We start from the raw sequence: 144,179 nt of genomic DNA on the forward strand, positions 1-144,179 counted from the left end.
CCTGCCACTCTCCTGTGGGAGGGGGGCAGTGGCCTAGTCCTGATTGGGTAGGGGTCCCCATCTTCAAGATGGCGAGGGCCCTGAGATGAGCTTCACCTCGCCTTCCCCACCTGAGAGGTGGGATTGGCAGAGGCTGGCACACCCCCTGTCCTTATTTGGAGTTTCCGGCCAGTCTTCCCGCCAGAGTGGGGGTCAGAACCGGTGGGGGCCAGTTGCTGAGTACAGCAAGTGGCCTGGAGAAGCTCACAGAGGCGGCATGCCTTTGAAGCTTCCCCCTGCCCATCCTGGGGGTGGAGACCTAGAACCTCGCCCAGGATGTGCATTGTTGCAGGCCCAGGAGAGCGGGGGCTCTCCACCCAGGGGTCCAGCAATATGTCTGCTGTGTGGCAGCCTAGGCAGCCTCTCAGACAAGACGTGGATTGTAGATTAGGTTTCAGGGGGCATCTCTAAGATGCCCTCTGTAGTGCTTTGTACATGAAATCCCACACTGGCATCAGAAGTTTGATACCAAACTTCTCAGTCTTCAGTGTTGCCATTATGGTGCTGTGGAGTTCTTGTTTGACGAGCTCTCAGCACCATGTACTTTTAAATGGCACTACTGCACTTAGTGCCCAGGGGTGAACCTGGGTACTGTAGGGGCACAGGGCTCATGTTCCTGTGCCCACACCACTGGCATAGGGCACCCAGCTAGAGGGGTGGCTGATGTATGACCGGGCAGTGTAGGTTGTGGGCATGGAACACAGGGATGTGTGCCGTGTCGACTCTTTGTTTTGTCTTGTACTCAGACACTCAGCCTGCAAGGGCAGTGTGTGTGTGTAAAGGTACAGGGCCTCTAAGGGTGGCACAATAAGTGCTGCAGTCGTTAGAGGCCTTCCCTGGTCACGAGGCCCTGGGTACCTAGGGTACCATTTACCAGGGGCTGACATGTGGCCAGGGTTTGCCAATTTGGGTTTTAGTTTTTTAGGGAAGGAACATAGGCCCTGGGCACCTGATTGGCAGGAGTCCAGGGCACACTCAGTCAAAGTACATTCAGCAATTCAGCAAAAAGTGGGGCCATACCATGCAAGAAAGATGGCACTTTCTCACACCTATGAAAAACAATGTTTTTTCAAGAGTTGACTACTGGCTATAGCGGCATCATAACGTGAAATTGGGATTCTATTTTCATCCCACCTAAACGGCGATGCTTTTTGTATGTCAGGATCTTTCTCCAGGCCCTAACCACCCTGAAGAGAATAGAATCGTTTGATGACTTTGAATGTTGGTAACAAGTTTGCGATTGTCCTTAAATAAATTCTTACATAGAACACAACAAAGCTGCATGGCTGGAAATACTTGGTATTTTTCTATCTTTAAGTGCCTTAGTATCTCCTAGTTTCTATGGACAGTTTCTTCACAACAAATTAAGAACCCTAACCAACTCGTGCATCGTTTGTAGTGAGCAATTCCATGCAGTTGCGGAGGAAAGCCTGTTTTAAAGGCCATGGCGCGGGAATGGATCTGCTCTCACATTCCCAGTTTGCCAGCAAAGCATAATTAGAATGATTGGTTTAGAAGGAAAAGATGTGGTCTCGCTTTTGGGACCTTCTAAGTATTTAGTTATGCAGCACAATGTCCTTGGTGCAACAACATCAACCGTTGACACTTATAAGGTCCCAAAGGCGAGACCTATTGGCTATGCCAATGCTTGTTACACTTGTTAACGCTGTCTGGCCATTCCGATTATTGTCCAATGCTCATGACCTGTCCACGGTTAGTAGAAACTACCTTGAACTAGGGAATTTCAATTCTGCTCCACAGCTAAGCTCCTCTTACGGGTGTAAGTTTGCACCAGACAGCCCCATCTAAGTTTCACTCGTAAGTGCAAAATGCTCCCTTTGTAGTCTGTGGCCGCTTTTCATGGGACAGAAATATCTGCTCCCTGGTGCGGTGGGAACGCCTCCCTTTGACCCCATCCAGCCTGTCACCTCTGTCACAGTTTGAGGAACAGCCCCTGGGTGACTTTGCAAACTCACTCTTGCCTCAAACAAAGGAGTCAAAAAGTGTCAGGTGTCTGAAGCTGCCACGAGCCTCCCGTCCACGCGCAGCCACTAAATCATAATTACTGTGTGACTGAGAGCGGAGTTTCCCTCTGTGAAGTCCTGGACAGGTCAGACCCCACGCGGCTCGTGGCTACTGAGGATCGCCAGCCACCCCCAAGGCTGATTTGTGGCCGGGGGTCACTGGCCATGTGTCCGTACCAACGACCTTGACCTGCTAACAGGTGCCCTAAAGCTGTACTTACCAAGTCCTGTGCCCAAAGCACCAGAGGGCGCCTTGAAGCCCGTGCAGTGCCTGTGTCCCCTCCAAGTGTCCCTTCCAGGCAATGTTAAGCATAAACTAGGGAACAACATGGCTGCTTTAAGAAGCCACGCCCTCTTAGGTCATTAGCATTCCGACATCAAGCTGACAGGTGACATGGCATACACAACTTGTGCTCATGGTGTATTTTATTAGTGTTCTAAAGTGTAATAAATAGTGTTGTGGGTTCTATATCAGGGTCTGCGTCACATGGATCTTTTCACATCTAAAAGGATATCTGAGCTTCGAATCCACTCAAACTGAATGTTTTCTACAACAAACAGAAAGTTACGGTTACTGAATTATTCAAGATGTAGGCTTATAAGTTGACTGAGTTTTTATTTTAAAAAAGTTAATGATTTTTTGTGTTTCGAGTGACTGATGGGTTTGGCTCACAGCCATATCTGCATCTCATTGGCTGCTGATATCACCCCGTTTCCCAGTGTCACGCGCTCTCTCAGACACCGGGACCTGTTAATGGTGCACGAGGGCTTTGATAAAGAACCTGACCTTATATTTACCAGGTTACAGTATCTGTGGTCCCCGTGATGCCAAAGAGGTGCCTGGTGCTGGCAGCAGACTGACAACCAAGTGAAGCCCTCTTTGTGTAAATATCCAGGTCATAAGAAGTTTTAAGAAACAGAAAGTTGGTCATATGTCTCATTTCAATAGAGAGCTCTAAGCTCCATCTACCTGCCACCCTGGCAGGTGAGATGTCTGCCACCCTGGCAGGTGAGATGTCTGCCACCCTGGCAGTTGAGATGCCTGCCACCCTAGCAGGTTTGATGCCTGCCACCCTGGCAGGTGAGATGTCTGCCACCCTGGCAGTTGAGATGCCTGCCACCCTGGCAGGTGAGATGCCTGCCACCCTGGCAGGTGAGATGCCTGCCACCCTGGCAGGTGAGATGCCTGCCAATTCAATTCAAAAACTTTATTTCGACAATTAAGTCATAAAAAGTAGCAAACATCACCTATTTACATCAACATTAAAAACTGTGCCAATACTTATCATATAGCAAGTCATGAGTTACACTACTTATTCATTTACATTAAAAAAACATTAAAACCTATACCTACAATCAGTTAAGAACATTTCATATTTAAATTACAGTTTTCAATACTCAACGATATAGGCCCCATAAGACAGCAGGATTACCTAATTAGACAAATTCTATTTACCCGAAGGTAAATGAATGGGTTAGCAAATGAATATAAAGGAGAATGACTATAATTAGATATCTATCTATCGGAAGCTTCTAAGATTTGCCTGGACCGTATGATCCATGCCCACTTCATGAATTTAGCCATTGCAATTGCAATTATCGGGCTTGGGTCTGTACACAGGATTCTTAGTGCCACCTCGTGTTTTCTGGTGCCTAAGAGCCGGCAAACGGGTAATACCCATTTCTTGCGAGGGAGCACGTAAAGGGGGCAAAAGAACAAAAAATGACTCAAAGATTCAGTCAGATCGCTACAATTGGGGCATTTATCCACATTTCCCTTAGTCCATTTAGAAGTGAATGTACAGATGGGAAGGGTGCCAATCCTGAATTGAAAATAGAGTTTGCGATCGACTGGCATTTCTATCAGACCCCAAAATGGTTCCTGTCTAGGATAGGCCTTGAATTCTAGGAATCTAGCTGTCAATTGCGATGTGCTTCCCTTGGAAGCTGATTCCATACTGATCATTTCCCAATACATTTTCTTCAGAATTTCTTTTGAGGGAAAGACCGCTTTTTGGGGATCATGCCATAAATTGCTCAATCCTAATCTATAGAGCAATGATTTAGTAGACCTCAACCAATCAATTTTACATGAAGTGTCTCTCTCCATTATTTCTTTTAGACCCAAGGCATAGTGTTTGAGCTCCTCTGTTGACCAAACCCTACGCCAATACAACAAGGGTCGCAGGTTGGCTGTATCTTTTAGAGTTTTCAAGCCTAAGTCCCAAAAAAGAGGTAACAGAGGAGTGCTTTGGGGTACACCGACCACTTTTCGAATGAACTCACTCTCCATAGCGTTCAAGCGTTTTGTATTGTTACCATACCCCCATAGCTCTGAGCCATAGAGAGTTGAGCTGCGTATCTTCATCAAATAGATTTCCAGAAGTGGGCCTATAGGTTGTGTTTTCGAGGATTTGAATCTCTTTAGAAGAACGCCTGCCTGTTGCTGGAACTTCAGGATAGATAAATCCAGGTGGCTGTTCCAATACATATTCTTCTGCAGCGTAACTCCTAGATAAGTGAACGCGTCGACCTGTTCCAAGGGTGTGCCATTCAGGCAGATAGTGCCATTGAAGGGTTTGTAAGATCTACTCGGGTTTGGGCCGTTGAGAACCATAAACTTGGTCTTGGAAACATTTATTTCCAGACCACGCAACAAGCAAAACTCTTTAAAACGCCGGAGGGTAAGCTGCAGGCCTCTAGGGGTTTTAGAAATCAGCAAAGTGTCGTCCGCGAACATGAGGACTGGAATTCGGATGCCAGTCAAAGCCGGTGCATCCGAAGGGACCAGGGCGAGGAACTCAGCCACCCCGTTCACGAAGAGCGAGAACAGGGTTGGTGCCAAAACACAGCCCTGTCTGACTCCCCGCTCCACGGGGAAGCACTCCGTTACCTCCCCCTGCCTGCCCCATCGGACCCGGGCAAAATTGTCCTCATGCAAGCGAACGACCAATGCCAATAACTCCGGTGCCATCCCCAACCCCTCCAGTACCCTCCATAGCTTGCTGCGCGGGACCAGATCGAAGGCCGCACGCAGATCTACAAACACAGCATACAGAACCCCTCTTTCCAAGACCACCGTCCTCCAGTAGAGTACAATAAACCTAAAAATCTGATCAATGGTACTGGTTTTTGGGCGAAACCCAGCCTGTAATGGGCTTAAAACATTACTAGCCTCCATCCAGGTCTGGATCCTGCCCAAAACCAGACGTCCCAAGATTTTTGCATGGCATCGATCAGACTAATTGGTCTGTAATTGCAGGCCAATGATTTGTCCCCTTTCTTATATATCGGGACAATCTCTGCACCTTTCCAGGAGTATGGGATAACCATTCCCTGTGCTATGGCGTTAGCTAAGTGGGTGATATATAAGCACCATCTTTGTCTGTTGTGCAGGAATACATCAGCCGGAATACAGTCCATGCCCGGAGCACGCCCCTGTGTAACCAAATCGAGCGCAATGTCAACCTCCTTAGTACTGAACACGGGACCATTGTAAAACAACCTCACCTTGGGACAAATGCTAACGTCCTCAACACCTTTAGAGTATTGGGGCTTAAAGTATTTGACCCAGGAGTCCTGAGGAACATGGTTATGAGGGCTGTCAATTACTTCGCCCTTCTTCCATTTAAAAATGTTCCAGAACTTTTTTTGGTTTTTATCAGTGCATGCAGCTTTTAATTCTTGCCATTCAGACTCTTCCCATTCCTTTTTTGCCTTCCATTGGGCCTTTCTATAGTTACTACGAGCTATTTTGATCTTACTTGATTCTTTTGTTTTTAAAGCAAGTCCCAAATTTCTGCGGGCTTGTTTACAGGAGGCATTATACCAGTCTTCCTGTTTGCTTTTCATAACTTGTTTACCAAAGGAAGGCCTACAAAAGCAGGATTTGAGTTTAGTAAATAGGCTATCGTGAATATTCTCAAATTCAGCTAAAGGCTGGCTATTAGAACCCGCTGTCGATATTAGTGTCAATGCCTCTTCAACATAAGACTCGATACTATTTAGGAGATCAGGGTGCTTTACCACATTATTCCATTTAAGATGACGTTCGTCATTTGTTAAAATGACATCTGGACATGTCAGCTCAGTAGCTCGGTCCCTCCTATCTCCTGGGCCAAAATTAAAAGTGGCAACTAGTGGATTATGATCACTTTCAATTCTTGTTTTAACTTCCATATCCACAAGGGTATGCCACATCTTCAGATGGACCAAGATATAGTCTATATTGCTTGCCCTGATACCATTATCGAACGTCTTGATGCATGTCCTGTCTGAAACGGTTCTTCCATTGGCCGCCCTCAGTTGGTTGCCCAGGCAGAACCCTTTCAAATACAGGGCAGCCTCAGTCCATTTGCATGCTGTCTTTGTTTCAAGCTGTGGGACACCCCATCTTAGGTCCTCTTCCTCCGTTAAAAGCATTTCCTGAGGGCCTAATGGCTCGAAGGTCGTATTAAAATCTCCGGCAATTAGTGGGAGAGCGTCATTGGAACTAGATTCCACGAGAGTGCTCAATGCTGACACGACCTCAGAGTTTTTCCCACCTGGTAAGCCCCTAGCATATACATTATATAGGTCAATCTTAAAGTTTGGTTGCCAAGTTAACCTAATGCCCAAAATATCTTCGTTCCGAGTTGAAATAGGTTGAATTTTGCACTCCAAACTTTGTTTAATCCAGATGACCAAACCTCCCACCGATCGGCCCTTTGGCCTTCTCCCCGCTGGGACAAAAAAATTCAAATAGCCCAGCATATAGACAGGCTCGTACGACCATGTCTCCTGGAAAAGGCAAATATCGTGCTTAGAGATGTAATCCGCCCAGACAGGAGACAATAGCTTAGATCCCACACCCGCCACATTCCAAGATAAGAACATAACATGCCCTGCTAAATTAGTTCCCTCCTCGGTGCTCCCAAGGTTTGCTACTGGGGAAAGAGCTATAACCGGCAAAGGACATGGTAGATCCCTATTACTTGGAATTTCTTTTTGATGCACAGCTTGCTGATCTTGTACCCTCACCCCAGGAGCAATTGCTTGTGCATAGGGCGCATAGATCACACCATTGCCCACAGGTTTGAGCTGTTCTTGTTTCCTTAGACCCTCATCAATCTCTAGAAGTGCATAAGGCTCTTCTTGTTGATCCTCTGCCAATAGGTCGGAATGTGACGTTTCACAGTTGGAGTGTCCACTACCAACAAACAGTCAGTCACAATCCGCTAACCCAGATAGTACCTCAAATCTATTGATGGATCTAATATCCTCAAGAGTGCTACCCTTTGATAAATGACCTCCAAGTGTAATCCCGCCAGGGGGCAGAGACAGGGGAGCGTAAAAGTGAGACAGTGGCATTGTGCTTATTAAAGATGAACAATCATTCTGTGACCAAGAGCAAATATATTCCACACAGCGTCTGTCTCTAAAATTAATAACAACGCAATCCCCTTTAGTTGATTTGAATCTCTTGCCCACCCAATTAACTCTTCTGGCAAATAGAATTTCAGCACACATGTGAGGCGGCAATGGTCGCTTAACATTTAACCAAAAAGTACATTTGTTTTTTAGGTCCCAATAAGACTCCCTTACTCCTTTTTCCAACGGTGGGACCCCTGTTAGGATCACCACGTAAGGGGCTGCTGCGGGGGGAAGATGTAAGTCAATTAGGCCAGACGCTGTCTGCGCTAAAGGTTCGGCAGCTGGCGGCTGCTTGTGTTTGCTGGCCATATTTGTCTCTGTGCTAATGATGCCAGCTTGTGTAGGAGGAGACTTATCTTTTGTCCGGCTTGTATCAGTTAATGCTACTTGGGGTTCCTGATACGAAGAAAGGATATTTTCTGCTGCCCTAGGCGTTATTTTACTTGTGGTGATGTTGGTCTCAGTACAGGAGCCTGATATACTTGCACACACTTTTTGTAAACCATGGCCCTGTCTTCCTCCACGTGAATGGGCCGAGGCAAGTGATAGTTCCATACATACGAGCCTACTTTCAATAGCACCCAGTCTTTCATAGATCGGCTCACAAAGTTTTTTAACAGTGCTTTCCAATTTACTCCAAAATGATGATACATCCGTAAATTCCGTAAGTGGTGGGCCCCCAGATGATGTTTGATTAATCCTTGTCTCTGAGGTTTTTAAGCAGGGGGCTATATCCTTCCTTACATCAGTAACGGGGGCAAGGCCCGGCCGTGCATTCTTGCTAGCGGCTAGCTTCTGATTTGTCCTACAATTTTTTTCGAAGTAGGAGGTACTGATTGCTGAGCAAAAGCCAATTTTGAGTTTGTAGCTGAACGGGTCTTGATACTTGATACAGATTTCGTCATGGTGCCCACATTATCAGTATTTGTAATATCTACCACTTCATCTGGTGTGCCATTCAAAGAAGGGGAGCAAATCATTATTTCACCACTTAGCTCCTCTACCAAAGGGGGTGTAGGGCTCGAGGACTCCAATCTAGCGGGTTGACAACAAGGTGGGGATCTTATGTTGGCCATATTTCCTAGGGAGGACCTCTTGTCGCATAGGATATCTAGAGATAATCTTTTTTCGGTTAATTCGATATCTTTAGCGAGTGCTGACTGTACACGCACCAGAAAATTGTCTAGGGTTCCCATTAATGCTCCCCCTGTTGATTGATGATTGGTGCCGTCCCTTTTGGCCATATCTAAAAATATGTACTGGCAGTCACAGTCAACAAGATTCCGCCTTACGTGTAATCAACGAACTGCAGCCTATCCTCTAATCAACAGCGAATACCTTTAGTATGATGATGTTAGAGAAGGGCCCCGTGCCGTTCTCAGCCCTTCTCGGACGTGCTCAGACGGGCCCGCCCTTGGCCCGGGCTTTGCCCCGGACTACGCCCCGCACGCGTCCCGCTAGCGCGGTTGTGAGCTGGGTTCAAATAATAGGAGTAGGAGGAGCCGGGAAGAGTGTCCAGGTGCGCTGTGTTAACTTTGTGGCTACGCACCCTGGACCTCGCAGTCCCAGCAAGTAAAAACGGGCTCCAAGTAAAATAGAACGGTTAGCGCTGGTTAAAAGGTCCCGTTAACTTCCACGATGCACAGAAAATAAAGCAATTCAGGAACCAATGTCCGCGCCTGCGACCTTCCGGAGCCCCCTTATTGCAGTAAACTCAATGAGATAAAGTCCAGAAATCCTGAACAAAAGCTTGTGCTAGTGCGTTTACCCTTGCCTTTGCCTTTGCCTTTGCCTTTGTTTTTAACTTGCTTTTGTAGCTTTGCTTCGGCGGCTAGGATGCTCTGCTGTTGTGGGGAGAGTCGTGGATATTCGCCATGGATACTCGCTGGGGAGGTTCATGCGGCTCCTGTCACTGTTGCCGCTACCATTCCCTCTCAATTTTCTCCGTAGGGTCTAAGTTGCAGTGGTGACGGGGCGGCAAGATCCACAAGCACGAGCACCACAGGCGCCACCACCACCGCCACCACCACTACCACAACTGTGGGTGCTGCAAGAGGTTGATAGTCCTGATAACCTATAGCCCAGTGGCCACCTGTCCTTGCCTATCCTCGCCACCTACCACCCCCCCGGCGGCTGGCAGTCGGGAAGACAGGCAGGGGCCGCTAAGTTTGTCCGGGCATGGGCACAGGTACAGGGATGCAGTCACAAGAGACTCCGGGATCCAGAATCCAGAGAACTAAATCCAGAAGCCAGGGAGGTTCCTGACGGTAATGCGACTGCTCCCTCTGCACGAGCACCGCTTAATCCGCTGAAACGCTTTTCTAGCGGGCGGCTCGGCGCTTCCACTCCACTGCTTGCTGCCTTACCTTGCGGAGCCTTGCGGTGCTGCTGCTCACTGCCTGCCCGCCTCATAAAAGCCTCACACGAGCCGCTTCTGCCGATTTGGCCGTTTCATCTCACCCCACCTAGCCGGCGGTCAGGGAGGCGGTCAGGGAGGTGGGGAGGCAGGCAGCAGGTAGCAGTTAGCAGCGGACGTCAACCAGCACTCCAACGGACTCACCAACGGACCTCGGACCTCGGGGCCTGCCACCCTGGCAGGTGAGATGTCTGCCACCCTGGCACGCCTGGATGGAAGAGAAGAAACCCAAGCCATAGAGGGCTTCAAACACGTGTGAAGGTTTCTAAGAGGGGCGCCCCTCTATACTGGAAGCCGATGTGAGGTCTGCAAGTGTCCGCGATAGGGACATGGCCTGGCAGGTTACGGAACAGACGAGCTGCGGCATTCTGAGCCACTTGCAGTCACTGAATAACCTAGTCAAAGGGGCCTGGGTTCAGGGGGCATTGGAGAAGTAAAGCCACTTGCCCCCGTGCATGTAGAGTGGGAGGACAGTCCCTCTTTGGAAGAAATGGGATCATTTTCCTTAGAGCCTTCGACAGGATGCTGTGATTTACCTGCGTCCGAAGTGAGAGTTTATCACCAGGCACAAACCGAGATCTTTCCTTGCTCGTGCCAGAGTAGCCATGGGCGTCCACAGAACATTTTCCAGGGGGGGCTAACCTGGCAAATTAAGAGGCGTAGCTAATGTTAATCAATAAGGGCAGGGCTAAAATGGCAGACAATCAGGATCGGGTAATGCTCAGGCCAAGCTGAGAGAAAAAAGTGGGGAATTCTGCATTTGAAACTGGAAAACAATTAGAGCACACATGAACCCTAAAATTACCCCACTGGCCCCTTAAAACTCATACATTCCCTGATCCCTAAAATTAGCCCCCTGGCACCCCAAAACCCATAACCCATACCCACCCTGACCCCTAAAATTGTCCCCCTGGCACCCCAAAACCCATACCCACCCTGAATCCTAAAATTACCCCTGCCCCTCCAAAACTCATACCTGTCCTGAACCCTAAAATTACCCCCCTGGCCCCTTAAAACCCATATCCGCCCTGAACCCTAAAATTACCCCCCTGGTACCCCAAAACCCATACCCACCCTGAACCCTAAAATTACCCCCTGGCACCCCAAAACCCATACCCACACTGAACCCTAAAATTAACCCTGGCACCCCAAAACCCATACCCACCTGGAACCCTAAAATTACCCCCTGGTACCCCAATCCCTAACCCACCCTGACCCGTAAAATTACTCCCTGGCACCCTAAAACCCACACCCAACCTGAACCCTAAAGTTACCCCCTGGCACCCCAAAAGCTGAACACTACAAGCTTACACTACATTTGCATATTCGGAGGGGACTGTCCTCCTTGACATTTCCATGCATGTAAGTCTAGAACACCGTTCACTTAGAGAAACCTAGATATGCGGCCAGTAGGTGATGCTGATGCTGTAGAATGCATTAAAGTTACTGGAACTTACTTAAAAACTGCCGCCTGCTCTTCTGATACTATTCGGTGGAGTCGGGCTGATCAGCAGCACTGTCGTCCTGGCATCCTGCCCCTCCCGAAGGTCTCAGTGTGTAGATAGATGTGGGTCAAATGTCTCCTGGTTTCTCCTTGCCTGGGCCTCCTCTACTTCTTCGTCGGTGCCCTTGGGTGCAAAAAGAGACAGATCCATGGCCCTGTTCACCATTCATCTGGTGAGCAGCGCCGTGGAGGTGTGTTCCATACAAGTGCACAGACAGCAGAGGGAAGGGATGGCAGTGCAGGTGACGCTTTTCCTTTGTAAAGTAATTCCTGCTGGCCTCATAGCCCAGAGTTTGCTGTCTGTGCACTTGTATGGAATACACATCTATACAAGTGCACAGACAGCAAACCCTGGGCTATGATGCCGGCAGAAATTCCTGTACAAATGAAAAGCGTCACCTGCACTGGCCATCCCTTTCCCCCTGCTGTGCACACCTTCCCACTCCCACCCCATGCTCACATTCACAACACATCAAGGGGCTTATTTACAAGCCCCTTGCGCCACTTTTACGTAACTTTTAACATGGGAAAAGTGACGCAAAAGTGGCGCAAGGGGCATGTAAATAAGCCCCCTAGTGCTTAGGTGAAATCCCTGCCTTCAGGCAAGAATATCACCTCGGGGCAGGGAGGGTCGCTGAAACCGTTCAGAGGCGGGCTGGCTCGGGCTGGTTCTAGGCCTCTCAGAAGGGGTCATAAAAATCACATTCTCGGATGCTTCACATTCAACCATATTCTGTAACAACAAGGGAGCCCAAGAGAAGTCGACCAGGGACCTTGGGAGACAATTGTTTTCAACAACAGTGGTCCCCAGGAAGTGAAATGGAAACCAAAGGAATGAATATAGACTCAATCGTAGCTATATTTAGTGGACTTGTCCAGTCGGACAGAGGTCTGATATTTACTTGTAGGTTTAGGATATAATCATACAAAACAATACATAAAATGGGACACAATCCTGTGTCCTACTTAGCCAGTAGAGTACATAAACAAGGGAGAAAACGAACAACAGGGGGCTCAGGGAAAGCTTTTCCGGTTTGTTACACAAGGAGTATATACAGTGTTACAAGAACAAATCACTACAAAACCCCTTTACAGCGGAATGAACGAAAGGTTTTTTGCGTATAAGGTGTATTAGGGTGTCGACGGCGTTTCGATCCGTTTAAAGGATGAGCGGATCATCATCAGGACTTTGATAACATGCCTGTTAAATAGAGCCTCATTAGCCGCAATTCCAGAATGAGGGAACTTAGGCGGGGAGACGAGGGCTGCTATAATGGCGGCTCCAGATATGATGAATTCCAGCACGGATACGGGGGGAGTCGCCTTTGCGTACTCTAACGGCTCAGTCGCCAGTATGTTGCAGGGAAGTTGCTTAATAGCAGGATTCTTCCGGGTGTGATATCAAAGAAACACAACCTCCGGGAAATCGTTAACACTCTAAGGGAATGAAATATTAAGTAAAACATCAAACACAAACATGAACTAAATCGCTGATATGGATTGCCTTTTTACATTCATTATTTAGAAATCGATCAGTGTTTATGTCAGAATAAAGGGCATGACGTTAGAGCCCGATAAGGACCCGTTGCAACGTCCTCTGCGACCCGGGGGACCCGGCCCATTAAAAAGCCCTGGCTGAGGGGTCACTTCACTGTGAGATGGAGATCAGCAACAAAAGGGCCCCCCACATGCAGAAGATTTCTTGAGAAATCCCTGTTCTGGAATGGGGGCCGAGCAGGACGTTTGTGGCGGGGGAGGAGGCTCATGGTTCCTGCGCGGCTTGTAGCGTGTCTTTTCCCTGCTAGTGGTGGTGCGTGCTTCAGTCATGCTTCTGGACTTCAGTCCTGTCCAGATCTGCGCATCCGAGCGTTTCACACTGTAAGTACCATGGATGCGTTGGTGAATGCTTTGCAGACACGTTCAGGTGAACTCTGTACTTTTGGTGACGTCATATGTGAACCCAGCACCCTGAAGTGAGCTCACCAGTTAATGTAGGGTGACCAACTGTCATGGTTGCAAATTCAGGTCGGTAAGTGTAAAAATTCAGGACAAAGGGACAAAATCCAAGACGAAAATTCAGGACAGAAGGTCAAAATTCAGGAAAAATCTTCGGAACAAAATGTACATTTCACAGACACATCAGAGGAAGTTGCGCGGTAGTATAAAAGTAATTAAATAGACAACCACTTAAGTACAAGTCAAAATAAGTTTATATTAGGTTGAGACAATCGTGCACTTCACGGTTTTTCGGTATACATATAGCTTTGAGCAACTGTGCAGGTCTTTTTGAGGTATTTCATATGACAATAATCTATTTATAAGGTTACTGCACTGGGTTGTCCAGTCTGATATTTTGTTTACAACTCATGGTCCTGAGCAGGCATGTTTGGTGAGGGAAGTTGTCAGGGAGATCTGCTCTCATATCTGAGTGCCACTGTGAGATGTAACGCGACACGCATAGGTGAACTAAAGGGAGGATTGCTGTGATGAACCTACTATAGGGAACGCATTATGGGTGCTTCAGCAAAAGGAACTTAAAATATGGAATCTGCCTTTTCTTATGGGGGCTTCGCAGAGTGTTGCTGACGGAAGTCACAAAGGTGCTTTTCCCTTCAGCTTTCTTAAAGAAGGCACTGTCAATACACTATTACATAGTTTATTTTTGACACCTTGCCTATTGTTACAAACACAATATACATCTCAAGCGCAGCTCATGGCACTATGAGGCTCTCCCTAAAACCTTACACCTAAAACAAAACATGCAAACATTTACAATTACTAGTGTAACATTCAAGTAGCAGTTGGGTGTCACTCAAAATGTCATATGCATGATGTATGGATCCCACACATAAGCACACAGCAAATACAGAATAGTAATACATAGGTAAGGGAGTAGCCAGAACATTGAAATACCTCCCACTTTGAAGTAAAGCTCTTATGGCACCAAGAAAGCAAAGTAAGTCATCACAACCCTCCCCAGAAGAGCTCTCTTGTCCAAGGAGCTAGCCATTCATCCTTCCATCAAACCCCTGACATCCACCATTTCAAATGTACTTTCTGTTATCTATTAATTTTTTCATCCACCATTCATCTGTCCTTCCATCTGTGTTCCCATCCATATCCAAACCTTTTCAACCATTTGCAAACCTATCCAACGTCTATTCTTCCATCCATCATTTCACTCATCCATCCACTCATCCATCCCTCCATCCACCCTTTCACTCAATCCATCCATCATTCATCCACCCTTTCACCAAATCCATCCTTTCACTCATCCATCCAACCATTTACCCTTTCCCCAAGCCATCCTTGCACTCATCCATCCACTCTTCCACCCATCCATACACTCCTCCATCCAACCACTTACCCTTTCACCCATCCAGCCACCCTGTCACTTATCCATCCATCAACCATCCACCCTTTCACCCAATCCATCCTTTCACTCATCCATCATCCATCCACCCTTTCACCCAATCCATCCTCTCTCATCCACCCACTCTTCCACTCATGAATTCCATTCAATCATATCTATCCAACCATTTACCTTTTCACCCAAGCCACCCTTTCACTCATCCATCCACTCTTCCACCCATCCATCATTTCTCTCATCCATCCACCCATTCACTCACCCACCATCCACCCTTTTACTCACCAATCCATCCTTTTACTGATCCATCTTTCATAATTGGTGGTGTGAAGGGTGGGAACCCCCAGGACAGCGCACACATGCGCACACTACTGTTCTTTCACGTCCCCCACTGCTCACCTTTACTGGCACGATCGAATCTTTTCTTCTGCTGCCTGCAGTCAGTCTGGTACTTTTCTAAATGGCCCTTGTATTATTATTGGAGCGGTTTGTGTTTATTTTTGTATACAGACAGACATGCACAAACATTTCTCTATCCCTCGCTCTTTCATTACAGACAATAAAAACAACAGATTGATTTACATTTCTTTAACAGTTTCATGGCGAGATAAAGCGCCCTCCGTTCCTTTCACACTATAAAATGAAATGGCGCCGGTCACAATTTATGGAACATAAGCAGGTGCATTGCTTAGAAGATACACGTCTTCTTATGAGAGAAGGGCGAGATTATGCTTTCACCTGCACGGATCCCCTACTTGCATTTTTTCCAGGACCGAAACCCCGCAGGGTACCCCCACTGCCTTCACTGTGCGCCCCAACTGCAAGAGGAGACTTTTTAACCCTGCAGTGTCTTCTGCTTCTCTACCATTTGTGTCATATTTAAGCTTCAACTTTGAACTTTACCTTCCGCTGGGCTCCTCGGTGATTTTAAGCTGAGGCGCTTTAGAGGTTCCAGGGTGGCAAGTATGGTTTAGCAGCTCAAACTGGCCAGTGTCATTCTGTATGTGATAATCAGCCACAGACTGAATGATAATAGGCGGGAGCGGCTGTGAGGAGGCTGCAAGGCGCCCCATCAGAGAGTTGAGGCCTCTGGCAGGGAACAGCTCTGCTCCCTGCAGGGTCCAGAATTACAGGCAAAAGGCGTCTGTAAAAACATGGGCAGCCGCAGGGGCGGCAAGGAGGGTCGTTCCAGGGGCGGGGGGGGGGGACAAGGACGGAGGCTCGGGGGTGGGGGGGGGCAAGCGCCCCTCCTTGCACCCCCCCTGCGGATGCCCATGAGAGTAGGATAATGTTCTCAGATATCTGGCCACTGTCCTGAGGCCCAGAGAGAGGGTGCATGTCCTGAGGACCAGAGGGGGGTACATGTCCTGAGGCCCAGAGGGAGGGTGCATGTCCTGAGGACCAGAGGGGGGTACATGTCCTGAGGCCCAGAGGGAGGGTGCATGTCCTGAGGACCAGAGGGGGGTACATGTCCTGAGGCCCAGAGGGAGGGTGCATGTCCTGAGGCCCAGACAGACGGTGCGTGTCCTGAGGCCCAGAGAGAGGGTGCATGTCCTGAGGACCAGAGGGGGGTACATGTCCTGAGGCCCAGAGGGAGGGTGCATGTCCTGAGGCCCAGACAGACGGTGCGTGTCCTGAGGCCCAGAGGGAGGGTGCATGTCCTGAGGCCCAGAGGGAGGGTGCGCGTCCTGAGGCCCAGAGGGAGGGTGCGCGTCCTGAGGACCAGAGGAGGGTGCATATCCTGAGGACCAGAGGGAGAGTGCACGTCTTGAGGCCCAGAGGGGGTGCATGTCCTGAGGACCAGAGGGGGGATGCATGTCCTGAGGGACAGAGGGAGGGTGCGCGTCATGAGGCCCAGAGGGAGGGTGCATGTCATGAGGCCCAGAGGGAGGGTGCATGTCCTGAGGCCCAGAGGGAGGGTGCGCATCATGAGGACCAGATGGAAGGTGCACGTCATGAGGACCAGAGGGAGAGTGCATGTCCTGAGGACCAGAGGGGGGTGCACGTCCTGAGGACCAGAGGGGGATGCATGTCCTGAGGACCAGAGGGGGTGCATGTCCTGAGGACCAGAGGGGGGGTGCATGTCCTGAGGCCCAGAGGGAGGGTGCGTGTCATGAGGCCCAGAGGGAGGGTGCATGTCCTGAGGCCCAGAGGGAGGGTGCGCATCATGAGGACCAGATGGAAGGTGCACGTCATGAGGACCAGAGGGAGAGTGCACGTCCTGAGGACCAGAGGGGGGTGCACGTCCTGAGGACCAGAGGGGGTGCATGTCCTGAGGACCAGAGGGGGGGTGCATGTCCTGAGGCCCAGAGGGAGGGTGCGTGTCATGAGGCCCAGAGGGAGGGTGCATGTCCTGAGGCCCAGAGGGAGGGTGCACGTCATGAGGACCAGAGGGAGGGTGCATGTCCTGAGGACCAGAGGGAGAATGAACGTCCGGAGGACCAGAGGGCGGTGCATGTCCTGAGGACCAGAGGGGGGTGCATGTCCTGAGGCCCAGAGGGGGGATGCATGTCCTGAGGGACAGAGGGAGGGTGCGCGTCCTGAAGCCCAGAGGGAGGGTGCGTGTCATGAGGCCCAGAGGGAGGGTGCATGTCCTGAGGCCCAGAGGGAGGGTGCGCGTCATGAGGACCAGAGGGAGAGTGCACGTCCTGAGGACCAGATGGGGGTGCATGTCCTGAGGACCAGAGGGGGGTGCATGTCCTGAGGACCAGAGGGGGGTGCATGTCCTGAGGACCAGAGGGGGGTGCATGTCCTGAGGACCAGAGGGGGGTGCATGTCCTGAGGACCAGAGGGGGGGTGCATGTCCTGAGGCCCAGAGGGAGGGTGCATGTCCTGAGGCCCAGAGGGAGGGTGCGTGTCATGAGGCCCAGAGGGAGGGTGCATGTCCTGAGGCCCAGAGGGAGGGTGCACGTCGTGAGGACCAGAGGGAGGGTGCATGTCCTGAGGACCAGAGGGAGAGTGAACGTCCTGAGGACCAGAGGGGGGTGCAGGTCCTGAGGACCAGAGGGGGGGTGCATGTCCTGAGGCTCAGAGGGAGGGTGCGCGTCGTGAGGCCCAGAGGGAGGGTGCATGTCCTGATGCCCAGAGGGAGGGTGCATGTCCTGAGGACCAGAGGGGGGTGCATGTCCTGAGGACCAGAGGGAGAGTGCATGTCCTGAGGACCAGAGGGGGGTGCATGTCCTGAGGACCAGAGGGAGAGTGCACGTCCTGAGGACCAGAGGGGGGTGCATGTCCTGAGGACCAGAGGGGGGATGCATGTCCTGAGGCCCAGAGGGAGGGTGCGCGTCATGAGGACCAGATGGAAGGTGCACGTCATGAGGACCAGAGGGAGAGTGCACGTCCTGAGGACCAGAGGGGGGTGCACGTCCTGAGGACCAGAGGGGGGTGCATGTCTTGAGGACCAGAGGGGGGGTGCATGTCCTGAGGCCCAGAGGGAGGGTGCGTGTCATGAGGCCCAGAGGGAGGGTGCCTGTCCTGCGGCCCAGAGGGAGGGTGCGCGTCGTGAGGACCAGAGGGAGGGTGCATGTCCTGAGGACCAGAGGGAGAGTGAACGTCCGGAGGACCAGAGGGGGGTGCATGTCCTGAGGACCAGAGGGGGGGTGCATGTCCTGAGGCCCAGAGGGAGGGTGCGCGTCGTGAGGACCAGAGGGAGGGTGCATGTCCTGAGGACCAGAGGGAGAGTGCACACGTCCTGAGGACCAGAGGGGGGTGCATGTCCTGAGGACCAGAGGGAGAGTGCACGTCCTGAGGACCAGAGGGGGGGTGCATGTCCTGAGGACCAGAGGGGGGGGTGCATGTCCTGAGGCCCAGAGGGAGGTGCATGTCCTGAGGACCAAAGGGGGGGTGCACGTCCGGAGCACCAGATAGAAGTTGCATGTCATGAGGACCAGAGGGAGGGTGCACGTCGTGAGGGCCAGAGGGAGGGTGCGTGTCGTGAGGGCCAGAGGGGGGCTCATCAGGTGGGCAGGGCAGCTTAGGTCAATCACAGCTGCCTGCCCTTGGATCGCCCGTAAGTTGACCCTCCAGGTTGGCATATTTCTTGTATGAAATAAACCTGCAGCAAAATATTCTCCAACAAACGATTCTTGTGTGTTTATTTATTAGGTGCCTGCTGTGGGTTTCAGGTTGGGTGAGTTGTCGATATTGGTAATAGGAAAACCTACCCACAAAGGAACATATCAGGGACACTACTAGAGGAAAGAGGAGCTCTGCAGACATGAGAGAAACTACACAAGACATGGACCTTTTTCTAGAAATGCAGGGCTCTAAATTAAAGAGTGCGATGTCTGACAGCGCCCAGTGCAATGGCCAGTGCCCCTCACAGCGCTTCGGCCTCTGACATGGCTCTCTGCAGCTTCTGTCCTCCCAGCAGCTCCTTGGTACCTACTCACCTGTTCTGGTGCCACGCCGATGACTCTCAGCTTTGAATCCATCCATTGTAGATCAGCCTCCCCTGACAGTGGCGTAGCCCGTGTGTCCTGGGCCCTAGTGCAACGAAGAAAATGGACTCTTGGCCACTGTTTGAACTGTGAAATACAGCAATAATCAGGGTACTCTGGGCCTCAAAAGCATCTTGGCCCTGGTGGCACTGCACCTGGTGCACCTATGGAAGCTGTGCACCTGTCTTGACACCTGCAGCTGTCTAAACGCACGTCCTTCATGGATGACATTAAATATGTCAAAACAGACATCATATGAATGTGATGTTTTGGTCTAAGGAAAGTACCCTTCGGTCTGGTCTTCTGCAGGGTGGTCCACCATCCTAGGATTGTTCACTCAGGGATTTGGGGGCCACCACCGGCACCTAATTTGTTCATTTCTCCGCAAATAAAAATGTTGACACTGGCTTTATCGTGCTTGGAAATTTGAAGCAGATTCTCCCCAATCTTCCCACAAAGATGAAATGTTTTGTAGTCCAGGCAGTGATATCTTCCTAACCGAATTATGGAAATGCCACATCCTTGAAATACCTCATTGCAGCCCACAGGCACTGCGAAGTGCTGCTGCTCGCCTTCTCGCGAATCTGTCAGGTCCGCCTCCAACCCCTTCCTTGGCTGTTGATTTCTGAAAATATGAGCTCCAAATTCTTCTGCAACATTTACAAGGTTGTGGACGAGACTGGGCATCTACATCCCAGCTCCCCCCTCCCACCTCATACTTCTTCCCATGTTCTGAGGACCTCATTTCTTGCCCTATTAACAGTTCTATAATTACCTCATTGGATCAGGAGGCCGGTCTGTCTCCCATCGAGGAGCCACTCTGTGGAGCCACCTTCGATCTGACCTACAGCTTCTGTTCAACTATCTGGTAATCCTTTATCTTTAAAACCACTCAATGGCTAGAAATTCAAGGGGGTCTCTTGGTTAGCGCCTCTACACCTTCTGTCCAAGTCTAAGGTTAGCGCCTCAGTGGGTTCGTTCGCTTGGTTAGCGCCTGTACACCTTCTATATCACTCTAAGGCTAGCATCTCAAAGGGGGTCTCTTGACTAGCGCTAGTACACCTTCTGTACCACTCAATGGCTAGAATCTCAGTGGAGTCTCTTGGTTAGCACAAGTACACCTTCTGTACCACTCTAAGGCTAGTGTCTCAGTGGGTTCGCTTGGTTAGCGCCTGTACACCTTCTATATTACTCTAAGGCTAGCATCTCAAAGGGGGTCTCTTGACTAGCGCTAGTGCACCTTATGTACCACTCAATGGCTAGAATCTCAGTGGAGTCTCTTGGTTAGCGCAAGTAGACCTTCTGTACCACTCTAAGGCTAGCGTCTCAGGGGGTTCGCTTGGTTAGCGCCTCTACACCTTCTGTACAAGTCTAAGGTTAGCGTCTCAGGGGCTTCGCTTGGTTAGCGCCTGTACACCTTCTATATCACTCTAAGTCTAGCATCTCAAAGGGGGTCTCTTGACTAGCGCTAGTACACCTTCTGTACCACTCTAAGGTTAGCGTCTCAGGGGGTTCGCTTGGTTAGCGCCTGTACACCTTCTATATTACTCTAAGGCTAGCATCTCAAAGGGGGTCTCTTGACTAGCGCTAGTACACCTTCTGTACCACTCAATGGCTAGAATCTCAGTGGAGTCTCTTGGTTAGCGCAAGTACACCTTCTGTACCACTCTAAGGCTAGCGTCTCAGGGGGTTCGCTTGGTTAGTGCCTGTACACCTTCTATTTCACTCTAAGGCTAGCATCTCAAAGGGGGTCTCTTGACTAGCGCAAGTACACCTTATGTACCATTCAATGGCTAGAATCTCAGTGGTGTCTCTTGGTTAGCGCAAGTACACCTTCTGTACCACTCTAAGGCTAGTGTCTCAGGGGGTTCGCTTGGTTAGCGCCTGTACACCTTCTATATTACTCTAAGGCTAGCATCTCAAAGGGGGTCTCTTGACTAGCGCTAGTGCACCTTATGTACCACTCAATGGCTAGAATCTCAGTGGAGTCTCTTGGTTAGCGCAAGTAGACCTTCTGTACCACTCTAAGGCTAGCGTCTCAGGGGGTTCGCTTGGTTAGCGCCTCTACACCTTCTGTACCAGTCTAAGGTTAGCGTCTCAGGGGGTTCGCTTGGTTAGCGCCTGTACACCTTCTATATCACTCTAAGTCTAGCATCTCAAAGGGGGTCTCTTGACTAGCGCTAGTACACCTTCTGTACCACTCAATGGCTAGAATCTCAGTGGAGTCTCTTGGTTAGCGCAAGTACACCTTCTGTACCACTCTAAGGCTAGCGTCTCAGGGGGTTCGCTTGGTTAGTGCCTGTACACCTTCTATTTCACTCTAAGGCTAGCATCTCAAAGAGGGTCTCTTGACTAGCGCAAGTACACCTTATGTACCATTCAATGGCTAGAATCTCAGTGGTGTCTCTTGGTTAGCGCAAGTACACCTTCTGTACCACTCTAAGGCTAGTGTCTCAGGGTGTTCGCTTGGTTAGCGCCTGTACACCTTCTATATTACTATAAGGCTAGCATCTCAAAGGGGGTCTCTTGACTAGCGCTAGTGCACCTTATGTACCACTCAATGGCTAGAATCTCAGTGGAGTCTCTTGGTTAGCGCAAGTAGACCTTCTGTACCACTCTAAGGCTAGCGTCTCAGGGGGTTCGCTTGGTTAGCGCCTCTACACCTTCTGTACCAGTCTAAGGTTAGCGTCTCAGGGGGTTCGCTTGGTTAGCGCCTGTACACCTTCTATATCACTCTAAGTCTAGCATCTCAAAGGGGGTCTCTTGACTAGCGCTAGTACACCTTCTGTACCACTCAATGGCTAGAATCTCAGTGGAGTCTCTTGGTTAGCGCAAGTACACCTTCTGTACCACTCTAAGGCTAGCGTCTCAGGGGGTTCGCTTGGTTAGCGCCTCTACACCTTCTGTACCAGTCTAAGGTTAGCGTCTCAGGGGCTTCGCTTGGTTAGCGCCTGTACACCTTCTACATCACTCTAAATCTAGCATCTCAAAGGGGGTCTCTTGACTAGCGCTAGTACACCTTCTGTACCACTCTAAGGTTAGCGTCTCAGGGGGTTCGCTTGGTTAGCGCCTGTACACCGTCTATATTACTCTAAGGCTAGCATCTCAAAGGGGGTCTCTTGACTAGCGCTAGTACACCTTCTGTACCACTCAATGGCTAGAATCTCAGTGGAGTCTCTTGGTTAGCGCAAGTACACCTTCTGTACCACTCTAAGGCTAGCGTCTCAGGGGGTTCGCTTGGTTAGTGCCTGTACACCTTCTATTTCACTCTAAGTCTAGCATCTCAAAGGGGGTCTCTTGACTAGCGCTAGTACACCTTCTGTATCACTCTAAGGTTAGCGTCTCAGGGGGTTCGCTTGGTTAGCGCCTGTACACCTCCTATATTACTCTAAGGCTAGTATCTCAAAGGGGGTCTCTTGACTAGCGCTAGTACACCTTCTGTACCACTCAATGGCTAGAATCTCAGTGGAGTCTCTTGGTTAGCGCAAGTACACCTTCTGTACCACTCTAAGGCTAGCGTCTCAGGGGGTTCGCTTGGTTAGTGCCTGTACACCTTCTATTTCACTCTAAGGCTAGCATCTCAAAGGGGGTCTCTTGACTAGCGCAAGTACACCTTATGTACCATTCAATGGCTAGAATCTCAGTGGAGTCTCTTGGTTAGCGCAAGTACACCTTCTGTACCACTCTAAGGCTAGTGTCTCAGGGGGTTCGCTTGGTTAGCGCCTGTACACCTTCTATATTACTCTAAGGCTAGCATCTCAAAGGGGGTCTCTTGACTAGCGCTAGTGCACCTTATGTACCACTCAATGGCTAGAATCTCAGTGGAATCTCTTGGTTAGCGCAAGTACACCTTCTGTACCACTCTAAGGCTAGTGTCTCAGTGGGTTCGCTTGGTTAGCGCCTGTACACCTTCTATATCACTCTAAGTCTAGCATCTCAAAGGGGGTCTCTTGACTAGCGCTAGTACACCTTCTGTACCACTCAATGGCTAGAATCTCAGTGGAGTCTCTTGGTTAGCGCAAGTACACCTTCTGTACCACTCTAAGGCTAGTGTCTCAGTGGGTTCGCTTGGTTAGCGCTTGTACACCTTCTATATTACTCTAAGGCTAGCATCTCAAAGGGGGTCTCTTGACTAGCGCTAGTGCACCTTATGTACCACTCAATGGCTAGAATCTCAGTGGAGTCTCTTGGTTAGCGCAAGTAGACCTTCTGTACCACTCTAAGGCTAGCGTCTCAGGGGGTTCGCTTGGTTAGCGCCTCTACACCTTCTGTACCAGTCTAAGGTTAGCGTCTCAGGGGCTTCGCTTGGTTAGCGCCTGTACACCTTCTATATCACTCTAAGTCTAGCATCTCAAAGGGGGTCTCTTGACTAGCGCTAGTACACCTTCTGTACCACTCTAAGGCTAGTGTCTCAGGGGGTTCGCTTGGTTAGCGCCTGTACACCTTCTATATTACTCTAAGGCTAGCATCTCAAAGGGGGTCTCTTGACTAGCGCTAGTGCACCTTATGTACCACTCAATGGCTAGAATCTCAGTGGAGTCTCTTGGTTAGCGCAAGTAGACCTTCTGTACCACTCTAAGGCTAGCGTCTCAGGGGGTTCGCTTGGTTAGCGCCTCTACACCTTCTGTACCAGTCTAAGGTTAGCGTCTCAGGGGGTTCGCTTGGTTAGCGCCTGTACACCTTCTATATCACTCTAAGTCTAGCATCTCAAAGGGGGTCTCTTGACTAGCGCTAGTACACCTTCTGTACCACTCAATGGCTAGAATCTCAGTGGAGTCTCTTGGTTAGCGCAAGTACACCTTCTGTACCACTCTAAGGCTAGTGTCTCAGTGGGTTCGCTTGGTTAGCGCCTGTACACCTTCTATATTACTCTAAGGCTAGCATCTCAAAGGGGGTCTCTTGACTAGCGCTAGTGCACCTTATGTACCACTCAATGGCTAGAATCTCAGTGGAGTCTCTTGGTTAGCGCAAGTAGACCTTCTGTACCACTCTAAGGCTAGCGTCTCAGGGGGTTCGCTTGGTTAGCGCCTGTACACCTTCTGTACCAGTCTAAGGTTAGCGTCTCAGGGGCTTCGCTTGGTTAGCGCCTGTACACCTTCTATATCACTCTAAGTCTAGCATCTCAAAGGGGGTCTCTTGACTAGCGCTAGTACACCTTCTGTACCACTCTAAGGTTAGCGTCTCAGGGGGTTCGCTTGGTTAGCGCCTGTACACCTTCTATATTACTCTAAGGCTAGCATCTCAAAGGGGGTCTCTTGACTAGCGCTAGTACACCTTCTGTACCACTCAATGGCTAGAATCTCAGTGGAGTCTCTTGGTTAGCGCAAGTACACCTTCTGTACCACTCTAAGGCTAGCGTCTCAGGGGGTTCGCTTGGTTAGTGCCTGTACACCTTCTATTTCACTCTAAGGCTAGCATCTCAAAGGGGGTCTCTTGACTAGCGCAAGTACACCTTATGTACCATTCAATGGCGAGAATCTCAGTGGTGTCTCTTGGTTAGCGCAAGTACACCTTCTGTACCACTCTAAGGCTAGTGTCTCAGGGGGTTCGCTTGGTTAGCGCCTGTACACCTTCTATATTACTCTAAGGCTAGCATCTCAAAGGGGGTCTCTTGACTAGCGCTAGTGCACCTTATGTACCACTCAATGGCTAGAATCTCAGTGGAGTCTCTTGGTTAGCGCAAGTAGACCTTCTGTACCACTCTAAGGCTAGCGTCTCAGGGGGTTCGCTTGGTTAGCGCCTCTACACCTTCTGTACCAGTCTAAGGTTAGCGTCTCAGGGGGTTCGCTTGGTTAGCGCCTGTACACCTTCTATATCACTCTAAGTCTAGCATCTCAAAGGGGGTCTCTTGACTAGCGCTAGTACACCTTCTGTATCACTCTAAGGTTAGCGTCTCAGGGGGTTCGCTTGGTTAGCGCCTGTACACCTTCTATATTACTCTAAGGCTAGCATCTCAAAGGGGGTCTCTGGACTAGCGCTAGTACACCTTCTGTACCACTCAATGGCTAGAATCTCAGTGGAGTCTCTTGGTTAGCTCAAGTACACCTTCTGTACCACTCTAAGGCTAGCGTCTCAGGGGGTTCGCTTGGTTAGTGCCTGTACACCTTCTATTTCACTCTAAGGCTAGCATCTCAAAGGGGGTCTCTTGACTAGCGCAAGTACACCTTATGTACCATTCAATGGCTAGAATCTCAGTGGAGTCTCTTGGTTAGCGCAAGTACACCTTCTGTACCACTCTAAGGCTAGTGTCTCAGGGGGTTCGCTTGGTTAGCGCCTGTACACCTTCTATATTACTCTAAGGCTAGCATCTCAAAGGGGGTCTCTTGACTAGCGCTAGTGCACCTTATGTACCACTCAATGGCTAGAATCTCAGTGGAGTCTCTTGGTTAGCGCAAGTAGACCTTCTGTACCACTCTAAGGCTAGCGTCTCAGGGGGTTCGCTTGGTTAGCGCCTCTACACCTTCTGTACCAGTCTAAGGTTAGCGTCTCAGGGGGTTCGCTTGGTTAGCGCCTGTACACCTTCTATATCACTCTAAGTCTAGCATCTCAAAGGGGGTCTCTTGACTAGCGCTAGTACACCTTCTGTACCACTCAATGGCTAGAATCTCAGTGGAGTCTCTTGGTTAGCGCAAGTACACCTTCTGTACCACTCTAAGGCTAGCGTCTCAGGGGGTTCGCTTGGTTAGTGCCTGTACACCTTCTATTTCACTCTAAGGCTAGCATCTCAAAGGGGGTCTCTTGACTAGCGCTAGTGCACCTTATGTACCATTCAATGGCTAGAATCTCAGTGGAGTCTCTTGGTTAGCGCAAGTACACCTTCTGTACCACTCTAAGGCTAGTGTCTCAGGGGGTTCGCTTGGTTAGCGCCTGTACATCTTCTATATCACTCTAAGGCTAGCATCTCAAAGGGGGTCTCTTGACTAGCGCTAGTGCACCTTATGTACCACTCAATGGCTAGAATCTCAGTGGTGTCTCTTGGTTAGCGCAAGTACACCTTCTGTACCACTCTAAGGCTAGCGTTTCAGGGGGTTTGCTTGGTTAGTGGTGGTACACCTTCTGTACCGCTCTATGTCTAACATATCAAGGGGTCTCTTGCTTAGCACCAAGACACCTTCGAGCAGTTTCACGCTAAAGAAATGGTAGATTAATTAATTGATTCATTCATTCACCTTGTCAAATCTCTCCCTGAACCTCTCTTGGCTCATGTTGGGAGCACGTGAGCCTGAACTCAAGTAAGAGAAGCCCAGTTCTAACGTCCCAGTGACTGTATCTGCCCTGGTGGCTCACGCTAGCCGCTGATCGACTCAAGGCACTGCAGTCTGGCCACAGTATTGAGCACCAGGGCTTTAAGTGGGATGAAAAAAGTGTGCATCTCTAAAAGGGGCGTGGCCTAAGACTGTTAACTAGGAATCGTTTCCAAGGGGCGTGGCCCATATAATTAAAGGTCCGGCTTAAAAAGTGGAAGTAAAATTCTGTGGTACCCGCAGTAGCACCCGACAAGTATTTTGGTGCCTCTCTGTGAGCTTTCATCAAAGACATATCACACAGTAACGGACAAGCACCTTAAACAAGCCAAACCTATTGGCTTTGCCAATGCCTGTTACCAATATCAGATAAAAGTGTAACAACAATGATTTTGTTATGAATAATTGGAATTAAAAGATGTTTGTAAATATGAGTGAATGAAACATTAGCAGGTCAGTGGAAGGGGTGATAGTCTGGAGTGTCTAAAGCACTTCTTTTCTCCCAGTCTCATCCTTTTCTACTGCCGTCTCTCTCTAAGGCACCCATGACCCTTTTCTTCCCACACCTTTCGGAAAGCCCTCACTTGCGCATCTGATACCTCATCTCTTTCCTCTTCTACACCTTCTTTTCTCTCTCACCTCCATGCACTACCAGGCACCTCCTTCACTGCGCCCTACACACAAAATGTGCTCACTCACCTGTCACCACTCTATTTTCTTTTAGTTTTGCACAGTCATAATTTCTACAGTTGTGAAATTCTTTTACACACTTTTGCATGGAATCATAATTGCAATTGGTACAAACCACTGTTTCCCTATGTGATATGCAGAGAGGCCAAGGATTGGATGAGCATGTAGTCTGAACACCTTTATGACTCACTGACAGGCACTCTGATAAACTTGTGCTGCCTTCAGCCTTAACTGTAGTGCCTAACATACATGCCTCAACTCCTACACAGACGCCTCAACTTCTACACAGATACTAACTCCCAAGCACCTACACTTCCACATAGACACCTGAGCTCCCACGCAGACACTACGGCACAGACACCTGAACTTCACTCCAACTGTGGGGTCTGAGCTCTGGTGGCCTGAGACATGCGGCACTTTAGCTGTCACTCGTATCCCATTAAAAACCCCACCCGCAACCTGTAGTTGCCCCCCTACAGAAGACTCAGTTTACATTAAGCACTATACATCTATATAAATATATAACTCCCATAGAGGCACCAAACTCCCACACACATGCCTTAACTCCCAGACACTTCAACTACTATACGTGCACTTTAATTCCAACACGTGCACTTTAACTCATGTACAAACACCACAGCTCCCCAAAAGACACTGACTCCCAGACACCTAAACTCACAGCTCCCCTAAAATCCCACATATATGCCTCAACTCCTACACTGACGCCTCAACTCCTACACAGATACTAACTCCCAAACACCTACACTTCCACATAGACACCTGATCTCCCACACAGACATCTTAACAACTCTTGTACAGACGCTGCCGCTGCCGCTCAGACACCTTATCTCCCACACAGACATCTTAACAACTCTTGTACAGACACTGCCGCTGCCGCTCAGACACCTGATCTCCCACACAGACATCTTAACAATTCTTGTACAGACACTGCCGCTGCCGCTCAGACACCTGATCTCCCACACAGACATCTTAACAACTCCTGTACAGCCGCTGCCGCTCAGACACCTTATCTCCCACACAGACACCTGAGCTCTCACACAGACACTGCAACACAGACACCTGAACTCCAACTCCAACTGTGTGGTCTGAGCTCTGGCAGCCCGAGACATGCGGCCCTCTCCCCACCCCACTGGCCGCCGCTGCAAATCTTGGAGGGGTTTTTGATTCCCCCTCATCTCCGGCCCTCAGGGGGGAGCTCCTCCTTCTTCATTATTCGGATCCTGGGGGAGGCTTTTCCCTTCTTACCTGGGGAACGAAGCGCTTCAGTCGTCACTCCCCTCACTACATCCCGCCTTGACTACTGCAGCGCTTTGTATTTAAATGCCACCCAGTGCTCGCTTAACAAACTTCAGGCCATCCTAACGTGGCTGCACGGGTGGCCCGGGACGTTCCCAAACATCTTCGGGTTAGGGAGGGATTGCGGTCACTGCACTGGCTACCAGTGAGGAAGCGGGTGACCTTCAAAGCGCTATGCCTGGTATATAAGGCCCTTCACCAGCAGGCCCATGGTACCTGAGAACCGCTCGCAACTGCCATTCTCCAGACAGTCAGCTTAGATCTGCAGCACTGAGGGAGATGGTCATTCCCAGGTTTCGGAAGGTGAGAGGGGGCAGCCGCGCGCTTCCGGTGGCCGCGGGCAGGTTATGGAACATGCTACCTATACATATTGCAAGTCTGAATTCTTACTCTGTGTTTCGCATGTATTTTAAAACCTGATTATTCTCTCAACCTTAATGATGCCCTTGTTGTCTCACCCTGGTTGTTTCTGACTGGTGCTAGCGCCTAGATGCCTTTCTGGCTTAATGCGCTCTATTAATTTAAATGCAATACAAATACAACACAGACCCCTGAACTCCCACATAGACACCTCAGCTCCCACGCAGACACCTCAGCTCCCAGACAAACACCTCATCTCCCACACAGACACCTGAACTCCCACACAGATATCTCAGCTCCCACACAGACACCTCAGCTCCCACGCAGACACCTCAGCACCCAGACAAACACCTCATCTCCCACACAGACACCTGAACTCCCACACAGATATCTCAGCTCCCACACAGACACCTCAGCTCCCACACAGACACCTGAACTCCCACACAGACATCTCAGCTCCCAGACAGACACCTCAGCTCCCACTCAGACACCTGAACTCCCACACAGACACCTCCGCTCCCAGACAAACACCTCATCTCCCACAAAGACACCTCAGCTCCCACACAGACACCTCAGCTCCCACACAGACATCTCAGCTCCCACACAGACACCTCATCTCTCACACAGACACCTGAACTCCCACACAGACACCTCAGCTCCCAGACAAACACCTCATCTCCCACACAGACACCTGAACTCCCACACAGACATCTCAGCTCCTACCAGACACCTCAGCTCCCACACAGACACCTGAACTCCCACACAGACACCTCAGCTCCCACACAGACACCTGAACTCCCACACAGACATCTCAGCTCCCACACAGGCACCTCAGCTCCCACACAGACATCTGAACTCCCACACAGACACCTCAGCTTCCACACAGGCACCTCAGCTCCCACACAGACACCTGAACTCCCACACAGACACCTCAGCTCCCACACAGACACCTCAGCTCCCACACAGACACCTCAGCTCCCACACAGACACCTGAACTCCCATACAGACACCTCAGCTCCCACACAGACACCTGACCTCCCACACAGACTTCTTAAGTCCTGTACAAACACTGTAACTCCCACACAGACACCAGAACTCCCAAACGAGCACCTTAAATTACACACACTTCAAGTTCTACACATACACTTCAACTCTCAACCATGCATCCCAACTCCCAAAGATCTCAACTCCTGTACAACCACCCCAGCTCACCAAACGTCACTGACTCCCCAACACCTTAATTCCCAGACACTTGAGCTCCCACACAGACACCTCAGCTCCCACACAGACACCTGAACTCCCACACAGACACCTCAGCTCCCACACAGACACCTCAGCACCCAGACAAACACCGCATCTCCCACACAGACACCTGAGCTACCACACAGACATCTCAGCTCCCACACAGAAACCTCAGCTCCCACACAGATACCTGAACTCCCACACAGACACCTCAGCTCCCACACAGACACCTGAACTCCCACACAGACTTCTTGAGTCCTGTACAAACACTGTAACTCCCACACAGACACCAGAACTCCCAAACGAGCACCTTAAATTACACACACTTCAAGTTCTACACATACACTTCAACTCTCACACATGCATCCCAACTCCCAAAGATCTCAACTCCTGTACAACCACCCCAGCTCACCAAACGTCACTGACTCCCTAACACCTTAATTCCCAGACACTTGAGCTCCCACACAGACACTAACTCTCAAACACCTGAACTCCTATACAGACACTTGCACTCCCACACAGACACTAACTCCCAAACACCTGAACTCCTATACAGACACTTGCACTCCCACACAGACACTAACTCCCAAACACCTGAACTCCTATACAGACACTTGCACTCCCACACAGATACTAACTCCCAAACACCTGAACTCCTATACAGACACTTGCACTCCCACACAGACACTAACTCCCTAACACCTGAACTCCTATACAGACACTTGCACTCCCACACAGACACTAACTCCCAAACACCTGAACTCCTATACAGACACTTGCACTCCCACACAGACATTTTAACTCCTGTACAAACACTCTAACTTCCAATCACACACCTGAACTGCCAGAGGGACACCTTAACTCCCAACAGATCCGCAGCTCCCACACATTTCAACTACAACATTTATTATTTTACTCCCACACAATCCCTCAACTCGTGTACAAATGCCCAGCTCTCGAAAAGACACCATCTGCTAAACACCTATCATTGAATAATTTGAGCCGGTGTTTTCCCATGCTCGGCACCGGGATTTAATTGAAAACACCGGCGCTTGTGACAGTCTGCCACAAGGCGGCGCTGTCTGCCTAATTTAGAGATGACCACAACAACAGTTAATTATTGATCCAATATACATTCAAAATCCTATTATCTGCGCCCTAGTCATTCTTACAGCTTTGGGGGCCTAGAATACTCCGACTTGTCACACTTGGTGGAGTGTGATGGTTGGTAGTTGTGTTACCATCATTGGCAGCATGGCAGGGGCAATGTGTGGTGCAGGCAGTTAGGGTCGTGGCTGTGAGTCAAGGATTTAACACTATCAGCTTCACTTGGTGCCCACCCAACAGAGGCTGGTGCTCTGTGAGCCAAGAAGTGCATTTCGCTGCAACATTTTCACACACATTTGTAAAAACTGTTCTAGGTTCTGAAAGGCACCACGCAAACAGCTGACAGCACAACACAAATTAAAAGATGTAGCATTGCAGTGAGGATGTGTTCTCGGGGATAGTTGTAAACGATGCCACCTGCAGACACTCATTCTAAGGTTGTCCGTAACTGCCACTCCTCCTGCCCCCCGAGCTTGGTGCCCGGTGCGGCTGCACTGGTCTCACCGCATGAAGTCAGTGCTAAATGTCAGAGGTTCACCCTACTTCAGTAACAAAAACAATCCTTGTGCGCACACTTCCACTCCCATACACCTCGACTGAGTTACCCACACACCTCTGTCACTAACAAACAACCACAACTCTTGTACAAACACCTCACCTCCCAAACACAACTCCAAGACACCTCCGCTTCCAGACACCTCAGCTCCCACAAAGACACCTCACCTTTCTTACACATCAGCACCCATACAGATACCTCCACTCCCAGACACCTCAGCTCCCGCACAGGCGCTTCACCTCCCAGACACCTCAGCTCCAAGACACCTCCACTCCCAGACACCTCAGCTCCCACACAGGCGTTTCACCTCCCAGACACCTCAGCTCCCACAAAGACACCTCAGCTCCTGCACAGGCGCTTCACCTCCCAGACACCTCAGCTCCAAGACACCTCCACTCCCAGACACCTCAGCTCCCACACAGGCGCTTCACCTCCCAGACACCTCAGCTCCCACAAAGATACCTCACCTTTCTTACACATCAGCACCCATACAGACACCTCCACTCCCAGGCACCTCAGCACCCACACAGACCCCTCACCTCCCTCACACCTCACCTCCCAGACACCTCAGCACCCACACAGGCCCCTCAGCTCCCTTACACCTCACCTCCCAGACACCTCAGCTCCCACATAACCAACTCACCTCTCTTACATATCAGCACCCATGCAGACACCTCACCTCCCAGACACCTCAGCTCCCACACAGCCACCTTACCTCTATTACATATCAGCACCCATGCAGACACTTCACCTCCCAGACACCTCAGCTCCCACACAGCCACCTCACCTCTTACATATCAGCACCCATGCAGACACCTCACCTCCCAGACACCTCACCTCCCAGACACCTCAACACCCACACAGGCCCCTCACCTCCCTTACACCTCACCTCCCAGACACCTCACCTCCCAGACACCTCAGATCCCACACAGCCAACTCACCTCTCTTACATATCAGCACCCATGCAGACACATCACCTCCCAGACACCTCAGCTCCAAGACACCTCCACTCCCAGACAGCTCAGCTCCGAAACTGGCGCTTCACCTCCTAGACACCTCAGCTTCCACAAAGACACCTCACCTCCCAGACAGCTCAGCTCCCACACAGCCACCTCACCTCTCTTATATATCAGCACCCATGCAGACACCTCACCTCCCAGACACCTCAGCTCCCACACAGCCACCTCACCTCTCTTACATATCAGCACCCATTCAGACACCTCACATCCCAGACACCTTAACACCCACACAGACACCTCATCAACCACACAGACACATCTCCTTCCAGACACTTCATCTCCCACACCAACACCTTGCCTCCCAAACACCTCAGATCCCAGACACTTCAGCACCCACTCAGATACCCCACCTCTCAGACACCTCACATCTGACACAGACACCTCACCTGCCACGCATGCATCTGACCTCCCAGACACCTCAGCTCCCACACACACATTTCACCTCCCAGACACCTCAGCTCTCTCAAACAGACCTCATCTCCCTTACACCTCACCTCCCAGAAACTTCAGCACCCACTGAGCCACCACCCCTCCCTTACACCTCACTTCCCAGAAACCTCAGGACTCACACAGACACCTCGGCTCCCACACAGACACCTCACCTCCCAGACACCTTCAGCTCCCACACAGACACCTCGCCTCCTAGACACCTCAGCACCCACACAGACACCTCAGCTCTCCCGCAGACACCTAACCTCCCAGACACCTCACCTCCCAAACATACAACTGACCTCCCAGGCTCCTCAGACACCTACACAGACACCTCAGCTCCCACACAGACACCTCAGCTCCCACACAGACACCTCACCTCCCAGGCACCTCAGCACCCCCCCCCCCACACACATCAGATCCCACACAGACACCTCAACTCCCAGATTCCTCAGATCTGTCACAGACACCTCAGCTCCCACACAGGCACCCCACCTCCCAGACACCTCAGCTCTTAAAAAGACACCTCGCCTCCCTTACATCTCACCTCCCTGAAACCTCAGCGCCCACACAAACACTACACCTCCCATATTCCTCACCCTACACAGACACCTCACCTCCCAGACACCTCAGCACCCACACAGGCCCCTCACATCCCTTACACCTCACCTCCCAGGCACCTCAGCACCCACACATACACCTCACCCTCCAGAAACCTCAGCACCCAGACAGACACCTCAGCACCCACACAGACACCTTAGCTCCCACACAGACACCTAATCTCTCAGACACCCACACAGACACCTCAGCTCCCAGACACCGATACAGACACCTTAGCTCCCACACAGATACCTCACCTCCTAGACACCTCAGCACCTGCACACACACCTCGGCTGCCAGACAGATACCTAAGCTCCCAGACACATTAGCACCCAGACAGACACCTCAGCTCCCTCAAAGACATCTCACCTTCCAGAGACATCAGCTCTGACAAAGACACCTCTCCAACCCAGCAGCACCCCCCTACACACACACCTCACCTCCCACACAGACGCCTCACCTCCCAGACACCTCACCTCCCAGAAACATTAGCAGCCACACGAACATCTAGGCTCCACACAGACACCTCACCTCCCAGAAACCTCAGGACCCATACAGACACCTCAGCTCCCACACAGAGACCTCTCCTTTCAGACACCTCAGCTCCCATGCAGATACCTCGCTTTCCCAGACACCTCAGCTCCCAGACACCTCAGCTCCCACACAGACACCTCAGCTCCCAGACACCTAGCCACCCACAGAGACACCTCAGCTCCCAGGTGCCTCACTTCCCACACAGACACCTCACCTCCCACACATACAACTCAATTTCCAGACACCTAGGCACCCACACAGGCACCTCGCCTCCCAGACACCTCAGCATCCCCACAGACACCTCACCTCCCACACATACAACTCACCTCACAGACACCTAGGCACCCGAAAAGATACCTCAGCTCCCACACAGACACCTCAGCTCCCAGACACCTCGCCTCCGACACAGACACCTCACCTCCCACACATACAACTCACCTCTTAGACACCTAGGCACTCAAAAAGATACCTCAGCTCCCACACAGACACTTCAGCTCCCAGACTCCGCACCTCCCACACATACAACTCACCTCACAGACACCTAGGCACCCACACAGACACCTCAGCTCTAACACATACAACTCACCTCACAGACACCTAGGCACCCACAGTCACCTCAGCTCCTACACAGACAACTCACCTCACAGTCACCTAGACACCCGCACAGACACCTCGGCACCCACACAAGCACCTCACCTCCTAGTGACCTCGGCACCCACCTAGACACCTCATGTAGTAGATACCCCCTCCTCCCATGCAAGCACCCCAACTCGCATGCCGATATCCCTATTATCAAACTGACAAGCTGACCTACAGGCCACGCCCCAGAAAGATCTGTGAGGTCCTAACAGACACCTCCGCTCCCAGACAGACACCTCCGCTCCCAGACTGACACCGCCGCTCCCAAACAGACACCGCCGCTAGACACCGCAGCTCCCAGACAGACCCCTCCAGTTTCTCAGACACTCCTTCCCTCCCCCACACGCACACTGCTTGTTTCTAGTTGGGGATAGGGGGCCCAGCCTGTGCCCCCGACAGGTCACCACAGCTGTTCCTTAAACCACCCCCCTCCCCTTCCCCCCGCCTCCACCATGTTGGCGCTTTATTAAAAGGATTTTTAAATTACACGGTTGATGCCCAGACACCTGCGATATGTGTGCCTGCGTTTTGGGGCTCTGCTCCACGCTCTGCCCTCGTGCAGAGATGAGCCACTCAGCTGTGGGGCCGCTGTGCTTGTCTCACTGGACATCAGCCACGAGAGGACATTGTTTATTTACACCAGACTCAGTAATGGTCTGAAGTCAGGGGCTGAAGTAATGTCTGTGTCTGGCGGGCGCGGCTGCGGGGGGAGAGCAGGGTTACCCTGGGGCAGACATCTTGCAGAGTGCATGTGGGGCTGTCAGAGGGCCCTGCACAGCGCAGTCTGTAGGACTCTAATCGCTTATACATGTGACAGCCTGGGAGCTGAGAGCTTTATTATTAAGAGTGTCAGGCCAGGCTCAACTGTTGAGGTGAGGGTAGGCCTGCTGCACCTTGACGCCAATCACAGTCAGGCCAGGATCAAACTGTTGAGGTGAGGGTGGGTCAGGCTGCACCTTGACGTCATTCACAGTCAGGCCAGGATCAAACTGTTGAGGTGAGGGTGGGTCAGGCTGCATCTTGACGTCAATCACAGTCAGGCCAGGATCAAACTGTTGAATTGAGGGTAGGCCGGGCTGCACCTTGACATCATTCACAGTCAGGCCAGGATCAAACTGTTGAGGTGAGGGTAGGCCTACTGCACCTTGACATCATTCACAGTCAGGCCAGGATCAAACTGTTGAGGTGAGGGTAGGCCTGCTGCACCTTGACAATCACAGTCAGGCCAGGATCAAACAGTTGAGGTGAGGGTAGGCCGGGCTGCACCTTGACGTCATTCACAGTCAGGCCAGGATCAAACTGTTGAGGTGAGGGTGGGTCAGGCTGCACCTGGACGTCATTCACAGTCAGGCCAGGATCAAACTGTTGAGGTGAGGGTAGGCCGGGCTGCACCTTGACGTCATTCACATTCAGGCCAGGATCAATCTGTTGAGGTGAGGGTAGGCCGGGCTGCACCTTGACGTCATTCACATTCAGGCCAGGATCAAACTGTTGAGGTGAGGATGGGTCAGGCTGCACCTTGACGTCATTCACAGTCAGGCCAGGATCAAACTGTTGAGGTGAGGGTAGGCCGGGCTGCACCTTGACGTCAGTTCACAGTCAGGTCAGGATCAAACTGTTGAGGTGAGGGTAGGCCGGGCTGCACCTTGACGTCATTCACTGTCAGGCCAGGATCAAACTGTTGAGGTGAGGGTAGGCCGGCTGCACCTTGACGGCAATCACATTCAGGCCAGGATCAAACTGTTGAGGTGAGGGTAGGCCGGGCTGCACCTTGACGTCATTCACATTCAGGCCAGGATCAAACTGTTGAGGTGAGGATGGGTCAGACTGCACCTTGACGTCAATCACTGTCAGGCCAGGATCAAACTGTTGAGGTGAGGGTAGGCCGGGCTGCACCTTGACATCAATCACTGTCAGGCCAGGATCAAACTGTTGAGGTGTGGGTGGGTCAGGCTGCACCTTGACATCATTCACAGTCAGGCCAGGATCAAATTGTTGAGGTGAGTGTAGGCCTGCTGCACCTTGACGTCATTCACAGTCAGGCCAGGATCAAACTGTTGAGGTGACGGTGGGTCAGGCTGCACCTTGACGTCATTCACAGTCAGGCCAGGATCAAACTGTTGAGGTGAGGGTAGGCCGGGCTGCACCTTGACGTCATTCACAGTCAGGCCAGGATCAAACTGTTGAGGTGAGGGTGGGTCAGGCTGCACCTGGACGTCATTCACAGTCAGGCCAAGATCAAACTGTTGAGGTGAGGGTGGGTCAGGTTGCACCTGGACGTCATTCACAGTCAGGCAAGGATCAAACTGTTGAGGTGAGGGTGGGTCAGTCTGCACCTGGACGTCATTCACAGTCAGGCCAGGATCAAACTGTTGAGGTGAGGGTAGACCAGGCTGCACCTTGATGTCAATCACTGTCAGGCCAGGATCAAACTGTTGAGGTGAGGGTAGGCCTGCTGCACCTTGACGTCATTCACAGTCAGGCCAGGATCAAACTGTTGAGGTGAGGGTAGGCCTGCTGCTCCTTGACGTCATTCACAGTCAGGCCAGGATCAAACTGTTGAGGTGAGGGTAGGCCTGCTGCACCTTGACGTCATTCACAGTCAGGCCAGGATCAAACTGTTGAGGTGAGGGTAGGCCGGGCTGCACCTTGACGTCATTCACATTCAGGCCAGGATCAATCTGTTGAGGTGAGGGTAGGCCGGGCTGCACCTTGACGTCATTCACAGTCAGGCCAGGATCAAACTGTTGAGGTGAGGGTAGTCAGGGCTGCACCTTGACGTCAATCACTGTCAGGCCAGGATCAAACTGTTGAGGTGAGGGTAGGCCTGCTGCACCTTGACGTCATTCACAGTCAGGCCAGGATCAAACTGTTAAGATGAGGGTAGGCCTGCTGCACCTTGACGTCATTCACAGTCAGGCCAGGATCAAACTGTTGAGGTGAGGGTAGGCCTGCTGCACCTTGACGTCATTCACAGTCAGGCCAGGATCAAACTGTTGAGGTGAGGGTAGGCCTGCTGCACCTTGACGTCATTCACAGTCAGGCCAGGATCAAACTGTTGAGGTGAGGGTCAGCCGGGCTGCACCTTGACGTCAATCAGAGCCAGGCCGGGATCAAACTGTTGAGGTGAGGGTTGGCCTGCTGCACCTTGACATCAATCAGAGATAGGCCAGGATCAAACTGTTGTGGTGAGGGTCGGCTGGGCTGCACCTTAACGTCTCTGAAAAGACGAAAGAGAACCGTGTGCTGTGATGTGGGGTGAAGGCAAAGTCGTGCGGGTGTCACATGTGCTGCAGAAGACCCTCTCTGATTGCACAGGGATAAAACGTCTCTACACTTGTCGGTTGGTCTGTTCAGTGCTACGGGGCATCAAAGCGCTTTGAAGGCACACTGGGGGAATTTGGAGAGAAAGAGCAGCTTTAATACGAGACATGCAACATTACTGCGTATTTTTTATGTGGCAGTTGTACAGCGCAAACCAGAACCGCGGTTTAGCGCAGTGCTGTTATACGTGGGAAACTTTCACGTGATCCATAAAAAATGCATCTGTGGTGTTCTTATGGTTTTTCTTTGATTTATTTCCTGCCCCACTCCACCTTCGTTCTGCCCTCTACAGAGTCACAAGGCGCCAAGAAGGGGTCAGGATGGAAGGTGACATGATGGAACAACACAGGGTCCTTAAACTTCCCCATAGAATTGTATGGAGCACGCGGCCGTGTTCCCACACTGCACCCGTCCTCCGTGGGGTCCCTACTTACTCACCTTGGGTGGTTCCTTGGGGTCCCAGCAATTCTACATACTCTAGACACTGTCTTGACTCGAGTCGTGCTTCTTATACCACTATTTTAGTATATGGTCTGGTCTCCCCCTGGAGTTCACTGTGTATTAGTGCTATTTACTATTGTTTCTGTGCCACCGTATTGTGTGCATTGTGAATATCCTCTTGTAGAGGGTACTGTGTCGTACTAGAGAGTGTTATAAGAATAAAAACATATTTTTATAACTACTGTGTGCTTCTCCTTTCATTCAACCAACACTATAAGGTTGCATTCTTGTAAAACTAGCGGCTTAACATTCCTTCAAGACTTAGCCTGAAGGCTGCTCTCCACAGCTACCCCTTGGAAAGCTTTCTAAGGTTATCTTTGACCTCTTAAATCACCATAAGGGTTGTTTGGACTGGTGCAAGGTGTCCACTTTAATTAGTGGCCAGCACATACCAAGCCAACTTCTCACAGTATCGCACAGGACACAGAAGATAGCCAACAAAGTGCAATGGAAGATAAACCCACAGGATACAGTACAAGGTAACCCACAGGAAAGAATTCATGACAAATCACAGGATACACTACACAATAACAAAGATGGTGCTATAGAAGGTAATCCACAGAATACAGTACAAAGTGACCCACAGGAAACAACAGAAGTTAATATATAGGATGTAGTAAAAGAAAACAAAAAGTGATGACCCCACGCTTAAAGATGGAGACACTTTAGATGTTATTTTTTTTCCAATCTTCCCTCTGTAGAGGTGGGGACACTGGTACCCTTAATCTGGTCAGACCATGTCTGAGTGCCCTTTTACTGAAAGTTCTCCCCAGCGGAGAGACCTAAGAATAAACAGGCCGTTACGTATCATTCCTGGCACTCCTTTTCTGATTCAGCCATGCTTACGTCATGCCCACAAGTCACGGTGAACCCTTTAGGTGACACTGATGTAGCGGGTAAATCTTTTGATTCAGACCTAAAGGCGGGTTTTGATAAAATAGCTCCCTTGAAAATGACTGGCAGGAAAATAAACTCTGCCTCAGGTCCATGTTTCTTCGGTGAAAGCAGAAAAGCCTAAACTAAAAAAGTTAGAGAGGAAATGGCAACTTAACTTTGCCACTGAAGACAAGCTTGTTTCTAAAGCCACCCTAAAAGAGTTTAGGAAAAATATCAAGAGAGCGAAAGCTTGTATGTTCTCTAAGCAAATTGCGATAGGAGAAAATGCCCCATCACTGTTTTTAAAATTGTAAACTCTTTCCTGAATGTGGATGCTTGTAAGCAATCCACCCCATCATCTAAGCAGTTTGTCAAACTTTTTTCATGAAAAGGTTGACAATATTTCTTCTAAGTTTAAAAATACTAAGAATTGTGACTCCTCTAAGTCACTGCAAGTACCAGATTCTCACTGCAACGACCTCCTGTTAGTTATCTTTGAGAAGATATCCCTAACTGACTCAGACATGATCCTTCTAAAAGTCAGATCTGGCTCACCGGCGGCCCTTGTCCTCCTCACATCTTGACATTAGCTGTGGACTCCCGAAACTTGCAGATTAACTCTCTATTTAATCTATCCCTGGAACCTGGCTCTGTTCCTACAGGTTGGAAAAGGGCACTGGTGTTTGTCCTTAAAAAGCTAGAGGTAATGGATTTGATTAAAACTACGCTTGATCGAGGTAAAAAATCTATAGTAACAATACTTGACTTGTCTGCCGCTTTCAGTATGGCGGCTCGTGGCATTTTATTGCAGTGACTGGGAAAGGCTGGCATGGTTGACACTCTCTGAAATTGGATAAATGCTTTTCTTTGATAGGAAACCAGCGTTTTACTTACCTCCTTATGCGTCTTGTTCTGGAAAGTGAATGGTGGCGTTCCGCAAGGATCGGCCGGCAGCCCAACTCTACTTAACATTTAGATGCCCCCTCACCTCTATTGTACAATCTTGGTGCTTCAACGTCGTGTCCTATGCAGATGACACTCAATTGATGTATGCTTTCAACCATCTGAATGACTCCATCACAGCTCACCTCCAGGGTTGCCTTCTGGCGGTGGCTCAGTGGACGCATAAGAGCTGCCTCTACCTCAGCTCTCAGACGTCATCCTGGGATACTGGTCTCTGGCACCACTTCTCCTATTGACAGGACCAGAATACGGCCTCCTGAACTGGGCGAGCCTCCGTCTCCCACATCAGTTGCGCAAAATCTTGGGGTAGAAATGGACACGCTCCTTTCTTTCAAACCCCAGGTTAAATCAACTGCCGGTGTGTGTTTTTCTTCACTGAAATCTTTGAGGAAGACCTTAAAGTTCCTGCCAGAGGATGGTGGGAAAGACCCCGTTCATGCTCTAATTGCATCAAGACTGGACTACGCCAATGTCCTTCTCCTCGGAGCACCACAGGAGTTGATCAATAGATCGCATCGGGTTCAGAATGAGGCAGCTCGACTTGTACTGAACATTTCTAAGCCAAAATCTATTTGGCAAAGTCTGAAAGCGCTACATTGGCTACCACTCAGGCAAAGAATGCAGTTCAAAACCCTCACGATCACCGATAGGGCTTTACATCATATGGGCCCCGTCTATACAGAGGATAAGATTAAAAAGTATCGCCCCTCTGAGGCCCTCACTCTACAAGCAAAAACCCTCTGTGCATTCCTAGTAGTATGCATCTTTTCTGCCTCCCAGGCTGTGGAATCACTTCCATACATCCTCAGTGTATTTCCTCAGAGTCCGCTTTTAAGGCTCGTCTGAAGACACACCTCACCACTTCCCGCTCCTTTAGAGACCCTGCCGCTCTAGTAGAGAACTCAGGTTTTGTTTCCCTTCATCAACTTTGCACCGGGGTGCTCCGGTTGTAGCAACTGTTACGCTCTACAAGCCTGTCTTATTCATTCATTCATTCATTCATTCATTCATTCATTCAATGGAAGGTAGCAAGTAGGATGTAGTACAAGGCAACCCGCAGGATACAATGCAAGGTAGCAAAATGGGTGCAGTACAAAGTAACAAAGTAACCGAAGGATACACTACACGGTTCCCAATCATGTACAACAGAAGATAACACAGAGGATACAGTATAAGGGATCCCATAGGGTATGCCACACGGTACTCCACAGGATACCTTACACTATAAACAACAAGGTGCAAAAGAAGTTGTGCGACAGGTTACAGTACAGACTAACTCACAGGATAAAATACAAGGTAAACCACAGCTTAGACTACAAGGAAATAACTGAGAGTACAAGGTAACTCACAATAACTGAGAGTACAAGGTAACTCACAATAACTGAGAGTCCAAGGTAACTCGCAGAATGCAACTCCAGGTATCCCGCACTGTGGAGCCTGTACCTGGCACATGTGAACATTAGCCCTAAACAGGGGCACAGACGAAGATACAAACCACAGTCCTGCAATAACGCACACTGGGGCTCATTTACTATATCTTGATGCACAGCACCGCAGGCCTTCCTGCTGCGCTGCCGTGCGTCAAAAGAAACGGGCAGGAATGCGTTGTATCTAAAAGATATGGCACATTCCAGTCCTTCTCCCCTGCGCTGGTGCACAAACAGCATCCCTGCACCAACGCCGACACCCCTGCGCCATGGTGCAAGGATGCCCTGCATTGCAGGGATGATTGTTGTGCAGGAAGTGACACCCTCCTGCACAAAAACAATCAATGGCATTTTGCTCCTTCCATGTGTGCTGCACGCATAGAAAGCGCCAACAGTGAGGAGAAATACAATTATTTGTCCTCGTTACGCCACTGCTATGCCTCCCCTGGGGAGGTGTAGGATTCTGACACATTCCCAGGTTGACCACACTTTGTAAATCTGGGAATGTGTCAGGGTCCATGGAAAACCCTCAGCAACACCCATGGAACGCCCTTTTCATGCAGAGTAATGCGTGAAAGGGGCCATATTTACAAGGCCATGAAAAGTCATGCAGGGTGGCTTTCCCTTGCCTTGTGCACACTGCGCCGCTGGTGTGTCAAAAAAAGTGAGGCACCGGCGGCATGATGGGCCTGTAAATAGGCACCTTTGGGGTATATTTACAAGGAAATAATGCAGCGCGGCGCTGCGGCAAATTTTGCAGCGCCGTGCCGTTTAAAAAAACGCAGGGATGAGCCGTATTTACAAGAATACGGGGCACCCCTGTGTTTTCCCTTGCGCTAGCGCTAAAAATAGCTGCCTAGCGCCAACACAAACTCTCTTGTGCCATAGTGCAAGGGTGTCTGTGTTGCAGGGATGATTGCTTGTGTGCATGAAGGGACACCTTCCTGCACATAAACAATCTTTAAAGGCGATCTGATTTTTCTATGTATGCATCGAAACAGCAAAAACGAGGAGGAATAAAAGCATTCCTTCTTGTTGCGCCAATCTAGCGCCTGCTTTTGCATTGTGTTAGTTTTTGGCGCTGCCTCTGATTAACAGATCCCCGTAAATCTTAGCAGCGTCGGTTGTTGTAGTGGAACGCCCACAGCCACACCCATTGCACGCCCCTTTCACACAGATATATTCGTGCGCATGTACCATATTTGCAAAGCGGTGTTAAGACACAAACATTGGCTTAACGCCACTCTGTAAACATGGAGCAGGGCATTGTGCCAGTCGTTCTGGTGGCGCAATCTGCTTGTAAATATGCCCCTTTGATTGTAAAGGTGTGGGGAGGTGTGAAGCCTGTGACTGCTACACAAATGATTGTGTACAGGAGCCGCAGATATGTCCACGCCACAGTTCAGCACCTCCCACAGGGCGGGGCTGGTGGATTTGTACCTGGAGAGCTTAAAATAGAATAAGAACCGAATGTTTCACCTTTTCAGTGAAAAGCGGAAGTGTTCCTGGGCGCGCTGGCACGCAGGGTGTGTTTGCACGTTGTGTCTTTGTGTCTGGCCCTTGGGGGGGCAGGTCGGGGCATGCCATCTGGCTGCGGGTCTCCACTCCTCACACGATCCTTACGCCTGGGGAGAAGTCAGGCGAGGCCAAAGAAGGAAGGGGTGGAGTGTAAGAGAGAGATGCTGTGCCAGTCACAGACCTGAGGGGACAGCGCCGACAAGCAGAGTACATATGATGTATGCCCGAAATAATGCCCCCCCCTCCCTCCGCCATCCCCAGCTGACACGTGTGACGCAAGTAAACACCAAACGACCCTCAAACAGCAGCCTGGTGATTGGGCACTCAAGGGAGGAGCGCCAACTGCAAACCACCCACTCAGGGCCTGCGAGTCCCATGGCTGCAGTGGGATTCAGATCTAGCTGGTGGAAGACAGGTGCCCTCCACCCAAAGCACTCCTCTCGCCGTGACGTCAGACAGCCAGGCCCTTCACGCAGAAACACACTTTAGATCTGGCATGCGGCGAGAAGCTCGCCCTTAGGCTCGCCTTGAACTCTTTCATGGTGGTGTTTGTGTTGGGACAGAGTTCCAGAATCTTGAAGCACTGACCCCTCAAGGTCTTGTACATGGACATTTAAAGTGCCAATGATTGACTTCTAAGAGCTTCGTTTCATTCCGAGAAGTGATTGCTCTTATGTTGATGCTTCCACATGAGTAATAATCGATGCTGCGTTAGGGGCATTTATTGCTGATGTTGCTTTCTCAGTGCCAGAGGACGCTTGCTTCGACAGGTGTTCGTTCGTTGTTCTCGCGGAGCATCCATCATCTTTACTGGTGAATCACCTTATGATATTGCCGTCAGGGCTCCTCTTGAAATGGACATTTTTGAAACAAGAAACACTCATCCTTCCAGACAAAGGTGCAAACCCTCCTAGCTGCTTTGCTTTTTCCATGGCTCTCTGCCTCGTATTCAAGAAGAGCGCCGTCGCTTTCAGCACCACATTATTTTCAATGCAGACTCTTCACATATTCTGGTTGCCATTATGTAAACATTGTCTGAGTTACACAGGTACGAGCACATTAATTGTCTTTTTGTGTGCACCTTTACACGATGGGCCTTATATCGAGCTCTGCGGTCCATCGGACCGCCGAACCAGTGGTGGCGGTCCGCGAACTGCCAGACTGGTGTTGCGCCTGCCGTATCAGGAGTTTCATGGCTGGACCGCCACTAGACCGCTGCGTCCGCCGGGGATCCTGGATTCCGCTGTAGTGGCGCAGCTTTCGGTCACAGTAATACGCTGGCGGCGCTGCTGCAGCACCGCCACGCGTATTACAAGTTGCCTTAATGCCAGCCTTTCCATGCCGGTGAGCCCGCCATGAAAAGGATGACGGTGAGTGTAGGAAAGTAGAATCTGCTTTCATGGTCACCCCCACTTTTTGCTGGTGTCATTAATGTTTTACTGACTAGCCTGACTGGGATCCTGCTAATCAGGACCCCAGTCTCTGTACTTCTCCCCTAAATTGGACTTGGTGAGTACTTAGGTACACCCAAGATTGGCTGCTGGTGTACCCTTGTATGTCCCTAGTATATGGTACAGTGATACCCAGGGCATAGGTACACCAGGAGCCCCCATGGGCTGAAAAATGTATTTTGCCACACATGGAAGACCACTCAAATTGTGATTACAGGCCTGCCATTGCAGCCTTTGTAAACTGGTGTGAGCACCACTTACGACAGATATGTTTTCTTATATCTGAGGTCACTGTACTTAAAACACATGTCCCCTCTAAGGCAGGCCTTTCAATCCTTAAGGCAGGGTGTTCCGTTCTAAGTGTGAGGGTGCCTCTGCATGAGCAGGACACCCCTGCAGCCTACAGAGTCCATTCTCCCAGGTTGTAAGTCCATCAGCCATTAAGATATATGGAGTGGCTATGCGTCATTATGGTGTTGGATGTATGATTCCTGTTAGAATCCGGGGTCTCTGGTTAGCGCAGGTATGCACTTGCGACAAGCAGGGACCCTTTCCTCTAAGTCAGGGCGAAGGATTACTCTGCAAAAATAACCCCTGCTCACCCTCTAGGTAACGTGGCGTGAGCAGTCAGGCTAGATTCCAGAGGGCATTAGGTTAAGCATTCAAGATGTCCCACACAACAACCACCAACCCACCACACAGAGACACAAGACTGTATTTTTGTAAAAATAAACTCTTTATATAAAAAGGTTTCTTCAAGCAGGCTTTAGAAATACAGTTCTTCAATTCAAAGTAGGTTCCAGTTACTTGTACTGATTTTTCAGCAGTCCACAGTTCTAAAAATGGCAAGTCTTGCTTCAAAATACACTTATTTGAGGTCTGTGCGCTTCGTAGGGCCGTCGGTACGCTTCGTACGAGTTTTTAGACGCGTCGTGCCGTTTCTCACGCTCCTCGCGTGAGCACACGTACGTGGACTTGAGCCGTACGGACCGTACCCTCGTAGGTACGCGTCGTACAAGTCCGGTATGCCTCTTGCAAAACCTCAGGCTTCCCGCGTGAGCAACGTCTATATATTTTCAATGGTACGGACCGTACCAAAGCTCCCGCCTCACGCGTAAATAGCGTAGCGCGACGCCAGCGCTGGTATGGACCGTACAAAGGCAAGTACGGTTTGTACGAGGGCGCTTTCAGTGTACAGTACCTGGGATCTTTGTAGGGGGTTCGTGGCGGCCTCAGCAGTCCCGCAAAGGGCGTCCCTCGTCGCGTTGCAGTCCCGGTTCTTCAGTGGACGTCGATGCTTCGGGCGGGCGCTCGGGGATGATTCTCAGCACATCACGGAGGTCAGGAGGAGGAGGGGCAGCTCGGGGGTGATTCTCAGCGCATCGCACTGTCAGCAGATGCCAGGATCGGCGAACAGTGCACCTTGGGTCCTTACAGTGGCCGCGGCGGCTCAGGGTCGCAGAGGCTCGGCGCTTGGACGCAGGTCGTCTCCCTTCACGTTGCGAGCTACGGCTCGAGGGGGCAGTTGTTTGCTTTGGTCAGACCAGGCGGGCTGGTCTTCGCGGTGCTCACAGCAGCCCGGGCAGCCAGAAGTCGCGGTGCTCAGCGAGATGGGGCATACAGGTTCTCTGGGGTCAGCGTTGCAGGGTCACCCACAGCAGCTTCCTCTTCTTCCAGGGAAAGGTAGCGCCCAATGTTCCTGGGTCGCAGTTCAGGGGGCAAGTTCACACGCAAGCCCTTGGAGATTGTTTGTAAAGCACAAGTTGAATAAAAGTCTTTTCTTCAGTCTTTTCCTCTCCTTCCAGCAGCAAGGCACCCACCACAGGCCAGTCTCTCAGGCTTAGAGACAGTACTCCTCCATGCAGCTTTCCCAGGTCCTTCTCTTCAGGCAGAGTTTCTTCTTGGCGCAAACAGGATCTGATTTCTTAGGAGCAGGGCGCCTTCTTTTATACAGCAATTATTTTGGTCTTTGTCGCCAGGGGGCCTGGGCCTGGCTCAGTCCGGTTTTGGAGCACTTTGTTGTGGTGACTCTACTCTTTCCTTTCAGCAGCAGGGCAGAGACATCAGCCGCACCACAGGGGGCGGAGCCGGCATTGTGGTGGCAGAGCACAGGTCTATTCAGAGTCAAGGTGTACTCCTCCCACCCATCCTGGTGTAATCTCTCTACCCACCACCTGGCAGCCAGCCTGTCTCCTGGAATTCCCCAGCCCTGCTCCTTTACTGTTACTAGGCAGAACACACACACACAGCGCAGAGGCGGACTGAAATGGCCAGGTCAGTAAATACTAACTTTCTAAAAGTAGTATTTACAAACACAGGATATTAAAATAAACTTTACTAAAAGAAGTATTTTATTATTCTGAGTTCAGGCATACTAAACTTGACTTTCTACCATGCTCTCTGAGTCCACTGGGATTACAGCGTGTAGTAATTCCAGCAGTCCATTCTGGCCTATGGAGAGCAGGTAGCCTTCAATAGTGAAAAACGAAAATGGCTGTAATTCACTATTAAGACATGCCACACACATCAGGGCATGTCCTACCTTATGCTTACAATGCACCCTGCCCTTGGGCCTACCAGAGGGGTGACTAATATGTAGTTAAGGGAAGGTTTAGGGACTGGCAAGTGGGTGCACTTGCGCAGTCAGCGCGACAGTACCAGACTGCACGCAGGTTCTGCAGTGGCAGACCCTAGACACATTTTACTAGGCCGCTTTTGTGGGTGGCACAGCCAGTGCTGCAAGCCCACCAGCAGCATTTGCATTTACAAGCCCTGGCACTCCTGGTGCACTTTACTAGGGGCTGATAGTAAACCAAATAAGCCAAACATGGAATCCAATGAACATCAACATTTTACCATAGGGAGAGCATATGCACCTTAGCACTGATCAGCAGTGGTAAGGTGCCCAGAGTCATAAAACAGCCAACAACAGGTCAGAAATAATACAGGAGGAAGGCAAAAAGTTTAGGGATGACCCTGCAAAAAGGGCCAAGTCCAACACAACCCCCTTCCAGCCAAAACGCAGGGTAGACCAATCACCACCGTGATGGCCTTCCCTGCTTGGGGCGATAGAACAAGGACCTGGCCCGCAACTGCAGTGGCAGACTCCAGTTCTATGCCAATCTGAACCTATTGGACTCCCTCTGTCCATACTCTCAGGGCCCACCAAGCCAATCCATGGGGAACCCTTCTCCTCACCTGTGGACCCCACCTGTGCAGCACCTAACCTTAACTGGCCCACAGGTGTGTCCCAACAGACAGACAGCAAAATGCTACAGTGGCCACTGACAGTAGTCAGGGATGAGACCCAGGCCGTATGCCTCTCAGGGCTCTCAAACCTCTGTGGCGCCAGGGAGCGGGGGGCAGTAGCCCCAGGTGCTTGGCACCCTTTGTCCATTCTCCCTCCTGTCAGGTCAGGTATGACATCCTGGCACTGACCCACCAGCCCCAGGCCTGTACCCGGCGGCTGGACCAAAGACTGGGGTGGCCTCTCCCACACCCGGTCCTCCTCCTTGGGGCTCTGTACCCTCCCACCTGGAGTGGTACCCCCTTCCAGAATTGCCAGGGCACCTGGGGCAGGTGTCCTGCGCAATTCGCCCACCAGTTCAGGGGTTCTATCCTGCAACTGGGCGTCCAGGTCATGGGGGACACCCTGAACCTGGCCCTCCAACCTAGGGTCTAAACCCTTCAGTTGAGCCGGGGTCATAGGCAAGGACTCCCTCCCTCTGCACCCCCTTCCAGAGTACTTCCCACTCCCAACTGACGTGGTACCCCTAGAAGCAACATGGGTCAGGACACTGATTACAGTGGTCCCACCCTCCAGGTCAGACAACACCTGAACCTGGCTTCCCAACCCTGGGACCAACCCATGCGGTTGAACGCTCGCCTGGCGCACCAGGACTTCCCGGGGAGCACGCATGCCCCCCCTGAGGGTGACACATAACTCATGTGTCGTGTGACAGTCTGCCTGGCACAGATCTTCTGACCCCTGTCCCTCTGACAGTGCATGAAGATCCCACAGGACAGAAGTGGTGTCACCATGGTCATTCACTGGTGACGCAGCCCTTCTGGCCGGCCCCTGACCCACTGGTTTTTCCACTGGGGACTCTTTCCCCCTCTCACACCTCAATCTGGACATCTGCACCCTCCCAACTGGAGCGGTACTGCCAGACACCAGAACTGAGGGAGGCCTGCTTACAGACACTCCCCGTTCACCAGACACTAGGGGATCCCGCACAACGGGGAGCCCCTCAGGACAGACTAGGCTCCCCACCTGGTGTTCCCTTAAAGAACCATCCAGGCTCTGAGACTGAGGTTGGGCACTACTGGGACATAACCCATTCTCACTCCTTCCCCTTAAAGACAGGACGTGAGGCCCTACACCCCTCTCACTACTACCGGACCTAGCTGGGCTACTCTGAGCCACTTCCACCACACTGGGTTTGAAGATTCCTGAACCATTCCTCTCGGGATCACTCCCCAATGCCTTTCCAGACCCTCTGGACTCCACCAAAAGGTCTGCCTCCAATGTGTGCTCTCTGCGGTCAGAGAACTCACCCTCACACAGGTGTTGGCATAGCTCTGGAAAACAGGGACTTACAATGTGCTCTCCCACAATTGGATCACACAGACCCCTAGCAGGGTTAACCAAACTATCCTTCACCTTACCATCCAGTGCCTCACACACGTACTCCACACCACTCTCCTGAGACTGGCAAGACAGTATCTGACTGTCTCTGTCACACAACCCACACTCTTCTGGGCGGTCTTCACACTCACCCACCAGGACTTCAATTTTGGGGGAACCCCTCTCCCTGCACCTCTCATCTAGAGTCAGTAGAGTGTCCCTCCCACCACTAGGACCATGAACCCCTGCGCCAGTTACCCTATTCCCTTCAGGGAGATTGCGCACTACTGGAGCTACCTCATGCCCTTGAACCTCCTGGCGTATGTTAACCCCCTCCTTCAAGTCAGGCGCCACATCTCTGGGTGTGCGTACTACTCTCTCAGCACTAGAAAATTCAATATGGCTGCCACCATCTGAGCTGTATTTCTCCTCCCACTCAGAAAAGCTCAATCTCTGAGCTACGCACTTTTCTTGCTGCTAGGCTGAGACACTCATGGCCTCAAGCCTCTCGAGCTCCATATCAAGTTTCCTCATTATCAAGTCGTGCTCCATCTGAATCTTTCTTTCTTCAAGAGCCATTTTCTTTTCTTCCAGAGCCAGCTTTTTGCTTTCTAGCTCCAATTGGCTTTCTAATTCCAGCTTTGCCAATGTTATCTCATGATCCCTGGTGGCCTGTCTGTCTGCCAGCTCCTCTGGCGACAGGCCTCTGCCAAAACTGCGAACACTTTCCGCTGGTTTCAATGGTGTAACTTCCTTAGTTGCACCCCTTGATTCAATCCAGGCTTTGAGCGCCTTGTAGAGATCTGATTGGTTTTTGCATCCTGCATGTGGAACCTTGAGCTTCCTGCAGAAGTACTTGAGTTCAGTTCTCTTGTAGCTGTCCAGTTTTGACGCCTCCCATTCCTTTCCTAGGATTTCATAGGTTTCAGAGATTGATTTCTCAATGCTGTTTGGGCCAGGCATGACTCCAAACACAAGGGATCTTCTTTCTTGGCAAGCGAAGATAACATTTTAAATTTCTGTGGCTCAAGCTACTGGACTGTCCTCACTGTGCAATGGCTAGTAATCACTGCGCAGACACCAAGAATGCAAATCCGTAAATCCTCACCGCTGCCACCAATGCTAGAATCCGGGGTCTCTGGTTAGTGCAGGTATGCACTTGCGACAAGCAGGGACCCTTTCCTCTAAGTCAGGGCGAAGGATTACTCTGCAAAAATAACCCCTGCTCACCCTCTTAGGTAACGTGGCGCGAGCAGTCAGGCTAGATTCCAGAGGGCATCAGGTTAAGCATTCAAGATGTCCCACACAACAACCACCAACCCACCACACAGAGACACAAGACTGTATTTTTGTAAAAATAAACTCTTTATATAAAAAGGTTTCTTCAAGCAGGCTTTAGAAATACAGTTCTTCTCTTCAAAGTAGGTTCCAGTTACTTGTACTGATTTTTCAGTAGTCCACGGTTCTAAAAATGGCAAGTCTTGCTTCAAAATACACTTATTTGAGGTCTGTGCGCTTCGTAGGGCCGTCGGTACGCTTCGTATGAGTTTTTAGACGCGTCGTGCCGTTTCTCACGCTCCTCGCGTGAGCACGCGTACGTGGACTTGAGCCGTACGGACCATACCCTCGTAGGTACGCGTCGTACAAGTCCGGTACGCCTCTTGCAAAACCTCACGCTTCCCGCGTGAGCAACGTCTATATATTTTCAACGGTACGGACCGTACCAAAGCTCCCGCCTCACGTGTAAATAGCGTAGCGCGACGCCAGCGCTGGTACGGAGCGTACAAAGGCAAGTACGGTTCGTACGAGGGCGCTTTCAGTGCACAGTACCTGGGATCTTTGTAGGGGGTTCGTGGCGGCCTCAGCAGTCCCGCAAAGGGCGTCCCTTGTCACGTTGCAGTCCCGGCTCTTCAGTGGACGGCGATGCTTCCGGCGGGCGCTCGGGGATGATTCTCAGCACACCACGGAGGTCAGGAGGAGGAGGGGCAGCTCGGGGGTGATTCTAAGCGCGTCGCGCTGTCAGCAGACGCCAGGATCGGCGAACAGTGCACCTTGGGTCCTTACAGTGGCCTCGGCGGCTCAGGGTCGCAGAGGCTCGGCGCTTGGACGCAGGTCGTCTCCCTTCACGTTGCGAGCTACGGCTCGAGGGGGCAGTTGTTTGCTTTGGTCAGACCAGGCGGGCTGGTCTTCGCGGTGCTCACAGCAGCCCGGGCAGCCAGAAGTCGCGGTGCTCAGCGAGATGGAGCACACAGGTTCTCTGGGGTCAGCGTTGCAGGGTCACCCACAGCAGCTTCCTCTTCTTCCAGGGAAAGGTAGCGCCCAATGTTCCTGAGTCGCAGTTAAGGGGGCAAGTTCACACGCAAGCCCTTGGAGATTGTTTGTAAAGCACAAGTTGAATAAAAGTCTTTTCTTCAGTCTTTTCCTCTCCTTCCAGCAGCAAGGCACCCACCACAGGCCAGTCTCTCAGGCTTAGAGACAGTACTCCTCCATGCAGCTTTCCCAGGTCCTTCTCTTCAGGCAGAGTTTCTTCTTGGCGAAAACAGGATCTGATTTCTTAGGAGCAGGGCTCCTTCTTTTATACAACAATACTTTTGGTCTTTGTCGCCAGGGGGCCTGGGCCTGGCTCAATCCGGTTTTGGAGCACTTTGTTGTGGTGACTCTGCTCTTTCCTTTCAGCAGCAGGGCAGAGACATCAGCCGCTCCACAGGGGGCGGAGCCGGCATTGTGGTGGCAGAGCACAGGTCTATTCAGAGTCAAGGTGTACTCCTCCCACCCATCCTGGGGTAATCTCTCTACCCACCACCTGGCAGCCAGCCTGTCTCCTGGAATTCCCCAGCCCTGCTCCCCACTGAAACTAGGCAGCACACACACACACAGCAGAGGCGGACTGAAATGGCCAGGTCAGTAAATACTAACTTTCTAAAAGTAGTATTTACAAACACAGGATATTAAAATAAACTTTACTAAAAGAAGTATTTTATTATTCTGAGTTCAGGCATACTAAACTTGACTTTCTACCATGCTCTCTGAGTCCACTGGGATTACAGCATGTAGTAATTCCAGCAGTCCATTCTGGCCTATGGAGAGCAGGTAGCCTTCAATAGTGAAAAACGAAAATGGCTGTAATTCACTATTAAGACATGCCACACACATCAGGGCATGTCCTACCTTATGCTTACAATGCACCCTGCCCTTGGGCCTACCAGAGGGGTGACTAATATGTAGTTAAGGGAAGGTTTAGGGACTGGCAAGTGGGTGCACTTGCGCAGTCAGCGCGACAGTACCAGACTGCACGCAGGTTCTGCAGTGGCAGACCCTAGACACATTTTACTAGGCCGCTTTTGTGGGTGGCACAACCAGTGCTGCAAGCCCACCAGCAGCATTTGCATTTACAAGCCCTGGCACTCCTGGTGCACTTTACTAGGGGCTGATAGTAAACCAAATAAGCCAAACATGGAATCCAATGAACATCAACATTTTACCATAGGGAGAGCATATGCACCTTAGCACTGATCAGCAGTGGTAAGGTGCCCAGAGTCATAAAACAGCCAACAACAGGTCAGAAATAATACAGGAGGAAGGCAAAAAGTTGAGGGATGACCCTGCAAAAAGGGCCAAGTCCAACAATTCCATTGTGGGGCTCCTCCGGGAGGCCCTCTGTGCTCCCGGTACCAGTCTTTCAGACCCAGACAGAAAGCTATGGCTGTTGCTGACCAGAGACACGATTGTGCCCTCCTGCTGTTGAGCCGAGCTCCAGCAGCGGAAGGCAGGACAATAGGTTTCCTGTCACAGGGAAGTGTGACCACATCGCCGACAGGACTTAGTGTATTGGGACAGGGTGGGGCGCTTGCCAGCACCACTAGACTGCTTTGAAGGGCACATTTGGTGCCCTCCTTGCATACGCCAGTTCAAACCAGTTCAGGAAGCTGTTGGCTCACACTCCGGCGTGAAACTGGACAAAGGACATGGGAGTATCCTCCTAACTGAGCAGCGCCTCCTGTGGGAGGGACCTCTGAATCATCCCTTTTCTTCGGGTACTTAAGGGCTTACCAGTGGGTTGTTCCTTAGATTCATTGTGGGACAAGATTCAGATCTGAAACCACTTCATCTACAACTATGTGTTCGTCAGACTTCGCTTTGGGAACCAAGACTGCAACTGGGAAGACTCCTGCTGCTCCTGGTCTCGTCCTGCTAGTCTTCTGCGTCATCTGTGCCTGCGCTCTATACAGATTCTTCATAAGGCCTGTGGACATCCAAGAAAGGAATGAAGGAGTCACTCCCTTGCATCTGCAGGCACCACAATGAAGCTGACCGGTCTGCTGTTCCCGAGCTCCCAAGGACTCCGAAAGTTTCAACAACACAGGTGGTGGTTCTGCAACTCCCTTGAGGTCTGCACTGTCTTCATAGCAAGTTTGAAGTCAGTATCCCTCATCAGAGCCACTGGAGCAGTACCCCTGTGCACCACACTGACTTGCCGTTACCAAGGCTTGTTGACTCTCTCCTCCAGAGATCTTCAGGCTCCCAGAAGCTTCAGCCTGCAGCATCTCTTGCAACCAAGATCTTTGTCCTCACTGCATCCTCTGCACCGTGGGCCTTCCTCATTGGTGAGCTGCTCGAGGTCCTCTTGCTACTTCTAGGCTTCCGGCCTGTGGGTCGTTTTGAAGGCCTTCTTTGGCTCCAGTGGGCTCCCCTACTTGCTTGGGGCCTGCTCTGACTCTCATGCTCACTGTGAGTCACTTGGACCTTGCTTGTCCCAACACTGCACTTTTTTCGTCAACTACATTTGTTGCTGTTGCCAAGGCTAGTTGGTGCACCTGGCAGACACCGACCCCCTGGCTCTTGACATCCAACATGTGACAGCTCGTGAACGGCTCCTGGTCTTCCTCAGCATCAACTTGTATGCACAGCTGCAGCGCCAAGTTCAGCGTCAACTCTCCTGCATCTTCTGACATCGGTGTGCGAATATGCCTCCTTATCCTGCAGTCTTTTTGTCCACAGGGAATCACAACGCGGTTGTTACAACGACCACGTTGTGATTCCGCACACCATTACTCCGCAAGTCGGAACAACGACTTGCGGAGGGGGGGCGCTGGATGTTGGAATAGTATAATTTACTATTCCAACTCCAGTCTGTGCTGACAGCAGGGAAGTTGTTGGATTTTAAATCCAACACCTTCCCCCCCACCCTCCGCAAGTCATTGTTCCGACTTGCGGAGTAATGGTATGCGGAATCGACCGCGTTGTGATTCCCTGCGTACAAAAATGTTCGTTATAAACATTGTTTACCTCGGTGGGCATTCGTCTTCCGTGCCTCCTGGTCACTCCTGAGTGGCATCGACTCTGTACCCTCTGCTTGCAGGTATCTCTCATCCACCGGACTCTTTCACCTTCTTCGCCAGCTGCCTCTTCACTGAAGCCCTCCATTCTGGTCCATAGTGGTTTCCGACGCCACTTCGCACCTATTTACCCGGCTTTCCTGGTGTAGGTATCCTGGTTCCCAGGGTATCAACAGGTGGGGTGACTCCCCAACCTTCCATCTTCCACTGGGTTTCTTCAGGGCACTCTGAGAAAGGTACTTCTTCTAAAACACTGCAACCGCGACTTACCCATTGACTTCTATTGAGCATGTGGTCGTGTTCCCACTCTGCACACGGCCTCCGTGGGGTTCCTGGGTACTTACCTTTGGTGGTTCTTTGGGTCCCCAGCTCTTCTGCGTCTTCTGGGTCCAGTCTCCACTTAGTTTGTGGTTCACATTCCACTTTGTTAGTGTATGGTTTGGTCTCCCCCTGTAGACCACTGTGTATTTGTGCTACTTATGTGTTCAATTGTTGAAGCATTGTGTGTATTGTGATTATATCTCTGGGTAGGAGATATTGCAATGTGTTAGAAAGTGATTATAATAAATACATATTTTTATAACTACACTGTGGTTCTTTTTCATTTAACCTACACTATATGATTAGTACTGGTAAAACAAGCTGCTTTACACTCCTTCTGGGCTAAGCCTGAAGGCTGCTCTCCACAGCTGCCACTTAGAGAGCTTTCTAAGGTTGTCTAAGACCACTAAAATCACTATAAGGGTTGTCTGGAGTAGTGCAGGGTGCTACACTTACATAAGTGAGCACTATATACTAAGTCAGACTCCTACAGTGAGGCAACAAAGTGGGCCCTAACAGGGTGCCCTGCCGCTCAAGGTCCTGGAGATTCATGGAGGGGGCAAATGTAGCGCCCTCCTTCATATGTGCAGCCCAGTTCCTGCATGGTGTGACATGCACCACACGGTGCATGCTGCACCATGCAGGAACGTGCTGCAACGGTGTTATGGCGGTGCCTGTGTAAGGCTCTCCTATGAGCCTTTAAACAGGCACCACTGTGGGATTGACTTAAGGACTGATTACGAGAACGGCGGTCTTGGGACCACCATACCGTTGTTGGCGGTCCGACTGCCCAATTACGAGGAGTGAGGTCAGACCGCCACAAGACTGCCACCACCACCAGGATATTAAATACCACGTGGTGGGGAAAGTGGCAGTCTATGGAGGCAGTGCCATGGTGATCACAACCTGCCTTTCTGCTGAGCTTTTCATGGTGGGGAGTGCACCATAAAAAGGTCATCGGAAATGTAGGGAAGAGGCCCCTAAACAGGGCCCCAGGGCGTTTTAGCCCATTAGGAATTGTGGCTGGGGGCACATGTTGTGCCACCCTATGTCAGCACTGTTGTGAACTCGCTCTGTGCTATGCACGACATGGTGCATGAGAGCAGTGTGCCCGACATGCAAGTGGCGCTGCACTGTGGTGGCATGAGCTTCAGGCTCTCTTTATGTGCCGAAGCATGCCCAGCCATGCCGCCGCAGCCGACACACTGCAAGCCCAGCAGCAGTGTCCTAATACGGTGGTCAGGATGCTGCTGGCAGGGCCTTAGTAATTGACTGAATGTTGATTAACTTGGTAATATAATTCATGAATAAAATATGAATAAATCATAACACTTGTAAGAAGGAAAGGCTTTACTTGTATGTTTTTCAACCTCAGGAAAGCAGTGGCTATTGGAAAGCATGTGCCATCTGGGGCTGTTGTTTAAAATAAACATGCATGGTTCAAATATGAGCAGAAGAATGATGTATTAATTGGTCAAAGAAAAGAAATGCAATAAAAAGTTGGAGGTACTGGAAGCACTCTGGAATAAAGTGCAGTACATTTGTGGTACTGGCAGCACTCTGGAATAAAGTGCAGTACCCATGTGGTACTGGCAGCACTCTGGAAAAAAGTGCAGTACCCGTATGTTATGGCAGCACTTTGGAAAAAAGTGCAGTACCCATGTGGTACTGGCAGCACTCTGGAAAAAAGTGCACTCTGGAAAAAAGTGCAGCACCCATGTGGTACTGGCAGCACTCTGCAATAAAGTGCAGTACCCGCTAGGTACTGGCAGCACTCTGGAATAATGAGCTCTCTGCTGGTATAGGCAGTACCATGGCATACTGCACAGCACCATGGGCTTATGGACAGCATTCTGAAGAATGGCAGCTCCCATACATTACAGTCAGCACTTTGGAATAACATACAGCACCTTGGAGTTACTGGCAGCACTCTGGAATAATGTACAGCATCTTGGAGTTACTGGCAGCACTCTGCAATAACGTACAGCACCTTGAAATTACTGTCAGCACTCTGGAATAACGTACAGTACCTTGGAGTTTCTTGCAGCACTCTGGAATAATGTACAGTGCCTTGGAGTTTACTGACAGCACTCTGGAATATTGTACAATGGCTTGGAGCTTCTGGCAGCGCTCTGGAATAATGTCCAGCACCTTGGAGTTACTGGCAGTGCTCTGGAATAATGTCCAGTGCCTTGGAGATACTGGCTGCACTCTGGAATTTTTATGTACAGTGCCTTGGAGTTACTGGCAGCACTCTGAAATAATGTACAGTGTCTTGGAGTTACTGGCAGCTCCCTGGAATATTGTACAGCACCTTGGAGTTACTAGCAGCTCTCTGGAATAATGTACAGTGCCTTGGAGTTACTGGCAGCACTCTGGAATAATGTACATCCCCTTGGAGGTACTGGCAGCCCTCTGTAATAATTTGTAAACACTTGGTGGTACTGGCAGTGCTCTGAAAAATAAAGCACACCCTGAAGTTACTGGCAACACTCTGGAATAATGTGTAGCAACCTGGTGGTACTGACTGCACTCTAAATAATGTACAGCTCATTGGAGTTACTAGCAGCTCCCTGGAATAATGTACAACAACGTGGTGGTACTGGCAACACTCTGGAATATTGTGCAACAAAGTGCTGGTACTGGCAGCACTCTGGAATAATGTACAACAACCTGGTGGTACTAGCAGCGCTCTGAATAATGTGCAACAACCTGGTGGTACTGGCAGCACTCTGAATAATGTGCAACGACCTGGTGGTACTGGCAGCACTCTGGAATAATGTGCAACAAGTGGTGGTACTGGCAGCACTCTGGAATAATGTACAACAACCTGGTGGTACTAGCAGCGCTCTGAATAATGTGCAACAACCTGGTGGTACTGGCAGCACTCTGAATAATGTGCAACGACCTGGTGGTACTGGCAGCACTCTGGAATAATGTGCAACAACCTGGTGGTACTAGCAGCACTCTGTAATAATCTGTAAACACCTGGTGGTACCGACAGCACTCTGGAATGATGTGTAAACACCTGGTGGTACTGGCAGCACTCTGGAATAATGTGAAACAACCTGGTGGTACTGCAGCACTCTGGATAATGTGCAACAACCTGGTGGTACTGGCAGCACTCTGGAATAATGAACAGCGCCCTAATATTACTGGTGGCACTCTGGAATAATGTACAACAGCCTGGTGGCACTGGCAGTGCTCTTGAATAATGAGTAATGCCCTGATGTTAATGCCACCACTCTGGAATAATGTGCAACAACCTGGTGGTACTAGCAGCACTATGGAATAATGTGCAACAACCTGGTGGTACTAGCAGCACTCTGGAATAATGAACAGCACCCTGGTGGTACTGGCATTACTTAGGAATGAGTCATACCCTGATGCTACTGGCAGCACTCTGGAATAATGTGCAACAACCTAGTTGTACTGACAGCACTCTGGAATAATGAAGAGCACCCTGCCATTACTGGCAGCAATCTGGAATATTGTGCAACAACCTGGTGGTCTTGGCAGCACTCTGGTATAATGAAGAACACCCTGATGTTACTGGCAGCACTCTGGAATAATGTGCAACAATCTGGTGGTACTAGCCGCACACTGGAATAATGTGCAACAACCTGGTGGCACTAGCAACACTCTGGAATAATTTGCAACAACGGGATGGTACTGGCAACACTCTGGAATAAAGAAAAGTGCCCTGATGTTACTGGCAGCACTCTGGAATAATGTGCAGCAACCTGGTGGTACTAGCAGCACTCTAGAATAATGTGCAACAACCTGGTGGTACTGGCAGCACTCTGAATATTGTGCAACAACCTGGTGGTACTGGCAGCACTCTGAACAATGTGCAACAACCCGATGGTATTGGCAGCACTCTGGAATAATGTGCAACAACCTGTTTGTACTGGCAGCACTTTGAATAATGTGCAACAACCTGGTGGTATTGGCAGCACTCTGGATAATGTGCAACAACCTTGTGGTAATGGCAGCACTGTGAACAATGTGTAAACACCTGGTGGTACTGGCAGCAGTCTGAATACTGTGTAAACACCTGGTGGTACAGCCAGCACTCTGAATAATGTGTAAACAACTGGTGGTGCTAGCAGCACTCTGGAATAATGTGCAATAACCTGGTGGTACTAGCAGCCCTCTGGAATAATGTGTAAACACCTGGTGGTACTGAGCGCACTCTGGAATAATGTGCAACAACCTGGTGGTACTGGCAGCACTCTGTATAATGTGTAACAAACTGGTGGTACTGGCATCACTCTGGAATAGTGAACAGTGCCCTAATATTACTGGTGGCACTCTGGAATAATGTACAACAGCCTGGTGGCACTGGCAGTGCTCTTGAATAATGAGTAATACCCTGATGTTACTGCCAGCACTCTGGAATAATGTGCAACAACCTGGTGGTACTAGCAGCACTCTGGAATAATGTGCAACATCCTGGTGGTACTGGCAGCACTCTGGAATAATGAAGAGTGCCCTGATGTTACTGGCAGCACTCTGGAATAAAGTGCAACAACCTGGTGGTACTAGCAGCACACTGGAATAATGTGCAACATCCTGGTGGTACTAGCAGCCCTCTGGAATAATTTGCAACAACCTGATGGTACTGGCAGCACTCTGGAATAATGAAGAGTGCCCTGATGTTACTGGCAGCACTCTGGAATAATGTGCAACAACCTGGTGGTACTAGCAGAACTCTAGAATAATTTGCAACAACCTGGTGGTACTGGCAGCACTCTGAATAATGTGCAACAACCTGGTGGTACTGGCAGCACTCTGAACAATGTGCAACAATCTGATGGTATTGGCAGCACTCTGGAATAATGTGCAACAACCTGGTGGTACTAGCCTCACTGTGGAATGTTGTGTAAACATCTGGTGGTACTAGCAGCACTCTGGAATACTGTGTAAACGCCTGATGGTACTAGCAGCACTCTGGAATCATGTGTAAACACCTGGTGATACTGGCAGCACTCTGGAATAATGTGTAAACACCTGGTGGTACTGGCAGCACTCTGGAATATTGTGTAAACACCCGGTGGTACTAGCAGCATTCTGGAATAATGTGTAAACACCTGGTGTACTAGCAGAACTCTGGAATAATGCGCAACAGCCTGTGGTACTGGAGCACTCTGGAATAATGTGCAACAACCTTTGGTACTGGCAGCACTCTGGAATAATGAAGAGTGCCTTGATATTACTGGCAGCACTCTGGAATAATGAAGAGTGCCTTGATATTACTGGCAGCACTCTGGAATAATGTGCAACACCCTGTGGTCCTGGCAGCACTCTGAAATAATGTGCAACACCCTGTGGTCCTGGCAGCACTCTGGACTATTGTGCAACACTCTTAGTGGTACTGGCGGCACTCTGGAATAATGAACAGCGCCCTGATGTTACTGGACCAATAAACAGTGATGGGATAACCCAGTATCTCAAAGAACCTGGGGGATTATAACAGTATATACTAATGGGCAACAACCTGATGGTATTGGCAGCACTCTGGAATAAAGTGCAACACGCTGGTGGTACTAACAGGACTCTGGAATAATGTGCAACAACCTGGTGGTACTGACAGCACTCTGAAAAATGTGCAAAAACCTGTTTGTACTGGCAGTAGGCCTGGGCGAAGCACTACGCTACGCTCGCGTAGTTTGCGAAGTTCGCGCTACTTCGCACTACGTGAACTGCACGTAGCACAGTGCGAACACGCGTAGCGTAGTGTTGCGTAGTGCTGCGGTCATTTTTTGCTTGCTCGCGGTCCTCAACGTCAAGTTGGCGACCGCGAGCAAGCAAAATGACATCCTGGCGAGACTTTTTCCTTTGTTCGCGATCGCGAGCATGGAAAATAAACCTCCCGGCGAGATTCACAACGCGAGAAGGTCAGGTTTCTCATTGCGAGGGGTCGCGTATGCTCGCGACCGCTCGCGATGAGAAACTACCAGTTCGCGTTGAGAAAGCTGCAGCTCGAGGCAAAATCTACTCGAGCAGCAGAAAACTACAGCTCGCACTGTGCAAGATGCCATTTTCAATGATTGCACAGTGCCGGTTGCTTGTCCGCACTGTGCAATCATTGAAAACAACATCTTGCACAGTGCGAACATGTTACTTCGCAGTTCGCGAAGTGCTACGCGTAGCTCGCGTAGTGCGAACTTCACTTTGCGTAGCTTCGCGAAGTGCTACTTCGCGAACTACGCCCACCCTTAACTGGCAGCACTCTGAATAATGTGCAACAGCCTTGTGGTACTGGCAGCACAGTGAATAAGGTGTAAACACCTGGTGGTATTGGCAGCACTCAGGATAATGTGCAACAACCTTGTGGTAATGGCAGCACTGTGAATAATGTGTAAACGCCTGGTGGTACTGGCAGCAGTCTGAATAATGTGTATACACCTCGTGATACTGGCAGCACTCTGAATAATATGCAACAACCTGGTGATACTAGCAGCACTCTGGAAAAATGTACAACAACCTGATGGTATTGGCAGCACTCTGGAATAATGTGCAACAACCTGGTGGTACTAGCAGCACTGTGGAATGTTGTGTAAACATCTGGTGGTACCAGCAGCACTCTGGAATACTGTGTAAACACCTGGTGGTACTAGCATCACTCTGGAATCATGTGTAAACACCTGGTGGTACTGGCAGCACTCTGGAATAATGTGCAACAATCTGGTGGTACTAGCAGCACACTGGAATAATATGCAACAACCTGGTGGTACTAGCAGCACTCTGGAATAATTTGCAACAACCTGATGGTACTGGCAGCACTCTGGAATAATGAAGAGTGCCCTGATGTTACTGGCAGCACTCTGGAATAATGTGCAACAACGTGGTGGTACTAGCAGCACTCTAGAATAATGTGCAATAACCTGGTGGTACTGGCAGCACTTTGAATAATGTGCAACAACCTGTTTGTACTAGCTGCTGCACTCTGAATAATGTGCAACAACCTGGTGGTACTGGCAGCACTTTGAATAATGTGCAACAACCTGGTGGTATTAACAGCACTCTGGATAATGTGCAACAACCTTGTGGTACTAGCAGCACTCTGGAATAATGTGTAAACACCTGGTGGTACTGGCAGCACTCTGAATAATGTGCAACAACCTGGTGATACTACCAGCAGTCTGGAAAAATGTGCAACAACCTGGTGGTACTGGCAGCACTCTGGAATAATATGCAACAACCTGGTGGTACTAGCCGCACTGTGGAATGTTGTATAAACATCTGGTGGTACTAGCAGCACTCTTGAATACTGTGTAAACACCTGGTGATACTGGCAGCACTCTGGAATAATGTGTAAACACCTGGTGGTACTGGCAGCACTCTGGAATAATGTGCAACACCTGGTGTTACTGGCAGCACTCTGGAATATTGTGTAAACACCCGGCGTACTAGCAGCACTCTGGAATAATGCTCAACAGCCTGTGGTACTGGAGCACTCTGGAATAATGTGCAACAACCCTTGGTACTGGCAGCACTCTGGAATAATGTTCAACAACCTGGTCGTACTGGCAGCACTCTGGAATAATGAAGAGCACCCTGCCATTACTGGCAGCAATCTGGAATATTGTGCAACAACCTGGTGGTATTGGCAGCACTCTGGAATAATGAAGAGCGCCCTGGTGTTACTGGCAGCACTCTGGAATAATGTGCAACAATCTGGTGGTACTAGCAGCACAGTGGAATAATGTGCAACATCCTGGTGGTACTAGCAGCACTCTGGAATAATTTGCAACAACCTGATGGTACTGGCAGCACTCTGGAATAATGAAGAGTGCCCTGATGTTACTGGCAGCACTCTGGAATAATGTGCAACAACCTGGTGGTACTAGCAGCAGTCTAGAATAATTTGCAACAACCTGGTGGTACTGGCAGCACTCTGAATAATGTGCAACAACCTGGTGGTACTGGCAGCACTCTGAACAATGTGCAACAACCTGATGGTATTGGCAGCACTCTGGAATAATGTGCAACAACCTGGTGGTACTGACAGCACTCTGAAAAATGTGCAACAACCTGTTTGTACTGGCAGCACTCTGAATAATGTGCAACAGCCTGGTGGTACTGGCAGCACTGTGAATAATGTGCAACAACCTTGTGGTACTGGCAGCACAGTGAATAAGGTGTAAACACCTGGTGGTATTGGCAGCACTCAGGATAATGTGCAACAACCTTGTGGTAATGGCAGCACTGTGAATAATGTGTAAACGCCTGGTGGTACTGGCAGCAGTCTGAATAATGTGTATACACCTCGTGATACTGGCAGCACTCTGAATAATATGCAACAACCTGGTGATACTAGCAGCACTCTGGAAAAATGTACAACAACCTGATGGTATTGGCAGCACTCTGGAATAATGTGCAACAACCTGGTGGTACTAGCAGCACTGTGGAATGTTATGTAAACATCTGGTGGTACCAGCAGCACTCTGGAATACTGTGTAAACACCTGGTGGTACTAGCATCACTCTGGAATCATGTGTAAACACCTGGTGGTACTGGCAGCACTCTGGAATAATGTGCAACAATCTGGTGGTACTAGCAGCACACTGGAATAATGTGCAACAACCTGGTGGTACTAGCAGCACTCTGGAATAATTTGCAACAACCTGATGGTACTGGCAGCACTCTGGAATAATGAAGAGTGCCCTGATGTTACTGGCAGCACTCTGGAATAATGTGCAACAACGTGGTGGTACTAGCAGCACTCTAGAATAATGTGCAATAACCTGGTGGTACTGGCAGCACTTTGAATAATGTGCAACAACCTGGTGGTACTGGCAGCACTCTGAAAAATGTGCAACAACCTGGTGGTACTGACAGCACTCTGAATAATGTGCAACAACCTGTTTGTACTAGCTGCACTCTGAATAATGTGCAACAACCTGGTGGTACTGGCAGCACTTTGAATAATGTGCAACAACCTGGTGGTATTGACAGCACTCTGAATAATGTGCAACAACCTGGTGGTACTAGCAGCACTCTGGAATAATCTGTAAACACCTGGTGGTACTGGCAGCACTCTGAATAATGTGCAACAACCTGGTGATACTACCAGCAGTCTGGAAAAATGTGCAACAACCTGGTGGTACTGGCAGCACTCTGGAATAATATGCAACAACCTGGTGGTACTACCCGCACTGTGGAATGTTGTATAAACATCTGGTGGTACTAGCAGCACTCTTGAATACTGTGTAAACACCTGGTGATACTGGCAGCACTCTGGAATAATGTGTAAACACCTGGTGGTACTGGCAGCACTCTGGAATAATGTGCAAACACCTGGTGTTACTGGCAGCACTCTGGAATATTGTGTAAACACCCGGTGTACTAGCAGCACTCTGGAATAATGCTCAACAGCCTGTGGTACTGGAGCACTCTGGAATAATGTGCAACAACCTTTGGTACTGGCAGCACTCTGGAATAATGTTCAACAACCTGGTCGTACTGGCAGCACTCTGGAATAATGAAGAGCACCCTGCCATTACTGGCAGCAATCTGGAATATTGTGCAACAACCTGGTGGTATTGGCAGCACTCTGGAATAATGAAGAGCGCCCTGGTGTTACTGACAGCACTCTGGAATAATGTGCAACAATCTGGTGGTACTAGCAGCACAGTGGAATAATGTGCAACATCCTGGTGGTACTAGCAGCACTCTGGAATAATTTGCAACAACCTGATGGTACTGGCAGCACTCTGGAATAATGAAGAGTGCCCTGATGTTACTGGCAGCACTCTGGAATAATGTGCAACAACCTGGTGGTACTAGCAGCAGTCTAGAATAATTTGCAACAACCTGGTGGTACTGGCAGCACTCTGAATAATGTCCAACAACCTGGTGGTACTGGCAGCACTCTGAACAATGTGCAACAACCTGATGGTATTGGCAGCACTCTGGAATAATGTGCAACAACCTGGTGGTACTAGCCTCACTGTGGAATGTTGTGTAAACATCTGGTGGTACTAGCAGCACTCTGGAATACTGTGTAAACACCTGGTGGTACTAGCAGCACTCTGGAATCATGTGTAAACACCTGGTGATACTGGCAGCACTCTGGAATAATGTGTAAACACCTGGTGGTACTGGAAGCACTCTGGAATAATGTGCTAACACCTGGTGGTACTGGCAGCACTCTGGAATATTGTGTAAACACCCGGTGGTACTAGCAGCATTCTGGAATAATGTGTAAACACCTGGTGTACTAGCAGAACTCTGGAATAATGCGCAACAGCCTGTGGTACTGGAGCACTCTGGAATAATGTGCAACAACCTTTGGTACTGGCAGCACTCTCCAATAATGAAGAGTGCCTTGATATTACTGGCAGCACTCTGGAATATTGTGCAACACCCTGTGGTCCTGGCAGCACTCTGGAATAATGTGCAACACCCTGTCTTCCTGGCAGCACTCTGGACTATTGTGCAACACTCTTAGTGGTACTGGCGGCACTCTGGAATAATGAACAGCGCCCTGATGTTACTGGACCATTAAACAGTGATGGGATAACCCAGTATCTCAAAGAACCTGGGGGATTATAACAGTATATACTAATGGGCAACAACCTGATGGTATTGGCAGCACTCTGGAATAATGTGCAACAACCTGGTGGTACTGACAGCACTCTGGAATAATGTGCAACAACCTGGTGGTACTGACAGCACTCTGAAAAATGTGCAACAACCTGTTTGTACTGGCAGCACTCTAAATAATGTGCAACAGCCTGGTGGCACTGGCAGCACTGTGAATAATGTGCAACAACCTTGTGGTACTGGCAGCACAGTGAATAATGTGTAAACACCTGGTGGTATTGGCAGCACTCAGGATAATGTGCAACAACCTTGTGGTAATGGCAGCACTGTGAATAATGTGTAAACACCTGGTGGTACTGGCAGCAGTCTGAATAATGTGTATACACCTGGTGATACTGGCAGCACTCTGAATAATATACAACAACCTGGTGATACTAGCAGCACTCTGGAAAAATGTACAACAACCTGATGGTATTGGCAGCACTCTGGAATAATGTGCAACAACCTGGTGGTACTAGCAGCACTGTGGAATGTTGTGTAAACATCTGGTGGTACCAGCAGCACTCTGGAATACTGTGTAAACACCTGGTGGTACTAGCATCACTCTGGAATCATGTGTAAACTCCTGGTGGTACTGGCAGCACTCTGGAATAATGTGCAACAATCTGGTGGTACTAGCAGCACACTGGAATAATGTGCAACAACCTGGTGGTACTAGCAGCACTCTGGAATAATTTGCAACAACCTGATGGTACTGGCAGCACTCTGGAATAATGAAGAGTGCCCTGATGTTACTGGCAGCACTCTGGAATAATGTGCAACAACCTGGTGGTACTAGCAGAACTCTAGAATAATTTGCAACAACCTGGTGGTACTGGCAGCACTCTGAATAATGTGCAACAACCTGGTGGTACTGGCAGCACTATGAACAATGTGCAACAATCTGATGGTATTGGCAGCACTCTGGAATAATGTGCAACAACCTGGTGGTACTAGCCGCACTGTGGAATGTTGTGTAAACATCTGGTGGTACTAGCAGCACTCTGGAATACTGTGTAAACACCTGGTGGTACTAGCAGCACTCTGGAATCATGTGTAAACACCTGGTGATACTGGCAGCACTCTGGAATAATGTGTAAACACCTGGTGGTACTGGCAGCACTCTGGAATAATGTGCAAACACCTGGTGGTACTGGCAGCACTCTGGAATATTGTGTAAACACCCGGTGGTACTAGCAGCATTCTGGAATAATGTGTAAACACCTGGTGTACTAGCAGAACTCTGGAATAATGCGCAACAGCCTGTGGTACTGGAGCACTCTGGAATAATGTGCAACAACCTTTGGTACTGGCAGCACTCGGGAATAATGAAGAGCGCCTTGATATTACTGGCAGCACTCTGGAATAGTGTGCAACACCCTGTGGTCCTGGCAGCAGTCTGGAATAATGTGCAACACCCTGTGGTCCTGGCAGCACTCTGGACTATTGTGCAACACTCTTAGTGGTACTGGCGGCACTCTGGAATAATGAACAGCGCCCTGATGTTACTGGACCATTAAACAGTGATGGGATAACCCAGTATCTCAAAGAACCTGGGGGATTATAACAGTATATACTAATGGGCAACAACCTGATGGTATTGGCAGCACTCTGGAATAATGTGCAACAACCTGGTGGTACTGACAGCACTCTGGAATAATGTGCAACAACCTGGTGGTACTGACAGCACTCTGAAAAATGTGCAACAACCTGTTTGTACTAGCAGCACTGTGAATAATGTGCAACAACCTTGTGGTACTGGCAGCACAGTGAATAATGTGTAAACACCTGGTGGCATTGGCAGCACTCAGGATAATGTGCAACAACCTTGTGGTAATGGCAGCACTGTGAATAATGTGTAAACACCTGGTGGTACTGGCAGCAGTCTGAATAATGTGTATACACCTGGCGATACTTGCAGCACTCTGAATAATATGCAACAACCTGGTGATACTAGCAGCTGTCTGGAAAAATGTACAACAACCTGATGGTATTGACAGCACTCTGGAGTAATGTGCAACAACCTGGTGGTACTAGCAGCACTGTGGAATGTTGTGTAAACATCTGGTGGTACCAGCAGCACTCTGGAATACTGTGTAAACACCTGGTGGTACTAGCATCACTCTGGAATCATGTGTAAACACCTGGTGGTACTGACAGCACTCTGGAATAATGTGCAACAATCTGGTGGTACTAGCAGCACACTGGAATAATGTACAACAACCTGGTGGTACTAGCAGCACTCTGGAATAATTTGCAACAACCTGATGGTACTGGCAGCACTCTGAAATAATGAAGAGTGCCCTGATGTTACTGGCAGCACTCTGGAATAATGTGCAACAACGTGGTGGTACTAGCAGCACTCTAGAATAATGTGCAATAACCTGGTGGTACTGACAGCACTTTGAATAATGTGCAACAACCTGGTGGTACTGGCAGCACTCTGAAAAATGTGCAACAACCTGGTGGTACTGGCAGCACTCTGGAATAATGTGCAACAACCTGGTGGTACTGACAGCACTCTGAATAATGTGCAACAACCTGTTTGTACTGGCTGCACTCTGAATAATGTGCAACGACCTGGTGGTACTGGCAGCACTTTGAATAATGTGCAACAACCTGGTGGTATTGACAGCACTCTGGATAATGTGCAACAACCTTGTGGTACTAGCAGCACTCTGGAATAATGTGTAAACACCTGGTGGTACTGGCAGCACTCTGGAATAATATGTAAATACCTGGTGGTACTGAGCGCACTCTGAATAATGTGCAACAACCTGGTGATACTACCAGCAGTCTGGAAAAATGTGCAACAACCTGGTGGTACTGGCAGCACTCTGAAAAATGTGCAACAACCTGGTGGTACTGGCAGCACTCTGGAATAATGTGCAACAACCTGGTGGTATTAGCCGCACTGTGGAATGTTGTATAAACATCTGGTGGTACTAGCAGCACTCTTAAATACTGTGTGAACACCTGGTGATACTGGCAGCACTCTGGAATAATGTGTAAACACCTGGTGGTACTGGCAGCACTCTGGAATAATGTGCAAACACCTGGTGTTACTGGCAGCACTCTGGAATATTGTGTAAACACCCGGTGTACTAGCAGCACTCTGGAATAATGCTCAACAGCCTGTGGTACTGGAGCACTCTGGAATAATGTGCAACAACCTTTGGTACTGGCAGCACTCTGGAATAATGAAGAGTGCCCTTTGATATTACTGGCAGCACTCTGGAATAATGTGCAACACCCTGTGGTCCTGGCAGCACTCTGGAATAATGTGCAACACCCTGTGGTCCTGGCAGCACTCTGGACTATTGTGCAACACTCTTAGTGGTACTGGCAGCACTCTGGAATAATGAATAGCGCCCTGATGTTACTGGACCATTAAACAATGATGGGATAACCCAGTATCTCAAAGAACCTGGGGGATTATAACAGTATATACTAATGGGCAACAACCTGATGGTATTGGCAGCACTCTGGAATAATGTGCAACAAACTGGTGGTACTGACAGCACTCTGGAATAATGTGCAACAACCTGGTGGTACTGACAGCACTCTGAATAATGTGCAACAACCTGTTTGTGCTGGCTGCACTCTGAATAATGTGCGACAACCTGGTGGTACTGGCAGCACTTTGAATAATGTGCAACAACCAGGTGGTATTGGCAGCACTCTGGATAATGTGCAACAACCTTGTGGTAATGGCAGCACTGTGAATAATGTGTTTAACACCTGGTGGTACTGGTAGCAGTCTGAATACTGTGTACACACCTGGCGGTACAGGCAGCACTCTGAATAATGTGTAAAGACCTGGTGGTACTAGCAGCACTCTGGAATAATGTGTAAACACCTGGTGGTACTGGCAGCACTCTGAATAATGTGCAACAACCTGGTGATCCTACCAGCAGTCTGGAAAAATGTGCAACAACCTGGTGGTACTGGCAGCACTCTGGAATAATGTGCAACAACCTGATGGTACTAGCCGCACTGTGGTATGTTGTGTAAACATCTGGTGGTACTAGCAGCACACTGGATTACTGTGTAAACACCTGGTGATACTGGCAGCACTCTGGAATAATGTGTAAACACCTGGTGGTACTGGCAGCACTCTGGAATAATGTGCAAACATCTGGTGTTACTGGCAGCACTCTGGAACATTGTGTAAACACCCGGTGGTACTAGCAGCATTCTGGAATAATGTGTAAACACCTGGTGTACTAGCAGCACTCTGGAATAATGCTCAACAGCCTGTGGTACTGGAGCACTCTGGAATAATATGCAACAACCTTTGGTACTGGCAGCACTCTGTAATAATGAAGAGTGCCTTGATATTACTGGCAGCACTCTGGAATAATGTGCAACACCCTGTGGTCCTGGCAGCACTCTGGAATAATGTGCAACACCCTGTGGTCCTGGCAGCACTCTGGAATAGAGTGCAACACCCTGTGGTCCTGGCTGCACTCTGGACTATTGTGCAACACTCTTAGTGGTACTGGCGGCACTCTGGAATAATGAACAGCGCCCTGATGTTACTGGACCATTAAACAGTAATGGGATAACCCAGTATCTCAAAGAACCTGGGCGATTATAACACTCTATACTAATGATTGGTTCTGTCGAGAAAGGTAGAATTGCTTCAGAGCGTTCTGCATTTATCCTGACATCTAGGAAAACCAATCAATGGTATACAATCAACATTGAATACCCCACAAACAGAAAGATGAGACTGATGTTATAAACTCAAAATGTTTCCGATATATTGAAAATCATATATCGTATAAAACAACACATATACAAATATGCAGAATCACAGGACTGTTCTACAACATATATTATTACATACATAAATATAGACCATATATAAAGTGTATTACATAGAACACAATCTGAACGGTAAAACATTCAACTCAAAGAGTGCTATTGCAAAACATCTCCCAGGGTCTTCTTCAGGACTGTGGATGTATTTCAGAGCAGCCTGTATCCAAGGTCTTAAGGTTGGTACATGGGAGGAGGGATCTCATAAATCTCGGTGGCAGGTCTCAGAGCTAGGTATGAATAAGAAGCAATTCACCCCAGTTATCCAGCAGCCACATCTACCCAGGACACATAAATGTGTATGTACTAGGAAATAGATGGCCGCAAAGAAATAAAACATGCGAAACGTGTAGGCACAGCACAGTTCTTTGCCCCTTCCAAACCCTCCTAGAGAGCAACCCTGCACCATACGCGGTGCGTCCATTGGGGCGTTGGGGCGTTGCCCCCCCCCGCCCCCACACCCGCCCGCGCCCGCAGCTCCCTCCTCGGTGTCTCTGAACTTAGTTTACTTAAGTTCAGAGACGCCGAGGGTGGGGAGAACTGACAATGCATGTCAGTCAGCATGACGTCGGACCGTGGGCGGTCCGGGTTCATGTTGACTGACATGCATTGTCAGACAAGCCAGGGAAAGGCAGCACAAGTGTGCATGAGTGGGCATGGAGAGTAATTTTTAGCCCGTGCCCAGTCATGCGTACTTGTGTTTTTACTGCCTTGCGCATGCCCATTAGGAGCCCCTCGGTCTCCTAATGGGCAGGCGGCGGGCGTAGCGTAAGCTGTGCCCTCAGCCAATCCTGGCACTGCAGCAGCGCCAGGATTGGCTGAGGGGTTGCCACTCCAGTGCAGACGTGGTGTTCCGGTTTGAAGGGGGCAGAGGCGCCAACGCGGACCAGGAGCAGAGGTGGTCAGGTAAGTTTTTGTTTTTATTTTAATTCAGTTCTCCCGCTGCTGGTGGTAGGGTTGGGGTGGTGTTTAGGGTTAGGTGGTAGAGTTGGGGTGGTGTTTAGGGTTGAAATTTGCTAGGGTTCCCGGAATCTAGGGCTCAGGGCCCGATTCAGGTTCATGCATAATGGTGTTGGGAAGGTTTTAGGGTGGTTTTGCAAAATTCCATCCAGATTTGGCTGATTTTGGGGTGTTTTTGTGGGTTTGCGGGGGGCTTGTGTTTGGGTGAGAAGTCGTACCCCTTCCAGTGGATGGATTTGTGTAATTCTTGCTGAGATTCTTGGGAATGGCTGGAACTAGTGTCCCAGTGAGTTTGGAGATGATCGAAGTAGTGAAGTGCGAAAAAAGAGCATTTTTTGTGAAGGCCCGGATTGCAATGTTATCCAATGGGCGGTGTTGGGGTGCGTGGAGAAGTGTTTTTTAGGGGGTTCCAGTGGATCGACAGGAACGGGGCTGCTGTGAGTGGCAGGGAGGTGGAATTGATGGGTGTGCAGGAAGTTTGGGAGGAATCGATCGATGGGAAGGGTGTTTTTTGGCAAAGTCGAGGAAGGGAAAGAGCTGCTATAGGAGCCCATGTTAAACGTGAGTTTTGCATGTTTCCTCCAGCACTTTTACGCCCCGCCATTTTCAAATGTCACCAGCCGCCCCTGCCCTGCACCCCTTGCCACTTGTGTTTAATCTTCAGCAAGTCTTTCTTGTTCATCTTAATCACCTCTAATCCCCTCATCTGAATCCAAAACATTTCCGCTCAGGTGAATTAATGCGGTTGGCACCTGACACTTGTGAATAATACACAAGAACCGGTCGTGTCTGGAGCTGACAAGAGGTTGTGAAAGAAACCAGACACTCTGGAAGTCTGACACATGCTTAATGCAAAAATAGCTAGCAAGCATCAGAAATATTCGAAGCTTGGTTTATGGTCAACAGGCTGCTGTTTCGCCGTCACCGTTCGAGCACATATTACTAAAGTCCATACATGTTTACGCTACTTTTAGACATGTTCTTCAATGCAGGAAGCGGCAAACAGAGCACATGATCAATGTACAACTAGAGATGCCCATTAGCGAGCAGCTGCCTTGCTCTTCTTGGGGTAAAAATCTGAGAAAGTATTGAGAATTAGACATGCCAGCCTCAAAACGAGGCTCTGCTGACATCACCAGCCATGCTAAAAGGGCATTGTGCAACACTTTCGAATGCAAGATGGCTGGACATTCAAAACGTGTCAGTGTGCAATAATGCAAAGGTTTTACTAATGTTTTAAGCAGGTATAAAAACAAATGTACATGATATGTATATTATATACTTGTGAGCAAGGGTACTTGTTACCCGAAACGCGTCACGTTCGAGGTCTTCAACAATAAATGATCATCGAGCCTCATATCGCTGGGTTCGTGTCTCTGTTCGCCAGCTGCTTGGAAGTGCAGAGAGTCAGGATCATTATATATATATATTAGATTCGCTGGCTCTATAAACAAATCTACTTGTGCCTGAATTTTGGGATTCGTGTCATCTCTATCCACTGACCTGGATGCATTGAGACGGCTTGCAGTTATCTATCTATCTATATATATATATATATATATATATATCAGTGAAAAAACCATAGGTTTCACACACGTTATAGTTAGGAATTAGCATATAAAAAACCTTAGAAATTCAGTGAAAAAACCATAGGTTTCACACATGTTATAGTTAGCTGGACATTTTACTCGTAAAAAACCAATGAAATTCCCCCGTTATAGTTAGTTCAGCTAACTATAACTCGCGCGCCCGCAATGAACTGCTGATGACGTCACATATTACATCACTCATGACATGGTCAGTGACATCACGCATGACATCACTGATGACATCTCAAATGACATCACTGATGACCTCACTGATGACATCATCCAGTGAATGTGTGTTTTTCTGAAAATTAAATATGTTTTATATATGTATATCTCAAGGTTGATGGAAGAATAAATGGGTATATTACTGTCTAAATGGATGATTTCTTTTTGAAAAATTGATTATGTAACTGACTGATTAAGTGTATCATAGTGAATACATGGCTTAGTGAGTAATGTTTAAATATATAAATATCTGTATCATTTTTTCACTTTGTGTATAAGTGGCTGCATGGGTTGGTGAGTAGCTACATGGGTGTCTATATAGGTTATTAGTTGGTTTTTTGAGTATCAGTCTGAGTGTCTGCATGGTTCGGTGGGGGGTATGACGTACTGCATAGGTGCATGAATGAGTGACTCACTGTTTGTATGTGTTGAACAGAGCATGTGTGCAGGACTGCATGGGTGGATGAGTGTATGTATGGGTGTGTTAGTGAGTGAATGACTGTCTCAATAGTGTCTTTATGAGTAACTACATATGTTTAAAACTAGTATATGTGACTATTGGTTTATATATGTGAGTATATGTGAGAGTGAGAGATTGAAAGAGTTCCTCTATGAATAAGTATGTATTTCCATAAGTGATTGTTTAAAAGACTAAGTATGTGTAAGTTTCCGTAGAAGTAAGTGTGGTGGTGTGTGTATAACTGTATATGCAAGTAAATGTATGTTTGATTCTTTATTAGCATGAGTGACTATGTGTGTGAGTAGCTCTATGGATGAGTGGCATTGTGTTACAGGATGTATAGGTGTATGAGTACATATGAAAAGTGAGTATATGTATGAGTGACTGTATTGGACTGTTGGTGAATGAGTGGATGTGTATGTGGATCTTAGAATTACTGAAGAGGTTGTTGTAACTGTTATTGGTATGTCCATTGTTTTGTAAATTTTAGTCTCTATTTTTGAATGTGTGTATCAAAGGTTTTATTAGGGGAAGAGGAGGTCTGCCACTCTATCACAAGGATGATGTCATCAGTGAGGTCATCAGTGATGTCATTTGAGATGTCATCAGTGATGTCATGAGTGATGTCACTGACCATGTCATGAGTGATGTAATATGTGACGTCATCAGCAGTTCATTGCGGGCGCGCGAGTTATAGTTAGCTGAACTAACTATAACGGGGGAATTTCATTGGTTTTTTACGAGTAAAATGTCCAGCTAACTATAACATGTGTGAAACCTATGGTTTTTTCACTGAATTTCTAAGGTTTTTTATATGCTAATTCCTAACTATAACGTGTGTGAAACCTATGGTTTTTTCACTGAATTTCTAAGGTTTTTTAAATGCTAATTCCTAACTTTAACGTGTGTGAAACCCATGGTTTTTTCAGTGAATTTGCAAGGTTTTTTAAATGCTAATTCCTAACTATAACGTGTGTGAAACCCATGGTTTTTTCAGTGAATTTGCAAGCTTTTTTAAATGCTAATTTTTTTTTTTCTTCTATTTTTCTAACATATTTTTATTTTAATTTTCTTACCTTTTATAAAGACTATGATTACATTTTTAAAATTCTTAAATATGTTTTTTTTAATATATTTTTTAAAATAAACATGTAAAATTTATTTGCAGTACTTTTTTTCTATTTTTTTTTTTATTTTTTTAGTACGCGTACCGTAAGCTCACGGTAAGCGTACGGTTTACGCAACGTCCGTAATTTTCCTACGCTGCTTGCGTATAGTTACGCAATTTGCGTAGCCGCGCGTACTCCGCGTGGGACGCGTACGCGTGTACGCTACACGCGCACGTTACGCGGAAGTGCCGGGAGTCACTTATGCGCATGCGCGCAAGCGCGTGTCTTTTTTACGCGCATGCGCACTTTTGCCGTAAGCGTACCGTAAGCGTACCGTAAGCGTACGGTAGGTCATGTGATCATGAAACACAACTTTTGATTGGTTGAAACTACTTTCAGTTCTAGAACTCTCCTACACCACACCCATTCCCCTCATTTCTGCTTGTGATCCCTTGGGAGAAGGAGCTGGTTTGTCTTTGGGACACGATGGCAGAACAGCAGAGCTCTTCTGAGAGTGAGGCTAGCACTAGCAGCACTGTCTTGAGGCAGAGATCGAGGAAACAAAAGCCCTCTTATGTATGGGATTATTTTACTTTTCCTGAAGGCCAGCAAAAGGTAAATGCACCCTTAGTGACTTGTAAGCTGTGTAAGCGTGTACTTTCTAGAGGTAATCCTGACAGGAAGTATTCCTTTGGGAATCACACCATGAAGAGACACCTCCAGGATGTACACAGAAGGACACATGGTCATCTTTTTGGAGGTAACTCTTCAGAAAGACAAGCCAGTACATCCACAGCAGCTCAGCCTGAACCATCATCTGCAGGGCTGACTCCTTCTTCTGCAGGTCAGGTGAGCCCTTCATCTGTGGGGGGAGAATCTCCTTTTGCTGGCCCTCTGGAAATCAACCCTCGATTTCGGAAGGTTGATATTCGATGCACATTTTGTCAAGATCTAATTTGCTATAGGGAGACCAGTGTTTCCCTAGTGAACAACAAAATAGATCAACACATTTGTCGCTTTGAATAATTTTCCCATGCTTCCTTTCCTCTGTCCCTGCATGAACACAACGGTTCTTTTAAGAGCCAACCTTATCTTTCATCTTTTTTTTACATATGTTTTTAAAAACTTTTTTTTATTTTTTTTTTACCGTACGCGTACGGTGCGCGTACTTTTTTTTTTTTTTTTTTTAAAAACACTAAAAATCAATAAACACATTACAAGGTCCTTGAGAGACTACAATTATTATTATTGACTTACCATACTCACTGAAAAAATATTTATTCATTTGTTTTTTTTAAAAATATTTTTAAAAATGTTTGTAGTTTTCGAAAATTTTCTATATCTATCTGGAAAAAAAGAAAAAAGTATTAATATTTTTAAAACATTTTATAATACAGTACACATATTTACATGGGTGTGTGCTAAGAGTCTGCTTCTTCCCCCAAAAATTCGCTCCCCCTTTCCATCTAATGCAACTGTGAAATCACCAGAGCAATACGCAATAAATCTCTGCCTATAATTCCTCTCTGCACACAGAGTCATGTTTTCACATTAGTCCCAAAACGAAATTTCTTTGCCAATTTGAAAGCACACTTACTGCTCTTTTTTTTTTCGGGGCAAGTGAAAATCACTTTTACAGACTGACACATTATGAAACCACTTTTTTTGATTTATTTAAATGCACATGTCCAAACTGTTTTTTCAGACCACCACCATGTGTATTCTCGGTGACTGCCTACACTCCAGCAAGGGCAACCAGCCTTAGTGATGCTGAATGTATTTGCATTACAGACTGAAACCTGAAAACCCCACTCGCTTGTAAATACTGTGCATGACTATACATGGCAAGCACATGGGTGTGTGCTAAGACTCTGCTTCTTCCCCCAAAAATTCGCTCCCCCTTTCCATCTAATGCAACTGTGAAATCACCAGAGCAAGACGCAATAAATCTCTGCCTATAATTCCTCTCTGCACACAGAGTCATGTTTTCACATTAGTCCCAAAACGAAATTTCTTTGCCAATTTGAAAGCACACTTACTGCTCTTTTTTTTTTCGGGGCAAGTGAAAATCACTTTTACAGACTGACACATTATGAAACCACCATGTGTAACTACAACAAAAACAATTTCCATTTCTATTATTCATTTCTTAAGTTACCACATACATCCCCTCTCAAACTGTAAACTCACCTTTAAAATTAGTTAGTTGTGAAAGAAATGTGACACTCAAACAGCAGATTATCAGAGCCAGGATCTCTGTTGTGTTCACCTCTCTCCTCTCAGCAGAACCAGATAATGGCAAACTTTCCCTCTATTTTTCCACACATATACTTGTAAGTTTCAAATCTCAGTGCTTCCCCCTTTTTTTCAAATGTAATCACACATTTCTATTGGTTGAAAACCAACCCTTTTCCAAAAGTACCCTTCCCCCAACTTGACTTCTGCCTAGTACCCTTCCCCCAACTTGACTTCTGCCTGCTACCATAGCAACAGCTCATGGAACACTGCTGTGTTGAGTTAGGTCAGAAGTTCGCCAAACAATGTTTCAATTCCACAGAGCAAGAGTGCTTGACTTTTCAAACCTAACAGCAAATCCATAGTACTGTTCTTTGGTTACACATTTTTTTTTACCAATACAAAACATGCTTCTATTAATTTACACATACAGCCTAGTTTTTATTCTAGAATGGTATGAAACAGCCAATCAGTTCTTTTTGTTTTGTAAAAAATATGTATGCCTCCATTTCCAAACTGTCTTTCTTTTCATATTGCCATTCTACTGAAAGACACCTCCTGAGTGCATCCAGTTCTCCTTTGAAGATGTTCACAGTGTGGATTGTAGGGCACAGCTATGTCTTCTGGAGTGAAAAGTTTGCAGAGAAAACAGGTATGGTGAGAGACCTTGCTTTGCCAAATGTAGACATTAAATGGATTGGTCAGAGAGGGTTAAAGTGGCACCAATTGATGCCATTGGTGAAATCCTTCATTCAAATCCAACACCCTGACCTCATAATAGTGCACTGTGGTGGCAATGACCTAGGCACTTTGACTGGGGTAGGTCTGGAAATGCTTATGAAGGACACCTTTGCACAACTGTTTACACTTTTCCCTAAAACTGCCTTTGTGTTTTCCAACATATGCCAAAGGCAAAAATGGAACTGGTCCAATCATTTCTGTCCACAGATTGACAAAGCAAGAAAGCACGTCAACAAATCTGTTTCTGCTTTCCTCCGTGACTATGGTATGGGTGCCATTTACCACAACAACTTGCGTTATGACATGCAAGACATTTATAGAGGAGATGGTGTGCACTTCAATGATGAAGGGAACAGAGTCTTCCTCTTGAACCTTAGACTCTGCATCGGTACTTACTTGTAGGTACCACTTAAAAAATGACTTCATAAACACAACAGCTCTTTTTAGAGCTCCCTAATATCTAAACTCTTAAATCTGCTTTTCATTTATTTTTTTTTATTTTTTTTTTACCGTACGCTTACCGTAAGCTTACCGTACGCGTACCCCGTGATTTTTTTTAAAATCAATAAATGTTTTTTTTGTACTTTTCTGTCCTTCTTTGACCCCCTTACAAATGTTAGGGGGTCTGTAACTCTCCTCATTGCCCCCTTTCCTTGTTTTCACTCTTTTTTTTCAGAGTGAAATACACAAAATGGCGGCCGCCGCTTCCTGGTTTCGACCGATTCGAATGTTTACTAAGATCTAAGAGCCAATCAGAATCGCGCTCGCGCACGCCACCGTACGATTACCGTAAGCGTACGGTAAGCGTACCGTAAGCGGGCTCAGATATATATATTGATTTAAAGGCTATTTTCTCAGAATCTACTGAACAGATTTACACCAAACCTACAAAAGGCACTTCCTTGACCTAGGGACTACCTCTCTGCCAAATTTCAAGTAATTCTGTTCAGCCGTTCGGGCTGTAGCTCGTTCTAAAGGTCCTATGGAAAAATGCATGGGAAAAACGCGTTTTGGGACCCCCCTTTTATCTCAGCCCCCGCTTGACGGATCCCCCCGAGACTTTCAGGGTAGGAGCGGAGCGTAGCGCCCCACCTATTTTGAGAAATTCGCGAGGATTCGACGACCGGCGCCAAAGTTATTCAAAATAGAATGTTGAGGTTTTCCTATGGAAACGTGGTCCTAACTATAACTACCTACTGGCGACCGCCAGTAGGTAATATATATATATATATATATATATATATATATATATATATATATATATATATATACATATATATATATATATATATTGCTTTCTTTCAGCGAGCCAATTTAATAACATTGATGTGTATATTTGTAATGTTTATGTTTTACGATGGGAGTCAACATTTAGGTGATTACCGTTTCCTTTAAGACTCGCAGATGCAGTAGTGACTCTTTCTATGTTCATGAATAACCTCTTTAGGTAAACTAGCCAAGAGTGTATTTAAACGTGATAATTACGTCTTACCTATATTCAGTGACCAAGGCGGCAAGTCCGTCGAAACGCGTTTGGCTTTTGGTGTGTGAATAAAGCATTTTCTTGATGAAATCTCCCACGGAGTCAGCGCCTTTTCAGTACTGCTTGAATTGGATCGTTGAGTTTATAGAGACCGGCTGGAATCTCCTACGCTGACCCTCCTTGTTCAGGAGCTCTTCGTCACCGGCGTTCCAAGTGGTGTGTCTTTGTAGTCAAGGAAGTCGAAGAGCCCCCGACGAGCCTACGATACGGGAATTGAGCGGAACCGGATTACTTTCACGATTTCAGGCAAGCCGAGCTCGGGGGTCGCCGGAGGGCAATCCAGGATCTCAGGTAAGCCTGTCTGTGTGTTTGGTGTTTCCGTGACGCGATCCCAAAACCGGTGGCTTGTGGGAAAGGTAGTTCGCAAACGATTTGCGAGCAGTGGGCGTCAAGAATAGCACATTGAATTCACGACCATGGCAGAGGAGTGGGTAAAGAAGCGCGAAGAAGAAGCCCTGAACATTTTCAGTGACGCAGACACAGGCGGGGCAACAGCTACCAGCAACATCGGGACGAGAGAGACACAAACAGTCAGTGAAGTCAAGAAACTAGCATATGAGTTAGAGAAATTACGAAAGTTGGAAGTGTCGAAGTGGTGGGAATGCAAATCCCTGCAGAGGTACTTAGATGTCGGTCGCGTTCCTCGGGGCTTGAGAATCCTAATCGCCCCAACATATGAAAATCCAGACCCAGCCATGTTACAAATGTGGGCGGAAAACAGCGCACAGTCTTCAAAGAACATGCTACAAATTTTAATCAAGTTTGCAGCAAGCGACCGGACCAAGATTATGGAAAAAATCAATCTAATTTTGAAACAATTACAAGAGTTGACTAACCAGGATGAAGTCTCCAAACACCTAACGGACATAGAAAATAAAGTTTCAAAGCACGAACAGATTATAAAACAAAGGAAAGCGATGAAGTTTCAAAGAGATAGAAACGATTATCTCCAAGGACGTATTTACACGTTTTCAAAAAAATTTGATAACATTAGGAGGCAGCAATTATCGTCATCTGTGGGGCAAATCCCGAGAGTCAGCGATCCGAGCGAGTCAGAACTTAGCTCAGAACTGGAATCAGACTTAGAAGGGGCAACACCACAAGAACCGAGCTGTAGCGCACCTACACCTATCCAGGAGTTTGGTTTTTTACGTTTAGAAAGGATAATGAGCCTGAGACCCAGAACGTCAAAGCCAGACCAAAAATCAACAGCTCAACAAAAAGAAGGAGCAGGAAAAACAGGAGGTGGGGCAAATGTGCAACAAAAGGCGGGCAGACCGTCACACAGAAAGAACAAGCGCAATTAAACCCTGATGATGAAGAAGACAACACAGTAATCAACTTATCTCAGATGGAGCTAACAAATAAAGAGAAAAATATTTTATCATTGGGACTTTCCTTCTGTACAGTCACCAACTTTGACTATACACAGACTAGAATAGACTTTTTCCAATACACTCGGAAACTTAAACTATGCAAATACTTCTACAACGTCAACAAAAAGTCAACTACCATGCCATCAATAGATAACACAAACGCCACTGCAAGCAACCTACGAGTAGCAGATATGTCTCTTCTACAGAACTTACAAGAATTGGATCAGGAAGTAAGCCAGATATCTCCTGCGGACGCAGCGATTAGCTCAGACATCAATATATTCCAACGGTCACAAAGCCCTTTCAGACCTAAATCCATCTTTTCACCAGTGATGCCAAGGGATGGCATTGATATATTTTCGGACAATGTCATCAAAGACCTCAAAGAATTGGCTCTTACTAGCAATAAGAACTTCATCACGAACCACAACAATAGATCCTTTGAGTACAACAAACTAACTAGAAAAATCAAATCAAGGAACGACATAATGGTCAGATGGTCTGATAAGGGGGGCAACATTGTCCTATGGCCTACGGAGATGTACCATAAGGAAGCAATGACACAACTGCAAGATGCTAACTGCTACAGCCGTATCAGCTCCACACACTCCACAGGGGTGAAAGAACGTTTTCACAGAGCCCTGTATGAATGGAAGGGAACTGGATTATTATCCAAAGAAGAGATGGATTTCCTCAAAAATGATTATCCTGTAACACCACAATTGTATCTTATCCCCAAGATTCATAAAAATCCTGTGTGTCCCCCTGGAAGACCTATCATTTCAGCTATTGGGGGTCTCTTCGAAAACACCAGTAGATACATTGATTTCTTTCTTCAACCCTTCGTTCGGAGTTTACCCTCGTATATTGGAGATACTGGGGACTTTTTGAGAAAAATACACAATCACCAATGGAATGACAATTATGTTTTTTTGACACTTGATGTACAGAGTCTGTATACAAGCATTAAGCACGATGATGGTCTCAATGCTATGAAATTTTTTCTAAACAAAAGGCCATTGGAGCTTTACCAACACACAGCCATGCTATTAGACATGGCGAAATGGTGCTTACACAACAACTTTTTTTTGTATGACAGGCTACACTATCAGCAAATTCAAGGTACGGCCATGGGTACTTGCTTCGCCCCCAGCTATGCTAATTTGCATATGGGCTGGTGGGAGGAGCAGGTACTCATGGCTGATTACCCACTACAACTTCAAGAGAACATAAAACTGTACACGAGATATATAGATGACATCTTTATATTGTGGGAAGGCACAGAAGAAACTGCCAAAAAATGTTCTCAAGATCTCAACAACAATGAGCTGAATTTAAAATTTACTTGTACTGCTAGCAAAGAGACAATCCACTTTCTAGATTTAGAACTGTATATCCATGATGGCAATATAGAGTCAAGATCCTATAGAAAGAGTACTTCAGGGAACTCCATCTTACACGCCAGCAGTTTCCATCCCAGTAAACTTATTGAAAGCATCCCCTACGGGGAATGTCTGAGGATGAAACGAAACTGCAGCTCTCTAATCAGTTTCAATCAAGCCAAAAATGAACTCTTTGATAGACTAAACAACAGAGGGTACAAACCAGAGATCTTACACAAGGCAGAAAACAAATGCGCCACAGTAGAAAGAGCAAAGCTACTCAAAGGAGACACAACTATTTCCACGTCACCACGCGACCCTCCAACTAGTACACCACCAAGACTTATCACTGGCTACAACATCTATCACAACAACATACGCAAAATACTTATGAAACATTGGCCAGCGGTGCGTAGTGATCCAACAATAGGAGAGATATGCAAAAAACCTCCACAAATCACATTTAGACGAGCGAAATCCATGCGTCAGGAGCTAGTTTGCAATTCACCCAGACTAGATACCAAAACAGAATGGCTCAAAGCACGAAATGGATTTTACAAATGTGCCAAATGTAAGGCATGCAAGTATGGGATTAATACCCGCAGCCTTAGTTTACCATTTAAACATACTCCTTTTGAAATCCGCAGCAACTTCACCTGCAAGACAGATTTTGCAGTTTATGTTCTCAAGTGTACCTGCAACAAACTGTATGTGGGTAGCACTATCCACCAGGTACACGTACGAATCTTGCAGCACCTTCGTGCAATCAACAGTGACGATCCATCTTACCCTGTGGCACGTCACATAAACACCGTACATAGGGGTAGAAGTGAAGATCTCTCATATTTTGTGATAGATAGTGTCCCCAAAAACATCCGGGGAGGGAACAGATTATTATCTCTGCGTAAACTCGAATCTAGATACATCTTGTTACTAGATAGCAAGATTCCGAATGGACTAAATGCTGATGAGGCCCTCAGTGTGCATCTGCAATAAAGACAGTACACACAGCACTGTAGTATCATTATATATTTCAAAGACTTCTTTTTTGAGTTTTGCCCACTCCTCTAAAACACAGGTTTTGACATTTAGTTTAGCCAAGATTAACTTTAGCTTGTTTTTCCTTTAGATGTTCTGAATCCTAACATTGGAGTCACATGCAGCCACTACCCACTAGGGTTTAATTGCTTTCTTTCAGCGAGCCAATTTAATAACATTGATGTGTATATTTGTAATGTTTATGTTTTACGATGGGAGTCAACATTTAGGTGATTACCGTTTCCTTTAAGACTCGCAGATGCAGTAGTGACTCTTTCTATGTTCATGAATAACCTCTTTAGGAAAACTAGCCAAGAGTGTATTTAAACGTGATAATTACGTCTTACCTATGTTCAGTGACCAAGGCGGCAAGTCCGTCGAAACGCGTTTGGCTTTTGGTGTGTGAATAAAGCATTTTCTTGATGAAATCTCCCACGGAGTCAGCGCCTTTTCAGTACTGCTTGAATTGGATCGTTGAATATATATATATATATATATATATATATATATATATATATATATATACACACACACACACATATATATATCATGTACATTTATATATATATATATATATATATCTCCAACAACTCCTCCTTTTATCCTAAAAAAGAGGTGCACCGACACTGGTTGTTTTGCAGGTAAAGCGCTATATCATTGAAAGTCATACATTTTTCCCTTGCGCACTCTGCAATAGAATACGGTCCATGTTTGAAAAGGGAAACCACGTGGGTGATTCAAAAGTCAGAGAGACTGTCCCGTGATCACGGCTCTATTGAGCAGAAACGTTGGGAAGAGTGAGCCCCCTGCCTCTGTATTGTTCCATTAATAAAATAACCTTACCTACAAAACAACCAGAGTCGGTGCACCTCTTTTTTTAGGATAAAAGGAGGAGTTGTTGGATTGTTTCCTGGAAGCCTCGCACCAGAATGCACTGGCCGCCCTGAGAAGGTGGTGGGCTCCTTGCGTGGCATTGGAGTAAGGCGATATATATTTTGGAGCCTGACCTGCTTGCCCCCTGGGAAAGAATTCTCGGAGTGCAGAGTAAGGGAGCAGAAGGAATTATTGCCATGGCTGCGGGTTGTTTGCTTTTAAAGAAGTAAGTGGAAATCAAACAAGCATTGAAAATGCAATAGGTCGCGCCTATGATTAAGTTAAAGCCATTTGCTTTGCTGATGGTATTGTATAGCAAAGCAAATGGCTTTAACTTAATGAAAGGCGAGACCTATTGCATTTTTAATGCTTGTTTCTTTTATCAGTAACTGCTTTGAACAGTAAACCTAAAGGAAAGCACTTTAAAATGTTTTCTGAAGCTGTCTTAATGATCCATGACTGAGAGGGCTACTGGAATTATGCAGTTGTGCGGCTGTGGTGATTTTCGCATAATTATAGATTTGCCACATTTGTCACACAATCCATCATCTGCCCCATAATCCACAGATTTGAACAAAAAAAAAACATTTTTGTTTCTAGTTCAAATGGTTCAAAAGTTCTTAAAAATCCTCTGACACATGTTGTCTTGATGTGGAAGCCCCTTTGCAAAGGTTGACTGGTCACTTTTCTGTTTCTTATTGCTATATTTGGGTATTAAATGGGTCCTAATGAGATGCACCCAAAGCTGAGACAGTGTTAGCAAGTTTTAAAATTACAAAGTAATGAAGTAATTCTGTACAAAATGTGCTGCACTACGCCACATAATTTGCCTTTTTTTGCTGCATAATTTATTCAAACCTGTCATATAATTTGGGCCTCCTCGGTCTCATAATTCCAGTGGCTCTGCAGAGAGTTGCACTAAATGAAGGCAGAAAAACAACGTAAAAATAAGGAGATTTCACATAAACAATCCTCATTAAGTATCATGCTCCGGCCTTTGCAGAATCATAAAACATGAACAGATGGTTATTTTGTATTGTTTTTTTTTTTTACAGTTCTATGTAATGTCAACTCGATCCCAGGGCATTGGAGCTCTATTCATGAGCACCAGTTGCATTACACAAGCTCAGATTCATTTTTATTTTAGGGCCTGGATGATGAAATGATTTGTCCAGAATCACAGTATGTTGAGCCTTTGCCAGGACTAGAATCTGATTCCCCGTCTCCTTGGCAGCTCTGACCTTCGTGCCACTTTATATGTGGCCTGTGCACACACCCTTTCCATTAAGGCCTAAAAGTGGGAGGCGGGCACAGGGGAACTGTGACAATGGCCCAACAGCCATAACAACGCCCGGCCCCTACAAGGCCCCTTCACTTACTCACCCCCCAGCAGAAAAACCAGATAATCTCCTGTACAAGTCACAACCGGGCTGACACAACAAAAGTATCCTCTAAATCCTAGAGGTAGAGCCGTCCAGTCGTGCGGCTATTATATACTTTTAACTGCCCTTGTGAGCATGGACAAAATGCCACTGGGATGGTGAAGTAGGGTCTTTGATAAAGGACTTTAAATTCAAGATCCCTCACAAACCTGGAAGGAGTGACACCCTTGCAGGGTAGCTTGCCACCTCTGCTGCGCCAAACACTGCATGCTCCATGGAAGGCGTCTCCATCAGTCTCACTACTAGCAAAACCTAAAGACAAGACGTGCCTCTGAATGACATCACTGTCACTCACATTCAGAGCCTCACTAGTCACAAGCCTACAGGCGACACCATGCCAATGCCATGCTTGGTGCCAAGAACACTGACACACCTGAACAAAAAACCTGAGTGCAAATGGCACCGTTTTAAGTGTGTTGATTTCACACACAATGGTCACACGCATGTGAAAACTCCCAAGAACATGATGGAGCACAAGTGTTTTGCTCAACTTGACACGCGGGTGATGTTATTTCTTTCAAAGCTTCTGTGAAACTGGAAACTCTGAGCACCTCTGCCAATAAACGGATGGGCGGAACCAGTCCTTCTTGTCCTTGGACTCTTAGCATCGGGATAACACTTACTGATACTGTAAAGGGTACCTGAATGCGGGGAGGCCAGACACAACGGGGCAGTGACCCAGTAACAGTTGCAAAGACAGGCACCCCGTTACAGGCTCATGGGGCAATTTTACCTCTCAATTCGAATGAACTAATTCATGACACTTAATCAGGTATCCAACCAGTGCATTGGGAATCGAAATGCACTATAATTCTTGTGACTATTAACATAATTTTGCAGTACACATTGAATCGTGAGTGTAGATAGGGATTATTCTAGTCCTGACGAAGAACCCTGGGGAGCTTCAAAACATACAGAAACAAAGGACAGTTGGGTTTGTAGCACTGATGCAGCACCAATATGGAAAGTACTACCAACAATATTTTAACACAATAATAAAAAATGTGTGCAGATTCTGAAAGCACCCTCTGTCCAAAGGTGCTACCTATAAAAGAAAATAAACAATTTTTTACTAAATCAGAATTGCACCACTCTTCCATACACGATTCTTAAATGTCCATAAATTCTCATTAGATCCAATAGGTGTAAGAGAAGCAACTCAATCCAATTGATGACTTTTATTATTCAAATAATCCTTCAGCCAACGCGTTTCGTCCTACTCTGCTAGGACTTCTTCAGGGCAACTATATGATCTTTGCGACGATTCTCAAAATTGAAGAAAATCATATGCAGCGTGATCAATCGTCTTCCAATAACATTGTGCTTCTTTACTGTTTCACTAAAGTACTATATCCAAGGTAATCGCCAACGTCCAAGAAAATGTAACAGGGTGGTTTTATTCCAGTCCCAAAGAGATAAATAGCTCATCCAGTATGATAGCCAGACAACCGGTGGAACAGGATCAAAACAATATTGCTGCAGTCCTTTTTTCTACATATTAATGCAGTCCTTTATTCAGCATGTTACTGAGTTTTCAACATCCCATAGTGTCCTTGATCCCCATTGTCGTCCTTTATGCAGGACACTATGGGATGTTGAAAACTCAGTAACATGCTGAATAAAGGACTGCATTAATATGTAGAAAAAAGGACTGCAGTAATATTGTTTTGATCCTGTTCCACCGGTTGTCTGGCTATCATACTGGATGAGCTATTTATCTCTTTGGGACTGGAATAAAACCACCCTGTTACATTTTCTTGGACGTTGGCGATTACCTTGGATATAGTACTTTAGTGGAACAGTAAAGAAGCACAATGTTATTGGAAGACGATTGATCACGCTGCATATGATTTTCTTCAATTTTGAGAATCGTCGCAAAGATCATATAGTTGCCCTGAAGAAGTCCTAGCAGAGTAGGACGAAACGCGTTGGCTGAAGGATTATTTGAATAATAAAAGTCATCAATTGGATTGAGTTGCTTCTCTTACACCTATTGGATCTAATGAGAATTTATGGACTTTTAAGAATCGTGTATGGAAGAGTGGTGCAATTCTGATTTAGTAAAAAAAAGGAGCTTCGAAACATGTTGACACACCTAGGAGGCACAGCTCATTGAGGTATATCTACCTCCCCCCCTTATTTTTACTAATACCAGCTCACAGGTATATTAAAGATTTTTTCAAAACCGACGAGCCAGGTATTTTTTAACCTCACCTACCCATCCACTCCTGACCCTTGCACTCACTCCCTTACAAAACACATAATCGTTTTTCACAAACCAAAAGGTGCTCCCACGTAGTCGTAGGTTGTAGCACGCCCCGTCCCATAGAGGGGCAGGAAGACCCCTATGATGAAGCATGACACCAAGGGCTCTTTTGGTGTGGTGTGTGAGGGGTATTTTAACAACACTTTGTGTTCCTTTTCTACCATCGTAGAAAACACACATTACCGGGAGGACATTTAAGATATTCTTTCTAAAACCTGTTCTGAGGGTGGATCTTTATGGTTTATAAGTTACTGAAGGAGGACGTATCCACCTCCACTACTGTTGTTAAGTAGAACCTCTCTACTCCCCTTTTGTTTTTTTCGCTTTAAGAGAGACAACACTTAAGTTCATTCATCAAGAAAAATAAAATAATCAAATACATTCATAAAACGCACTCTTACTTCAGCTTTACAAAATATATCATCGTAACTTAAAAGCATTTCCACCTAATATGTCATCAACAAAGACTACATCAACTAAGTTTCCAGCACAGACTGTGATTGTTCCACTTCGCAATCGCAAGCTCGGATTTATAAGAGATATGAATAAAAATAAAAAATAGGCAAAAAAGTGCAGCTTTTTATGGTGTACTAACTCCATAAAGACTGTAGCAGAGAGAATTTATATGATAAACCCGTTTTACCCCCACGGGATGAGAGTTCGATGTATCTTACCTGCAGTAGCCCAAAACAATTCCAGGAGATCACCTGAAGGCCACGGAGACTAAACAAGAATTATAATTCAGAACTGTCGTTAAACCAGTTTATCTAATCATCAAAGTCAAACTAATGGAATATGCCTCTTTATGCAATAGTGAATGGGGGCATATGAGGGACACAAAAGGTTCTTTGGTGTGGGTTGATTTATTTTGCAGTTTTAGGATTAAAAGTAATATCCGCCATCTCAGGGCACTGCACAGGCGAGGAATATGACTGAACGCTTCACACCTTCTCGATTGTCTTTGCACCTCCTGTACTTCACATCACTCAGGAGACTCCATGGACAACTCCATATGACGGTCAGCATGCACAGGGGAAGACAATGAAACCTTGCTTCAACTCTCATATAGATTTCCTATCTCGCTGGTTTGTCAATAGATCGATGGATGGATCACAGTCGTGTGAGATCGCCAGTGCGATATACTCTATCACTGATTTCAAATCATCACATTATATTTCTGTAGCGATCGCTGATGAAGATTCCTTGAGCATGGCACTGGAATTTAAAAAGACAGACAATGGATCACTAAATCTTTTGATCACTTCGATCTCCAACAATGATCTTTAGACATGTCTCAGCCAAGGTTTGTTTTAATTCAAATCTACACAACACGGATCCTTCAGAGAAACATGACCAACAAGGAGATTTCTTTAGACCAACACTTAATCCAGTACAGGGAGGGCCTCCTGCTAACACTTCCTTTAGTGGGCTGGATGCCGCGTTCCCAAAGTACTACCATGTACTTGCTGAAGACAGAAATCTCAAATATACTTTTCAACCATTTTCTCTGGTAGACACCTAAATGACACTCCCACGTGTTGTCCCAGATGTTTGCACCATTTGTAGCCTTTACAAGCTCGAGCAGGAGAGTTACGGCACTGGTCCGCTTTCCAATGGCTGGTCTGAGCAGGACAGACCAACCAGCCCAGGAAGCCCCACTCTTGAGGCCTCAAACTGCCTCGTTGACTCTCTTGAAGCAGTTGCAAGTTGCAGCTGCTAGGGCTCTTGTGGTTTGTTTACTTACTGAACCTAGTCAGCAACATCTTCACTTGGTGATGATGGTTCATAGACGGATTGGCTCCTACTGAGCACACTGTCTGGGCACTAGGGTCCTGTGGCATTCCCAACACTTTTACTCAGTGCCCAAAACGGATCCTGGGCTAGAAGAGTAGCCAGGTTTGCTAAGTGGCAATTCACCGAGGACTTTCTGACCTAGTCTCATACTGACACTATCACACCTATGGAGGCACCAGGGCAGCCTGATACCCGGTGCCACAGCAGTACCTATAAGGTCTGAGTAGAGTGCTGGACCCTTCTGTCTGGCCACCTTTGCTCTAACTCTTAGGGCCGGACAAGCCTTTTATTCCACCTGACATTTTCCCAATTGGGCTGGAGCCATTAGAGGCCGGTTCTGAAAGCCCAGGGCAGCTGCTAGCGTCTCTGTCACTTTCCCCAGCCGCCAGAGGCTAACTGCAGCTGACATGAGGAGGCTACAAGAGAGAAAAAGAGAGGGGGAGGTAGGGAGAAAGAGATCGGAGAGGAGAGGAGAGAAGGAGAACGAGAGAATAGTATGACCAGTGACGGCCCGTGTAGGGCGTTTTACCGGGGCGGTGACGTGGCGCAGAGGAGGGGCAGGGTGGGGGGTCGCAAAATGCGGCAAACGGCCGATTGCAGGTAAGTTATGAAAAAAATTAATAAAACGAATGTCGTTGCGCGCGCTGCATCGCATTTGGCGATGCAGCGCACGCAACGAAATTCGTTTTATTAATTTTTTTCGTAACTTACCTGAACTCGGCCGTATGCCGCATTTTGCAACCCCCCACCCTGCCCCTCCTCTGCGCCGCGTCACCGCCCCGGTAAAACGCCCTACACGGGCCGTCACTGAGTATGACGGAAAGAGAGACGTTGACCTAGAAGACAAAGGGTGTGGGCTGGTTTGAGCATTTTAGCCAGGGCTGGTTTTGGCCCTGCAGTGACTGTCCCTGGCTCACGTTAGCGTTGCTGCCTATGATCATCCCCTAGTGCCATGGTGCAACATGAGCAAGCTAGCAATGTGGCAGCTCACTGCACTCATCCTAAGGCCAGCAGACCATGCCAACTCAGAATGGCTCGCTTGTGCAGGCGCGGTCAATCTGTGCGTTACTAACTACTGGAGAAGCTTGACAGCATGTTTCTTTTTTAAACAAAGCAAGCACTGCTCATAACCGGTGTGTTAATTAGCTGCTGTTACGATGCAGACAATGAAGGAGTCTTGTCTGATACGGGGTTTAAGCAGGGCTCTTAGAACCTAGGAAGAGGAGGAAGATCTCAGGGTATCCTGGCAGGAAATCACCCTTATGTACTGGCGACTGGTACCAGAAGAAACAAAACTCAGGACAAACTTACAAAAAACACAGTAACATCCACAGCAGTGATCAACTACCATAACCACATGGAAATCTTCGTTGGCGACTTATAAAAGTAATTTGGGAGGTGAGTAGGATTTGCTAAGTAGCTGGTACTGTTGTGAGCTACAGTATGGTAACGCACATGGCTTATTTGTTAATGGTGTGAACTGACTACTGATAAATACAAAAAAATCATAGGGTCTACACATATACCAATAGTGTACATAAATCAATGATTCTCCTTATAAAAAGAATGTATAAAGATAAACATAAAAGTTTATGAGATCATCCAAGGGCAGATCCCTTTTTAGGACGTAATCCCTCACTCACCAAAGGGGACATGCTTCATCATAGGGATTCTCCTCCCAAAGGAAACACCTAGTTCCTTTGAGGGCTACAACCCCCTCACTGTGAGGGAGGAGCTCAGGGATGTTTTATTGGAGTGTAAAGGGTATCCTAAACCCACCTATGATGAGCCAAAAGTATGAGTGAGGTCGCAGCGCAAAATAATGGATGATGTGAAATAGAAGTGAAGAAGTGAGTGAAATCTAAAACTGGCTAGTGGGCATAGAACAACAATTTTAATGTGGATATGCCTACTGTCAGGATTAAAATGCAATGCACCAGCGGTATGGATATGAACCGCTATGGTGTGATGATTCTTGGTCAACATGTTTCAGCCTATAAGATCCATAATCGGATCAGGCTTTCGTCAGGACCTTTAACAATAGATGCTGCTGCTGAGATACAGTGAATGAAAAAATTATTTAAATTCAAACAAAAAAGGATATGAGACCAAGATAAAAACTTTGGTCTGTCAATGACCGGGTGTCGTGATACCTGCAGACAAAGAAACATAATAATTGTCAAATAGTGAAAAAAAGCATTATGATTCAAAAGAGTCATAATTGGATGATCCACATTAAATAAAACACCTTACCCGCTATTGCTGGGTACAAAACCTCACTTCTACCTGGCAACCGCTCAGGAAGGGAGCACCGCTCTACAAAAAACAAAAATTGTAGAGTGTGAGTGTCAATAAATACACCAAAAGATTACCTCTATGTCTACCAATCAAAGTAGCCTTATATATGGACATGAGGCAAACCAGTTCGGTCACGAGGATTCAAAAGAATCAGACAGAAAGCTTCAAAAAATGGAGGGAGGGATAACAAACCGCTCATAATCATTATATAAAAGAGAGAGTAAATTAAGAGGAGTTATGTTCCAAAAGGTTTGGCAGAGCCCTGCAAAACCTAACCCTCTCTTGTGTTTACATCAAGGAGTCATGCGTGAAACAATAACTAAATATTAGAGCAGGTGCATGGTGCTCCCGGTGACACATTAACAGGGCCAACTGTTCTGAGTATTGTGACATTTAAGTCAGTGGATGATGCCACAAATAAGGAGAATAAAGTGGCATTAATAGCGAAAAACTGAGGGACAGAGAACTATTCCTAACAAGGGAAACTCAACCCTGCCATCATGACCAACACAAACCATATTCTAAACACGTAGCCATGAGTCAATATGTAAGCATGTCTCCCGTTTCATAACAACAAACAGTATGAATTGAACACTCGCATCGATCATAGAATGAACAAAAAGAAACAAGCTTTTTTAGAATATATGCGGGGGGCTCATGGCCCCCCTGCAGCCCTGTGGACCGCCACCCCCCGGGGCTTTTCACGCGCAACCGCGCGAGCGACGCGTAAAGTAATACGTATGTGTCGCGTGTGCGCCTGGAGTCGCGTACCGGTCGCATAGCGATCGCGCACGAAAATACGCACCCATCGCACATCCTACGCGGATCCTACACAACAATCCTAAAATGGTGGCTAGGTTCCGCGCAGTGATCGAGAAAGGTACGCTTTGGGTGCACGAATCCCCCCAAAAAATTGGGGAAAAAAGCAATAAAGAAAATGATATAAATATATTAAAAAGAAAAATATAAAGCATTCAATATTTTGTAAAAAAAAAAATCCATTTATATTAAATATATAATGTAATTTAGAAAATAAAATATGTAAAAATAAATAGTTTAAAAAATGTAGAAAATCAGTATCAAAAAAATAAATATAACTATTATTACATTTGAAAATTGTCATTTAAGAAATCTTTGAAATTCACTGAAAAAACCATAGGTTTCAGACATGTTATAGATAGGAATTAGCATTTAAAAAACCTTTGAAATTCACTGAAAAAACCATAGGTGAGACACTTTAAATTAGTCACTTAAACAGTCAATCACACTGCTAGTAAATCCTCCATCCAGACACTTATACTTCCACTCATTCTTCAATGCAGATTGCTATATATATAATACATATTTAAATATCGAACCAAACCACATTCACTCGATGATGTCATCAGTGATGTCATCAGTGATGTCACTGACCATTTCATGAATGATGTAATATGTGACATCATCAGCAGTGGATTGCGGGCGTGCAAATTATAGTTAGTAGAACTAACTATAACGAAGGAATTTCAATGGTTTTGTACAACTGAAATGTCCAGCTAACTATAACACCCCTGAAACCTATGGTTTTTTCTGTGAATTTCTAAGGTTTTTTTAAATGCTAATTCCTACCTATAACATGTCTGAACTGAAACCATATATATATATATATATATATATATATATATATATATATATATATATATATATATATATATATACACATATCTATATAAAACCTAATGGCGGCCGTCAGTAGTTAGTTATAGTTAGGACCTTACTTCCATAGAAAAAACGTCTTTGACTTGCCAATATCTTTGGTATTGTTTGACGAATCTTCATGAAATTTTCCAAAACAAGGATCATAGTGAGTCTTATTGTGCAAGGAAAGTTTTGGGTTGATACGTGAAGCAAGGTCTGAAAAATGAGGGTTAAAAAAGTGTGTTTCTCATGTTCATTCCCATCGGAGCTTTAAACACGAAGACAGCCCGAACCGCTGGATGGAATTACACCAAATTTGTCAGGAAAGTAGATTTTGGTTTGCAGATCACGCTCTCAGCTATCCAGTGTACATCCGTTCAGTAGTTGTTGAGAAATTTAAGGAAATCAACATTTGTATATCTGCGATTGCGGCAAATTCACTATGATTTTGTGATTAATTGCAAATGCGCGTGCCAACAGGAATGCCGTGATTGGCTGGCTGCAACCTGAGAAGAGAGTTGCGGCAGCCATTTTAGTTTATCAGAATAGTCCCTGGGCTCAAATGAAATGGCAGAAACTGGCATGAGGGGTCAGGGTCAGGGTGGATGTGTGCTGATCCCATAGCTGAAATACAGGGATCTTTGAGGGACCCCTGATGTGTATAATATGTTGCAAAACAGTTTTTTGCCCCTAATGCGATATTCATGTAATGGCACAATGAATTTGCCAATATATATCACGATTAATCCATTAATAACATTGAAAAAATGTAAAAATGAATGTTTATACACCCACCCTCAGTCTCACTTAGACACTCACATGCCCACTTATGGGCCCACTCCAAGGAATGTATGATGTTACAACACAAACATTTACAACGCATGCCTTTACAACGCAGTTTTTACATCGCAACATCCTTTACAACACATGTTTTTGCAATGCATGCCATCAAAACGCATTTTTAGAAACTACATTTACAACGCATTACATTACAACGCATACCATTACAACAGATATTACTTTTTGGGCCACAGTAGGGTAAGTGTTGGATAGAGTAGGGGTAAAAATTACTATTCCCACTCCAGTGAGTGCAACAGTAGGGTAGGGATGGATAGTGTAGGGGTAAAAATTATAATTCCCACTCCAGTGAGTGCAACAGTAGAGTAAGTGTTGGATAGTGTAGGGGTACAAATTACTATTCCCACTCCAGTAAGTGCAACAGTGTGGTAAGTTTTGGATAGTGTAGGGGTAAAAATTACTATTCCCCATTACTTACCTTATAATGCACTGTAATGGCATGCATTGTATTAACATGCGTTGTAATGACATGCGTTGTAGTGACATGCAATGTAATGGCTGTGTTGTAATGGCATGTGATGTAAAGGATGTTGCGTTGTAATGACTGCGTTGTAAAGGTAATGCGTTGTAAGGACTGTGTTGTAATGTTTTTTCCCCACTCTAAGACACATGCACTCACTCAGTTACCTACTCAGACTCATGCACCCACTCACAGACAAACTCATATTCTCATGCACCCACTCACAAACCCACTTAGACCCTCATGCACTCACTCACACACATACTCACAGACTTTTGCACCTACTCACAGACCCACTCACACAGTCAAATGTTCATATACCCACTCATAGACCCACTCAGACACTTATGCACCCACTCTCTCATCCACTCAGAGGCTCATTCACCCACTCACAGACCAACTCAGACACTTATGCACCCACTCACTCACCCACTCAGAGGCTTATGTATGCTGTTACAGATCCACTCAGAGACTCATGCACCAACTCACAGATCCACTCAGACACTCATGCATCCGCTCACTGACCCAACTAGAGACTCATACACCCACTCACACACACTCAGACACTCATGCACACATTGACAGACCCATTCAGACACTCACACATTCACTCACAGACCCACTCAGACACTCATGTACCTACTCACAGACCCACTCAGACACTCACACACCCACTCAGAGACTCATGCACCCACTCACAGACCCACTCAGACACTCATGCACCCACTCACAGACCCACTCATATTTTCATGTGCCCACTCACAGACACAGTCAGACACTCATGCACCCCCTTAATCACCTACTCACCAGCTTATGCACCCATTCACAGACTCACTCAGACACTCATGCACCCACTCACTCACCTAGTCAAATGCTCATGGATCCACTCACAGCCCACGCAGACACTCACGTAACCACTCACAGACCTACTCACAGACCCACTCACAGGCTTATATGCCCAGTCACAGACCCACTCAGAGACTCATACACCCACTCAGAGACTCATGCACCCACTCACAGACCCATTCAGACATGTATGCGCCCACACTCCCACCAATTCAGAGGCATATGCACTCACACACAGACCCCATCAGGAACTAATACAGCCACTCACAGACCCACTCAGAGACTCACAAATTCACTTACAGACCCACTCAGACACTCAGACACTCATGCACCCACTCCATCACCCAGTGAGAGGCTCATGCAGCCATTCACAGACTGATTCAGACACTCATGCATCCACTCAAAGACCCATTTAGACACAAATGCAGCCACTCAAAAACCCATACAGATAGTCACAAACCCAATCATTCACTCAGTGAGAGGCTTATGCAGCCAGTCACAGAGCAATCGAGACACTCATGTAGCCACTCACAGACCCACACAGATACTCATACACCCACTCACCCAGTGAGAGACTCCTACAGCCAGTCACAGACCAGTTCAGAAACTCACACACCTACTCACAGACCCATTCAGACACTCATGCTGCCACTCATAGACCCACACAGACAGCCATCTCTCTACTGGCAGATCCATTCAGAAACTCACACACTCATTCACAGACCCAATCATGTTCTCAGAGACTCATGCAGACAGTCACACACTCACTCATAGAGCCATTGATGTTCTGACACACTCATTCACAGACCCACTCAGACATTATGCAGCCACTCAAAGATTCACTCAGAGACTCATTCATCCACTGCCATGCTCACTGAGACACTCATGCACCCACTCATAGATCAATTGAGAGACTCATGCATCCACTCACAGAGCCACTCAGGGACTCGTGTACCCGCTCACAGAGATTCAAGCGCCCACTCTCAGACTCTGTCAGAGACTCATACACCCACTCACAGATCCACTCAGAGACTCATGTACCCACTCACAGACCCACTCAGAGACTCATGTACCTACTCACAGACCCACTCAGAGACTCATGGACCCACACAATCACTCACATACCCATTCTGAGACCTATAAAAGCACTCACACAACCACTCATTCATCCATAAAGCCACTAACACACCCACTCACTCACTCATACAGTCACTTACTCACCCATACACCCACTCATAAAACCAGTCACTCACCTATACAGCTACTCACACAGCTACACACTCATCCATACTGCTACTCAGACCCCCACTTATTTACCTTTAAAGCTGATCACACATCCACTCACTCCCCCACACACCCTTTTAACACAGCCACACACTTACCAATACAAACACTCACACACTCACTCACACAACCATTTACATCCATACAAGCACTCACACATCCGCTCACTCATCAATACAGTCATTCACACAGATACTCACTTTCCAATACAGCTATCCACACACCAACTCACTTAACCAAACACCCACTCAAACAGCCACACACTCACCCATACAGCCACCTACACACCCAGTCACTCATTCAGCCAATCAGACACCCACTCACTCACCTTTACAGTCACTATACACCCACTCTCCCACCCATACAGCCACCCGCAAACGCACTCACATATCCATTCAAGCACTCACACATCTAGTCACTCACCCATACAGGCACTCTTACACCTACTCAGTTGACCAAATACCCACTGAAACAACCACTCACTCACCCATGCAGCCATTTACACACCCAGTCACTCACCCATACAGTCACTCACACAGCCACTCATTCAGCCATTCACACACCTACTCATCCACCAATGCAGCTACTCACAGAGCCACTCACTCACCCACCCACTCACTCACACGCCAACCATCCAAAAACTCAGAAATTTACTTAAAAAAGCAAAGATTACAGGGATGTTATATTTAGGAAATAACATTAAAAAAGTTATAGTTAGGAAATAGATTTTTTTTTTAAAACCTTGGAAATACACTGAAAAAACAAAATTTACCGGGGTGTTATAGTTATGCTCAGATTTCACTTGTACAAAACCATTGAAATTCAGGATTTATAATTACCTGAGCTAACTATAACTTACGTCACCACAATGCACTGCTTATGACCTCACATATTACATCACTCATGACATCACTGAAAGCTACCTGCCCTTCATAAAGCAAGAGGCAACAATCAATAAATGGTCAGAGGGATGGACTTGATGTAGGTCAGGGAAGGACCCTGTGAGCCCTTTACCAGTCTGGATGTATCTCGCATCCGTAACAACCAAGGCCATTCATTCATCTGAATGCCAGGGATAGTGACATCTTACCCAGTGACCCCGAATCTTGACATCACAGTGTTGACATTGAGTCCTGGCCTCAGATGCACAACTAACTCCTACTGGCTGCTGGACGTCTGAGAAGAGCAAGAAGTTTAGACAGAAAGTAAACAAGGTTCCCAGGCCTCTCTTTATGTCCTCGTCCTACTGTGCCTTCATGAGCCCTGAGACTAGGGGTAGCAAGGGCAGCGCCAGGAGTCCCTTGGAGCAAACCTGTCGCATCTGTTACCTATGGATACCTTGACTGACGTCAATGTCAACAATCCGGGAACAGCTGTACTTAAGAGGTTAAAGTTTTAAAGGGTTTTTGTAACTTATGAAGTGTATCTATAACCTGTTTTTTCTTTTTTTACAAACAACTGGCTTTTTTAAAGGGGAAATATTAGAAGGTTTCTTAAACAACAACTTTGCTTATTTAAATGTTATCAAAGTTAAGGGTAGTTAAATGTTGTTACTGATACTTTAAAAGATATGTAGGATTAATTGTCACTTTTTACTAAAAGAATATTCTCATGAATAATGGTAACTTATGATCATCTAAAATGATAAAAAGACACCAAGAAGCATTTTACGTGGAATCCTGCCAGATAGCCCAGCTTCTGTCTCCTAGCGGTAGACCTATGGGGCACATATCGCTCGTAGGTCCCCCAAGTAGCATATGCAGACTGTCTCTGCTTACAAGCAGCTCATGCAGAGTGTCTCTACTTACAAGCAGCACATGTACACTGTCTCTGCTTATTAGCATCACAGGTAGAGTGTCTCCACTTACAAGCAGCAGGTGTAGACTGTTTTTGCTTACAAGCATCAAATCTAGACTGCCTCTGCTTACAAGCAGCACATTTAAACTGTCTCTGCTTAAAAGCAGCACATGTAGAGTGCCTCTGTAGACGAGCAGCACATGCAGTCTGTCTCTGCCTACGAGCAGCACATCTAGACTGTCTTTGCTTACAAACAGCAAATCTAGACTGCCTCTGCTTACAAGCAGCACATGTAGCCTGTGTCCGCTTACAAGCAGTTCGTGTAGAGTGTCTCTGATTACAAGCAGCACATGTAGAGTGTCTCTGCGTACGAGCAGCAATTGTAGTCTGCCTCTGCTTATGAGCAGCACATATAGACTGTCTATGCTTACATGCAGCAAATCTAGACTGTCTCTTCTTACAAGCAGAACATGTAGACTGTGTCCACTTACAAACAGCTCGTGTAGAGTGTCTCTGATTGCAAGCAGCACATGTAGAATGCCTCTGCGTACAAGCAGCACTTGTCGTCTGTCTCGGCTTATGAGCAGCACATTTAGAGTGTCTCTGCTTACAAGCAGCACATGTAGTGTCTCTACTTACAAGCGACATGTGTAGACTGTTTTGCTTACAAGCAGCATATCTAGACTGCCTCTGCTTACTAGTAGCATATCTAGACTGTCTCTGCTTGCAAGCAGCACGTGGGAGTGCCTCTGCATACAAGCAGCACATGTAGTTTGTCTCTGCTTATGAGCAGCACATTTAGAGTGTTTCTGCTTACAATTAGCACATGTAGACTGTCTCTGCTTACAATCAGCTCCTCTAGACTGTCTCTGCTTACATCCAGCAGCACGTGTAGAGTGTCTCTGATTATGAGCAGCACATGTAGAGTGCCTCTGCGTGCGAGAAGCACATGTGGTCTGCCTCTGCCTACGAGCAGCACATCTAGAATGTCTCAGCTTACAAGCAGCAAATCTAGACTTTCTTTGCTAACAAGCAGCAGATCTAGACTCTCTGGGCCCGATTCACAGAACTAATTTAAGACTAAATCCTAAACTTACTACCATTTTGGTATTCACAGAAGGCACTTACTCATTTTGGTATTCACAGAAGGCACTTACTCATTTCGGTATTCACAGAAGTTAGGAGTCCTAACTTTAGGACTCCTAAATGCCTTCTGTGAATACCGAAAGTCTTAAAATTAGGATTTTTCTCAGTTTAGTAGTAGTATAGTTAGGACTCCTAACTTTAGGACTCCTAAATGCCTTCTGTGAATACCGAAAGTCTTAAAATTAGGATCTTTCTCAATTTAGTAGTCCTAAGTTTAGGACTCCTAACTTTAGGACTCCTAAATGCCTTCTGTGAATACCGAAAGCCTTAAAATTAGGATTTTTCTCAGTTTAGGAGTCCTAAAGTTAGGACTCCTAACTTCTGTGAATACCGAAATGAGTAAGTGCCTTCTGTGAATACCAAAATGAGTAAGTGCCTTCTGTGAATACCAAAATGGTAGTAAGTTTAGGATTTTGTCTTAAGTTAGTTCTGTGAATCGGGCCCTCTCTGCTTACAAGCAGCAAATCTAGACAGTCTCTGCTTATAAGCAGCATATCTAGACTATCTCTGGTTACAATCAGCACATCTAGACTGTCGCTGCTTACAAGCAGCACGTGTAGAGTGTCTCTGATTACACGCAGCACACGTGGAGTGCCTCTGTATACGAGCAGCAATCTAGACTGTCTCTGCTTACAAGCGGCAAATCTAGACTGTCTCTGCTTACATGCAGCACATGTAGACTGTCTCTGTTTACAATCAGCACATGTAGAGTGCCTCTGCGTATGAGCAGCACATGTAATCTGTCTCTATTTACAAGCAGCAAATCTAGACTCTCTCTGCTTACAAACAGCAAATCTAGACTGTCTCTTCTTACAAGCAGAACATGTAGACTGTGTCCACTTACAAGCAGCTTGTGTAGAGTGTCTCTGATTGCAAGCAGCACATGTAGAATGCCTCTGCGTATGAGCAGCACATGCAGAGTATACCTACTTACAAGCAGAATATGTAGCAGTTTTTGCTTGCAAGCAGCAAATATAGACTGTCCCTGGTTACAAGCAGCTCTTATAGAGTGTCTCTGATTACAAGCAGCACATGTATACTGCCTCTGCATACAAGCAGCACATGTAGTCTCTCTCTGCTTATGAGCAGCACATTTAGAGTGTCTCTGCTTACAAGCAGCACATGTAGTGTCTCTACTTACAGAAGCAGCATGTGTAGACTGTTTTTGCTTACACGCAGCATATCTAGACTGCCTCTGCTTACAAGCAGCACATGTAGTCTGTGTCTGCTTACAAGCAGTTCGTGTAGAGTGTCTCTGATTACAAGCAGCACATGTAGAGTGTCTCTGCGTACGAGCTGCAATTGTAGTCTGCCTCTGCTTATGAGCAGCACATATAGACTGTCTATGCTTACATGCAGCAAATCTAGACTGTCTCTGCTTACAAGCAGCTCGTGTAGAGTGTCTCTGATTACAAGACGCACATGTAGAGTGCCTATGCGAATGAGCAGCGATTGTAGTCTGTCTTTGCTTATGAACAGCACATGTAGAGTGTCTTTACATACAAGCAGCATGTGTAGACTGTTTTAGCTCACAAGCAGCAAATCTAGACTGTCTCTGTTTACACGCAGCACATGTAGAGTGTCTCTGCTTACAAGCAGCACATGTAGTCTGTCTCTGCTTATGAGCAGCACATGTAGAGTGTCTCTGCTTACAAGTGTGTGAAAAAACACAAGGGCACCCAAAGGAATTAGACAGGGACCTTGGGAAGTTATATATTACAGGAAACAGTGGTCCCTGAAATCAAAAAGTAGTTAGTCATATAATGAATATAGCCAAGGTTGGTACTATGTTGCAGCCAGTGTCCAGCCGGACAAGGCACCTTTAATAAGTTGAAATGGTTAACAATGATCCAAAGAATGTAAGCAGAATCTTAGTGGGACACAAGCCTGTATCCTGAGACTTACATAACGTGAGGACAACATGTGAAACACATTCAGGCAATTTTAGTGATGTTTCTGTCTGAGAAATATAAAGAGTAGCCAAACATCTAGTACATATACTGTCACCTTCACAATACGTTATATACCAAAAATTGAATGTGTAAGGTAGACAACTGTGTCGACGGCGTTTCGATCCATATCAGAGGGATATTGGATCATCATCAGGACTAATCAATTAAATTGCCCATACTCAAATGCCTGAATTTACAAGAAATAATAAGGCAAACAAAAAAACATAGGAAAGTTTTGGGAGAAAAATGCAAGGAAAAAGGGGGAAGAAAATAACAACATAGTAGTTATTTATACGTTTACAAAGGTAAAACACAAGACGTGAAAATGAGAAATCGCGTCAGAGCAAGCAGCTATCTACATTCAAATAAAATACAAAATTCGATTACATTGTAATGGTGACATTGTGGACACGAGGTGTCCAGATGAGTAATTAGGAGGTCACGAGAGAAGAGGTGAAGTTTTAGAAAGTAAGCAAATGGAATGCGAGTAAAAACAACTATAAGCTTAAAAAAGCAGTGAGTGAGTGATTGGGGATTGTAACCACAAACAGTTAGGATTTTAATCAAAAAGTGATCAACTGTGCGTGTAAAAGTTTAGGCAGTAAAAGAAGAATTGTCTCGTGGTTGATAAACTGTGATACGAGGACATGCCGTTATAGTGCCCAGCAGTGTCACGGAGGACAAGCGTAAGCTGGTCAGAAATACGCCGTGGTGAGAAACCATGCCGTGAATGTGCCGCGGAGGAGGGGGGGAGATTTACCTCACTGTACCGATAAGTAATCAGAGGGGGCGTCTAGGACGAGTAACGAAACCACAATACTGCTGAAGGGCGCGTTTTCGAGGTTCAATGCCTGCAAAGTACAAGGCTGAAGTGAGGAGGGTAGGGTAGAAGCGGCGAGTGGAAGAAGGTAGAGCGAGTATAGACGCTTATCTACGGCAAAAGCGTTCCGGGAATACAGGTCACGGTAACAATTCTATGTTCGTCTGGGAGGACAAATAGAGACAAAGAGTGGGATGAGGAACCGTGGGGGGATAATGTGGGGGGAGAGCAAGGGAGAAGCGATAACGATCCTTACCTCAAAATGGTGAGAGAAATGAATTCCGTGGCCACGCCAAAAACATCTCGTTCGGACAATGCCGGATCGGAAGTGAAGCGGATGTGCAACTCCCGTCATGCTATGGGTATAAGGAGTCATGTGGGCGGTCATGTGATCCGGAAATAGGGCGTGTGATCGAAACGAGAGTGGTGTGCGATTGCAGGCGCCATATTGAGAAGGTAAAAGGACAGAAATGCTAGTTGAGAGCCAAGGAGGCAAGGGAATTGAAATGAGTTTAAGAAAATTAGCAGATAGTTACAGAAAGATATCGTGCCCCAACAATATACATTAGAGAATTGAAATGAGTTAAGGATTTCAGCAGGTAGTTACAGAAAGATATCGTGCCCCAACAATATACATTTGAGAGTGACGGTAAAACATGTGCAATCATGCACAGTAGTTTGTTATGCACAGTATTGTCACAAAAAACAGAGCAGTGGTGAAATGCACGAGTGGAGGCAACGCTATTGTGGTCATAGTGAATGTTCAAGAAGATGGAATGGATTGGTCCAAGAAGTTTATAACAAAGAAGTCCAGTCCTCAAGGCGGTTCAACCCTTTGTGAATGCTACCAGTTTTCAAAATCCACTTCAATTCCTCTTTGTTCAGCAATTGGGAGAGATCTGCGCCTCTCGGTGGGATTTTTACAACGGAAACCACTGTCCAGCGTATGTCATCCTCAGTATGGCCTAGAGCCTCAAAATGTTCGACCAAGGGTGCATTTGGTGTTTTGCATCTTAATCTGCTCCTGTGTTGGCAGATTCTGATCCGGATTTTTTGCGTGGTTTGACCTATGTAGATCATATCACAAGGACAAAAGATGGCATAGATAACATTACAAGTATTACAGTTGCTGAAGTACTTGTGTACATTACGTATATTCCCAAATACAAACTCTTTACAATCTGAGGTAAATCTGCACACTGTGCAGTTACCACATCTAGTCTGACCAATCAACGATGGTAGGGCCCAGTGGTCATGGAGGGTGCCAGTATTCGTTGTGCTGGAAAGTGCCGCTCTTACCAGGTGGTCTTTGATGTTCTTGCTTTTTTTGAAAGCAAAGAGAGGTCTCTCAAGATTGAGTATTCCTGCGTTCACCACATTCCAGTGTTTAAGAATACTTTTACGTAGTTTGTTGGAAGAGAGGGAAAAAGTAGTGACGCAAACTATACGGCACTTCCCAGCACAACGAATACTGTCACCCTCCATGACCACTGGGCCCTACCATCATTGATTGGTCACACTAGATGTGGTAACTGCACAGTGTGCAGATTTACCTCAGATTGTAAAGAGTTTGTATTTGGGAATATACGTAATGTACACAAGTACTTCAGCAACTGTAATACTTGTAATGTTATCTATGCCATCTTTTGTCCTTGTGATATGATCTACATAGGTCAAACCACGCAAAAAATCCGGATCAGAATCTGCCAACACAGGAGCAGATTAAGATGCAAAACACCAAATGCACCCTTGGTCGAACATTTTGAGGCTCTAGGCCATACTGAGGAAGACATACGCTGGACAGTGGTTTCCGTTGTAAAAATCCCACCGAGAGGTGCAGATCTCTCCCAATTGCTGAACAAAGAGGAATTGAAGTGGATTTTGAAAACTGGTAGCATTCACAAAGGGTTGAACCGCCTTGAGGACTGGACTTCTTTGTGATAAACTTCTTGGACCAATCCATTCCATCTTCTTGAACATTCACTATGACCACAATACCGTTGCCTCCACTCGTGCATTTCACCACTGCTCTGTTTTTTGTGACAATACTGTGCATAACAAACTACTGTGCATGATTGCACATGTTTTACCGTCACTCTCAAATGTATATTGTTGGGGCACGATATCTTTCTGTAACTACCTGCTGAACTCCTTAACTCATTTCAATTCTCTAATGTATATTGTTGGGGCACGATATCTTTCTGTAACTATCTGCTAATTTTCTTAAACTCATTTCAATTCCCTTGCCTCCTTGGCTCTCAACTAGCATTTCTGTCCTTTTACCTTCTCAATATGGCGCCTGCAATCGCACACCACTCTCGTTTCGATCACACGCCCTATTTCCGGATCACATGACCGCCCACATGACTCCTTATACCCATAGCATGACGGGAGTTGCACATCCGCTTCACTTCCGATCCGGCATTGTCCGAATGAGATGTTTTTGGCGTGGCCACGGAATTAATTTCTCTCACCATTTTGAGGTAAGGATCGTTATCGCTTCTCCCTTGCTCTTCCCCCACATTATCCCCCCACGGTTCCTCATCCCACTCCTTGTCTCTATTTGTCCTCCCAGACGAACATAGAATTGCTACCGTGACCTGTATTCCCGGAACGCTTTTGCCGTAGGTAAGCGTCTATACTCGCTCTACCTTCTTCCACTCGCCGCTTCTACCCTACCCTCCTCACTTCAGCCTTGTACTTCGCAGGCATTGAACCTCGAAAACGCGTCCTTCAGGAGTATTGTGGTTTCGTTACCCGTCCTAGACGCCCCCTCTGATTACTTATCGGTACATTGAGGTAAATCTCCCCCCCTCCTCCGCGGCACATTCACGGCATGTTTTCTCACCACGGCGTATTTCTGACCAGCTTACGCTTGTCCTCCGTGACACTGCTGGGCACTATAACGGCATGTCCTCGTATCACAGTTTATCAACCACGAGACAATTATTCTTTTACTGCCTAAACTTTTACACGCACAGTTGATCACTTTTTGATTAAAAGCCTAACTGTTTGTGGTTACAATCCCCAATCACTCACTCACTGCTTTTTTAAGCTTATAGTTGTTTTTACTCGCATTCCATTTGCTTACTTTCTAAAACTTCACCTCCTAATTACTCATCTGGACACCTCGTGTCCACAATGTCACCATTACAATGTAATCGAATTTTGTATTTTATTTGAATGTAGATAGCTGCTTGCTCTGACGCGATTTCTCATTTTCACGTCTTGTGTTTTACCTTTGTAAACGTATAAATAACTACTATGTTGTTATTTTCTTCCCCCTTTTTCCTTGCATTTTTCTCCCAAAACTTTCCTATGTTTTTTTGTTTGCCTTATTATTTCTTGTAAATTCAGGCATTTGAGTATGGGCAATTGAATTGATTAGTCCTGATGATGATCCGATATCCCTCTGATATGGATCGAAACGCCGTCGACACAGTTGTCTACCTTACACATTCGATTTTTTGTATATAACGTATTGTGAAGGTGACAGTATATGTACTAGATGTTTCGCTACTCTTTATATTTCTCAGACAGAAACATCACTAAAATTGCCTGAATGTGTTTCACATTTTGTCCTCACGTTATGTAAGTCTCAGGATACAGGCTTGTGTCCCACTAAGATTCTGCTTACAAGCAGCACATCTAGACTGTCTCTGCTTACAAGAAGCAGGTGTAGAGTGTCTCTGATTACAAGCAGCACTTATAGAGTGCCTCTGCATACGAGCAGCACATGTAGCCTGTCTCCGCTTATGAGCAGCACATTTAGAGTGTCTCTACTTACAAGCAGCAAATCTGCACTGTTTCTGCTTACAAGCAGCACATCTAGACTGTCTCTGCTTACAAGCAGCACATGTTGAGTGTCTCTGATTAGGAGCAGCACATGTAGACTGTCTTTGCCTACGAGCAGCACATCTAGACTGCCTCTGCTTAAAAGCAGCGAATCTAGACTCTCTCTGCTTACAAACAGCAAATCTAGACTGTCTCTTCTTACAAGCAGAACATGTAGACTGTGTCCACTTACAAACAGCTCGTGTAGAGTGTCTCTGATTGCAAGCAGCAGATGTAGAGTGCCTCTGCCTACGAGCAGCACATCTAGAATGTCTCAGCTTACAAGAAGCAAATCTAGAATGTCTCTGCTTGCAAGCAGCAAGTCTAGACTGTCTCTGCTTACAAGCAGCACGTGTAGAGTGTCTCTGATTACAAGCAGCACATGTAGAGTGCCTCTGCGTATGAGCAGCACATGTAATCTGTCTCTACTTACAAGCAGAATATGTAGCAGTTTTTGCTTTCAAGCAGCAAATATAGACTGTCCCTGGTTACAAGCAGCTCTTGTAGAGTGTGTCTGATTACAAGCAGCACATGTAGACTGCCTCTGCGCACAAGCAGCACATGTAGTGTCTCTACTTACAAGCGACATTTGTAGACTGTTTTGCTTACAAGCAGCATATCTAGGCTGTCTCTGCTTACAGGTAGCATATCTAGGCTGTCTAGTGTAGAGTGCCTCTGCGTACAAGCAGCACATGTAGTTTGTCTCTGCTTATGAGCAGCAGATTTAGAGTGTTTCTGCTTACAATTAGCACATGTAGACTGTCTCTGCTTACAATCAGCTCCTCTAGACTGTATCTGCTTACATCCAGCAGCACGTGTAGAGTGTCTCTGATTATGAGCAGCACATGTAGAGTGCCTCTGCGTACAAGCAGCACATGTAGTGTCTCTACTTACAAGCGACATGTGTAGACTGCCTCTGCTTACAAGTAGCATATCTAGGCTGTCTCTGCTTACAGGTAGCATATCTAGGCTGTCTAGTGTAGAGTGCCTCTGTGTACAAGCAGCACATGTAGTTTGTCTCTGCTTATGAGCAGCACATTTAGAGTGTTTCTGCTTACAATTAGCACATGTAGACTGTCTCTGCTTACAATCAGCTCCTCTAGACTGTATCTGCTTACATCCAGCAGCACGTGTAGAGTGTCTCTGACTGATTATGAGCAGCACATGTAGAGTGCCTCTGCGTGCGAGAAGCACATGTGGTCTGCCTCTGCCTACGAGCAGCACATCTAGAATGTCCCAGTTTACAAGCAGCAAATCTAGACTTTCTTTGCTAACAAGCAGCAAATCTAGACTGTCTCTGCTTACAAGCAGCACGTGTAGAGTGTCTCTGATTACACGCAGCACATGTAGAGTGCCTCTGCATACGAGCAGCAATCTAGACTGTCTCTGCTTACAAGCGGCAAATCTAGACTGTCTCTGCTTACATGCAGCACATGTAGACTGTCTCTGCTTACAATCAGCACATGTAGAGTGCCTCTGCGTATGAGCAGCACATGTAATCTGTCTCTGCTTACAAGCAGCAAATCTAGACTCTCTCTGCTTACAAACAGCAAATCTAGACTGTCTCTGCTTACATGCAGCACATGTAGACTGTCTCTGCTTACAAGCAGAACATGTAGACTGTGTCCACTTACAAGCAGCTCGTGTAGAGTGTCTCTGATTACAAGCAGCACATGTAGACTGCCTCTGCGTACAAGCAGCACTTGTCGTCTGTCTCGGCTTATGAGCAGCACATTTAGAGTGTCTCTGCTTACAAGCAGCACATGTAGTGTCTCTACTTACAAGCGACATGTGTAGACTGTTTTTGCTTACAAGCAGCATATCTAGACTGCCTCTGCTTACTAGTAGCATATCTAGACTGTCTCTGCTTGCAAGCAGCACGTGTAGAGTGCCTCTGCATACAAGCAGCACATGTAGTTTGTCTCTGCTTATGAGCAGCACATTTAGAGTGGTTCTGTGCTTACAATTAGCACATGTAGACTCTCTCTGCTTACAAGCAGCTCCTCTAGACTGTCTCTGCTTACATCCAGCAGCACGTGTAGAGTGTCTCTAATTATGAGCAGCACATGTAGAGTGCCTCTGCCTACGAGCAGCACATCTAGAATGTCTCAGCTTACAAGCAGCAAATCTAGACTTTCTTTGCTAACAAGCAGCAAATCTAGACTCTCTCTGCTTACAAGCAGCATATCTAGACTGTCTCTGCTTACATGCAGCACGTGTAGAGTGCCTCTGCATACAAGCACCACATGTAGTTTGTCTCTGTTTATGAGCAGCATATTTAGAGTGTCTCTACTTACAGCAGCACATGTAGACTGACTCTGCTTACAAGCAGGTCCTCTAGATTGTCTCTGCTTACATCCAGCAGCACGTGTAGAGTGTCTCTAATTATGAGCAGCACATGTAGACTGTCTCTGCTCACAAGCAGGTCCTCTAGATTGTCTCTGCTTGCATCAAGCAGCACGTGTAGAGTGTCTCTGATTATGAGCAGCACATGTAGAGTGCCTCTGCCTACGAGCAGCACATCTAGAATGTCTCAGCTTACAAGCAGCAAGTCTAGACTGTCTCTGCTTATAAGCAGCACATCTAGACTGTCTCTGGTTACAAGCAGCACATCTAGACTGTCGCTGCTTACAAGCAGCACGTGTAGAGTGTCTCTGATTACAAGCAGCACATGTAGAGTGCCTCTGCATACGAGCAGCAATCTATACTGTCTCTGTTTACAAGCGGCAAATCTAGACTGTCTCTGCTTACATGCAGCGCCTGTGTCCTCTTACAAGCAGCACATGTAGAGTGCCTCTGCGTATGAGCAGCACATGTAATCTGTGTGTGCTTACAAGCAGCAAATCTAGACTCTCTCTGCTTACAAACAGCAAATCTAGACTGTCTCTGCTTACAAGCAGCAAATCTAGACTTCCTCTGTGATTCACCCCTGAGGCGGAAGCCGGGGGCTGCTTTTTTAGCTCTTAAAACCTTTTGTATTATTTGCACTGTTTGGCTTGATTTGCGACGTATTTACTGTCCTACCTGCTACCTGCTTCGCGCACTGCTGGGGATTGGCTTTGCTACCCCCACGTGACCCGGAGCCACGCCCCTTTTTAGCCACGCCCCCTCCCGGAGGCTTGAAAAACGCTGCGCTGTGTAGCAGCCGGTGCTGACCTGTGATTCACCCCTGAGGCGGAAGCCGGGGGCTGCTTTTTTTAGCTCTTAAAACCTTTTGTATTATTTGCACTGTTTGGCTTGATTTGCGACGTATTTACTGTCCTACCTGCTACCTGCTTCGCGCACTGCTGGGGATTGGCTTTGCTACCCCCACGTGACCCGGAGCCACGCCCCTTTTTAGCCACGCCCCCTCCCGGAGGCTTGAAAAACGCTGCGCTGTGTAGCAGCCGGTAATGACCTGTGATTCACCCCTGAGGCGGAAGCCGGGGGCTGCTTTTTTTAGCTCTTAAAACCTTTTGTATTATTTGCACTGTTTGGCTTGATTTGCGACGTATTTACTGTCCTACCTGCTACCTGCTTCGCGCACTGCTGGGGATTGGCTTTGCTACCCCCACGTGACCCGGAGCCACGCCCCTTTTTAGCCACGCCCCCCGCCTCTTCCCCTTTACTATGCTTACAGCTCGGAAGCGCAGCGGACGAGCGCAGCGGGCACTTCCTCGGCACGCCGAAGACACGCCAAAGACTAGCCCGTCTGTGCCCGTCCGTGTCAGGACGGGGCACGGGGCCAGAACCCCTGGCAAGATCGTGGCTTACGCAAGGGGCGACCTACTACAGCTTAACTCGGGTAAGTTCCATCTGGAGCCGGCTACCTTACACCGGCTGGGTTGCGAGGGTCTGCTAATTTCATCTAGGAGTATCAGAGGGCGTCATTGCACTCCCAACCCCAACGCACATACCCTGAGCTATGGTCTATTGAATACTCGCTCTTTGCAGAGCCATAGGCTAGAGGTCTTCACACTTTTGGAAGACAGGGAGTTAGACGTCCTTGCGCTTACCGAAACATGGCTGGAGGATTGCTCAGTGCCTGATCTAGTGGCGGCCCTTCCAGATAACTACCTGGCTATCTATTTTAACAGGGAGGGAGCCAAGAGAGGAGGAGGAGTAGCCCTTGTATATCAGTCATGCCTCCGTGCCAATAGGTTCCTCTCTGAAACCCTTGGAGGAGCTGAGGTTATGGGGGTTAAGATCAGGAGGGGAGCGGTCTGTGTGGTGTTCTTGGTGGTTTATCGGCCACCTTGGACGTCGTCTGACTTCCCCACTCTCTTTGTAAGACTGGTCCAGGACCTGTGTACAAGATATGATAAAATGGTGATCGTTGGGGACTTCAACTATCATTGGGAAAAATCACCGAAAGAGGGACAAGCATTACAGATCGAGGAGGCGGTCTCCTCTTTAGGTTTTACCCAACAGGTCAAGGGACCGACACATGAGAAAGGTCATGTGCTCGATTTAGTCTGGACCACCATGCCAGCCCAGGGTATCACGGAAATTCTTCCCTGTGCTTGGTCTGACCACTTTCTAATAAAGGGTAGACTTTTATTGAAGAGCCCCCTGTCCAAACCTGGGGAAGGCTGGAAAACGGCCCGAAAATGGAGAAACCTTGATGGGGAAAAACTGGTCCACCTCTTAGAACACCACCCTTCAGCCAAAGAGCAGGATACCAACGTAGATGCTCTATGTGAACACCTCCAGCACAAATTGGGAAGTGCCATTGATGTGGTGGCACCTCTTTGCAGGGTGAAGAAGGTGGCGAGAGGAGCCGGGGCGCCTTGGTATAATGACTCTCTTAGGGAGATGAAACGCGGGGTGAGGAAGAAAGAACGGGCATGGCGTAAAAAATACGACGCCATCTCTAAACAAGAATATGTTTCATCCTTAGCCCAGTACAAACTAGCCATACAATCAAGGAAGGCTGCTTTCTTTGAGGAAAGAATAACTACGGCAAGAAATCCGCAAAAAGAAATTTTTCGGGTCCTGGCGGAGCTCAGGGTGAACAAGGAGCAAAGTCCCGAGTTCACCCAGGAGGACTGCCAGAGGTTCCAGGATTTCTTCGTAAAGAAGATATCTGATATCTTGGACGAAATTGCGGAAACCGCACCCCTCGAATGTCCGCGGCTACCGGACCTCATCACCTCGCTAAACATTCCACCATTAACTGAGCTGTCTCCTATCTCCATACAGGAACTATTTAAAATCATAGGCCGAGTTAAATCAGGTTCCTTGGTGGACCCATGCCCTCCAGACATATTTAAGATGGCAATGCCAGGAATAGAGGAAGAGGTTCTGCATCTATTGAATACCTCTCTTCATACAGGACAGATCCCTTCAGCCTTTAAAGAGGCTCGCCTGATCCCCTTGTTGAAGAAACCTGGAGCAGATACAAAATGTCTGAAAAACTTCCGGCCCATCTCCCAGCTGCCTTTCCTTGCTAAGGTAATTGAGCAGCACGTGCTAGCTCTATTATCGGGCCATCTAGAGAGTAACAACCTGCTGGAGACCAATCAGGCAGGGTTCCGTGCTAATCATAGCACGGAACTAGTCATGCTATCCATTCTAGATGAGCTAAGGATGCGAGCTGATGTAAAAACACCGAGCGCCCTGGTACTACTGGATCTCTCCGCGGCGTTTGACACCGTGTGTCATAAACAGCTTCTGTCGCGGTTGAGATCCTTTGGCGTCGTGGGTACAGCACATGCATGGCTCACATCATTTTTGCAGGGTAGGACACAACGAGTGCAGCTGGGGGATCTACTTTCCACCCCTGCTCCGATCACCTGCGGGGTCCCACAGGGCTCTGCCTGGTCCCCCCTACTCTTCAACATCTACCTGCAGCCATTAATTGCTCTCCTGAACAGGATGGACTGCCTAGTGTACAACTATGCCGATGACACCCAGATAATCATCCGGCTGGATGATGGTCCAGGAGCATCCACTAGGCTACAGGACATATTGAAAACCACAGTCAATTGGATGTCCGAGAACTCCTTGAAAGTCAATCCGGATAAGACGGAAGTATTGCCCATTTCCATCTCGGGTAACCCTTGGAGTGAGAAATTTTGGCCTAGGGAGTTGGGCGTACCACCTAAACCGGCAGCTGCGGTTAAAAGCTTAGGCCTATATGTGGATAATAAACTATCCATGGAAAAACAAGTTGCCACTGTAGTAGGCACCAGTATATGCCTTTTAAGACAACTAAGGAAGATCTCTGCCCTACTTTCTTTCCCCACTCTGAGACACGTGGTCTCGGCTACAATTCTGGCTAGGCTGGACTACGGTAACTCCCTTTATCTAGGTCTGCCACAGCGGTTGCTGGACAAACTACAGGGAGTTATGAACGATGCGGCTAGGTTAATATTTAAAAAACCCAGGACTGCCCATGCCTCTCCCTTGATGCAGGAGTTGCATTGGCTGCCAACTCGGCAGAGAATTGTCTTTAAAGGACTGTGTATCGCTCACAAGGCTCGGTATGGCAAAGCACCAAAATACCTTAAATCCCGACTATCCTCCTACATACCGGGTAGGACTTTGCGTTCGTCGGACGCCACTCTTCTGTCTCAGTCCCGTTTCAAATTGTCCACGGTGGGCGGCCGCGCTTTTTCCAACACGCTCCCAGCTATATGGAACAAATTGGACCCAGAGCTCAGGAAGGAAAGTAATCTACTTTCCTTCAGAAAAAAACTAAAAACGGTACTGTTCAAACAAGCATGGAGCAGATCTTAGGTACATAGTTGGTTTTTCAAGTGAATGCAACATCTTTCACGCAAATCTGGTCAGACTGCGCTTAGAGACCCCTGTGGTTATAACGCGCCATATAAATTAAATAAATAAAATAAATAAAAGCAGAACATGTAGACTGTGTCCGCTTACAAGCAGCTCGTGTAGAGTGTCTCTGATTACAAGCAGCACATGTAGAATGCCTCTGCGTATGAGCACCACATGTAGAGTATCTCTACTTACAAGCAGAATATGTAGCAGTTTTTGCTTACAAGCAGCAAATATAGACTGACTCTGGTTACAAGCAGCTCTTGTAGAATGTCTCTGATTAGAAGCACCACATGTAGTCTGTCTCTGCTTATGAGCAGCACAAGTAGTGTCTTTACTTACAAGCAGCATGTGTAGACTGTTTTTGCTCACAAGCAGATAATCTAGACTGTCTCTGCTCACCAGCAGAACATGTAGACTGTCTCTGCTTACAATCAGCACATGTAGAGTGCCTCTGCATATGAGCAGCACATGTAATCTGTGTCTGCTTACAAGCAGCAAATCTAGACTCTCTCTGCTCACCAGCAGAACATGTAGAGTGTCTCTGCATACAAGCAGCACATCTAGACTGTCTCTGCTTACAAGCAGCACGTGTAGATTGCCTCTGCGTACAAACAGCACATGTAGTCTGTCTCGCCTTATGAGCAGCACATTTAGAGTGTCTTTGCTTGCAAGCAGCACATGTAGAGTGTCTCTACTTACGAGCAACATGTGTAGACTGGTTTTGCTTAAAAGCAGCACATCTAGACTGTCTCTGCTTACAATCAGCACGTGTAGAGTGCCTCTGCATACGAGCATCACATGTAATCTGTCTCTGCTTACAAGCAGCACATCTAGACTGTATCTGCTTACAGGCAGTACGTGTAGAGTGTCTCTGATTACAAGCAGCACATGTGGACTGTCTCTGCTTATGAGCATCACAGGTAGAGTGTCTCTACTTACAAGCAGCATGTGTAGACTGTTTTTCCTTATAAACAGCAAATTTAGACTCTCTCTCTGCTTACAAGTAGCAAATCTAGACTGTATCTGCTTACAATCAGCAAATCTAGACTGTATCTGCTTACAATCAGCAAATCTAGACTGTATCTGCTTACAAGCAGCACATCTAGAATGTCTTTGCTTACAAGCAGAGTCTAGGCTCTCTCTGCTTACAAGCAGCAAATCTAGACTGCCTCTGCTTACAAGCAGCACATGTAGACAGTCTCTGCTTACAAGCAGCTCTTGTAGAGCGTCTCTAATTACAAGCAGCCATGTAGAGTGTCTCTGCCTACAAGCAGCACATTTAGTCTCTCTCTGCTTATGAACAGCACATGTAGATTGGCTCTACCTACACGCAGTATGTGCAGACAGTTTTTGCTTACAAGCAGCAAATCTAGACTGTCTCTGCTTATAGGCAGCACGTGTAGACTGTCTCTGATTACGAGCAGACGGATGTCCAGTGCTTTCCCTGACCAGACTTAAAAGCCGCACTGTCCACGGATGTCCAGTGGTTTCCTCTGACCAGACTTAAATCCCCACTACCCACGGATGTCCAGTGGTTTCCTCTGACCAGACTTACAAGCCGCACTGCCCACGGATGCACAGTGGATTCCCCTGACCAGACTTACAAGCCGCACTGCCCACAGATGTCCAGTGGATTCCCCTGACCAGACTTACAAGCCGCACTGCCCACGGATGTCCAGTGGATTCCCCTGACCTGACTTACAAGCCTCACTGCCCACGGATGTCCAGTGGATTCCCCTGACCAGACTTACAAGCCGCACTGCCCACGGATGTCCAGTGGATTCCCCTGACCAGACTTACAAGCCGCACTGCCCACGGATGTCCAGTGGATTCCCCTGACCAGACTTACAAGCCGCACTGCCCACGGATGTCCAGCGGTTTCCCCTGACCAGACTTACAAGCCGCACTGCCCACGGATGTCCAGTGGATTCCCCTGACCAGACTTACAAGCCGCACTGCCCACGGATGTCCAGTGGATTCCCTTGACCAGACTTACAAGCCGCACTGCCCATGGACCCTTTGTTTGCTTGAATCTCAGATCCTGAAAGGCTCTCTGAACAGAGCGTCCGTGCAGGAAGAGCAGGAAGTGGAGCAGCGCCTCCGGCTGCTGCACGCCATGATCTCTCACCCCTGCCCCACCCCCTCCTTGGCCACCAGTCACTCAGGTTCTTGATGTTGACAGGTGGCTATTAGTGGTGAAGAGACAGGCCCAGTCAGGTGACTGGAAGGTGTTGCAGAGCATATAAATGGAGACAGAGCGCAGGCGAAGACAGACAACAGCTCCTACACCCAGAGAGCAATCACCGACAGCAGGAGCGGCCACAAGGCGGTCACTAGTGGACTTGAGCACACTCACTCCACCTAGCGAACCGGTGACTCGCCAACAGAAGGAAGAAGAGACAATGGTATATGGGAACCTGAGGAAAAAAGCAAACTCACCTCAAACTAGGCCCCTCCAGGAGAACCAAGAACCTGTGGTTGTCGTCTCCAGACCGAGGCGACAAGGCATTGACATGGCGAGTCTCTCAAAGCCCGGCAAGCCATCCAGGAACTCCAAAGAGCTGAAGCAGAGAAAGAGCACCTCCACCAAGGACAAGACCTCAGCTGACCAGAACAGTCACCCTCAGGATGCCAAGATATCAGGACCACCCCAGGAGAACCGCCTAGCATCGAAGGTGACTCAAGTCAAAGAGAAGAAGCCAGCTGGGGCGAAGGCTACCACCATCTTTCCACCGCTGGTGCCCAACCAGTCTGGGGAGCCCAAACCAAGCAAAGTAGCTTTCCAGCCCTCACCACAGGAGGGCTGGCCCAAGAGACGTCTCTCTATCCCCAGTGATACCTTTCCCGCACCTCAACGCTCCATCCTAAAGAAGCGGAACTCCATCTGCACAGACTCACTCCTTCATGGTCTGGAGAGTTCTCCGAAAGCTGCATCTGTGCTGTGGAGCATTCCCTGGGAAAGAGAGACCCACTTCCCACACATCGGTCCCAAAGGGTTGCTGCTCTTCCATGACAAGGCCATCCCCGTGCCCCCGGTGCAGCGCCGGCTGAGCCTCAAGACCAACTTGTCCTACAGCCAGGAGTTCTCGCAAGCCCTCTCCGAACTGCAGAGCCGCCCGGCCTCTCGGAGTGGACCTCAGCCCACTCTGGATGGACCTCAGGTGCCGGGCAGACCGACTCCTCAGGAAGGGGATGGCCGGAAGCCCCTTCGGCGTAGGATGTCCAAGCACGAACATTTTGCGACCAGGGAAGAACTCTTACGCTTTCAAAATTTAGGGACGCCTACAAGGCGTTACAGTGAATAACCCTGCTGTCACATCCTTTGACCCTCAGCTCACCTTGCAAGTGTGGTCTAGTGTGAGATGCATGCTGTGGCTTGAAGGCCATAACTGGACTGATGTGTGAACCAAGCCATTGAAGACCCCACGAGAAGACACCATGGCCAAGTTGGCCTCAGCGGGGTTGTCCACAAATTCTCCTTGATGGAAGACTGCTGTATCCTCTTGCTTTTGAGCATAAAAAGTAACTTCTCATGTTCTTGGGGTCCATAAAAAGCACGGGGAGACCGCAAGACTTTTATGGAGGCATCGACGGACTGGAGACAGTATGTCCTTGCAAAGATTGTAAGTGGGGGCATTGGTGTGCTGTGGGGCTGCAGAAGGTCCCAAACCAAGATGAGGGAGTGATGAGGGAGAAGCAACAGACTGATATACTCATTAACACAGATCAGGAATGACCATGCCTGCACCAAGACTGAAATGTTCATCTCGAGACCTCACTCGTTGAAAGTTGGCCTCAGTTAAGTGGACCTCAGCAGGGCAGGAAGTTTACACCGACAAAACTCCGACTCTGTATGGGCCCAGCCAGTCATAATCATGGAATAGAAGAAAGACTATCTGCCCAGAAGAGGCGGGCCCAGCCAGTCATAATCATGGAATAGAAGAAAGACTATCTGCCCAGAAGAGGCGGGCCCAGCCAGTCATAATCATGGAATAGAAGAAAGACTATCTGCCCAGAAGAGGCGGGCCCAGCCAGTCATAATCATGGATTAGAAGAAAGAGTATCTGCCCAGAAGAGGCGCTTTGGTAGGCACCTCTTCGGCTTCCTCTTCACCACATGAGGGGCAGCGGTTGGCACCAGAGTCATTTCTGATCTAGGGACCTGTTTCAAACTGCCCACTGCCCAGGCAGGGGGGGGATATTTTTGCCTGATATAATCGTAAAAAATGTTTATGTAATGTAACCTCCCAACCACCCTTTGCATTCTTTTTGGGTGTAAACAAAAATGAATCAAATGTACAAAAGTGCATGTCTAATAAGAAGCACTTTCAGTTTTATAACATTCATGACCTGTGGTTGTGGAGCATGAGCCGAGCAGGGTCTGAGACACAGAATCCAAGTAGGTGTTCGTTTCCTGTTGGGGGGGGGGGGGGGCAATGGTGACATATTAATGTTGGTGGAGCAGGGACTATATCATGAGGGGCTGCGCTGGCCCAGCACAGACCTGAGGACCAGGATGTAGAAAGTTTTTGCATGTTTCTGAGTTCATGCATGAACTTTAGACAGAACAAGTCCGAGGCTTAGAGTCGATCTCCGCGTACATACATGCCTCATGGGGGCTGCACCATGACGGTTCTCTGCCTTGGAGCCGAGCTCCTGTTTATATGCAGCTGCTGTGCGCAAAGTGGATTCATATAACCCGATATTTCTCCGACGTTGGTGCATTATTTTAGACGGCGCAGCTCAGAAATCACTGTTTCCGAGGTGTCTGTCTGAAAATCAAGGCCACACTCGGAGACATTTAGAGTTAATTAAATTCATTTACACCCTGCAGGTGCATTAAACAGGCTCTGGGCTTTGCTCTAAGCCAGTAAAGGCCATTATAACACGGCCCCAGAACTGTGAAACGAGCAGACCAGACCGCCATTGCATGCTCAGCTCTGCCACTGAAGCGGCGGTGCTCGTCGCCCCACCCAGCGTTCACCTAAGATCAAATCTGCTCCGTGCTGTTCCTGCTGCACCAGAGTCTTCACAAATACAGAGAGGTACCAGTGGCGGGCAACGGTGCAGTTTTGCACCATTATTTGCACTAAATGGCTGATCAAAAACAAAGCATCACGTCTCCACCTGTCAGGTAGTGCACATTTAGTGTTTATACCAAGTGGTAGGTGCCATTAAAAGTGAGAAGTACAGCGGTGCAAAACTGGCCTACAGTTCTGCAATGAATGAAATCTGCCCCTGGTGCTGTTTAAATAGAGTTCTCGATAATTATTAGAGGGACCCTCACCTGCAAACGAGTTGCAGAACGATTAAAAAAATTACTGCAAATGAACGCACTTGCCAACGTGACTCAGCACTTACTAACAGTCAACGTGTAAGGTGTTGGACTTTCACACTCATATTAACACTCCTACAGATGCACACTCATGTGGAGACTCACACACAGATGCACACTCACGCGGAGACTCACACAGATGCGCACTTATATGACTAGACACACACAGATGCACACTCATGTGAATAACTCACACGATGCACACTCATATGTGGACACTCACACACAGGTGCACACTCATATGTGGACACTCACAGACAGATAGATGCACGCACATATTTCAGCCATTAATGTGGGGTCAGGGTGTGCAAGCTGGTGCAGGTGCGAGTGTAGCTACACAGTGCTCCGTGCAATGCACCTTCTGCTCCTGAAGAAGGTCCTACAAGGGATAGTGATCGAAACGTCCGCCTCCAGGTCTGTTCCAGGATATACGTGTAACTTCAATCCCCAGCCTCTGACTTTAATGTTCAGCTGTGTAGACCTGAAGAAAAGTGAGACCTAAAAAGATGAGTCTAAACATCCCCCAGCACATATGGAGAGCTCCATGAACCAAGCCACAGCATAACACTGTCCTTAATGCAAACTACTGAGGGCGCAACTCTACAACTCATGTACACATTGAGGTACAGCATTTTCTTGGAGTAAGACCAGTTGTGTAATGCAAAATGATACAATGATGCCCCCCCCCCCCTTCAAAATGTGATGAGTGACCCTCAGACTTCCATGAGTCACAGATGGCCATAGGCTTTAGACTGAGTGCCCCCCCCCCCCCCTCGTCCGCACTGCAGGGGCCTGCGTTACACCCCTGCGTAAAGCACTTTTAATCTACCTTGACCTGGAGTACAAGGGACAGCTCCTCTCAAAGCAGAGGTAAGACCCGGAGATTGTCACGAGCCAGGGTGAGAATGTCACGAGCCAGGGTGAGAAAGTCACGAGCCAGGGTAAGAAAGTCACGAGCCAGGGTGAGAAAGTCACGAGCCAGGGTGAGAAAGTCACGAGCCAGGGTAAGAAAGTCACGAGCCAGGGTGAGAAAGTCACGAGCCAGGGTGAGAAAGTCACGAGCCAGGGTGAGAAAGTCGCGAACCAGGGTGAGAAATTCACGAGCCAGGGTGAGAAAGTCACGAGCCAGGGTGAGAAAGTCACGAGCCAGGGTGAGAAAGTCGCGAGCCAGGGTGAGAAATTCACGAGCCATGAAGAACATCCTAGAGCTCCTTCAAAGCTGTCTCCGATCACAACAAAACTATTCCCAAGCCACTTATTTCTCTTACTTAAGACAGTCCTAAAACGGATTTAAATCAAGGAACGACTTTACAAAATCGCTTTTGTTTGTTTTGAGCTTGAAAAACGTGCCCCCTTTCACACATAAAGGCGAAGCCCTCTAGAGAAGCGTGTGCCCCCCCCCCCCCCCCCCCGGCGTCAGAGTACTGCTGTGAAAGGCGGCACTCTTGAAATGACCCAACCAATGACGCATTATTCCACTTTCTCTTCTTAGGCACTTACAGGTTTCATACGTTTAATTTAATTTAACAAGTTTATACATGTAATCTAAAGGACTTGTACGTGAAGACGCTCTTTCTGCTGGAACGGATTGCATTCTTTAAATTCTAGTATTATTTTCGTGTTCCTGGATGCTTACATGTGTCACAGTGCTTTGACGCTCCGCATATATCATTTTGGCGCTATTTAAAGCACCTATACAAGAATACACAAGAAAAAAATGTTGGGCAACAAACTTTCCTTGCCATAGTAAGAGGAATGTAGCCCCAACCCGCGGCACTCGTGTGTCGCATTAGAAACACACATGAATGTATGTAAATGATGTATTTTGTGTAGTGTTTGTTTGGCATCCGCACTGTGGTGTCTCTACTCCAATGCGGTTCGCTGAAGAAGTGACTAACATGAATTGTTTTGGGTACAGTGTTGCATTAACAGTATGTAAATAGGTAATGAAATAACTCAATAAAATGTTATTTTTGCACTTACCCCAGACGTTCCTATTGTTTCTTTAATTGCTCCGGCCCTTCTTTTAACTACGGATAGCCACTAGGAAACACGAAAACACAGCACACGAGGCCGTAAACCGGATAAAAGGCGTGACACTCTGGAGGCCATGACAGATCTCCATAAAGGAGTATGTATTGCGGGCGTGTGTGTGTGTGTGTGTGTGGGGGGGGGGGGGTGCAATTTAAGTAACACCTGAAAGTAGACACAGGCAGCACTGAAAAGACACAGGGCTTCTGGGAGCATGGCTTGTGATTGGACGTCACGCATGCAGTGGTGGCATTATTCTATGATTCCAACACATGTAACCATGACTACGCCCTGCCAAGGTGTGAGCGGTGCCACGGGTGGAACCCTTTGCACAAGTGGTCTGGTCTATGCAGGAGCTAAGAGCATCTTTAACAGGCTCTTGAATCTGCAAGGACGGTAGGGCTGGGGCGCAGTCATTCACATGCAAGTTACTCTGCGAATTGATCCTGCCCCAGCCACTCCAGCCTGCTAATGCTTCTGATGGACATAAATGCTAATCTGACTCTGTGGTCCAGAAGATGCACCGAGAAAGCTGCCACTCCCCCCCCCCTCAGCCAGGCCTTCCAGGTCCATTCCACTGAAGTCACTGGTGCACCCTGAAAGCTGCCACCCCCCCCCCCCACCCCTCAGCCAGGCCTTCCAGGTCCATTCCACTGAAGTCACTGGTGCACCCTGAAAGCTGCCACTCCCCCCCCCCCACCCCTCAGCCAGGCCTTCCAGGTCCATTCCACTGAAGTCACTGGTGCACCCTGAAAGCTGCCACTCCCCCCCCCCCACCCCTCAGCCAGGCCTTCCAGGTCCATTCCACTGAAGTCACTGGTGCACCCTGAAAGCTGCCACTCCCCCCACCCCTCAGCCAGGCCTTCCAGGCCCATTCAACTGAAGTCACTGGTGCACCCTGAAAGCTGCCACTCCCCCCCCCACCACCCCTCAGCCAGGCCTTCCAGGTCCATTCCACTGAAGTCACTGGTGCACCCTGAAAGCTGCCACTCCCCCCCCCCCACCCCTCAGCCAGGCCTTCCAGGTCCATTCCACTGAAGTCACTGGTGCACCCTGAAAGCTGCCACTCCCCCCACCCCTCAGCCAGGCCTTCCAGGCCCATTCAACTGAAGTCACTGGTGCACCCTGAAAGCGGTCACATGACCCCTCCCACCACCAGTCATGCCTTCCAGGCCAGTCCACTGAAGTCACGGGTGCACCCAGAGCGCTGCCGCATCACCCCCGCCCCCCCCCCCACCCCTCAGCCAGGCCTTCCAGGCCCACTCTACTGAAGTCATAGGTGCACCCTGAAAGCTGTCACTTGACCCCTCCCCCCACCAGTCATGCCTTCCAGGCCAGTCCACTCCACTCTGCAAACTGTCGACATGTTTCAGCCGGCTACTGCGTTGTCCCCGGCGTTCATCAGGACTAAAAAAGTAGATCCCTAGACCGCTCTCCTACCTTGAGGAGTAAAGCAAAGTCGCAGCCTGTGTGAATGCTCCGGTCATTTGGGTTGCGTAAGTTACTCCAAGAGAATTTCCGGGTTTAATTTATAATTGTGTTCGAACTGGCGGGGGAGTGAGGCCGGCTCCCTGTAGTCACACTTATGTCAAGGTGAGCTCGTCTCGGACATCTCGTCCCTCCCGGCGCTGCGTAGGTACTGCACCCAGAAAGCCGTCACTTCACCCCTCCCACGCTTACCCACCAGTGATGCCTTCCAGGCCTACTCCACTGAAGTCACTGGTGCACCCTGAAAGCTGCCACTTCACACCTCCCCCACACTGACTCCTCAGCCATGCCTTCCAGGTCCGAGACCCAACTGAAGTCACGGGTGCACCCTGAAAGCCGTCACTTCACCCCTCCTGGGCGGACCCACCAGTCATGCCTTCCAGGTCCGAGACCCCACTGAAGTCACTTGGACACCCTGAAAGCTGCCACTTGACCCCTCCCGCACTGACCCACCAGTCATGCCTTCCAGGCCTACTCCACTGAAGTCACTTGGGCACCCTGAAAGCTGCCACTTGACCCCTCCCGCACTGACCCACCAGTCATGCCTTCCAGGCCTACTCCACTGAAGTCACTGGTGCACCCTGAAAGTTGCTACTTCACACCTCCCCCACACTGACTCCTCAGCCATGCCTTCCATGTCTGAGAACCAACTGAAGTCACGGGTGCACCCTGAAAGCTGCTGCTTCAACCCTCCCGTGGTGACCCTTCAGCCATGCCTTCCAGGCCTGTCCACTGAAGTCACTGGCGCTGTTGAGACTCTGGTGGCGTTCGTGGGTGAGACTGTAGCAGTGAAGCTGGCATTCTGGACAACCACAAGAGCAGCAACCCCGGTGACTCGGGCCCTAGGTGTCTGTTACTTTACTCACAAGTCTGCACCAAACTCTATGTCCACCCACCACCTGTGGAGGGTGTCCCCCTCCTTGAACCCACCTTCATCATCAAAACCAGCGTAACGGCCAGAGTTGCTGACTTTGGAGCTGGGGACCCAGGTTCCGGTCTCTGCGCCGGCTCAGCATCCTGTGACACCGGGCGAATCACTTAATCCCCTGGTGCCTAAAAACATGAATGTGTCCTTGTGTAATGCAACTGGTGCTCCTATAAAGTGCTCTGATATCTTCGGGTTGAGTTTGCGCTATATAAAACTGAAAAAAAAACAATGCCCCCCACCCCCTATATTCAATGCCATTAGGTGCCCTGAAATCTTCCCTTACCTCCAACATGTTTCTAATCTAAATTGATTCCTACATCCTAACACCACAACACTACTTTATCTCTAATACTTGAGGATTTTTACTCCAAATGCTCACATTCTAGTGACTCTTTAAAGTGGCCAACGCTATTGGCCAAGCCTTCAGGGTCAGACTCAACACCAAAGGCGACAAGGAGCGGCCTTTCTGCACACCTAACAGCATCTGGAAACTCCGTGAAAGTGTAACCTTGGCCGGACCTGTTGTACTGTCATCAGCATAATGAAAAGGGTGACCTTGTAGAGAATGAAACCCAAGTATATTTACCCACCACACCTCAGACTTCCAGGGACTGATTTGAGCCGGTGTTTTCCAGTGCTGGGCACAAGCACTTAATTGTCAACACCGGAAATTATGACAGCTACCACATGGTGGCGCTGTTTGTCAACTTTCAAGATGAACACAGTAACAGTTGTTTATTAATTCAAGAAACATTAAAAGTGACTTATAAGTGCCCCCCCCTCAACCATTCCTATAGTTTGGGGGCCTGGCATAGTCTGAATTGTCGCACTTGTTGGATTGTGACGAGCCAGCAGTTGTGATCTTGTCGTTGGCAGGGCTGGCAGGGGCAATGGGCGGTGCAGGTTGCAGTGGTCTCCTGACAAGGGACTTAACACTTTTAAAAACAAATTAAGCTCTGGCCCTTTCGCCACAACCCAAGGCTTGCAAAACCCCACCACACAGAAGTGACAACAAGCTTCCAAAGGGCCGACCATACAGTCAGGGCCAGTAACACAGGGCAAGCCACTCCTCCCCAACGCACCCACCCGCCGGCCCCCAACCAGGCATACCCTTCTGCTTACTCACAGTGCGAGAAGCAGAAACACAAAATGGTATTTAAAATACCATTTTATGTTTCTGCTTCTTGCACTGCGAGAAGGCAGCGGGGCGACGCTCCTCCGACCTTATAGAGGAACCACCCCAGTAGCACCGTATACTCAGAGGGGTAGTGGGGGGATGCAGGAGCACTCGAGCCGCCACAAGCAGCACCTACCTGGGCCACTTCTGTGACTTGCCTGGCGCTCACTGGCCTCTGTAGGGAAACCTGATGTAACCACCCTAGGTTTTCTGTCTGCGATGGAGCGCCAAACCCCTATGCACTCATCCACGCTCTTTCCAAGTGCAATCCGCTCCGCTCTGCTCCCCTCGTAGCGATAGTTCACCACAACGTATGTCCTGTGTAGCCAAGCGAGCCATGCCAAGCCGCGCTAAGCCTCCCGCTCAATTCGCTCAGCAGCCGAGATAACCTCTCAGCCATCCTGCACTGTCAGTCGCCATTCTCTGTATCGCGGCGGGGGCTTCCAGGAAGCAGCGTCTCAGACGCGGAGTATGACGGGAGCACCACGCCTCAGCATGGACATTTCTTAGCCTAAAAGCAAAAGTACTCTCATTCTTCCACAACTAAATACTAAACATAAAATTATGAATGTACACCGCTATGGCGGAAGAGTGTCGCCCCCCGCCAGACTCAATGCTTGAAAAAGAAAACGATAATAAAATGGGTTTGTTATTATTTTATGTTTCTTCACATGAATGTGTCTTGGGAGCGGCGCCATTGCAGGGACAGTCACGGAGGGGGAGTGGTGGGCACTGCTATCAGTGCGCATGTCGGTTTGGCCCGCCATCTTAGGACGGCCAAACCAACATGCGCACTCAAGCTGTCTCCAACCCGAGCTGCATTGGGGGGCTGGAGACAGCAGGCACAGGCTCCCGGTCTCCATGGGAGCGTACATCCAGGCCGCCCCGGCCAATCCTGGTGCTGCTGTCTGTATGTATTGACCATAAGGGAGGCTGGGAGCCTGCGCTACAGTGCGGATCCATCACTGCGGCGCTGGCAGGTACGTTTTTTCCCCTTTTTTTGTGTTTTATTCGTTGTCCCTTGTCCCACGTCCACCCCCCCACCACGCCACTCTGCCCTGGACACCAGCCACTGCCGATGTACACATTAACACTGAGACCGCTCTGGTACCAGTCGGACCAGGTATCGCCATCAGATCCTCTCACTGCTAAACAACATGTAGCTTCTCCATATGGGGTTCAGCAAGAAGTTCACAATATTGAAGTTGTTCACAAAGCTCACAATGCAAAACCCTTTCCTCTTCCATTTGTCAAAGAGTTCAGAATCTAAACTCCATTCCTATTATGTTTGCCAAAGAGTTCACAATGTAGAGAGTGACTCTGGAACCAGGGCAGGCAGTGGTGGGGGCTGGAAACTCAAAACTGAGCAAAACCAAACACTGCCCACAGCATGACAAATGCCCATGAGATTTCAGATGGGAGAGAAGCTGGAGCCCATCCTTTGGGGGCTTGCAGACTCACAAGAGTGGACATCATGGTCCGTAAAGAAACATCACAAGCTGCAAACAACCCTGTAAATGTAGTCGGCCTCCATTATTTGCGACGCACCAGCGGACTTTAATCCTAAAAAGCATCAACGCTCCTTTACGGGCATAATGGAAATCAATTTAACCCTGGGCGGAGCTGGCGTAGTGCCACTACGTGGAGTTCCACGGAGTTGGAAACACCTCTGTGGAACTCCGCTCCCTTCCACCCTCCCTAATGTAACTATAATTGAAAAAAAGGCACTTACCTGCTGTGGCTGCCTCCTGCTCGCCATGGACTCTCTTCCCCGTGCCTGCGCAAGATGTACAACTAGGGGTTTCCATGGATAAAGATAGCGAGGAAGGAGACAGAGACCATGGCGAGGAGGAGGAGGCAGTCACAGCAAGTAAGTGCCTTTGACAAATTATAATTACAGTAGGGAGGGTGGAGGGGCCGGATAACTCCGCCCCCGCCAAGGAGTCGGAGTTTTGCCTGAACTCTGCATTCTCAACAGAGTGCGGAGTAGACAAAACTCCGTAAACTCCACTGGAGGAGCGGAGTTACCCGCCTGAGCTTAGAAAACATGAGCCTTTTTCCACCACCAAAAAGGTTGAGCCTACAGGTTTTGTCATGCCATTCAAAATGTAAAACAAGAGGCTACTGCCTTTTTCACAATTTTTGTAAATCAAAAGTATGAATGTTGGCTTTAATGTGAAAATAAATAAACATGACCATGCAGTCTCTCTCTAGAGAGATCCATTAGACATTTCAAAGTGTACTTAAAAATCGGGTGATTTTAAGCATGTTCTGGTTCATGACCAAGAAAAGGATACATATTAAAGCCCTTTTCATACGCCTGTCCCAGTGAGCACCGTATAAATCTATTTCATGTGGTATTTGTGACATAGTAGAACATGCAAAGCCCCTCCTTATGGTGTTTGTTCTGGGGTTCACCACGTAAAACCCCTTTCTATTGTATTTACCAGAAAGTTCCTGATTCAAACCACTTCCATTGCTTTGTCAAAGTTTACAATTTTAACCCTGTTCCTATTGAATTTATCAGAGTTCACATTATAAAAGCCCTTCCTATTGTATTTGTCAGTTAACAACCCTGTTTTTATTTCATTTGTCAGAGATTTCACAATCTACACCCCATTCCTAGTTTATTTGCCACAGAGTTCTCAATATAAAACTACTTCCGATTGTATTTGGCAAGAAATTCACACCGTAAATCCCATTCTTGCTGTATTTATCAGGACGTTCACAATGTGAACCATCTTCGTATTGCATTTGGAATGGCACAAGGTGCTCAGTCATGACTGAGCTCCGGCTGTGTCAATGGAGGTCTTTGAGTCTGGGAGCCTTGGTACTTCAGTCCCTCAAACCAGGCACCAAGTGCACCCTTTAGCACTTGAAAACCAGAATAATGAGTCTAAACAGCCAGAGGCTGACTCAGGGAGGTGATGTGGACTTGAAAATAAAAAATCAGCAAAGCACAAATATAACACCAGCCACTGCTTCCTCCAAGGGAAAGCAAGGAATACACAACTAGATTTAACACAAAAAATGTCAAATATTTACAAGATTTCTAGTGGAATTGCTCCTAATGGAGCTTCATAGAATCATAGGGTGCAAATAATGTACCCCAAAGAAATAACTCTGGAGCAACGAACCCGGTGCGTCGAGAGCCATTAGCTGTGTGGTGACAGGTGCCAATTTATGCACCAACAGGCTTTAACTCTCAAACCAAGCTGTGGCCTATATTAGCCTCTTGAAACGAGTAAAGCTTTTCACAATCAGCCAAGTTAGGCCTTTAGGCTCTGTCAAGCCTTTCACAATATAAAATGAGAGGCCTACTGCCTTTATCACCACATTTAATAGTTAATAATGTCGGCCTATTGTCTTTAACGTGAACATAAACAAGGCTTTGTGGACACTGTCCAGTGATAATCATCAAACATTTTACGCAGACCCGAATTGTGTATTGACAAGGGGGGAGGGGGCACACTGCTTCTCATCCCAGCACAGTTCTCCCCATTGCATCTTGGTAAATGCAGTGCGCTTACTTTCAAAGTTGCTGTAGTTCTTGTTCGCTGTTATCACTAGACACGTGTTTCTGAGTTTAGCCCATCATCAGTAGAGAGCAAAAGTTAATCAGAAGCAGAGAGAAGTCATCAGGGGTTGCTGAAATGGTGCCCAAGTGTTCACAGGTCACAGTACCACTCCACAGGCACACAGGTGCATCCCAGGAGAGCTCGTCAGCTCATTGGCTCAAGGGAGCCTTTTAAACACAAGGGGGGAGGGGGCACACTGCTTCTCACCCCAGCACAGTTCTCAATTGTGTATTGCCATGATCATAAAGTCTCCCTCTGAAGACAGCAAGCAGTTCCTGTGGTCAGGCCTACAAACGGAACTATGCACTAAACCCCTTATTGCATGTCTCAGAGAGCTCACAATGCAAAACCCACGCTTATTTCATTTGAGACTTAACAGGAGTCCTGCACACCCAGGCTAAAGACACGTTGGCCGCAATTCTACAGGACTATGAGCAGTGAAATTAGAAACAGGCGTCCTAAGGTAGGATCACATTCCTAGACTGGATTAAAAAACCTTTTCAACAAGGAACCATTGCACACTGTTTTGTTGCTCAAATTCAAACTGTACTTTCTGAAATGTGTGATATTGGAATAAGTAAGTATAAGTGCAACTACTCTAGTTGCGTTCCGCCTGTGTGTACAGCAGCATTACACACAGATCAGCCGACATCACCCTGTCCTTAGATCCCTACAGTGACTTCCTTTAGCAATTCATTGCACACTGAGAATACCCTGCATCTTAAAGGTGTCGACTGGAGGACCCCTAAATAGATATCATACCACACTGCTGGCTGGAATGGGTGGCTCTGGGATGCATGGGCGTAGAAGCGGGGGCCATTCTGTAGAATACTGTGGGCTGGAATGGGTGGCTCTAGGACGCATGAGTATACAAGCGGGGCAAGCGGTTACCACTCTGTAGAAGTGCTGCGGGCAGGAATGGGTGGCTCTAGGACGCATGAGTATACAAGCGGGGCAAGCGGTTACCACTCTGTAGAAGTGCTGCGGGCAGGAATGGGTGGCTGTAGGACGCATGAGTATACAAGCGGGGACCACTCTGTAGAAGTGCTGCGGGCAGGAATGAGTGGCTCTAGGACGCATGAGTATACAAGCGGTTACCACTCTGTAGAAGTGCTGCGGGCAGGAATGGGTGGCTCTAGGACGCATGAGTATACAAGCGGGGACCACTCTGTAGAAGTGCTGCGGGCTGGAATGGGTGGCTCTAGGACGCATGAGTATACAAGCGGTTTCCACTCTGTAGAAGCGCTGCGGGCAGGAATGGGTGGCTCTAGGACGCATGAGTATACAAGCGGTTACCACTCTGTAGAAGTGCTGCGGGCAGGAATGGGTGGCTCTAGGACGCATGAGTATACAAGCGGGGACCACTCTGTAGAAATGCTGCAGGCTGGAATGGGTGGCTCTAGGACGCATGAGTATACAAGCGGGGACCACTCTGTAGAAGTGCTGCGGGCAGGAATGGGTGGCTCTAGGACGCATGAGTATACAAGCGGGGACCACTCTGTAGAAGTGCTGCGGGCTGGAATGGGTGGCTCTAGGACGCATGAGTATACAAGCGGGGACCACTCTGTAGAAGTGCTGCAGGCTGGAATGGGTGGCTCTAGGACGCATGAGTATACAAGCGGTTACCACTCTGTAGAAGTGCTGCGGGCAGGAATGGGTGGCTCTAGAACGCATGAGTATACAAGCGGGGACCACTCTGTAGAAGTGCTGCGGGCTGGAATGGGTGGCTCAAGGACGCATGAGTATACAAGCGGGGACCACTCTGTAGAAGTGCTGCGGGCTGGAATGGGTGGCTCTAGGACGCATGAGTATACAAGCGGGGACCACTCTGTAGAAGTGCTGCAGGCTGGAATGGGTGGCTCTAGGACGCATGAGTATACAAACGGTTTCCACTCTGTAGAAGTGCTGCGGGCAGGAATGGGTGGCTCTAGGACGCATGAGTAGACAAGCGGGGACCACTCTGTAGAAGTACTGCGGGCAGGAATGGGTGGCTCTAGGATGCATGAGTATACAAGCGGGGACCACTCTGTAGAAGTGCTGCGGGCTGGAATGGGTGGCTCTAGGACGCATGAGTATACAAGCGGGGACGACTCTGTAGAAGTGCTGCGGGCAGGAATGGGTGGTTCTAGGACGCATGAGTATACAAGTGGGGACCACTCTGTAGAAGTGCTGCGGGCAGGAATGGGTGGCTCTAGGACGCATGAGTATACAAGCGGGGACCACTCTGTAGAAGTGCTGCGGGCAGGAATGGGTGGCTCTAGGACGCATGAGTACACAAGCGGGGACCACTCTGTAGAAGTGCTGCGGGCAGGAATGGGTGGCTCTAGGACGCATGAGTACACAAGCGGGGACCACTCTGTAGAAGTGCTGCGGGCAGGAATGGGTAGCTCTAGGACGCATGAGTACACAAGCGGGGACCACTCTGTAGAAGTGCTGCGGGCAGGAATGGGTGGCTCTAGGACGCATGAGTATACAAGCGGGGACCACTCTGTAGAAGTGCTGTGGGCTGGAATGGGTGGCTCTAGGACGCATGAGTATACGAGAGGGGACCACTCTGTAGAAGTACTGCGGGCAGGAATGGGTGGCTCTAGGACGCATGAGTATACAAGCGGGGACCACTCTGTAGAAGCGCTGCGGGCTGGAATGGGTGGCTCTAGGACGCATGAGTATACAAGCGGGGACCACTCTGTAGAAGTGCTGCGGGCAGGAATGGGTGGCTCTAGGACACATGAGTATACAAGCGGGGACCACTCTGTAGAAGTGCTGCTGGCAGGAATGGGTGGCTCTAGGACGCATGAGTATACAAGCGGGGACCACTCTGTAGAAGTGCTGCGGGCAGGAATGGGTGGCTCTAGGACGCATGAGTATACAAGCGGGGACCACTCTGTAGAAGTGCTGCGGGCTGGAATGGGTGGCTCTAGGACGCATGAGTATACAAGCGGGGACCATTCTGTAGATGTGCTGCGGGCAGGAATGGGTGGCTCTAGGACGCATGAGTATACAAGCGGGGACCACTCTGTAGAAGTGCTGCGGGCAGGAATGGGTGGCTCTAAGACGCATGAGTATACAAGCGGGGACCACTCTGTAGAAGTGCTGCGGGCAGGAATGGGTGGCTCTAGGACGCAGGAGTATACAAGCGGGGACCACTCTGTAGAAGTGCTGCGGGCTGGAATGAATGGCTCTAGGATGCCTGGCTATAGAAGCGGGGACCACTCAGTAGAAGTGCTGCAGGCTGGAATGGGCGGTGCTAGGACGCATGAGTATACAAGCGGGGACCACTCTGTAGAAGTGCTGCGGGCAGGAATGGGTGGGTCTAGGACGCATGAGTATACAAGCGGGGACCACTCTGTAAAAGTGCTGCAGGCTGGAATGGGTGGCTCTAGGACGCATGAGTATACAAGCGGGGACCACTCTGTAGAAGTACTGCGGGCAGGAATGGGTGGCTCTAGGACGCATGAGTATACAAGCGGGGACCACTCTGTAGAAGCGCTGCGGGCTGGAATGGGTGGCTCTAGGACGCATGAGTATACAAGCGGGGACCACTCTGTAGAAGTGCTGCGGGCAGGAATGGGTGGCTCTAGGACACATGAGTATACAAGCGGGGACCACTCTGTAGAAGTGCTGCGGGCAGGAATGGGTGGCTCTAGGACGCATGAGTATACAAGCGGGGACCACTCTGTAGAAGTGCTGCGGGCAGGAATGGGTGGCTCTAGGACGCATGAGTATACAAGCGGGGACCACTCTGTAGAAGTGCTGCGGGCTGGAATGGGTGGCTCTAGGACGCATGAGTATACAAGCGGGGACCATTCTGTAGAAGTGCTGCGGGCAGGAATGGGTGGCTCTAGGACGCATGAGTATACAAGCGGGGACCACTCTGTAGAAGTGCTGCGGGCAGGAATGGGTGGCTCTAGGACGCATGAGTATACAAGCGGGGACCACTCTGTAGGAGTGCTGCGGGCTGGAATGGGCGGTGCTAGGACACATGAGTATACAAGCGGGGACCACTCTGTAGAAGTGCTGCGGCTGGAATGGGTGGCTCTAGGACGCATGAGTATACAAGCGGGGACCACTCTGTAGGAGTGCTGCGGGCTGGAATGGGCGGTGCTAGGACACATGAGTATACAAGCGGGGACCACTCTGTAGAAGTGCTGCGGGCATGAATGGGTGGCTCTAGGACGCATGAGTATACAAGAGGGGACCACTCTGTAGAAGTACTGTGGGCAGGAATGGGTGGATCTAGGACGCATGAGTATACAAGGGGAAACATCGTTTACAACGTGGGGATTACATCGCGATGCCATTACATTGCGGTTTTTACAACGCAAGTCGTTACAACGACTTGCGCTAGATGGCGCTCTAGGACAAGGAATAGTATAATTTACTATCCAACACCTTCCCTACTGTACGTAGACTGGAGTTGGAATAGTAAATTATACTACTCCTAAGTCCTATTCCTTGTCCTAGAGCGCCATCTAGCGCAAGTCGTTGTAATGACTTGCATTGTTAAAACCGCGATGTAGTGTACCGCGATGTAAATGTATGCGTTGTAACGTCATACATCCGTATACAAGCGGGGACCATTCTGTAGAAGTGCTGCGGGCAGGAATGGGTGGCTCTAGGACGCATGAGTATACAAGCGGGGACCACTCTGTAGAAGTGCTGCGGGCTGGAATGAATGGCTCTAGGATGCCTGGCTATAGAAGCGGGGACCACTCAGTAGAAGTGCTGCAGGCTGGAATGGGCGGTGCTAGGACACATGAGTAAACAAGCGGGGACCACTCTGTAGAAGTGCTGCGGGCAGGAATGGGTGGCGCTAGGATGCATGAGTATACAAGCGGGGGCCACTCTGTAGAAGTGCTGCGGGCAGGAATGGGTGGCTCTAGGACGCATGAGTATACAAGCGGGGACCACTCTGTAGAAGTGCTGCGGGCAGGAATGGGTGGCTCTAGGATGCCTTGCCATAGAAGCGGGGACCACTCAGTAGAAGTGCTGCAGGCTGGAATGGGCGGTGCTAGGACACATGAGTATACAAGCGGGGACCACTCTGTAGAAGTGCTGCGGGCAGGAATGGGTGGCGCTAGGATGCATGAGTATACAACCGGGGACCACTCTGTAGAAGTGCTGCGGGCAGGAATGGGTGGCTCTAGGACGCATGAGTATACAAGCGGGGACCACTCTGTAGAAGTGCTGTGGGCAGGAATGGGTGGCTCTAGGACGCATGAGTACACAAGCGGGGACCACTCTGTAGAAGTGCTGCGGGCAGGAATGGGTGGCTCTAGGACGCATGAGTACACAAGCGGGGACCACTTCTATAGAAGTGCTGCGAGCAGGAATGGGTGGCTCTAGGACGCATGAGTACACAAGCGGGGACCACTCTGTAGAAGTGCTGCGGGCAGGAATGGGTGGCTCTAGGACGCATGAGTATACGAGAGGGGACCACTCTGTAGAAGTACTGCGGGCAGGAATGGGTGGCTCTAGGACGCATGAGTATACAAGCGGGGACCACTCTGTAGAAGTGCTGCGGACAGGAATGGGTGGCTCTAGGACGCATGAGTATACAAGCGGGGACCACTCTGTAGAAGTGCTGCGGGCTGGAATGGGTGGCTGTAGGACGCATGAGTATACAAGCGGTTTCCACTCTGTAGAAGTGCTGCGGGCAGGAATGGGTGGCTCTAGGACGCATGAGTATACAAGCGGGGACCACTCTGTAAAAGTGCTGCAGGCTGAAATGGGTGGCTCTAGGACGCATGAGTATACAAGCGGGGACCACTCTGTAGAAGTACTGCGGGCAGGAATGGGTGGCTCTAGGACGCATGAGTATACAAGCGGGGACCACTCTGTAGAAGCGCTGCGGGCTGGAATGGGTGGCTCTAGGATGCATGAGTATACAAGCGGGGACCACTCTGTAGAAGTGCTGCGGGCAGGAATGGGTGGCTCTAGGACACATGAGTATACAAGCGGGGACCACTCTGTAGAAGTGCTGCGGGCAGGAATGGGTGGCTCTAGGACGCATGAGTATACAAGCGGGGACCACTCTGTAGATGTGCTGCGGGCAGGAATGGGTGGCTCTAGGACGCATGAGTATACAAGCCGGGACCACTCTGTAGAAGTGCTGCGGGCTGGAATGGGTGGCTCTAGGACGCATGAGTATACAAGCGGGGACCATTCTGTAGAAGTGCTGCGGGCAGGAATGTGTGGCTCTAGGACGCATGAGTATACAAGCGGGGACCACTCTGTAGAAGTACTGCGGGCAGGAATGGGTGGCTCTAGGACGCATGAGTATACAAGCGGGGACCACTCTGTAGAAGCGCTGCGGGCTGGAATGGGTGGCTCTAGGATGCATGAGTATACAAGCGGGGACCACTCTGTAGAAGTGCTGCGGGCAGGAATGGGTGGCTCTAGGACACATGAGTATACAAGCGGGGACCACTCTGTAGAAGTGCTGCGGGCAGGAATGGGTGGCTCTAGGACGCATGAGTATACAAGCGGGGACCACTCTGTAGATGTGCTGCGGGCAGGAATGGGTGGCTCTAGGACGCATGAGTATACAAGCCGGGACCACTCTGTAGAAGTGCTGCGGGCTGGAATGGGTGGCTCTAGGACGCATGAGTATACAAGCGGGGACCATTCTGTAGAAGTGCTGCGGGCAGGAATGTGTGGCTCTAGGACGCATGAGTATACAAGCGGGGACCACTCTGTAGAAGTGCTGCGGGCAGGAATGGGTGGCTCAAAGACGCATGAGTATACAAGCGGGGACCACTCTGTAGAAGTGCTGCGGGCAGGAATGGGTGGCTCTAGGACGCATGAGTATACAAGCGGGGACCACTCTGTAGTGGTGCTGCGGGCTGGAATGAATGGCTCTAGGATGCCTGGCTATAGAAGCGGGGACCACTCAGTAGAAGTGCTGCAGGCTGGAATGGGCGGTGCTAGGACGCATGAGTATACAAGCGGGGACCACTCTGTAGAAGTGCTGCGGGCAGGAATGGGTGGCGCTAGGATGCATGAGTATACAAGCAGAGACCACTCTGTAGAAGTGCTGCGGGCAGGAATGAGTGGCTCTAGGACGCATGAGTATACAAGCGGGGACCACTCTGTAGAAGTGCTGCGGGCAGGAATGGGTGGCTCTAGGACGCATGAGTATACAAGCGGGGACCACTCTGTAGAAGTGCTGCGGGCAGGAATGGGTGGCGCTAGGATGCATGAGTATACAAGCGGGGACCACTCTGTAGAAGTGCTGCAGGCTGGAATGGGTGGCTCTAGGACGCATGAGTATACAAGCGGTTACCACTCTGTAGAAGTGCTGCGGGCAGGAATGGGTGGCTCTAGAACGCATGAGTATACAAGCGGGGACCACTCTGTAGAAGTGCTGCGGTCTGGAATGGGTGGCTCAAGGACGCATGAGTATACAAGCGGGGACCACTCTGGAGAAGTGCTGCGGGCTGGAATGGGTGGCTCTAGGACGCATGAGTATACAAGCGGGGACCACTCTGTAGAAGTGCTGCAGGCTGGAATGGGTGGCTCTAGGACGCATGAGTATACAAGCGGTTTCCACTCTGTAGAAGTGCTGCGGGCAGGAATGGGTGGCTCTAGGACGCATGAGTAGACAAGCGGGGACCACTCTGTAGAAGTACTGCGGGCAGGAATGGGTGGCTCTAGGATGCATGAGTATACAAGCGGGGACCACTCTGTAGAAGTGCTGCGGGCTGGAATGGGTGGCTCTAGGACGCATGAGTATACAAGCGGGGACGACTCTGTAGAAGTGCTGCGGGCAGGAATGGGTGGTTCTAGGACGCATGAGTATACAAGTGGGGACCACTCTGTAGAAGTGCTGCGGGCAGGAATGGGTGGCTCTAGGACGCATGAGTATACAAGCGGGGACCACTCTGTAGAAGTGCTGCGGGCAGGAATGGGTGGCTCTAGGACGCATGAGTACACAAGCGGGGACCACTCTGTAGAAGTGCTGCGGGCAGGAATGGGTGGCTCTAGGACGCATGAGTACACAAGCGGGGACCACTCTGTAGAAGTGCTGCGGGCAGGAATGGGTGGCTCTAGGACGCATGAGTACACAAGCGGGGACCACTCTGTAGAAGTGCTGCGGGCAGGAATGGGTGGCTCTAGGACGCATGAGTATACAAGCGGGGACCACTCTGTAGAAGTGCTGTGGGCTGGAATGGGTGGCTCTAGGACGCATGAGTATACGAGAGGGGACCGCTCTGTAGAAGTACTGCGGGCAGGAATGGGTGGCTCTAGGACGCATGAGTATACAAGCAGGGACCACTCTGTAGAAGCGCTGCGGGCTGGAATGGGTGGCTCTAGGACGCATGAGTATACAAGCGGGGACCACTCTGTAGAAGTGCTGCGGGCAGGAATGGGTGGCTCTAGGACACATGAGTATACAAGCGGGGACCACTCTGTAGAAGTGCTGCTGGCAGGAATGGGTGGCTCTAGGACGCATGAGTATACAAGCGGGGACCACTCTGTAGAAGTGCTGCGGGCAGGAATGGGTGGCTCTAGGACGCATGAGTATACAAGCGGGGACCACTCTGTAGAAGTGCTGCGGGCTGGAATGGGTGGCTCTAGGACGCATGAGTATACAAGCGGGGACCATTCTGTAGAAGTGCTGCGGGCAGGAATGGGTGGCTCTAGGACGCATGAGTATACAAGCGGGGACCACTCTGTAGAAGTGCTGCGGGCAGGAATGGGTGGCTCTAAGACGCATGAGTATACAAGCGGGGACCACTCTGTAGAAGTGCTGCGGGCAGGAATGGGTGGCTCTAGGACGCAGGAGTATACAAGCGGGGACCCCTCTGTAGAAGTGCTGCGGGCTGGAATGAATGGCTCTAGGATGCCTGGCTATAGAAGCGGGGACCACTCAGTAGAAGTGCTGCAGGCTGGAATGGGCGGTGCTAGGACGCATGAGTATACAAGCGGGGACCACTCTGTAGAAGTGCTGCGGGCAGGAATGGGTGGGTCTAGGACGCATGAGTATACAAGCGGTTTCCACTCTGTAGAAGTGCTGCGGGCAGGAATGGGTGGCTCTAGGACGCATGAGTATACAAGCGGGGACCACTCTGTAAAAGTGCTGCAGGCTGGAATGGGTGGCTCTAGGACGCATGAGTATACAAGCGGGGACCACTCTGTAGAAGTACTGCGGGCAGGAATGGGTGGCTCTAGGACGCATGAGTATACAAGCGGGGACCACTCTGTAGAAGCGCTGCGGGCTGGAATGGGTGGCTCTAGGACGCATGAGTATACAAGCGGGGACCACTCTGTAGAAGTGCTGCGGGCAGGAATGGGTGGCTCTAGGACACATGAGTATACAAGCGGGTACCACTCTGTAGAAGTGCTGCGGCAGGAATGGGTGGCTCTAGGACGCATGAGTATACAAGCGGGGACCACTCTGTAGAAGTGCTGCGGGCAGGAATGGGTGGCTCTAGGACGCATGAGTATACAAGCGGGGACCACTCTGTAGAAGTGCTGCGGGCTGGAATGGGTGGCTCTAGGACGCATGAGTATACAAGCGGGGACCATTCTGTAGAAGTGCTGCGGGCAGGAATGGGTGGCTCTAGGACGCATGAGTATACAAGCGGGGACCACTCTGTAGAAGTGCTGCGGGCAGGAATGGGTGGCTCTAAGATGCATGAGTATACAAGCGGGGACCATTCTGTAGAAGTGCTGCGGGCAGGAATGGGTGGCTCTAGGACGCATGAGTATACAAGCGGGGACCACTCTGTAGAAGTGCTGCGGGCTGGAATGAATGGCTCTAGGATGCCTGGCTATAGAAGCGGGGACCACTCAGTAGAAGTGCTGCAGGCTGGAATGGGCGGTGCTAGGACGCATGAGTATACAAGCGGGGACCACTCTGTAGAAGTGCTGCGGGCAGGAATGGGTGGCGCTAGGATGCATGAGTATACAAGCGGGGATCACTCTGTAGAAGTGCTGCGGGCAGGAATGGGTGGCTCTAGGACGCATGAGTATACAAGCGGGGACCACTCTGTAGAAGTGCAGCGGGCAGGAATGGGTGGCTCTAGGACGCATGAGTATACAAGCGGGGACCACTCTGTAGAAGTGCTGCGGGCAGGAATGGGTGGCGCTAGGATGCATGAGTATACAAGCGGGGACCCCTCTGTAGAAGTGCTGCGGGCAGGAATGGGTGGCTCTAGGACGCATGAGTATACAAGCGGGGACCACTCTGTAGAAGTGCTGCGGGCAGGAATGGGTGGCTCTAGGATGCCTGGCCATAGAAGCGGGGACCACTCAGTAGAAGTGCTGCAGGCTGGAATGGGCGGTGCTAGGACACATGAGTAAACAAGCGGGGACCACTCTGTAGAAGTGCTGCGGGCAGGAATGGGTGGCGCTAGGATGCATGAGTATACAAGCGGGGGCCACTCTGTAGAAGTGCTGCGGGCAGGAATGGGTGGCTCTAGGACGCATGAGTATACAAGCGGGGACCACTCTGTAGAAGTGCTGCGGGCAGGAATGGGTGGCTCTAGGATGCCTTGCCATAGAAGCGGGGACCACTCAGTAGAAGTGCTGCAGGCTGGAATGGGCGGTGCTAGGACACATGAGTATACAAGCGGGGACCACTCTGTAGAAGTGCTGCGGGCAGGAATGGGTGGCGCTAGGATGCATGAGTATACAACCGGGGACCACTCTGTAGAAGTGCTGCGGGCAGGAATGGGTGGCTCTAGGACGCATGAGTATACAAGCGGGGACCACTCTGTAGAAGTGCTGCGGGCAGGAATGGGTGGCTCTAGGACGCATGAGTACACAAGCGGGGACCACTCTGTAGAAGTGCTGCGGGCAGGAATGGGTGGCTCTAGGACGCATGAGTACACAAGCGGGGACCACTTCTATAGAAGTGCTGCGGGCAGAAATGGGTGGCTCTAGGACGCATGAGTACACAAGCGGGGACCACTCTGTAGAAGTGCTGCGGGCAGGAATGGGTGGCTCTAGGACGCATGAGTATACAAGGGGGGACCACTCTGTAGAAGTGCTGTGGGCTGGAATGGGTGGCTCTAGGACGCATGAGTATACGAGAGGGGACCACTCTGTAGAAGTACTGCGGGCAGGAATGGGTGGCTCTAGGACGCATGAGTATACAAGCGGGGACCACTCTGTAGAAGTGCTGCGGACAGGAATGGGTGGCTCTAGGACGTATGAGTATACAAGCGGGGACCACTCTGTAGAAGTGCTGCGGGCAGGAATGGGTGGCTCTAGGACGCAGGAGTATACAAGCGGGGACCCCTCTGTAGAAGTGCTGCGGGCTGGAATGAATGGCTCTAGGATGCCTGGCTATAGAAGCGGGGACCACTCAGTAGAAGTGCTGCAGGCTGGAATGGGCGGTGCTAGGACGCATGAGTATACAAGCGGGAACCACTCTGTAGAAGTGCTGCGGGCAGGAATGGGTGGGTCTAGGACGCATGAGTATACAAGCGGTTTCCACTCTGTAGAAGTGCTGCGGGCAGGAATGGGTGGCTCTAGGACGCATGAGTATACAAGCGGGGACCACTCTGTAAAAGTGCTGCAGGCTGGAATGGGTGGCTCTTGGACGCATGAGTATACAAGCGGGGACCACTCTGTAGAAGTACTGCGGGCAGGAATGGGTGGCTCTAGGACGCATGAGTATACAAGCGGGGACCACTCTGTAGAAGCGCTGCGGGCTGGAATGGGTGGCTCTAGGACGCATGAGTATACAAGCGGGGACCACTCTGTAGAAGTGCTGCGGGCAGGAATGGGTGGCTCTAGGACACATGAGTATACAAGCGGGGACCACTCTGTAGAAGTGCTGCGGCAGGAATGGGTGGCTCTAGGACGCATGAGTATACAAGCGGGGACCACTCTGTAGAAGTGCTGCGGGCAGGAATGGGTGGCTCTAGGACGCATGAGTATACAAGCGGGGACCACTCTGTAGAAGTGCTGCGGGCTGGAATGGGTGGCTCTAGGACGCATGAGTATACAAGCGGGGACCATTCTGTAGAAGTGCTGCGGGCAGGAATGGGTGGCTCTAGGACGCATGAGTATACAAGCGGGGACCACTCTGTAGAAGTGCTGCGGGCAGGAATGGGTGGCTCTAAGATGCATGAGTATACAAGCGGGGACCATTCTGTAGAAGTGCTGCGGGCAGGAATGGGTGGCTCTAGGACGCATGAGTATACAAGCGGGGACCACTCTGTAGAAGTGCTGCGGGCTGGAATGAATGGCTCTAGGATGCCTGGCTATAGAAGCGGGGACCACTCAGTAGAAGTGCTGCAGGCTGAAATGGGCGGTGCTAGGACGCATGAGTATACAAGCGGGGACCACTCTGTAGAAGTGCTGCGGGCAGGAATGGGTGGCGCTAGGATGCATGAGTATACAAGCGGGGATCACTCTGTAGAAGTGCTGCGGGCAGGAATGGGTGGCTCTAGGACGCATGAGTATACAAGCGGGGACCACTCTGTAGAAGTGCAGCGGGCAGGAATGGGTGGCTCTAGGACGCATGAGTATACAAGCGGGGACCACTCTGTAGAAGTGCTGCGGGCAGGAATGGGTGGCGCTAGGATGCATGAGTATACAAGCGGGGACCCCTCTGTAGAAGTGCTGCGGGCAGGAATGGGTGGCTCTAGGACGCATGAGTATACAAGCGGGGACCACTCTGTAGAAGTGCTGCGGGCAGGAATGGGTGGCTCTAGGATGCCTGGCCATAGAAGCGGGGACCACTCAGTAGAAGTGCTGCAGGCTGGAATGGGCGGTGCTAGGACACATGAGTAAACAAGCGGGGACCACTCTGTAGAAGTGCTGCGGGCAGGAATGGGTGGCGCTAGGATGCATGAGTATACAAGCGGGGGCCACTCTGTAGAAGTGCTGCGGGCAGGAATGGGTGGCTCTAGGACGCATGAGTATACAAGCGGGGACCACTCTGTAGAAGTGCTGCGGGCAGGAATGGGTGGCTCTAGGATGCCTTGCCATAGAAGCGGGGACCACTCAGTAGAAGTGCTGCAGGCTGGAATGGGCGGTGCTAGGACACATGAGTATACAAGCGGGGACCACTCTGTAGAAGTGCTGCGGGCAGGAATGGGTGGCGCTAGGATGCATGAGTATACAACCGGGGACCACTCTGTAGAAGTGCTGCGGGCAGGAATGGGTGGCTCTAGGACGCATGAGTACACAAGCGGGGACCACTCTGTAGAAGTGCTGCGGGCAGGAATGGGTGGCTCTAGGACGCATGAGTACACAAGCGGGGACCACTTCTATAGAAGTGCTGCGGGCAGGAATGGGTGGCTCTAGGACGCATGAGTACACAAGCGGGGACCACTCTGTAGAAGTGCTGCGGGCAGGAATGGGTGGCTCTAGGACGCATGAGTATACAAGGGGGGACCACTCTGTAGAAGTGCTGTGGGCTGGAATGGGTGGCTCTAGGACGCATGAGTATACGAGAGGGGACCACTCTGTAGAAGTACTGCGGGCAGGAATGGGTGGCTCTAGGACGCATGAGTATACAAGCGGGGACCACTCTGTAGAAGTGCTGCGGACAGGAATGGGTGGCTCTAGGACGTATGAGTATACAAGCGGGGACCACTCTGTAGAAGTGCTGCGGGCTGGAATGGGTGGCTCTAGGACGCATGAGTATACAAGCGGTTTCCACTCTGTAGAAGTGCTGCGGGCAGGAATGGGTGGCTCTAGGACGCATGAGTATACAAGCGGGGACCACTCTGTAAAAGTGCTGCAGGCTGAAATGGGTGGCTCTAGTACGCATGAGTATACAAGCGGGGACCACTCTGTAGAAGTACTGCGGGCAGGAATGGGTGGCTCTAGGACGCATGAGTATACAAGCGGGGACCACTCTGTAGAAGCTCTGCGGGCTGGAATGAGTGGCTCTAGGACGCATGAGTATACAAGCGGGGACCACTCTGTAGAAGTGCTGCGGGCAGGAATGGGTGGCTCTAGGACACATGAGTATACAAGCGGGGACCACTCTGTAGAAGTGCTGCGGGCAGGAATGGGTGGCTCTAGGACGCATGAGTATACAAGCGGGGACCACTCTGTAGATGTGCTGCGGGCAGGAATGGGTGGCTCTAGGACGCATGAGTATACAAGCCGGGACCACTCTGTAGAAGTGCTGCGGGCTGGAATGGGTGGCTCTAGGACGCATGAGTATACAAGCGGGGACCATTCTGTAGAAGTGCTGCGGGCAGGAATGTGTGGCTCTAGGACGCATGAGTATACAAGCGGGGACCACTCTGTAGAAGTGCTGCGGGCAGGAATGGGTGGCTCTAAGACGCATGAGTATACAAGCGGGGACCACTCTGTAGAAGTGCTGCGGGCAGGAATGGGTGGCTCTAGGACGCATGAGTATACAAGCGGGGACCACTCTGTAATAGTGCTGCGGGCTGGAATGAATGGCTCTAGGATGCCTGGCTATAGAAGCGGGGACCACTCAGTAGAAGTGCTGCAGGCTGGAATGGGCGGTGCTAGGACGCATGAGTATACAAGCGGGGACCACTCTGTAGAAGTGCTCCGGGCAGGAATGGGTGGCGCTAGGATGCATGAGTATACAAGCAGAGACCACTCTGTAGAAGTGCTGCGGGCAGGAATGAGTGGCTCTAGGACGCATGAGTATACAAGCGGGGACCACTCTGTAGAAGTGCTGCGGGCAGGAATGGGTGGCTCTAGGACGCATGAGTATACAAGCGGGGACCACTCTGTAGAAGTGCTGCGGGCAGGAATGGGTGGCGCTAGGATGTATGAGTATACAAGCGGGGACCACTCTGTAGAAGTGCTGCGGGCAGGAATGGGTGGCTCTAGGACGCATGAGTATGCAAGCGGGGACCACTCTGTAGGAGTGCTGCGGGCTGGAATGGGCGGTGCTAGGACACATGAGTATACAAGCGGGGACCACTCTGTAGAAGTGCTGCGGGCTGGAATGGGTGGCTCTAGGACGCATGAGTATACAAGCGGGGACCACTCTGTAGGAGTGCTGCGGGCTGGAATGGGCGGTGCTAGGACACATGAGTATACAAGCGGGGACCACTCTGTAGAAGTGCTGCGGGCAGGAATGGGTGGCTCTAGGACGCATGAGTATACAAGCGGGGACCACTCTGTAGAAGTGCTGCGGGCAGGAATGGGTGGCTCTAGGACGCATGAGTACACAAGCGGGGACCACTCTGTAGAAGTGCTGCGGGCAGGAATGGGTGGCTCTAGGACGCATGAGTACACAAGCGGGGACCACTTCTATAGAAGTGCTGCGGGCAGGAATGGGTGGCTCTAGGACGCATGAGTACACAAGCGGGGACCACTCTGTAGAAGTGCTGCGGGCAGGAATGGGTGGCTCTAGGACGCATGAGTATACAAGCGGGGACCACTCTGTAGAAGTGCTGTGGGCTGGAATGGGTGGCTCTAGGACGCATGAGTATACAAGCGGGGACCACTCTGTAGAAGTGCTGCGGGCTGGAATGGGTGGCTCTAGGACGCATGAGTATACAAGCGGTTTCCACTCTGTAGAAGTGCTGCGGGCAGGAATGGGTGGCTCTAGGACGCATGAGTATACAAGCGGGGACGACTCTGTAAAAGTGCTGCAGGCTGAAATGGGTGGCTCTAGGACGCATGAGTATACAAGCGGGGACCACTCTGTAGAAGTACTGCGGGCAGGAATGGGTGGCTCTAGGACGCATGAGTATACAAGCGGGGACCACTCTGTAGAAGCGCTGCGGGCTGGAATGGGTGGCTCTAGGACGCATGAGTATACAAGCGGGGACCACTCTGTAGAAGTGCTGCGGGCAGGAATGGGTGGCTCTAGGACACATGAGTATACAAGCGGGGACCACTCTGTAGAAGTGCTGCGGGCAGGAATGGGTGGCTCTAGGACGCATGAGTATACAAGCGGGGACCACTCTGTAGATGTGCTGCGGGCAGGAATGGGTGGCTCTAGGACGCATGAGTATACAAGCCGGGACCACTCTGTAGAAGTGCTGCGGGCTGGAATGGGTGGCTCTAGGACGCATGAGTATACAAGCGGGGACCATTCTGTAGAAGTGCTGCGGGCAGGAATGTGTGGCTCTAGGACGCATGAGTATACAAGCGGGGACCACTCTGTAGAAGTGCTGCGGGCAGGAATGGGTGGCTCTAAGACGCATGAGTATACAAGCGGGGACCACTCTGTAGAAGTGCTGCGGGCAGGAATGGGTGGCTCTAGGAC

Source organism: Triturus cristatus, chromosome 9, assembly GCF_964204655.1.
Source record: "Triturus cristatus chromosome 9, aTriCri1.1, whole genome shotgun sequence".
Classification (NCBI taxonomy): domain Eukaryota; kingdom Metazoa; phylum Chordata; class Amphibia; order Caudata; family Salamandridae; genus Triturus; species Triturus cristatus.